Consider the following 121,896-nt stretch of genomic DNA (forward strand, 5'->3'; position numbering starts at 1 on the left):
GCAGCTCCTTCTCTTGGCCAGTTGACGCAAACCTGTCCCAAGGCGTAGCTACCTTTGTGCCTGTAGTGGTGGCAGGGGAGCTCAGGAGCAGTAACACAGGGAGCCAAAAACACACATTCACCTCCATAGCGCCCGTGCCACTGTGGCAGCAGGAAGAACGGTGCAGTGGTGGATTGGAGACCTGGGTCCTGGCCCTACTCTGGGCCTAAGTGTCTCCATCAGTAAAATTGTTCAGAGGGACCACTCGGGAAGAGTTCCACCCATTCTGCAAACTAGATCTAGAGGCCTCCACCAATTCCTAACACAGGGGTCCCCAGCCCCCAGGTGGGGGGCCGATACCTGTCCGTGGCCTTTTAGGAATGAGTTGCACAGGAGATGAGCCACAGGTGAGCATTACAGCCTGAGCTCTGCCTCCTGCCAGATCAGCGGTGGCACGAGATTCTCATAGGAGCACAAACCCTATTGTCAAGGGATCCAGGTTGCACGTTCCTTATGAGAATCTAATGCCTGATGATCTGAAGTGGAACAGTTTCATCCAAAACCATTCCCCACCTTCCATCCATGGAAAAATTGTCTTCCACGAAACCAGTCCCTGGAGCTGAAAAGGTTGGGGACTGTCGCCCCAGCAAAATGCCCAGTCAGACCCATTTCTACCTGGATGGTGAGGTTGGGCAGTCCAGAGGAGTGGGGATGATGATGTGTGGGCGTCCCAGTGCAGTGCTGGGAGTTTCCAGTCTGGCTCCGTGATCATAGAGGGTGGGGCTGGGGGTTTTGTTAGGAATTTGCAGAGGATATCTAAAGCCTCATTTCAGTAGCTAGAACAGGGGCTCATAACTGAGGTCCACAAACTATAGAATTCAGGGGTCTATGCACTTGGATTGGAATAGAATACAACTTTATTTTCAGTCACTTCTATTTCCTTGGTTATGAACAAAGGTGGCAAAGTGCGTTGTATCAGCAGCCCCAATAGAAACCACAGAGCTGTTCATATCGCTTTACAGTTTGCCGCAGGTATCTTTAAATATCATTTATACTCATCTCCACTTCAATTTGCCGTTGCTTAATAGGCCCACCCCTAGATCTTGTTATTCAATATGTTAATAAAGAAATCTGTGTGCATAGCGTCACCTTACACTTTTTTTTTTTTTGAGACAGAGTCTTGCTCTTGTCACCCAGGTTGGAGTGCAGTGGCATGAACTCGGCTCACTGCAACCTCCGCCTCTCGGGTTCAAGCAGTTCTCCTGCCTCAGCCTCCTGAGTAGCTAGGATTACAGGTGCCCACCATCACATCCAGCTAATTTTTTTGTATTTTTAGTAGAGACAGGGTTTCTCCATGTTGGTCAGTCTGGTCTCGAACTCCTGACCTCAGGTGATCCACTTGCCTTGGTCTCCCAAAGTGCTGGGATTACAGGTGTGAGCCATCATGCCCGGCCCATGCGACACATTTTTAAAATATTATAACAACCATATATCAGTATAACTAGCTTACTTCGTACTCCTACATATTTTATGTGTATGAAAATATTATTCTGAAATTATCTAGTGGTGCATGCCTGTAGTCCCAGCTACTTGGGAAGCTGAGGTAGGAAGCTCACGTGAGCTTCAGGATGTCAAGGCTGCAGTAAGCCATGATTTCACCACTGCACTCCAGCGTGGGCAATGGAGTGAGGCCCTGTCTCAAAAGAAAAGAAAATATTTTGAGAAGTGATCCATGGCACAAAAAATGGCCAAGAGCCCCTGGCCGAGAGGGTCCCTGTTGACACTCATGTGCCACCCACCCAGAGTGAGGGCAGCTGCCCAGCTGAGCAGGGGCCTCGCAGGAGGAACCAGAGCAGCAGAATCCCCACCACCACCTTTGCTCCAGGACACACCCCTGGGCGCTCAATGAAGAAGTGGGGACATCTTCGGTTTGATGGAATGACCTTAGGCCTCTGCTGCCCATTGTGAAAGAGGAAAAGTCATCAGCCCCTTACCAAAAAGCTCAGGGAGATTTAGGGAGAATGTGGATATAGCACAGAGTTCACTGTGGAAAGAAGGAAGGGGAGCCTCCCAGCATTGGATCTTAGGGAATTGTTGCAACCAAATCTAAGGATGCCAAAGCCAAGAGCTGGGAAGAGATTCCTCCCTCCTCAGCTGTGGTTGCAGCACTGCTCAGGGCCATGGAAAAATAGCTTTCCACATCCTAGCAGACAGCAAAAGCTATTTCAATGTGCCAAGTGAAAGTTGAGCCATGTCCTCATCCAAACTAGCCTCCAGTCTTGCACAGGCAGCTCGGGGCACCGGTGTACACTGGGCTCGCCCTTATGGGGGCTGTTCCTCCATTTCCATCTCCCCTTGAGCTGCCCCTCACTGGGAGCAGCGCCACCTCAATCCATTGCTGTCTGTTCTCATGGATGACTCAGGCCCCAGCAAAAACACCCTCTGTTCCTCAAAAGAGGGAATGGAGGGTACACTTACTGTTAGGAAACGTCCCCCACCTTGCAGTCTGGCTTCCTGATCTCTCTGTTAAGATGTTTTAAGCCAGCCCAGCAGCCACAGAACAAAGCCCGTCCACCACGAGTACCTGAGCCCAAATCCTCCAGCTCCTCCGCCCCCAGGCAGCAGGAGAAGACTTGTTTCCTATCACACAGGCCATGTACCTAATGGGCAAGACCCAAACACGTGGAACCCCCACCCCACCCCGTCTCCTCCACCCCCAACCTTGCACTGCTGAGCATCTCCACTAGGTTTTGAAGAAACTTCCCAGGTTTGAGAAAACTCTGTGGGAGGGGCTGAGGTTTAATTCTGAAGTGGGGACGCTTAGGGAGACACCAAGGGAAGATAGGGACGGTCTGGGAGTCTGAGAGAACAGAGATGATTCAGGAGAGCCGCTCAAAGGTAAGGCTGGGGATGCCCACTTCTGCTTCCTGCTGTGTTCTCCACCACCTTCCAGACAATATTGGCCTGGTCGGGGCAAAGAAGTGACCCACAGGCCTCTGGGACATCATTCACTCACTCATTATTCATTCACGCACAGATACTTGCTCACTGTGGGCGAAGGGAAGGGGAGGCCAAAGCACACACCACTGTAGATGCTGCCCACAGAGGGCCTGCAGCCTGGGGGATGATGGAGAACAGCTGCCTGGAGGGAGGCCTAAGGTAGAGCCTTGAAGGCCAAGGACAATGAAGAGGAGCGTGGAGGGCCTTCCGCACACAGGCACTAAAAGAAGGCTAAGCCTGCTTGGAGAGAGGCAGTATCTGGACCTGTGCACTGGGCTGCACTGGGCAAAAAAGGCTATGTGTCATGTATTGGGGGAGAAAATGGGTCCTGTGGTTAAGTATATTTGGGAAGTGCTGAATTAAATGAGTTGAACGAATCTCTTTACTGCAGGACTTGACAGCACCTTTAACCTGTGAATACAGAATGAACCTTATGGTGGACTCCAGGACTGGTGTCCCATGGGCAGGCCACACTGACATAAGGACTACTGGAGGCAGTAGGAGCTGATGAGATTAAAGAGAACACAAGGGGTTTTGAATGCCAGGCCAAGAAGGCTGGACTTTTTCCTTGGGGCAGTGATGATTCTCAGCAGGAGACTTAGAGGGATCTGGACTCAAGGAACCTGTGGCAGTTTAGTAACCAGCGAGATCAGGGCTGGGGCAGGACAGAGCCAGTCCCTGTCAAGGATTCCCCAACTCCTTGACAGCAGGGTCATTCTGTGGGAGAGAAAACAGAGACCATGGATACAGCCAGCAGTAAGAGTCTCAGAGAGACTGGCGAGAAGAGGGAAGGCTGGGCAACCTTTGAATCCAAGCTGGGCGCAGTGGTCAAGTCTACTTGGGTTCCAGTCCTGACTCTACCACTTCCTAGCTGTGAGTATCTGACCCAATGTCTCTGGGGCCTCAGGGTATTTGTTGTTGTTGAGATGGAGTCTCACTCTGTCACCCAGGGTGGAGTGCAGTGACACGATCTCAGCTCACAGCAACCTCCACCTCCCAGATTCAAGCGATTCTCCTGCCTCATTCTCCTGAGTAGCCTGTAAATCCCAGCTACTCAGGAGGCTGAGGCGGGAGAATCACCACACCTGGCTAATTTTTGTACTTTTAGTAGAGACGGGTTGATTTCACCATTTTGGCCAGGCTGGTCTTGAACTCCTGACCTCAAGTGATCCACCCGTCTCGGCCTCCCAAAGTGCTGGGATTACAGGCATGAGCCACCACGACCAGCCTTGTTGTTGTTAATTTTTGTTGTTGTTGAGACAGACTCTTGCTCTGTCGCCAGGCTGGAGTGCAGTGGCACGATCTTGGCTTTCACTGCAACCTTCCTCTCCTGGGTTCAAGCAATTTGCCTGCCTTAGCCTCCCAAGTAGCTGGGACTACAGGCACTCACCACCACACTCAGCTAAGTTTTGTATTTTTAGTAGAGACGGGGTTTCACCATGTTGGCTGGGATGGTCTAGATCTCTTGACCTCGTGATCTGCCCACCTCAGCCTCCCAAAGTGCTGTGATTACAGGTGTGAGCCACTGTGCCTGACCTTGTTTATTTTTTAGAGCAGTTTTAGGTTGACAGAAAGTACAGAGTTTCCCACGTACTCCCTCCCCTTCCCTCTCCCCAGTTTTCCTGATTAGTAACATTTTGCATTGTATGGCATAATTGTTACAATTTATGAACCAATACTGATACATTATTATTAACTGAAGTCCATAGTTTACTTGAAGGTTCACTCTGTGTTATCCAGTCCTACAGATTGTAACAAATACACAATATGTATCCACCATTACAGTGTCATACAGAAGAGTTTCAAGGCCTTAAAAACGCTGTCTGGGCCTGCAGGGTGGCTCATGCCTATAATCCTAGCACTTTGGGAGGCCAAAGTGGGAGGATCACTTGAGTCCAGAATTTCAAGACCAGCCTGGGCAACATAGAGAAACCCCATCTATACAAAAAAGAAAAAAATTGTTTCACTTAGCCACCTGTAGTCCTGGTACACCTGGGTGGCATACACCTATAATCCCAGCTACTTAGGAGATTGAGGTGGGAGGATGGCTTGAGCCCAGGAGGTTGAGGTTATGGTGAGCTGTGATCGTGCCACTGCACTCCAGTCTGGGTAGCAGAGCCAGACCCTGTCTCAAAAAAAAAAAAACCAGCTGTCTGAGCCTCTGTTTTCTCAGTTTTAACACCTGTAAGATAAGTGTGAAGCTCCATCTGAAGCCCCTCAGCCTCTTACTGTAGGTTTCTGATTAAGGCCTCCCAACAAATCAAGTGGGACTGAAATCCACTAAATGTCTTGAACTATGGTCTGATATCCATCAGAATCATAGGCTTGGGTGGGGGCTAGAGGGCCTCATTCAAATGCACATTCTAAGGTCTCAACTCCAGACCTGCTGAGTCACAAGCCCTGGGGTGGGGCCCAGGAATCTGCGTTTTAACAAGTCCCCTGGTGCACCGGGAAATTTGAAACCCACTGTGCCCCTGATAGATTGTGCACATGGAAATTTGTTCTGCCAAAGTTTCTCAGATAAAAACATAGAGGTTCTAGCCACTGGCAGGTCAAAGCTCTGGAGAGCCAGGCCATCTCCCAAAGCGAGCGAAACGGTTGCCATCAAGCCAGGCAAGAGCCCATTTCTGCCTGTGCAGCTCGCAGTCTCCAAGCCTGCTGTTGTTTCATATCTTGATTGCTTATCACTCACCCAAAATAACCTGAATGCAATCGCACCAGCTGCAGCTCTCTCCGCAACTCCCTTAATTTAGCAGCCAAACCCATTTGGTTCCTTAACAGAGCACTAGGCCTCAGCACCAGGCCCAGGAAGGGGCCCTCCCTCCCAGCTATCTGTAGTGAGTTGAATAGTTTCCCCCCGGAATTCGTGTCCACCTGAAACCTGAGAATGTGACTTTATTTGGAACTAGAGCCTTTGCAGGTGTAATTAATAAGGATCAAGATGTGCTCATACAGGATTAGGGTGGGCCCCAAATCCAGTGATTGTTGTTCTTCTTTTTTTTGGGGGGGTACCAAATTTCTTTATTTGAAGGAATGGTACAAAAAACTTAAGTGGATGTTTTGGTACAACTTATAGAAAAGGTAAAGGAAACCCCAATATGCATGCACTGCCTTGGTGACCAGGGAAGTCACCCCGTGGCTATGGGGAAATTAGCCTAAGGCTTAGCTTTCATTATCACTGTCTCCCAGGATGTGCTTGTCAAAGAGATACTCTGCCAAGCCAGATTGGGGTGCTCCCATCTTGGGCAAGTTGGTCACGTGGTCACCCAATTCTTTGATGGATTTCACCTGCTCATTCAGGTGTGTGTCTCGATGAAGTCACACACTGGGGGTCATTTCTGTCAGTGGCCAGTTTGTGCAGTTCCAGTAGTGACTGATTCACACTTTTTTCCAAATGTGACGCACACTCCATCGCATTCAGCCCGCTCTCCCAGTCATCATGGTCTGGTTTCTTGATATCCTGAAGGAAGATTCGGCCACCTCGATGGTTCTGCAGCTTCATCAGTTTCTCCGCATGTTCCCTCTCCTCATGAGATTGGTGAAGAAAGTACTTGGCAAAATTCTTCAAAGCCACATCATCGCGGTCAAAGTAGTAAGACATGGACAGGTAAACAGGAGGCATAGAGCTCCAGGTTGATCTGGCTGTTGATGGCAGCCTCTGAGTCCTGGTGGTAGTTCTGGCTAACCTGCGAAGGTGACGTGGTGGTCATGGCGGCTGCTAAGGAGAGGCGGCGGCGGTGGCTGCGCGGCGCTGGAGAGGCGGCGGGGGTGGCAGGGGCTGCGCGGCGGTCCGAGGGCGCGGTGTGGAGGTGACGGAGGGCTGGCTGTGGGCGGCCGGCCGGGGTCTGGGATGAGCGCCGGGTTCCGTCCAAGCACTGTTGAAACAGGAAACCGCGGCGACTCTCGGCGAAGAACGTCTGCGATTGTTGTTCTTAAAAGAGGAGAGAACAGAAGAGACAGAGACTGGAGGAATGCAGCCCAAGCTGGGAATGCCACGGTCTGCCCACTGCCACCATGAGCTAAAAAGAGCCAAGGAAGCATTCTTCCCTGGAGCCTTCAAAGGGACCATGGCCCTGCCAACACCTCCAGCCCAGATTTCCAGCCTCCAGAACCATGAAGGAATCGAGTTCTGCTGTTTCAAGCCACCCAGTTTGTGGTAATTGGTTAGAGCATCCCTAGGAAACCAAAGCAGCCCCTCGGCCTGGCTCAGCACCTGCTCAGCCCCACTCCAGCAGAAAGGAAACGCCCCCTACTGCATGCGATTCCCCAGATGGGCAGTTTAATGTGGCCCATTAGAATCAGAGCTATTTTCTCCCAACCAGCTTTTGAATTCTGCATCTACTAGGCCCATTTCCCACTCAAGGAGAAGGACCCTTCCTTCTGTCCTCTGCTTGAAAGGCTGCATTCCAAGAAGGGCTGAGTTTGGTAGTGACAAATAAATACTGGTCCTTGGGTAGTGTCTGGCCGGCAGTGCCATGCGAGATGAGTCCCTACAGCTTCATGCCACTCCGGCGCCGCGAGTCCTTCCGGGCAATGGGGCTGAAGTTCACAATCTCCTTGTAGATGTGCTCTGAGAAAGGCAGCATGGTTTAAGGTGGGCAAGGAGGTGCTGAGGGTGAGAAGTCCACCCCCCTTCAGACAGAGCACGGAGAGCGAAGTCAGCTCAAGGAGAAAGAAGCACACAGGAGACAATGCCCATCAAGAAGGAAGGGGCAGGAGCCTCAGGTGGCAGGTAGGGCTGGCAGAGGCCAGGCACAAAGACGGAGAAGGCAAGGAAGAGAGGCTGCGGGTGGAGGCGAAGAAGCCCGAGGCCCCAGCTCTTACGCTTCCATTCATCCACTGTGAGTTTCTCGTGTTCTAAGGAATCATCAAATGGCTGCTGGGCCTCCGTCTCTTCCTCAGGGTCCCGGAAGGGTTCAAAGAAGGGATGGGCAAGGGCCTGCGCGGCCGTCAGGCGCTTGTCCACGTCCAGCTCCAGCATCTTCTCCAGTAGGTCCACGGCTGCAGTGGCAGAGCCGTGAGCCTCACACCGGGCCGGGGAGAGCCCACCCATGGGGGTGTGCTGAGAGGCCCCTGGGGAGGGGACCCCGAGACTCACCCTGGGGGCTAGCCTGTGGGAAGAGCTGAGTGAAATCCTTCTTGGGGCTCTGTGGCAGGGCCTGGATGTAGGATTTGGCCTGGAAGACAGAAAAGCATCAAATCCCTCAGGGCTCTGGCCTTAGCGTGTAGAGCAGGGATTTCAGAAACGCATCAGAGCAGAGCTGAAGGCTCAGGTCACGGTCCACGGTGAGATGAAGACAAGAGTGCCTGCAGGGTAGGAGGATGCTGTGGGAAGGTGCTGGCGAGCCTTCCTCCACAAAGGCCTCCAGTCCACCAGGCCCACGTCAGTCAAGCACACAGCCCAGGCCACCCCAGGTCCCATTTACCACCCACCGCTTTGTCTTTCAGCTTCTGCACGAACTCTGTGCCTGGTACTCCGGTCACTTTCAGGATCTGGCTCAGCTGGTCCAGGTCTTGATGGCAGGTTAAGGCTTAGCCTTGCTCTCCTTGTGGGTCTGAGACTGCCCTTCCCGCGACCCCACCATCACTTCACCCGGGCACCGTGGCAATGGGTCGCCCAGGCTGCAGCCCTGCCTAACCATCTCCAGCTCTCAGGAGGAGGCTCATTCTTCAGGGCTCAGGGCTCCAGAGTGCTTTCCAACATGGCAGGCTGAGCGGAGGTCCCTACTCAACAAATGCATGTGGATTTCTCAGCCTTCATCCCACTCAGTCATTCTTTTTTGTTTCCTTGTCTTCTGTCCAAAGGCCTGCCCTGCACACACAGGCACTCAGTTCATGTGTATGGTGCCAACATGTATTTTCCATAGTGGTAGAATTATAGGTGACTCATTTCTCATCATTTTGCTTACCTACATTTTTTTTTCCTTTTGAGACAGGGTCTCTCACTCTGTCACCCAGGCTGGAGTGCAGTGGCACGATCTTGGCTCACTGCAACTTCCACCTCCTGGGTTCAAGTGATTTTCCTGCCTCAGCCTGCTGGGATTACAAGCATGTGCCACCGCACCCGGCTAATTTTTGTGATTTTTGGTAGAGACAGGGTTTCACCATGGTGGCCAGGCTGGTCTCAAACTCCTAACCTCAGGTGATCTGCCCACCTCGGCCTCCCAAAGTGCTGGGATTACAGGCATGAGCCACTGCGCCCACCAGACATTTTCTTTTTCTTTTTCTTTGAGTTAGGTCTCCCTCTGTCTCCCAGGCTGGAGTGCAGTGGCACAATCATAGCTCACTGCAGCCTCAACCTCCCAGGCTCAAGCAACCCTCCTACCTCAGCCTCTCTAGTAGCTGGGACTACAGGTGCATGCCACCATGTCTGACTAATTTAAAAAAAATTTTTAGAGTTGGGGTCTCACTATGTTGCCACGTCTAGTCTCAAACTCCTGGGCTCAAATGATCCTCCCACCTCAGCCTCCCAAAGTGCTGGGATTACAGGCATGAACCACCTCATCCGGCCTTATCTGCATTACAAATTATTCTACAGGGAGTATGTATCACTCTCACATTAAGAAAAAAAAAAAAAAAGACAGTTATTTAAATAAAGTGTCTGCTGAAGGAAGGAATCCCTAGATGGAGTTTGGCTTTTCCAGCAAAGGATACAATCTTTCCCCTTGAACAGAGTTTTCCCTGTCAGCATCTCCGCCATGATACAGCCGACAGACCAGATGTCCACTGCAGAGGGAGGGAGAGTGTCACCTGGGCTGTCTGACCGGGACCCGGCAGTCAGTCAGCGCTGAGTGACTGGATGGCCCCAGGACCGCCCTCTCAGGTACTGACCACTGACCAGTCTGGTTGTAGTGCATCCAGCTGAGGATCACCTCAGGGGCCCGGTACCAGCGGGTCACCACGTAGCCAGTCATCTCGACGTCGGCAGGCCGCGCCAGCCCAAAATCCAGGATCTATAGCTCAGGGGATAAATGGAAAGGGAACTTGCAGAGGGGAGGAGGCTCTGGGAGTGGCTTCTGGAGGCTCCCCTCGGGGAGGGCCCATTCCACCTCTGGGCCGAGCCTGTGGCCCACTCACCTTCAGTTCACAATCCTCGTTCACAGCCAGGTTGCCTGGCTTCAGGTCCTGCAGGGAGGACAGAGAGTACGTGCTAGGCTGAGGCAGAGATGGAGCTAGTCTTAGCTCCACCACCACCCAGGGATGTGACCTCAGCCAAGCTCCTTCCCTTTCTGGGCCTCAGTTTCCTCATGTGTAAATGAGGGTTGGACTAGGTGTTCTCTCGGGGCCCATCCAGCTCTAAAATGTTCCTGCTTCTTGAAGCCTGAAACACTCAGCTCAGGGCTCACTGTGTCTGTAGCAATTTCCCCAGCAAGTCCCCTGGGACACAGCGACTCTTTCGAGCAAGCCTTCCTGGGCTGTGGTTGGGTCTGAAAAACTCCGCATTCTGTGCTCCTGGGAAGTGTCCTATCCCTCCACCTTTCCCACTCCTTCCCACCCCTCTTCAGACAGAGCATGGAGAGTGAAGTCAGCTCAAGGAGAAAGAAGCACCCAGGAGACAATGACCACCAAGAAGGCGGGGGCAGGAGCCTCAGGTGGCAGGTATGGCTGGCAGAGGCCAGGCACAAGATGGAGGAGGCAAGGAAGAGAGGCTGCGGGTGGAGGTGAGGCAGCCCGAGGCTTCCAGAGAGTCCCCCACCCAGGGATGGGACAGGGGCCTCTGAGGACCATGGCAGAGAAAGCGCTCACCCTGTGCACGACCCCAGCTGAGTGGATGTACTGTATGGGAGAGAGAGAAGGGTGAGTCCATGGCCCGGCTTCCACATTAGGCACTTCAGGCTGGCTCAGAAACCTCCGACCTGTAACAGTGCGTTCCCTCCAGCCTCCCCAAACCTCAGGTCTCGACACCAAGGCATCCCCTCTGCCACCCTCCAAGTCCCCCCCACCTTAAGGCCTTTGAGCATCTGATACACCAGGTACTGGATCTTATCCTCACTGAACTCCATCCCCATGATCTTCTGCAGATCCGACTGCATGAAGGGCATCACCAGGTAGCTGGAAGGCATGAGGGCTTCTTGGAACAGTCCCAGGTCCCACCTCAACCCCAGGTCTGAGCTCAGAGGAGGGGCCTCAGGGCAGAACGGCTGCCAAAGAGACGCCCTCCAGTGTACAAAAGCCAACCCCACCTCAGCCAGCCAGATCACCGCACGGGCCTCTGGGCTCCTGGCTCCCAGCCTCCCATGGCGAGCTGCCCAGCTGGCAGTTGGAGCGTGCTCTGGAAAGCCGCATGGAGCTGTTTCTGCTCTTCAAAGGTACTCTCTCCTTGCCCTCTTCCACACCCCAGGGAAAGCCACAGCTAAGAGTTAGAAAATCTGCCAGTATTTCCTTCGGCTTCTGTCCAAATATCGTATCCCTCGTGCCCAGCTGAGATGCCCCGACAAACAAACAGCGCGTCTGCCTTTCCAAGAAGGAAACCGTTTCTAGGAGGGTGGAAGCGGGAGGTGGGGAGGCTATTGCAGCCTCCTGGGGGATTGTACAACAGAATGAGGCCAGCAAAATGTAACCGTTACTCAAGGTAGTAAAGCAAAGTCCAGGATAAAGACAAAAACACTGCCAGGGGCCATGGCTCGCACCTCCAATCCCGGTTCTTTGGGAGATGGTGTCTGGATGATAGCTTGAGGTGAAGAGGTCAAGACCAGCTTGAGCAACACAGGGACCTCATCTTTCTTTCTTTCTTTTTTTCTCTTTGAGATGGAGTCTTGCTCTGTCGCCCAAACTACAGTGCAGTGGAATGATCTCGGCTCACTGCAATCTCCGCCTCCTGGGTTTTTTTTTTTTTTTTTTTTTTTTGTATTCTTAGTAGAGATAGGTTTTACCATGTTGGCCAGACTGGTCTCAAACTCCTGACCTTAGGTGATCTGCCCACCTTGGCCTCCCCAAAGTGCTGGGATTACAAGCGTGAGCTACTGTGCCTGGCCTGGACCTCATCTTTCAAAAAAAAAAAAAAATTAGCCAGGTGTGGTGGCATGTGCCTTTAGTCTCAGCTACTCAGGAGGCTGAGGTGGGAAGATCAACTGAGGCCAGGAGTTCGAGATCAAGATGAGTAACATAGTGAGACCCCCAAAAAAAAAGGCTGGGCACAGTGGCTCAAGCCTGTAATCCCAGCACTTTGGGAGGCCGAGGCGGGCGGATCATGAGGTCAAGAGATCGAGACCATTCTGGCCAACATGGTGAAACCCCATCTCTACTAAAAATACAAAAATTAGCTGGTCGTGGTGGCTTGCGCCTGTAGTCCCAGCCACTTGGGAGGCTGAGGCAGGAGAATTGCTTGAACCCTGGAGGCGGAGGTTGCAGTGAGCCAAGATTGTGCCACTGAACTCCAGCCTGGCACCTGGCAACAGAATGAGACTCTGTCTCAAAAAAAAAAAAACAAAAAAAAAAAAACAAGCTGGGCCGGGCACGGTGGCTCATGCCTATAATCCCAGCACTTTGGGAGGCCGAGGCGGGTGGATCACGAGGTCAAGAGATCGAGACCATCCTGGTCAACATGGTGAAACCCCATCTCTACTAAAAATACAAAAAAACTAGCTGGACATAGTGGCACGTGCCTGTAATCCCAGCTACTCAGGAGGCTGAGGCAGGAGAATTGCCTGAAACCAGGAGGCGGAGGTTGCGGTGAGCCGAGATCGTGCCATTGCACTCCAGCCTGGGTAACAAGAGCGAAACTCCGTCTCAAAAAAAGAAAAAAAAAAAGCTGGACATGGTGGCATACACCTATAGGTTCACCTACTCAGGGGGCTGAGGCAGGAGGATGGCTTCAGCCCAGGAGTTGGAGGCTGCAGTGTTTGTGCCACTGCACTCCAGTCTGGGGGACACAGCCCTATCTCTAGAATATCATTAATTTAAAATTTAAAAAAAAGTTACCTTAAAAATTATAAAATAGATTTATTTTTTTGGAAAGGACATGCTGAAGTCATCTCCAGGAGACTCTGGATGTTGGCAGCCCTCTCCTGCCTGACCACACCACTCCCTCGGGGCCCTCGCCATGCCTGGTCCCCTGCTGTGTCTTTCACCTCCACTCAGGCACCGGTTCTTCCATCCTGGCGACAAATTTCCTGAAGCCTCTCTGTGCTACAACCACATTCCCTTTACTTTGCTTCTTCAACTGACCACCCCTTCTCCCTCTCTCACCACGAAACTTCTAGAAAGGGTGGTCCACACTCCTGGACTCACTGCCTTAACTCCCAGTCCTGAGTTAACTCGGTTTCTGCTTCCCGCCTACTGCCAGACCACTCAGCTCAAGGTCACCAGTCAATACCTGACAAACAAACCACGACTCTTTTCTTCTTATCTGACCTTTGGTCAAGCCTGAAACTCCCTCTCAATTCTCTGCTGACTCTCCTCTGCCTCCGATCAGGCCCTCTCAGCTTCTTCCACCCGCTGATCCTCTTGGATATTCTCTTTCATGTTGATATCTGAATCAACACTGTCTTACCACGTTCTACAATTACCCGTCCCCGGGCATCAGCTATCACCCATAGGTGATTATTGCAGCGCAAATCCACATCCCTAGCCCAGACCTTCTTTTCCGGAGGTTCATATTTATTTGCAACTGTGATTAAACATTGGAATGAATGTTCACAGGCTCTTTAAAAGTAAAGTGTCTAAATGGAGCTCATTATCTTTCCCCAAAGACTTGTTCTTCCCCCACCTTGTATTCCAAGCAGGAACCTGCACATCCCCCCACCTCTGCCACCTCCCTCAGCCACTGCACCCCAACAGACTGAACATTGTGTCGGCCCTGCCTCCCAAATGGGGCCTCGAGTCTGCTCTCGGTGTCCCATCACCTCTACTCTAGATCCCGGTCTGGGTCACTAACACTGACCTCCAGGCTCTCCGTCTGCCCCAGAGCTGCTTCCTACTCCTTTCTTGCTGCTACCCAAGTGCATCCCCCAAATCCCATCTGAACACATCACCTCCCTGCTCAAAATCCCCAGGTCTTGAGGCCGCCTGTAGGATCAATCCAGACTCAGCGTGGCCAAGCCAGTTGCTGGCCTCCACTCGCCACACTGACTTCTCCATCTTGTCCACATAGTCCAGTCTCATTCAGACACTGCACAGGCAAAGCTATACATTTTGCAACTGAATGTTCTGGTTCTGTGTCATTCTCTCAAACACACCCATCAGCCAGAGGCAGCCAAGGCTTCTTAATCCTTGCTTCATGCTAGAAAGAGCTCCAAGGTCCAGCCTCACATCTGTGTCCCCAGGAAAGGCAAGTTGGTGCTAACCCTGTGAGGACTGGCAGATGTGTCTTCATGGTGTTAGCTGGGTAAAAAGCAAAGTAGCTGTGTGGACTGCTCCCGGCAGTCAAGCACCCCACAAAGTCCTTCCTGCCTTTTCCTGTCTGCCTTTTCCTAAAAGCATCTTTCCAGAGAGAATCACACTTGACAGGCAAAGGCACAGGACTGGCAGGGAAGGAGGCTCTCCCTACCACACCCGAAAGAGAGACCCTGGACCTTCCTCCACCTTGCTCCCCAGCCTGCTAATGCCCCCAAACCCAGTGGAGCTCAACTCACAAGTCATGGAAGTTGCGCAGGGAGGACGCTGGGGTGAAGACATCCAGGAGCCCAATGACCTGGGGAAGAAGTCACCTATGAGGACTAGAGAGATGCTACCTTCTCCTCCCACCTCCTCCTGGGTCCAGGCCATGCACAGGGCCATCCCCCCTTTCCTAATACACCACCTCCAGCAGGAGGCAGGTCTCCAACCTTCTTGGAAGCAGTAAAAAGGGCAAAGGCCTAGAGGAATCCCCTGGATTTGGAAGGAGTTTGCAATAAATGGTGACAGAGAGTCCGGCTGGGGAGAAGGGAAGGTGGGGAGAAGAATGAGGTGTGCTCATTGCTCTCGAGTCTGGTTTTCAGGGCAAGCAACGAGACCCACTCTCAACTCACATAGGCAGCAGGAAAGCACGAAGGGAGGGTGGAAGGGAAAAAGGAGGGAACAGGGAAGAGGCTTTCCAGCCAGCAAACTCCCTGCCCCTGACCTTGGGTCTACAGCCGCATCCATCCTTGCCTGCCACAGGGCGGGTTCAGAGCCAAGGGCAAGATCACCCTGTCTGGAGGCCAGAAGGAAGGGGTTTGCTGGAAAGGGATGGGCTTAAAATGTACATAACATTTTGAAATCAGTCTTTAAAATGTCTTCCCTCCAATCTACGTATCCTGGAGCAAAGCCTGGCTGCCAGGCCCTGAGCTGGGTCCCTGAGCTGGTTTTCCCAGCTGCTTCTATCAGACATGATGGTCATGTGCTCAGAGCCGGAGCCATGCTGCCTAGATTGAAACCCCAGCTCTGGTACTGACTAACCACCTAACCTGTGAGCCTTGCTGTGCTTTAATTTCCCCATCTGTGACACGGAAGCAATAGTATTCCTGTATCACCAGGACTAGACAAGTTCGCATATGCAGAGCTCTTAGAACATAGGAAGCGCTCACTCTGTTATCAGGGTCAGGTGGACACGACACTAACCAGGATTCTAGTCCCAGCTGGCCACAAGCTCTCAGACAGGGAACCAATTACAAAGTTCCCCTGTGCCCCTTTCCTCGGTAGGATGAGACAGTCTGTACCTCACAAAGTGCATTCTGCCAAAAATACCCTTTGACCCCTTCCTAGAAAGTGGGCAGGGCAGGTCCCGGCACCCCCTCCTTTCAATACTGAGGCGAGAGGAACCATCAGGGGAGCAGGGAGGAGGCTGTCCCGAGCTCTCCGCTCTCCGTACCAGGAGGCCCCGCCTGCGCCGCCCCTGACTCCCCGGGGCAGCCCCCGCCCCACTCCCCAGGGCTGCCGCCGCCGCCTACGTTCTCATGCTGCATGTGCTTCAGCAGCTGCAGCTCCCGGTAGGCGCGCTTGGCGAAGATCTCGGACTGGAAGGGCCGGCTCAGCTTCTTGATGGCCACCTTCTCCCCTGACCGCTTGTCGATGGCCGAGCTGTCGGGCACAGGCAGGTCAGCATGCGAGGCTCTCCTCCTGGGCAGTATCTTCCCAGGCCGCCCTCACCCCTCCCGCTGGGCAGCTGGGCTGGGAGGGGACGACGCCCACCACTTAGAATATGGGGGAGCCGCGTGGCGCAGGGCAGGGGGTGGGAAACCAGGCAGGAGCCGGGAGAGGGGCACAGCGCCGGGGGCAGCAACGTCTCCTCGCGACAGGATCTCCCCGGACGGGCGGGAGGCTCAGTCTCCCTGCCACTTGGCGAGCCACCTCTCCGTCTTGGGGCCTCAGTGTACTCGTCTGCAACAGGGAGGATCTGCCCGGTGTACTCCAGGGCCTTGCAGGGGTACAGTCCTGGAGAGCCAGGCCCGGTCCCAACTCAACTCACAGAAACCTCACACAGCCGCCCGGTGAGAAAAGGGAGATGGCGGCTGGTTGGCCCCGGGGAGGGCGCTGGGCCTTGAGGTTCTCGGTACAGGTGGCGCTGGCGAGGGGCCCGCCCAGGGCGGCCGGGACGGAAAGGGGAGCGCACGGCGCCCGCCCCGCCTCCCCCCGCGCCGCTCGCGCCCCCCGCGCCCCTCGCGCCGCATTGGCCCGGGGGTCTCACCACACGGCGCCATAGGCCCCGCTGCCGACGTGCGTCGGGGACACGTAGGTCTTGGGCAGCTCCCAGACGGTCTTGTTGACGTCCTGCTTGTAGAAACCCTTTTTCCGGATGAGGCTCATCCCGGGCACCCGATCTCGGCTGCCGCGGCGTGGCGGCTGCGTTCGCGGCCCAACGGGCTCCCAGCGCCCCGGCCCCCGCCGCGCCCGCCCCGCGCCGCCCGCTCCTCCCACGCGCGAGGGCGGGGGCCCGGGGCTGCGACGCTCCCACCTGCCGGCTCGTCCAGGTGCGCCGGGGCCGCCACGCCCGGGCCTGCCCAGCCCTGCGCTCCCGCGCTTCCGCCCGGCCCGACGGAGCCACCACGGCGGGTCGCCCAGGCACCGAGTCAGGGCTGCCCTGTGGGACCCTGGTGCCTCCCGGCCGAGCGCGGGCCAGCGGCGGGGCTGGTGGGTCCCAACAGGAGCCGGGAGGCCGCGCTTCCCAGCTCCTCCCTGCAGCCCCGGTCTCCGTAGGAAGAGCTCCCCGGGACTGTGAACACACAGGAAAGCAAAACAAAACCCCACAACCTCTTCCTTAGGGAACATGTCAAACATGCGGGAAAGAGGCGAACAGAGTAAGCCAGCGCTTCTCACACTTGAGTGTGCGCAGGAAGCTCCCGGGCATTTTATTCGATTAAAATGCAGATCCTGACTCGGTAGGTCTGGGGTGGAGCCGAAATTCGGCATTTTCTAGCCAGCTCCCAGATCAGAGGCTTCTGGACCACATCTGATAAGAGGTTCTCGTGAACCCCCGTGACCCCACTTCCTCAGCAACCTCAACTCATAATCAGTTTTATTTCATCTACATTCCTCTCCCACCATTGTTTTGAAGCAAAACCCAGACGTCATATCATTTTATTCATAAATATTTTTGTATCTCTAAAAGGTAAGGATTAAAAAAATATATCCACAATACATTCTTAAACCTAAAATTAATAGCACTAATTCTATAATGGCAAATATTCGTGGAGGTTCAAATGTGCAGTTTTTGTTGTTGTTGTTTTTTGTTTTTTGAGATGGAATTTCACTCTATCACCCAGGCTGGAGTGCAGTGGCGCCATCTCAGCTCACTGTAACCTCTGCCTCCCAGGTTCAAGCAAGTCTCCTGCCTCAGCCTCCCAAGTAGCTGAGGCTAACAGGCCATGCCACCACGCCTGGCTAATTTTTGTATTTTTAGTAGAGACAGGGTTTCACCATGTTGGCCAGGATGGTGGTCTCCAACTCCCGACCTCAGGTGATCTGTTCACCTCAGCGCCTCAAAGTGTTTGGATTATAGGCGTGAGCCACCGTGCCCGGCCCAAATGTGCAGTTTTGAACAGTTTCTGTGGGCTTCCTAAGGCCCTGCGAGGACAATGAAAAATCGGGGCCCTTGCCACCTGTCTGGTGGCCTGTGCAGCCTAAGTGAGATTCTATGCTCAAGTCACAGAGGCCTCTGAGGAACAAGGTGGGGATGTGTGGGGAGGAAAGGGTGCAAGGGCTCTGGATGCCCAGCCTGACTTGTCCAACCCCTCTTTGGCCCAGGCATGGGGCCGTACAAGGGGTGGGACCACTTGCTTCACTTAGTCAAAGGGATAGAAAGTGTATTGTACAAGGAAAGAAACTTGCTAGGGGCTTACAGGAAGCTGGGGGTCCACACTAGGGAGTCTGCAGCCCCCAAACTCTGTGCCCCAAACCCTCCCGGGCAGTCCTGCAGCATCGGACACAGCCTGGAAGACCATTCTGGGGTGAGGGTGGGGTGCAGGCTTCACACAACAATGCCCACCATTATTTCAGGCAGGCAATCTGTCTTTTTCATTTCTGGCATATGGCAGGAAATCAATAAATGTGTGGAGAATGAATGGAGGAGTCAGCCTATTAGATGTGAAAGAGTTATTTAATAAACACTTATGTTTGCCATGTGCCAGTCATTAAGTGTTTTATATAACTCACTTAATCCTGCTAAGAGGCCTATGAGTCAGTACTATGATTGTCCTCATTTTAGAGATGAGGAACCCGAGGTACAGAGAGGCTAAGTAATTTTCTCAGGGTAACACAGCTGGTAAGGGCGGCGCTGGGTGAAAGCAAGTACGGCCTGGTTCTAGGGTCCCTGCTCTTGGCTGCGAGGCTATGCAGTGGCTTCAAGTTGAGAGAATTGCTCCTCAAGAGCAATGGCCTTGCCCACATCATAAGGACATGTCTACTGATCAGACTGTGTCTCCCTCAGCCCATCTTGCCCTGGGGTATCTGATATTTTCCCCAGGCTTTTCCCTCCCTCACCCTCTGCTCTGGCCCTGAGACCCATGGGAGCCTAAGCAACAGGGTTTTGTGCCAGGGGGTGCTGCAGGAGTTTTGGACCTTTGGGATCGGTGGCACCAGTGCAAGGTACTTTGATTTGAAGTTGGGGTGGGGTCCTGGAAGGCTGATTTTAGGCTGGATGCAGGCAAAAGAGAGTGAGTGATCTGGGAGACTCAGGTTTTCTTGGTTTGAGAATCCAGTAAGGAAAGGGGCTAGGATGTGGCAGCAGGTGAGGTTGGACCCTGTCAGCTGCATATCTTCAACACCAGAGCAGGGCAGGTGAGCCCAGGACTGTGGGGATATCAAGGGCATGCTCATTGCCCAAGTGGGTGCAATCTCCCAAGGACACGAGCAGCCACTCGGGCTGTGGCTCCAGATGCTGTTGAGCAAGGGTCAGGAAGTGACTCAGGCCTCCGACTCTGCTGACACTGACCCCTACTCTGGGCCTGACTGGCCCTACGTTACTCAGCAGCCAGGCAGCCTGGGGGGAGCCCTTGGAGGATCCAGTCGGGGAGTCATGAATGGGAGGGGAGGAGGAGAGGGTCACTCAGGTCATTCTGGATGCCCTGCCTCCTCAGCCTGAGGCTCGCTCCTTTTGAGTTCCAAGGGCCCTTTGCTCTTCTCCTTTCCAGACACCAACCCAACCAAGGTTGTCATGTTGGTTTCTGCTCTATGAATGTGGAGGCAGGGATTCAAGAAACCAGCTTTGGAATGAGGCCTGCATTTGCATCCCTTCTCTGTCATTACCTGCTGTGTGACCTTGGGCAAAGTTTGGTCCCCTCTCTGAGCTTCAGAGTCCTCCTTGTGAAGTGGGGATAATATTAAAGTATGACAAGCATATTGAAAAAGCCTTAGGATTGTATCATTTCAGGTGTAGCGTAAGTATATTCCTCACAACAACCCACTGAGGTAGGAACTTTCAATGCTTCCAACCAGAGATCACCAGAAACACAAGTGTGGGTGAAGAAGCTGAGTTGATGACTCCTTGCAGTGAGGGAGAGCATGCACCATGGGGATCACGGGCGTCCCAGGAAGGGGCATTAGAAAGGATTTAGTCTAATGTTGGAGTTGTGTTAGGCGATTTGGGAGGGGTGAAGGAAGCGGGGCTTTGTTCTGGGTTGATGCTGTCAGGAAGTGGAGGTGACACTGTGATTGGGAGTCTTGATGCGTCTTGCCTGGAAGGAAAGCAGACTAGAGCAAGGCTGAAACTACAGCTGGTCAAGCAGCAGCCTCCACTCAGCTTAGCTCTATGGGGAGATTTGGGTCATTTCTGTGGTTTGGACAAAATTCATGTTTTGTCTGTGTTCTGATATGATTATAGAGTAGTTTCATTTTTTGTCTTGGTCTGTCCTGGTCAGGGATGGCCTTGTTCGCTGCTGATGTCTGTGAAATTATCTATGTTTAGCACAGCAAGACCGAATTGCGCCAGGCTGGACAGCTCCGAGCAACCAAGTCCTGGCTGATGGGACCAGGCAGCTCCCGGATGTCAGGGCTGCTTTGGTCTATTTCAGTATAATTATTCCCCTAGTACACATGGAGAGAACTGAGGTGCAGACAGGTTAAGTAATTTGCCCAAGGTCACACATAACTAAGAAAGTGGCGAACATGATCTTCATTCCTGGCATCTGGCTCCTAATTCTGCACATTTAAGCACAAACTAGAATGCCTGGTGCCCAGCAAGCGCCTGAGAAGGGGCTGTTGTATCGTCTTCCTAAGCAGTCTGTGATCCTCTGGAGGCAGGGGCATGGTATGGGGATTGATGACTGGTTTCTTAGAGACTGAGGCAAAAGCCCCACATAACTATGAGGCTGTCGCATCCCCCATCCTGTTCTCCCGGACCCCATCTTGCCCCAGGAGCACAGCAGCCACCCTCTCTGTTCCAAATGGCAGGACCAGCATGAACATCCTCACCACGAGTCCTTCAAAGATATGAGAAAGCGTGACACATCCGGGGTCCTCTGTGGGTGGGACGGGACAGGGAGCCCTAGGGCTCTGGCCCCAGCTCTAGAGCTTCCTGTGCTCTTTGGGGCTTTCAAAGATCCATGAAACAAGCAAAATTGCAAGGAGGCAGGGAGATGCAGAAGAAAGACTGCACCTGTGGGCTGCTCTGTGGTGTGGTAAGCTGTGTGATCTTAGACAAGTTAGTTGGCTCCTCTAAGCCTCAGTTTTCTCATTTGTAAAATGGGAGCGGGTGATAAGACCCATGTCACAGCACTGTTGTGAAGACTAAAAGAGATGACTCGAGAAGTGTCCAGTTCAGCCTGGCACACAGTAGGTCTCGCCAGAGGCTCCTTCCCCAGTGAACTGTGTCAGCTCTGCCCGGCTATGCCAGCTGCCCGACCCCAGCCGCTGCTCTTTGGCTGTCCAGTCCCTGCCCCAGAAACGATCCCCTCGGTAAGAGTCAGCTCAAACTCACATCCAAGTCCTCTATTTTTTGCCAGATACTCAGCACAAGGTTCATTGACCCATTTATTCAACATATATTTGTTGGCCGGGTGTGGTAGCTCATGTCTGTAATCCCAGCATTTTGGGAGGCTGAGGCAGGAGGATCACTTGAGCCCAGAAATTTGAGACCAGCCTGGGCAACGTGGTGAAACCCAGTCTCTACTAAAATTAAAAAAAAAAAAAATTTAGCCAAATGTGGTGTGCACTCCTGTGGTCCCAGCTACTCGGGAGGCTGAGGTGGGAAGATTGCTTGAGCCTGGGAGGTTGAGGCTGCAGTGAGCTGCACTCCAGCCTGGGCAACAGAGTAAGACCCTTCCTGTCTCAGTAAACAAATCAATAATTTAAAATGTTGATATTTAATACATTTGGTTGAACCAAATGTAATGGCAGGTGGTATTAAGTGCTATGAAAAAATAAGGCAGAGTAAGGGTCTAAAAGACTAGTGAGTATTATTTGATCAGGGAAGGTCTCTCTGAGGAGGCAACATTTGAGCAGCCCTTGAATAGATCTGAGAGTGGGCCCAGCAGACATCTGGGGAAAGAGCAGGTGTCTGCCTTCCAAACCCCTCAGGGGCACTTGACCCTGCAGACCAGGCCCTGCCCTGCCCCAGGCACCCAGCCTCATTCCTCCTGTGTCCATTATTTCCCTACTCCAGCAGCCTCTGGTAAGTCCCTCAGGGGACCAGCTTAGAGCACCTGGGACACCTTACTGACCTCTGGAAACTTTTTTTTGAGACAGAGTCTCACTCTGTCACCCAGGCTGCAGTGCAATGGCATGATCTCAGTTTACCACAATCTCCATCTCCCAGGTTCGAGCAATTCTCCTGCCTCAGCCTCCTGGGTAGCTGGGATTACAGGCATGCCCCACTAATTTTTGTATTTTTAGTAGAGACGGGGTTTCACCATGTTGACCAGGCTGGTCTCAAACTCTTGACCTCAGGTGATCCTCCTGCCTTGGCCTCCCAAAGTGCTGGGATTACAGGCGTGAGCCACTGTGCCCAGCCAGCCTCTGGAAACTTGACAGAGTGCTGGCCGCCTTCTGCGAGGCCCTTTCCCGGACCTTGTCTCCCCATTACCTCTTTCCCTTCTCAGGGCAAGGGCTGGTCAGCAGACTTGGGGTTCAGGCAGAACATCTATCTTAGCAGCAAAAGACAAGGCACCCTCTGCTGGGTGCAGTGGCTCACGCTTGTGATCCCAGCACTTTGGGAGGCTGAGTTGGGCAGATCATCAGAGGTCAGGAGTTTAAGACCAGCCTGGCCAACATGGTGAAACCCCATCTCTACTAAAAATACAAAAATTAGCCAGGCATGGTGGTGCACTCCTGTAATCCCAGCTACTCAGGAGGCTGAGGCAGGATAATTGCTTGAACCTGGGAGGTGGAGGTTGCAGTGAGCCAAGATCACGCCATTGCACTCCAGCCTGGGTAACAAGAGCGAAACTCCGTCTCAAAAAAAAAAAAAAAAAAAAGCACCCTCCTTCTCAGGCACCCTTATAAACTATAGGAGTTTTTTCTCTGGGCCTCCACCTCCTCCTGTCTCCCTGCCTCAGCTTTAGCACCCCCTGGTGGACGACGGGGGCAGGGACAGCTCTGCGAATCGGGCACCTCTCAGCCTTCTGGGGCCCGGAAGACAGGCTTCCCCTCTTCACACCTCCCTCCACACTGTCCAGTCCACACTCCCCTTTCCACTCCACCCCTAAGGTCCGCCTCCCTGCACCCAGCCCACAGACCAGCCCCCTCCACTCGACTCTACAAAGGTGTGGCTGGGGGAAGGTCTGGTGCACAGGCCTCCGTTCCATTTGATCTCTGCCTTGTCCTTGGTAGCATTCAGCATAATATTAATTAATCCTCATTGTCTCCTGTGAAATGTCCCTCTTCATCACTGGACAGTGACTCTGTGAGGGTGAGGGCAGTATTCTGGCCACTGCTGAGCCCCCTGGCACTGTGCCTTGCCCATAGTAGCTGCTCAGTAAGTATGTAGTGACTGAATGAACCAAGGATTTTTGGGTGCAGGGTCCAGCCCTACAGGGTTCTATGAGCCCCTCCCGGCTGGTGCTGAGACGAGAAATTGTAGAAATAAAAGGCACAAGACAAGGAGATCAAGAAAAGAGAGTTTAGGCTCAGGAGTCCACTGCTACCCAAATCTCGGAGACCAGCAGTGGCCCTGAATGCCAGGATGATCTCACTTTTATTGAGTTGCAAATCTGGGGGCAGGGTAGGTAGGGCGTGGCCTTGGTGGTCAGAGACTGGGGGCAGGGTAGATAGGGGGTGGCAGTGATAGGGTCAAGTACATCACGTGTCACTCAGGTAGGGGCTCAGGAATTTCTGGCACCCGAGGTAAGGTAAGGAGCATAATGCATCAGCACCTTTTCCATACTTACCAAGAAAGAACTAAAACATTAAGATTTACATTACTATTACTGATTATCTCTTCTAAGAAAAAAGGAATCAGGTGCAGAAGCAGAACATGAGCATAGACATGGAGCGTGACCACTGGAGCACTGCATCACATAGAGACAGGTAAGCCCCCGGATGTTTGTGGGCCTACTTGACAGCCGTCAGGCCTTGCCACAAGAGCTTGGATAATCGGAGTTTTCTCCTAATTTCCCCAGGAAGGAGATGTCTCAGCCATTTTGGACACCTCCTTCCCTAGCTGGCTAAACAGCGGGCGCTTTCACAGTGCTGGCGCTGCCACACAGCCGAGGCGACCCCCAGCAGCCCTTATGCGGGTGTGACAGAGGGCTTAGAGCATCTTGCCTTAGTGTCATTCATTTCACAGTGTCACCCCAGGTTCACACTTCCAACCTGAGGCCTTAGTAAAGGAATTAAGATCACCTGTGAATAACTAAGATCTCCTATGAATAACTAATAACTAGAATGGTTATATTTCTAGTTACTTTCTTCTTCATTATTTATATGAAAATAGGCTGAGGCCTTTTGCTCCTGCCTCGGTGTTTATGGGATCTCCCCCCTTCATTTGGGTACTAGCGGTAGGAGGAAGATGTGACTTGAAGACCCAAATGTGAGACCAAGTAAGCAACAGTAGGGGACTATGCCTGGCTAGCCTACCACAGGCTGGGTATCTGGGATGTGTGGTTACTGTTCAATCTGATACGATCTGTCCTAGGATGTTTCTGACTTCGCTCTCTTCTTCTCTTGCTCCCTGAGGCAAGGCCTAGAGGCCCCATCCTTGTGGGCCCTCAAGCATGAGGCTGGACCTTGGTATGGTGGTAAAAGAACCAGAGTGTACAACCTGAATCTGAGGCCTCTTCTCTTGCCATGAATTTGCACCAAACTTATACTCCAAAGCAGGTTCCTCCCTGCGGACAGCCCTTCTCACCACTCCCACTGAAGATCCTCTCAGATGCTCTCCCTTCAGAGTTGTCCTCCCTTCCTTCCTTTCTTCCTTCCTTTCTCCCTCCCTCCCTCCTTCTCTCCCTCCCTTCCTTCTTTCCCAGCTTAACTCTAAACTCACATCTTCAAGGAAGTGTTCCAGAGTGAACTGTAGATCTCCTCACCCCAATAACCCTGTGCGTGTCCCTCTCTCCCCAGGACCCCACCGCACACCCCTCCTTCCCCCGCACAGGCTTCGTGAGGTCCACATTGAGTGTGCTTGTACTCCTGGGAGCCAGTGAAGAGGTAGGCGAGGACTGGGAGGCAGGGCTGAGTCCAAATCTCGTGCCTCCATTTGTGGCTGCAGGTGAACACATGCCTCTGAGCTTCCTCATCAGTAAGATGGGAGAATGTCACTCACATAGCCAGGGACAGCAGGAGGGTTTCCTGAAGCAACACCTGCCAGGTTGCAGGCATCATGCGTGGTGCTCCCTCTGGTCCTTCAGGACTGTCATGTGTCACCTCCTCTGAGGTCCCCCCCACCATCTCCTCATTACGAGCCACGCTCCCCTGCCTTACCTGGCCTCGTCCTCCAAGTTCTGTATACCTCTTCACGTACTAGTTTATCGTCTATGCCTCTCTACTAGAATGTCATGAGGTTGGTGATGGTAGGGGCTTTGTCTATTTTGTTCATCACTGAATTCCAAGTAGCAGGAAGAGTGCCTGGCAGCCGGTAACTGGCTGAATGGCAGGGATGTAGCAGGGCTTTATCCACAGCAGCCTTGTTATCACTGCGTCTCTGTCTGTGTGCAGCTGATATGCAGGCCCAGCTCGCCTTCGTGCCTGGGGCAGTCTCTGCCCTACTGACCTGACAAACCACAGTAATGGGGCCAGGTCCTGCCTGGACGCCTGTGCAGCCTGCCTCAGGCAGGGGAGGCTGTGCACCTCCGAGGCCACCTCCACATCCTGTCTAGGGCAGAGGCCACAGGATCTCCTGCTCCACCCTTCTAAGTAAACTGTCCAATGTCAGGACACATAGATCCTCTCCAGGAGCCCTATGAACCCTCCTCAGGGGCAGATAAATCCAAACTAGACTAGTAGGGCCACCTGCCTTAGCAGACGTTCGGGCTCTGATTCCAGCTCTGTCTCTAATTTGCGGTGTGACCTTAGGTAAGTCAGACTGCCTCTCTGGATACATTCGTTTTCTATTATATGAATTTAATAAACATGGAAAGAGCACGAATGACTTGCCAAAAGTTGTTACAAGAGCTTTACATGTAAGGACTCTATGAGATGGGTTAACAGTGCCCCCCTTTTAAGTATAACAATGAAGCACAGAGAGGTGAAGTGACTTGCCCAAGGACACACAGCTAGTACTGGAGCTGGGAGTGAAGCCCAGGTAGTCTTGCCCAGGGTTAATGCTAGTAACTACTTTGCTCAGCTGTGCTGGCCGATCTTTTCTAAGAAATAAAATTAAATAGAAAGAACATTGGGAGACCCTATCTCTAAAAAAAATAAGAGAGTCATAGCGAGAGAGTGGCAGCACACTGTCACCGTCAGCCCAAGCACAGGTGTGGCGACAGGGATGAGTAAGGGGCTGTGGAGGGGAAGCCACCAGCTTGCCCCGATCCTGGTGACCACGCTTCCCTGACAAACAGCTTCTCCCTGCTTCTCAAGCCCTGACTGGTCTTCACTTCCTCACACTTGCTCAAGGCGGCCCTTCCTAAGCCAGGGGGCATCGGATGCAGCTTTGGTCACCTGGAAAGAGCGTGCACCAGCTGGGCAGCTTGAGGGCAGCACAGCTCCCGTGCAACAGGCAGTCAGCAACCGCCCAGCTGCGATTAATCTTCCTGTTTCAGAACAGCCTTTCCTCCCCATACTGCCCCACCCCGGTAGCGTTCAGTGGCCTCCAGGATAAGTTTTAAAGTTTTTAGTCTGTTGAACAAGGCTTGCCGCCATCCGGACGGGCCCCGCCTTTCTTGCTGATCGGATCCTCCCAGGTGTCTGTGCCCAGGGAGCCTCCATTCCAGCCATCCACAAGCGTGCCTTCCTCAGCCCTGTCACCACGCCCTTGCTTGAGCTGTTTGTGATCTATCTGGAATGCCATTCCTCTGCTTTGCCAAGGTTAGGGGGGATCCTCGTTCCTTACAACCTGCTCAGCAGCTCTTCCTGGGCCAGCTTTGCCAGGCCACTCTCGCCAGTGCCCTTAGACTTGGAATTGCCAGTTAACTTTCAAACAAACCTAAATTGTAAGTTCTTGAGGGCATGGGTGTCTTATTTTTCTCTATCCTCCTTACTTACTTGGTAACTAAGGGAAAGCCTTAATCCATTCAACCACATTTTGCCAGGCACCTCGAAGACACTGAGAATACATGGGCGAATGTGACAGTTCCTGCACTCAAGAAGTTCCTACCCCAGTGAGGGAGGCAACAGGAAACAGTAACAACAGTCTTCGGCAGGTGGGAGGGTAAACTGGGGCAAGCTTTTAGGAGAACCATTTGGCAATGCTACCAAAGTGCTAAAATGTGCACCTTGTTCATCCTGGTAATTCGATAGCCATCAGTTTAGGGAAACAAAGTGAAACAGAGGGACACACACTGATCACTGCATTGCTCATCATCTGTATCAATAAAGAGAAGTTTCCAGCATCATGGGGGGCGGGGGCGCAGGGGAGAGGAGAAGGAAACACTGCCTAGATGCGTTGTCTCAGATTTAGAGAGTATGTTTGGGATGGCCTGCCTTAAAAAATAAAAAATAAGTGCTGAGGGTGAAATTCACTTGGCTGGTGGGGGTGGCAGGAGGAGTGAAGGACCTTCTCAAGGCAGAACATTGAGCTATTTCACACATGCCATATGCACTTCCGATATTTTAAAAACAGCACATCATAGATATTCAGCATCATGACGGAAATGGTGGCAAACACATAAAGTTCTTACTATGAGCCACACGCTAAGTGCTCTACATTGGTTAATGTACTTAACCCTCACCACAATCCTGTGAAGACGGCATGATTATCAATATCATCCCATTTTACAGACGTCATAGCTGAAGCCCTGAATGATAAAGCAACCTGCTGAGGTTACACAGTGTCAGTGGTGGAACCGGGACTAGAACCTAAGCTGTCTGGCTCGTGACCACGGAAGCCCTTTCGTGCCCCTCTCTGAGTCCATGCCCTCCCTCCCTTCCTAGAGGTGACTCCCTACAAGTTGGTGCTTATTGTCCTTCTCTGCTTTTAGTTTTACTGTATATGTATGCGTCTGTAAACAGTATCAAACTAGATCGTTTTGCAGCCCCCTTTTTCACTTACGGTTGTTGGTGACATCTGCCAACATGTGAGTCGTCTCTCAGTTTCTCAACCTCAGCACTGCTAACATGTTTTTGCTGGGTGATTCTTTGTGGTGGGGGCCATCCTGTGCATCGCAAAAATGTTTAGCAGCATGCCTGGCCTCTACCCACTAGATACTCACCACCCTCACCTCCAAGTGTGACAACTAAAAATGTCTCCAGACATTGCCTCGTGTTCCTGGGACAGAGTCGGGGGTCTGGGGTGGTGACGGCGAGTCATTCTAGTTCATTTGCCTTCACTGCTGTTTAACACTTTGTTGTATGAATACATACGCAGTTTGTTTCCTATTCCCCTGGTGGGGTGGGGACAGACTTTCAGGTTTGTTCCCATTTTTTTCTATTATAAATGATGTTGAGTGAAAAGTCTCTGTATTCTGTTCCTTGTGGACATACGAGAAAGCTTCTCTAGAATAATTACCTAGAACTGCAGCCATGTACAGCTTCTGCCCTCACTAAATCCTGCCAGATGGGCGCCAATGTATGAAAGCTCTACAATTTTCGGATGGGAAAATTCATTTGCCTTTTCCTGAATGGCTTCTAGGTTTTGGGACATGCTTTGAAAGCCTTTCTCCATTTAAATCTTTGATCTGTCTGGAAATGACTGTGGCTGAAGGAGGAAAGTGGCTATCCAGCTGTTTCAACACTATTGACACAGATATCTGAATAATAATGAGTTTTAAAAGTGACATATTTTTCCAGATGTAGGAAAATTTCTAGAGTTACACCAATCTGTCAACAGCTATTGTTTCCAGGTAGTGCGATAATGAATGTTACCTATCCACCTTTAAAAATTTTCAACAGTAAATATGTTTTGTGTCATGAAAGAATAATAATAGACTAGTTAGACAAACTAATGTGGTAACTGCTTTGACCCTAGTAATATCAGCACTACAGAAACACTTGGAGGGGCTCCTGACTCAACTGGAGGCTGGGGAGAGGGCTGGTGGGGTGGGAGCTGTTTCCTCACAGTGAAGCAGGATGGGGGTTGTTGAGGGCAGACCAGCCACTCAGCTGTCTGCCTCCAGATAGGGACACTCCCCACCACAAGCACTGTGTCAGCACCATAATCAGATAGGCAGAGCTGTGGGTGGCTGTTACCATACAGGACAGTCAGCTCTGTCACACTTGAGCAATGGCCCAGGGGAAATGGGTCTTCGTGTAATGGCAGTGGATGGTGACTGCACACCTCATGCTGGAAACACACAGTGGAGACAGCTGATCAGGTCAAGGTAACCCAAGAGGACATGCAGCCCTGGATGCCATGACAAATCCTATCGTCTGTCAACTGAGTGCCAGGGAGGTGCATCAAAGGTGCACAGGCCCAGAAATGGCCTCCAGCAACAGGTGCTTAGAGGTTCTCTTCTGGGGTGCCAGGGAGATGGTACAGTCATTGCTTCAGTGACCAACTACATGAGGGCAGGAGTTTGACCATTGTTTCCCATGTTCCCAGTGCCTGACAGATGGAAGGTACCTAAAAGATATTTGTAGAGTGGCTGAATGAGGGTGCAAGATACCATAATGCCTTCCAATTCCCTTTCTTTTTCCTTGATATTTTCATTTTAAAGTGGCAGATGGATGGGGAAACAGTAGGAATTATCTGGATCGTGGCCAACTATCAGCCACTTTCAATCATCTTTTGGTTCTTGTTCTAATTCATTAAATTGCTGTGCATCCAACTTGAATTACACAGCAAGACACAGCAAAGAGAATCAGAAGCCTATTCTTCTAACACGTATCTCTTCTTAAACAAGGAAATTCCGCACAGCATCATTTCTTAGACAAGGGAGATAATCCATACATATTTGGTTTCTTTCTTTAGATGATCTTTGCTTCTAAAGACTATTCATTGTAAAAACAGGAAGCAAAAGACAAAGTGATTTGCAAGGGATTAAAAGCTGATTTAATCCCATTTACTGAATCTTGGTCAATAAGGACTGAATGCCTACTGTGTGCCAGGAACCAAGCACTGCTCTAATGGGACAAGGTCACTGTGTGCACGCCAAGGTCTCCCTGGCACACCAAGGTGACAGGGCCACCACAGTGAACAAAGCATGCTCTGTCCTCAATGACATGCAGCCTTATGCAAGTATTTGGCATTTACTGTATGTCCAGGGCTTTTCATGTCTTAACTCATTTAGTCCTCACAACCCTATGAGATAGACTCCAAGAGATTAAGTAATTTGCCCAAGATTGTACCAATAGGAAACAGTGGGGTTGTGATTTGAACAGCCCCACTGTCTGCTGCTGGTACAATCTTGGGCAAATTACTTCATCACATAAAGGTTCCAGAGCCTGTAGTCCTAACCTTTGTATGTTTTTCCTTTTTGAGCAGGTGGTACAAACAGCAAGCAATGATAAAGCAGTGTGATTGGTTCCACCACTGATCAATCCAGAAGAGTACAGGTGCATGCAGAAGACACACCTAATTCAGGCTTGGGGATGGTCAGGGATTTGCAGAGAAAGTGATATCAAGGCTGAACAGAAGAACGAATATATTAGCTCAGAGGAATGAGGAAGGAGAAGGAAGAGGGTTCTAGAGAGAGGGACTCTCATGCACAAAGACCAGGAGAGAAAGAAAGAGCACACAGTGGCCTTGTCCCATTAGAGCGGTGCTATAGAGAAGAGCCAGAGGGAAGCGTGTTAATCTTCTAGGACATACAAAGAGAGTGCTGACTTACGCCCTTTCGGCTGAAAGAGGGGAAAGGTAGTTTCTCTTCAGAGGACTGGAGGTGCATTTCTATCCCAGATGAGTAGAGAAGTGAGGGCAAGGCAGCTGGGACTAGGGAGAGAGACCCAGTGTGTGCACCAAGTGCCTGGCTGTGGCTGCCAGGGACTCCTCCCCAGTCTGGCCAGCAGCAGCCAAAGAGTCCTTATGGAAATTATGCTTACATTTTTAATTTTCTTTCAAAACCAAAAGAGGCATGTCTAACACCAATGCTCTAAGACTCTTTGGAACCAGGAGTCTTTCAGCATTGATAAGAGGATGGTCTGTTGAATCCAGCCTGGATTGTAACGTGGCTGTATGAGAAAGAGACATTACTTGTATAGAATATGCAAGAATGGCAATTACCTAATATGCAGCAGGAGTTCATTAGAATAACTACTTTTTAGTAGGGAGGTAAGGAAAGTAGGGGGAAGGAGATGAAGGAAGGAAGGAAGACAACAGGGAGCCCGGTCTGTCCTTCACTGTGGAGGTTTCACTTCTTAGGACTCCAGGTCTCCCAGAGTCATTTGGTCTGTCAGCAGTTCTCAGCAGGTACACTGAAATCTCTGGGGCCATTTTTGGTTATCACACTGATCAGGAGAATTAATGATATGAGCATGCAAGGGCCACTGCGCAGAGTGGGATTCTCAACAATAATTGCTACATATTACAAACACCCAAGAGTTGCTTACCAGTTTCAGAAAAATCATGACTGACAGCAGTCAGCCATGGTATTTGAGTTGCCAAGACAACACAACTGTATCAGTATGCATTTGGAGCTGTCACATTCAAGGTGATGATATGAATAGGTACAAGCATCTAACTACTTCATTATATCTTTTATGTAGTTATGCTTGAGCATTTACTTTTTTTTCTTTTTTTTTTTTTTTTGAGACAGGGTCTCACTCTGTTCAGGCTGGAGTGCAGTGGCACAATCTCGGCTGACTGCAACCTCCGCCTCCAGAGTTCAAGCAATTCTCCTGCCTTGGCCCCCTGAGTATCTGGGACTACAGGCATGCATCACCACAGCCAACTAATTTTTGTATTTTTAGTAGAGACGGGGTTTCACCATGTTGGCCAGGCTGGTCTCGAACTCCTCACCTCAAGTGATGCGCTCGCCTCAGCCTCCCAAAGTGCTGGGATTACAGGTGTGAGCCACTGCACACTGCCCCAGATAACTTTTTTAAAAACTTTCTTTAGAGATGGGTTTCACCATGTTGGCCAGACTTGTCTAGAACTCCTGACCTCAAGTGATCTACCCACCTCGGCCTCCCAAAGTGTTGGTATTACAGGTTCGAGCCACCACGCCCAGCCAGCACTTATAAATGGAAATGAATTAGTATTTTTCTTTTGTCATTTATATTAGATCTTTGAAAGTGTGTGAATTATCTATGAATTTCACCTCACGATTATAAAATAGATGTTATGAAATACTAGTTATGCAAAGGATAATGGATCTGATAAGAGTTTAGAACCACTGGTTTTTGTCGAGAATCTAGGCTGGGTCTGTGGTTTTACATCTTTTTATTTTTTGTTGCAACTGACACTCAGATGTTGGTGGCATGATTTTTATTTTTAGTTGCAAAACTGAAGTTAAGGTTATTTCCTTATTTAACTTATAATAACTTCTAAACAAAGCACTTTCCTTAAACTACTCAAATAGGTCTGCAATATAGTATTATCCCACTGGCTGAGTACTTAGACCACAGCCTATGGCTTCAATAATGGGTTTTCCAGAAACTGCCTTAGGACCATTTGTCCTTAGGAGCTCTATTCCCAATTGGCTTTAGAGGCACACACTGTTCCCAGATGCAGAATGCTGCAAATTCACCCTGACAAGACAGCCTCGATGCCCAGTCACCTCAAGTGAGATGCAGACTAACCAGTATCTTGAGGGTCCACAACATACCAGGCACATTGAAGCTTGTTATTTCATTACTGACCTAAGAAAATCTTGTAGTCACACCCCAGTTTAATTACCAGACTTTGTCTGTGGATAATGGCAAAGAGCTTCTGAACAAAAGGTAACTTAATTTAATCAACATCTACCTCTACTGTTTGTTTTTAAAAAAACGATATGACCTTAATTCAGTACCAAACATACTTCCTTCTAACATCTTTTTCCCCTAAAAATATGTATTTGAGTCTAAAAAGGCCTTTCCTTTCCTTTTTTTTTTTTTGAGACGGAGTTTCGCTCTTGTTACCCAGGCTGGAGTGCAATGGCGCGATCTCGGCTCACCGCAACCTCCGCCTCCTGGGTTCAGGCAATTCTCCTGCCTCAGCCTCCTGAGTAGCTGGGATTACAGGCATGCGTCACCATGCCCAGCTAATTTTTTGTATTTTTAGTAGAGACGGGGTTTCACCATGTTGACCAGGATGGTCTCGATCTCTTGACCTCGTGCTCCACCCGCCTCGGCCTCCCAAAGTGCTGCGATTACAGGTGTGAGCCACCGTGCCCGGCCTAAAAAGGCCTTTCCAATTTATACTTTCCCTCCAAAAAGTGGCTTGGCATCTTCACTCCAAGATGCCAAGCTTTTTTTAAAAAAAAAAAAACAGAGTCCCACTCTTGTGGCCCAGGCTGGAGTGCAGTGGCGTGATCTCAGCTCACTGCTACCTCCACCTCCCGGGTTCAAGGGATTCTCCTGCCTCACCCTCCCGAGTAGCTGGGATTACACGAAGCCCAGCTAATTTTTTGTATTTTTAGTAGAGATGGGATTTCACCATGTTGGCCAGGCTGGTTTTGAACTCCTGACCTCAGCTGATCCGCCCGCCTCGGCCTCCCAAAGTGCAGAGATTGCAGGCGTGAGCCACTGTGCCCGGCCACCAAGCTACTTTTTTTTTTTTTGAAATTAAGTTTCTCTTTTGTCACCCAGACTGGAGTGCAATGGTGCAATCTCTGCTCACTGCAACCCCTGCCTCCTGAGTTCAAGTGATTCTCTGGCCTTAGCCTCCCGAGTAGCTGGGATCACAGGTATGCGCCACCATGCCCAGCTAATTTTGTATTTTTAGTAGAGATGGGGGTTTCTGCATGTTGGTCAGGCTGGTCTCAAACTCCTGACCTCAGGTGACCCACCTGCCTCAGCCTCCCAAAATGCTGGGATTACAGGTGTGAGACACTGCACCAGGCATTCCTACCTTAAGTTACAGCAGGTCAGTAGGTGTTAAGTTTTATTGTTTTAAGAAAAGAGGCTTTGGTGTTCTGCAAGACTAGGAGGGTCGAAGTGTTAGACTCATGGTTTTTAACCAGGGATGATTTCGTTCCCCAGAGGCCATTTGGCAAAAGCTCAAGACATCTCTGGCTATCCCAACTGGGGGAAGGGAGCATGTGTGCTACTGCCATTAGTGGGTAGAGGCCAGGGATGTTGCTTAACACCCTACACTGCACAGGACAGCTTCCGCAACAAATAATTATCTGGTCTTAGATATCAATAGTGCCAAAATTGAAAAATCCTGCTTCAGAGCCACTGAAGAAACCACCAAGCCCTCCCAGCTGGCTGGAGAATCACACTACAAATTACTGGTGCAGCTTTGCTTGCCAGAGGCCTAACAGCTGGCTGCAATTTCCTTCCAGCAACTGTTCTCCTGCCTTGAAAGGTTGGGCTCTAGCTCTGGAAAACTGAAATACGAGACTGGTTCCCCAGGTCACATAGACTTTAAACATCTTTCTGATTAAAAAGCAAAAGAAAAGAAAGAAAAAGTTTCTTCTGATCACAAAACAACAACAAAAAACCCTCAGTGTAAAAAAAAAAAAAAGATACACATTACAGAAATAGCATAAAAATTAAAGGGCACAATCCCACTACCTAGAGATGGTTAGCACTTCAATACATATTCATTTCCTAGCCATGCATTATCTATCAACAAAAAAGGGGGCCAGTATACTATAGTTTGCCACTTACTTTTTCTCCTTCATGATGTATGTTGCACATCTATCCATGCCTCGCTGTATGGTATTCCACTGTACAGATGGCCATCATATTCAATGAAGTCCTTGTTGACAGTTATGTGGATTACTTCCAATGTTTTGCTATACAAGGAATGTGACACTGAAAAACATTATACTTTGTGCACTTGGGAAGACACTTTTTTTTTTTTTTTTTGAGATGGAGTCTTGCTCTTGTCGCCCAGGCTGGAGTGCAACAGCACAATCTTGGCTCACTGCAACCTCTGCCTCCTGGGTTCAAGCAATTCTCCTGCCTCAGCCTCCCAAGTTGCTGGGATTACAGGCACCTGCCACCACACCTGGCTAATTTTTGTATTTTTTTTTTTTTAGTAGAGACAGGGTTTCACCATGTTGGCCAGGCTGGTCTTGAACTCCTGCTCTCGTAATCTGCCTGCCTCAGCCTCCAAAGTACTGGGATTACAGGTGTGAGCCACTGCGCTCAGCTGATCTTTTTTTTGAGACGGGGTCTCAGTATGTTACCCAGGCCGGAGTGCAGTGGCACCACCATGGCTCACTGCAGCCTTGAACTCCTAGGCTCAAGAGATCTTCCCACCTAAGCCTCCCAAGCAGCTGGGACCACAAGGCATGTGCCACCACACCTGGCTAATTAAAAAAATTTTTTTGAGTCCCCAGCAATGTTGCTCAGGCTGAAGGCTTCTGAGAAGTGTAAATGCTAAGTTTGAAGGGCATGTATATCATTAAAACATATCTGTATTATAAATAAAAGGGGGTCTTTATTTGCGTATTCATTAACCAAGTCCTTGCAGCTACCAAATTGTATAGAGAAGTGAAAGTCATCCCGATGTGAAAACATTCACTAATGAGCTATTTATAAAAAATTAGTCCCTCTTTGCTTCCTAAGTACCTGAACCCAGAATATTTATCCTGCCCACTGTATTCTGATCTTCCGTTAGTCTCTATGGTTATACTGTAAGCATATGACAAATGACACAAATAGAATGCAACTTAATTGCAGTAATCACAAATCTTGCAAATGGTGGTGGATTTGAAGAAGTTGATAAATAATGGTAGAAAACTGCTCAAACCTCAAGCAAAAGCCCTGAAAAGTGTGAGTGACAGATTCAGACCAGTTAATAAAAGACAAGGTGAGGAGGTAATCACCGATAGATACTTATAAAAAAGAACGATGTGAGTATCCAAATATCAAGAGGCCCTCTGAAAACTGATGAAGCTCTCAAACGTTTTTGCAAAACTTCCTATTATGTTGCAAAAATCAAATGAGATTATTGTAAGATACAAAATCAGTTTCACTTCAAAAACAACTTGATTTCATTTATCAGAATACATCTTTAAAAAATTATGAACATGCTTATCATTTTGTTCCATTTTCATGATTAAAGTCCCACACAGACTTCCCCTATTCCTCAATGTCCACCACATACTATGAAATTTTAGTCCCTGTTTTAAGTGGATTCACTTCAGGGGAGCTTTCTCTGGTGTCAACTCTCCTTGAGCTGAGCAGGCCGTCTTCTCAGAAGCCTAGGAGGAAGGCTGTTCTCACGTCTGGTGTGTGAAGGCAAAATACTCCCTACAACTGTCTGATTCTTACAGGAGCTAAAGGACCTCATGTAACAACCAGGGTCCTTTTCTCTCACCTCCTTAAGCAGTCACTGGGATTGGAAAGGAGTCTATGCTTGGTCTGCCTTCTATCACTGCCTTCATTCCCAGCTGCCCACCAGGGCCTGGGCAAAAACCCAGCTGCATGCTCTCAATATCCTCATAGGCTGAGACCCACAATCCACCGTGGGACACCTGCTGGGTGTCATTCCAAGGACACCAAGAAAGGAAGCACATCAGCAGAGTGCCTGAGAACTCAGCTGTGAGATCCGTGGCTTTTCACCCCGTGATGTAACTCGGTCGTTCTGAAGAGTATTTTCAAGGACCATAGCCAGCTAAGACAAAACAGAATCATAAAATACATCCACTTAAAAGCTTACAATATACACATATATATACAAACCCAACATTCTCTCTGGCAGTTTTGTAATAAAAATATATGGCTTATAGATAGTCTCAAATGTCAAAGATGGAAAAAAACTCACTTTATAGATGACAAAACTGTAGCCCTGGGCCAAGGGTCAGCAGATTTCTATAAAGGGCCAGATGATAAATGATTGACATTTTGGAGGGTGTCTGGTCTCTGCTGCAACTCTTCACCTCTGTTACTGTAGCATAAAAGCAGCCACAGACAATACATAAACAAATGAATGTGGTTCTGTTCTCATAAAACTTTATTTATAGACACTGGAATTTAAGTTTTACATTACTTTTCACATGCCACAGAAACTACTTCTTTTTTTTTCCCCAATCATTAAAAAATGTAAAAGCCATTGTTAGCAGGCTATGCCAAACAGGTGGTGGGCCGGATTTGGCCCTAGGCCGCAGTCTGCTGAGCCCTGTCTTCTCCGCCACTCTTACACTGAGTGTAGATAAGACAGGCCCCGGCACTTATATCTCATTCATTTGCTCCGGGCTTTACCTGTCCACAGCAAAGACCTAGATACTCTTCACCAAAAAATGTACAACTAAGGAGCTTTTGATAAAGCTCCTGATAAATGTTGGGAGTAATATTAAGGTCTGTCAGAAAAGTTTGCCAGGTCACAGTTTAAAGGATATTGATATAATGCCATACTGTGCATTAAATAAAAACAATTAAGAGAAAAATAGAATGAACTTGACAAACTCACTGAATTTGAAAAATAGGCTTTATTTTAACCAGTGGTATTGTCTGACATCCTATATGGCATAACTGATTACAGCCAAGTTCATGACTACAAATAAAATAGCAATTTCCCTCATTCTCTCTTTTGTTTTCTGTTCAGAGAAGTCAGGAGATGGGAGCATCATGCTCAGAAACCGAAGAGCTCTTCCGAGATCTCCAGCGTAGAGTCCAGGCTTCCGGAGCATGCAGCCTCCTAACACGTATGTGGTCACATGTGCAAAGACCTTTATTAAAAAATATTCAGAGCAGTATTTCTGTAGGAAATCACACTAGCATTTACAACCAAACATGGCTGATAAAATTGATCTTGCTGTGGATGGTGAGGATTTGAACTGAAATAAAGGAGATGAGGCCTTTACGTCTGCTTTCCTTGAAAGGGGGAGAGTCCCAGCTGAGAGGGAATCACCATCAGTCTGCCTCCTTCCTTCTTGCTCCAGTTGACTCAGGGGGTCCACCCTGTCCCTCTGGAGTACATGTATCACTGCACTGATTGAGAAATGGGAACACCTTGGCCCAAATACAAGATTCTGTCACACAGCCAACACTGGAAGTGACTTTATACTTTCTTATTACACAAAAGGCTTAAGTATATGAGCCCTCATGAAGAACAAAATGCCTGAAAATTCAGAAAGTTATGAAAACAACTCTTCTCCACCCCTGAGGATATGTCATATTTATAAAGTTGCAAATACAAAATATTAAAATAATTTGCCCTTTCTCCCCATCAAAAGGAATCACATTCTCAAAGGATTCCTGCAATATACAAAATTCTGAAACAAAATTTATTTTTCCCCAAACCAAGAAGTCAATGTTAAGCTGCCAAGAAGACCCTTTTCCATAGAAGAGTGGAAAAGACACCTTGTTACTTTTTTTTTTTTTTCATTTTAAAGTAACCATATTTAGAGAAAGATAGCAAAAGGAGTTTCTGGCCTCATGAGCTTTAATCTTTTACTTTGATTTTCAGCATTTCTTAGCATTAGTTATTGGGAGTGAAGAGAATAACTTGTTTCCAAAGTTTGGGATTTTCCTGGGAAAAGCCCTGATCTTTCCCATGATAGCTCCCCAAAAATAGTTTGTTGAAAACAGATGGCATGAGTGAAAATGCTATACATCCATCTGTTCCTCTTTTCATGGTTTTCACATCAAAAGCACCTGAAGTATCAATTGTGTTCAACACAGAACAGCACTAGGGGCTCAAGAGAGGATGATGTCACTTGCCATAACATCAGCTGAGGTGACATGGGATCTAAACTACCCAAGAAGTCTTCACTGGCAAACCTGCCTGACACCAGGGCCTCCTGAAGAGAGCAGGACAAGCAGCTGCGCATGCTCAAATAGCAAGACGTGCAAAACACATCCTCACTCCGCTAGAAATAAAGAGTACACAGGAAGTACATGACATCAAGAACCTGCTTCTGACTACTGGGGCAGATATTCAAGAAACCTCTGCACCGAACGTGAAGGGTAAGCAGAGAAATGGCAACACCTGGGGGTTAGGGAGAAAGAGAGACGCACATATACGCATGCACTCACATGCACATATGGCCGCCTCTGAAGGCTGCCTGGTTACTCCAGGCCCACAAGCAGCCGTCCAATAGCCCTCTCGACTTGCCAGGCTCAGAACTTCAGCAGCTGCAGTCGTTTAACTATCTATACTTTCTTCTCTCTCCTCTTAAGGCACAAACATATTTACAGTTTCAAATACACCGGTCAAGATCTGAGAACCATACTAAGTGAGTTAATCACAGGCTAGTACACAGAAGCCGGTTGGTCCTTTTTGGCTGTACGCATCACTGAGGGATGGCGCCAGGTCTGAAGCAGCCAGATGTGGGCCTTCTATCCATGCCACTGTGGGATGTTGTCAAAATCTACCCCTCACCGTCAAGGTGGGGTTCCAGGAGAAGTCAAAGTGGCAAATGCAGGACTGGGATTGGGGACATTTCATATTTTTTTTTTACTTTGCATTGAACATATCCCTAAAAAGACAGCAGCTCTTGTCTGTCTGAGCTGACTCTCAGAAAGAAGAGCAAGGTGGAGGCTGCCCTGGAGCATCCACAACCTCATGTAAAGTCACTGTGATCATAGTTTGCTCATATTGTCTTAACCCTCCCACAAAGACAGACACACACATGCACACACACTAACGCACGCACACACACCCCCTTCCACCATGGAGGAAATCTCTGCAACAAGAGGCACTTGAATGATATTTGGAGAGTTCCCGTGAAAAGGCCTTCCCCTCACAGTGAAGTGGGATCAACGGAACAGAAACCAGGTGCTCAGGACTCCATCTCTTCTTGGTCAAGGGGTGGTGGCACAAAGCTGATGACTTCATCATAGGTCAGACCTAGAAATTGGGAAGAAAAGTAAGATGTGAGAGTTTAAGCTATTCTCTTTGCTGGCAAGCACTCTGACTTGAGCTCTAAGCTCAAGATCTTTCGTCCTTGTCCAGGTAGTGGTATGATGGGCTACCTCAATGCTTGTATGTAATAAATATCCTAATGGAACATGTAGTCACACAGAAGTTCAAGGAGACACAAAAAAGAACCATTTTTTTTTTCTCATGTTTTTCATTGCTGAGTGCCTCTTTAAAGCTCTCTATGGAGGTGCTCAAGAATAAAAGAGCACTCTCACAAGCTATAGCAACAGATAGTCTTGACTCTTGGGATGTAACTGTTCTGAACTTATGTTTTATGGAAAGAATATGGGACTAGACACAGGATACATGGGTTCCATTCCTGGCTATGTCTCTAACTAGTTCTAAGTTAACTGATAAGACATAAATTCTCTTTGTCCCAGTTCTACTAACTGCAAAACTGTAAAAAAAAATCCTATTCTTTACTTAGCTCAGAGAAATGTTGTAAATGCAAAGACTCTAAAAACCTCATATCTCCATGCAAGCTCCTATGTGAGGGGCTGTGCATAAAATCGAACCAGATATAAGTATCTCAAAGGTCCAGAGAGTATCATTGTCTTCGACAGTTTCCACCAAAGAACATACTCATTCTGCATTAGAGACCTCAACTACAAGTGTTAGCAAGTTGGTTATGACCATTCAGGGTTTTCTTCCCATTGCTTTTGGTTAGTGATTCAAGATGTTAATCCTCCCCTTAAGACTTACTTTTCCACTCATCTATAAGGAGGTCCCTGCTTTCAAAGGACTGATCGTAAGGATCGGCCACTGGTTCATCATCAGGATCATGGTACTGAGCAAAGTAGGCATGTGCAAGGGCTTGGGCTGCTGTAATTCTCTTATCTGAGTCCAATACAAGCATCTTCTCCAGCAAGTCAACAGCTATCAGTGCCATAGATGGGAAGAAAAATAGAGTTTTTAACATGCTACAAAAAATGATGCCTCATTAAGCAAACAGTTTTGACCTTTCATATCCAAACAAAGAATTCTCCTCCAAAATGCCTACTCTAGGATACATTAGCCCTTTTCTCGTGTGTATAGCTATATTTTGTATGTTTTCAAAATTTTTATTTCTTGATTCTGGGGCACATGTGCATGTTTGTTACATGGGTCTTATCACAGACTGATGGGGACTGGGCTTCTAGTGGACCCAATATTTTTCTACCCTTGGGCTTTTTTTTTTGTTTTTATTGTATTTTTTTGTCCTCTTTCACTGTTTATTTACTAACATAAGGCAAATAAATGTTCATCAAACAGATCTTCAAACAGTGAACAAATTGGGGCTTTACATGGTGATGAGGGTGAGACATGGTATTTAAATCAAAGGGAATTTTATTTTTAAAAATTTCACTATGAAAAATTTCAAATATGCAAAAACAGGAAAGTAAAAACAATGGTAAAGTGAATACTCATATGCCCAGCATACAGATTCAACAATTAACATTTTTATATTTCTTTATTTCTATGTATTTTTTCTGACATGACACTTTACCCTCCCCAAATATTCAACACTAAGACATCTTCCTATATAATCATAATACAGTTATCATCTCTGACAAATAATTTCTAAATATCATCTAAAATCCAATTCATGTTAAACTTTCTCCAGTGTTGTCTTTTAGAACCAGTTTGTTCAAACCAGGATTTAATTAGGAGCCATGCACTGCAACTGACTAGATTTCTTTAGTCTCTCGTAGTCTATAGAATAGTCTCCCTACTTCTAAGCCCCGTTCTTTCCTGATTTTGATCTAAAGAGACCCTCTGGTTGTCCTGAGAATGAGCGTTTCTAGGGATGTGTCCGATTTTGCTGCTTCTGCTGTCATGTGTCTATACCCTGCTTTCTGCTATCCCCTGTACTTCCCCAAAACCAGAAGTTAGGTCAAAATTTTTGTTAATAATCAGGTTAAACATTTTTGGCAAAAATACAGATGATGCTGTGTATGTGACAGTGTATTAAGGCCATCTGTCCCACTACTAATGAGCTATAATTGATCACTGGGTTAAGATGTTTCCCCTTTGAACAACCAAGTAACCTGTGGGATATTTTGGTATCAGGTAAATATCTGATCCTTTCACTTATGGTTTTTTGCATTCAATGGGTTTCCATCCCAAAAGCAATTATTTCATAAGGGGTTACAAAATGGTGATTTTTCTAACTCTATCTTTCAAATGAGTATGTTTTGTGTTTCAGCATGGCAACACTTGGGAGGATAAATACTGCCACATAACCAGTTATCACTATGGTGAAAGAGGCTTTTGAGACTTTGCAAATTATAAATGTGGAGGGGATGGGGGTGAGTAGTGAAGAAGACAGCTTCCTAAAGAGGTCTACTGCTGTGTACACTGGAGGCTGTAAAACACCCCTGTTCTGCAGCTTGAATTCCAGAGTAATCCATTGGAGAAATATGGGCTTCAGGAGGATACAGAAACAAAGTAAATATTCATGTGTCAATTCAAGCTCATAAGTTTACACTTTAGAGTACTAGGTGAATGCTTGGAGACGTGTGTGTGTGTGTGTGTGTGTGTGTGTGTGTGTGTGTGTGAAGACCATTCTTCTGATGGTCTTCTCTTCTTAGAAAAAGAAACCTTATCAGCTGTTGACTTTACAATTAAACACAGATTATATGACAAGTCTCTGCCACCCCTAGGGAAAAAAGTACCATATTCTTATAACCAATAAGGTCAGGGGTAAGAAAAAGATTCCTCAAAGATCTTATTAGATGGGCATGGTGGTTTGTGCCTGTAGTCTCAGCTACTTGGGATAGGGAAGAGGAAGGATCACTTGAATGCAAGAGGTTGAGGTTACAGTGAACCATAACTGTGCTACTGTACTCCAACCTGGGTGACAGAGTGAGATGCCATTTCTTAAAAAAAAAAAAGATATTGACAGAAAAATATATACACTAACATCAAGGGGTAATTTAAGTTTTAATTCATGTTTTGGGAATAGCAGTGAAACAAAGTCAGTGGCTGACAAAATAGAGCTGTTAATATTTATATTGCTGACATGCTCCTGCTCAGTTAACATGCTGGGCACGAGCTTGTGATAGTAGCACTGTGTTCCATCTGCCCAGCAAGGGGAGCCTCATTATATGACATCACTGTTTGGCAATGGGCTGTAAGGCACATTTAAATGCTGAGAAGTGCAGTGCTGAGCACCAGATGGACTAAAGCCTCCATTCAACTCATTAGCAAAGTGGTATCCAGTTCTTCTGGAAGTTTAAACGTCATGATTTCAAAGAATGGGAAGACCTATCAGGAGGTACGTGACCAAAATAAGCTGCTGGAACACAAATATCTCCCCTCTCCCCCCAAAAAATGAATTAACAAATCTTTTTGAGTCTGTTAACAGGGTGTCAGTGAGTACTGCCATGTTTAAAACTTAGGGGTTATAAATTGAAACAAATTCAGAACAGAATGACAGACAAGAGCTAACAAAACATCTTTTCCCAAAATCCTGTAGTAATTATGGCTCAAAGAGAGCTTCTCATAGATCCTTGAATTAGATAACAGAGCTCAAATAAATCACGCAAAGCCAAGGAGAGCATGCCAGGGCAGATGCAAACCTAAACCAATCTCAGTAGAATTCTGCCTACCCCTGATGAGACTGTGGATTCATCCTCGGGCAGGAGAGCGACCCAGCTGAGATATGACATACTCTCCGTCTCTGAGGCTGACATGAATTCATCCACAACTGCCCAATATTTCAAAGAGCATAAGCATCTCTGCTATTAGAAGAATTATCACAGCGACACTAAAATTCCTCTCCATAATCACTATGGATGAAGTACTTAAAAAGGTAAAATCACCTAGCCTTCACCCCAACTTCTAAAGAGGTTAGCATGGCTGTCAGCCCTCAAAAAGATAAAACTAAACCTGAAGCATAGCTGCCAAGACCCTTAAGCAGAGAGATGATCCACATAGATGTAAAGAAATGCAGTGAGATTTTAAAACATGCTACACAATACAATCTTCAGAAAAGTGAGAAGGCGGATTATACCCATTATCATAGCATAGCTCCCTTCCCTATTGTAGGGAGGTCCCAGTCTGATCCTTCTGTCTGCCATTAAACAGCACTGTCCACTGTACTCTATTCTAGAGTCAGGGAATGAGAGCCTCAGGCAAAGCAGCTTTCAGGGGCCATCTGAAGCACACATCAGTCCTCCCCTTCAAAGAATATATAGTCAGCCACACACAGTGGCTCATGTGTGAATCCCAGGACTTTTGGAAGTTGAGGTGGGCAGACTGCATCAGCCCAGGAGTCTGAGATTAACTTGGGTAAGATGGTGAGACCCTGTCTTTACAGAGAACTCTTGAAAAAATTAGCCAGGCATGGGGATGCATGCCTGTAGTTCTAGCTACTTGGGAGGCTGAGGCAGGAGGATCACTGGAGCCCAGGAGTTCAAGCTTGAGCTATGATTGTGCCACTGCACTCTAGCCTAGGTGACAGAGCGAGACCCTGACACTACCAAAAAAAAAAAAAGAATAAGACAACTCATATTTTAGCCAAGGCAATAAATATCTTCAGCTGCCACCATCACTACCCTCTGCCAAGGATCTTGAAGGCAGTATGCAGCCACTCTAAGTTTAGGTAGCAAATAAGCTCCACAAAATGGAGAGGATGGTTATGCCTCTGAAAGGCAGAGAAAGAAGAGGGGAGAGGAAATGTACATGAGTGTGGAAGGTGACAGGATCTGCAGCAACGGCAGCTACCAGTAGAGCAGAGCACCCTGCAGGGAGCTCCTGGGTGGCTCCTCTAAACACCCGCCTGTGCTTCAGTGGTTTCTATCCTCCACTCAGGGACACCATAAATCCACAGCAGTTGTGAATAAGTTACAGGCTTTCTTCTGTACCTGCTTTTTCTTGCCTCTCCAATCTTCTCTCAACATTCCCATTACTTTGTCTCCTTTCTCCAGTGTACCCTTCCATTCCCCCAACCCAAAGTTCTGTGATCATATAAACATATAAGCATCTCATGTGATTTAAAAAAAAAAATCTGACAACACAAACAGATAATAAAAGCCACATTTATCACCTTCCAAGATTCAACTAATGATATTTTATTTGGTCAAAAGGAGAAAATCTTCTTCAAATCCCTAATTTATATCATCACTAATTCAATATCCATGAGGTGAGGCTACAGTCAACTTACCCAGGGGATTGGCACCAATAAATACATTTGCAAAGTTCATCTTCGGCATCTGAGTCAAAGACTGAATATAGTTTCTTGCCTGTAAAAACAAGGGTTTTCAGAATGACTTGGTTCAATAATGTTACTGCCCTCAAAGAAAGAATCTTGGTCCTGCTAAGGAAGAAGTGTTAACTGACAAAGTCCACTAACTCTAACGTTTATAACTGTCTTTGATAAAACTTCTCCCTTGCTGCCATCCTATCTTCCCTAGTTATGATCATCACATTCTTTATTACTGCTATCTCTCACAGTTGCATTTCAAGTGAATGAGAATATTAATCAATCAAATTCTCTTTCATTAGCTTTCTGATCACAGGATGAGTTTAAAAACTGAGGCCAAGATATATAAGAAGTGGCCCTTTCTGAGACAGCCTTCTCAAACAGCTAAAATTGGTAGAGGGGTTGGTATTCCCAAAGAAAGTCTTGGACCAGCAGTCTTTTGATAGTGCTGACTTCAGTAGGTGCTCTTAATACATCAAAGGATATCAACATTAAGCCTTGCTAACGAAGTAACACTGGTAACAAAAAAAGTTAATATAAACTTAATGTAACAGTCCTACCTCATAAGTTAGAGTGAAAATTAGAACTCACTACTTTCTTAATGCAGTACTTGGTTCCAAGTGAGAGTTCAATAAACATTATCCGCTATCCCACTATCACCTTCAGAAGCAAAGTCTGCTGTCTATCTTAACTACCTCTTTAAAATTCCTGTTTTAATACAGGCCAACAGTAAAAGTATGCATGTATATTTATGTTTATACATACACACACAGGTTATAAAAAGTTCTGGTTGCCCGGGCATGGTGGCTCACGCCTGTAATCCCAGCACTTTGGGAGGCTGAGGTGGGAGGATCGCTTGAGCCCAGGAGCTTGAGACCAGCCTGGGTAACATGGTGAAACTTTGTCTTCAAAAATACAAAAAAATGAGCCAGGCATGGTGGCACATGACTGTGGTCCCAGCTACTTGGGAGGCTGAGGTGAGAGGATCACTTGAGCAGGGAGATGGAGCCCAGGAGGTGGAGGTTGAAAGTGAGCTAAGATTGTGCCACTGCACTTCAGCTGGGTTGAAAGAGTGAGATCCTCTCTTAAAAAAAAAAAAAAAAAAAAAAAAAATCTGGTTGCTTGGGCAAGTTTGTCTTCTGTATTTTATAATTTTTTTTTAGAGACACAGTCTCTGCTCTGTTGCCTAGGCTGGAGGTCAGTGGCACAATCACAGCTCACTGCCTCAGCTTCCCATGCAGCTGGGAGTAGAGACATGTGCCATCATGCCTTAATTTTTAAACTTTGTGGACCTGGGGTATTGCTGTGTTGTCAGGATGGTCTTGAACTCCTGGGCTCAACTGCTTCTCCCATCTTAGCTTTCCAAAGTGCTGAGACTGCAGGTGCATGCCACCACGCCCAGCCTTCACCTTCTGAGTTATTGCATATTGAGTCAGGAGGAAAGGTCTGCTTTGAAAAGCAATTAAGAATCTTTCTGATTTGAAAAGAAAGTTTTAGGAATTAAATATATATATGGCTGTAATCCCTTTCTACTTGAACATGTAAATAAAAAGATGAAGGGAAAACAGGTAAGAGAGAACTATCTCATTCAGAGAACAGTCATCCCTTTAATAAAAATAAAAGACTATCTGAATATAGCTGAAGTAGAAACAAAGCTGCTGGAAGGACCCTCTGTGACGCCAACCTGGTTCCCCAAAATATTAAGGCTATCTTAGAAAGAAATAAGTGCCCCAATCTCCCCTGATAATAAAGCAAGAGTTAGACTAAATAGTTAAAAATAAAGAAGGCACCTAACCATTCCAAAGTGTTCATATTTATTCTATATTATTTGTATCTTTTCTTTTAAATAGAGTACCTATTAGTATTGGATATTTCAGTTTTTTATTTTTTTAAATAACCTTCTTTTGGTCATTTAAAAAAAGTGGATGAATCAGAAAGCATGCTAAACAGTTAACTACACTTCTGATGAAGGTCATGATAGTAGCACACCCTAGCTACAGGCATAGCACCTACAAAGAAACAGCCTCACGAGCACTAAATTCACAAAATCAAATATAAAAATAACAACTTTCCATTTACAAGCTTACTAGTTATATTCCCAATCTCATAGGACTGGATGACATTTTATCCCAAAAGTCAACATCTTGCAATAGCACACAGGCAGCCCTCGAGGCACATGCAGGCATTCAGTGATATTAAAAACCGCGTTGGTTGTACAGTGGCAATAAAATGAGAATGTGGCTTCTGAATGCGACATCCCTGTACAGTCTCTTTGTTCTCACCTCATGGCTTGGCATCCTATTAATGAGATAAGCAGGGGGTGTTCCCGTCAGACGCATAATCTGCTGAAGCTGGTTAATATCTTAGATGCCTAGTCAAGGGCATTGTTAAACATACAGTTCAAAAAATAATTTTCAACTCAAGTTTTTAAAAAGGTCAAAAAGCCACCCCAAAACAAACAAAAAAAACCTACCCACCCTTCACCCTACCCGTGAGCCCAAGGCTGCATGTTAAAAGCACACTTCTGTGAATGACATCAGTTAACTAGGCATGTAGCCAGTGACTGGCCATGCAGATAAGAAAAATTACGTTTCTTTGGTTTTAGCATCATCTTTACTGTTAAATATTTTAGGTTCCCTGGAAACAGCCTGCCCCTTGATCCAGGATGCCAGCCAGAGAACTGTTTTCAAGTACTGATGGCCAAAACCTGTTTGTGGGAGAAATATAGATGATTCCAAAAATTTTGACTCGACTTTGAACAAAATAAAATATCCAACATATCCATTCCAGGAAGAGACTAAACTTTTTCAGCACAGGTTCTCCAAGGCACCACCCCTCCAAATTAAAACACAGGTGGGCATTTGGGTTAATAAGCAATGCCACATTTCAAAGATATTAGTTAGTGGTACATTTAAAATACTTGCCACAGACACAAAATGGTAAATGAAGAAAGAGGAGATGGGGAGAAGGTTAGAGGCTAATGGCAAAGGCAAAATAGATGTCACAGGCTGCTGACAGTGTTATAGCACGCCCCATGATTTCCTCTATTAAGTCTCTGCAACAAGTGAACAGACTAACCTCACTTAACAAACAGCTGGAGGGAAGTCTGCAAAATACTCTGCAAGTATCTGACAAGGGCAGAGCTGAGATTTTCTATATATACAGGCACATACGTAAGCTGTACTACTCTCTTTTAACTGTTCCATCACACAACTCGCCCTCTTCTAAAATACTGTAAGAACTGTTTATTATGTTCCTACTAAAAGCAGAAGTGATGAGATTTTAAAAATCTTCAGTGTAATTCAATAAACCCCCTTTCTCTTCCCTTTTAATTAACTACTAATTCCCTCGTTCAGGTGAAGTGTCATCTCCAATAAGCACCATGGCCAAGCAATTTTACTTCTTTGTGGCTTTCCTGAATAATTTTTCTACTTGAGCTCGTCCTCTGAACTGAACTCCCTAGTGGCCAGATGACGGCAGTAATCTGTTTAAGGCTGGCCATGAGACAGTGAGAGCCATGTGCTCCACGATGCCTTTCATGCTCCCTAAGCCAAAGGCAGAGGCCAGTACATTCCAAACGGGATAGGAAATACACTCTGATTTGTGGTCTTTTTAAGAAATGTAACAGACCAGATGATGGAATTCTTTATTTTGTCAGAAGTTTAGATAACAGAATTTAGAGTTACCTTTAACAAATCACATAATGAACAATACTTTTCATGCCAAGAGAAATAACAAAAAGGGACCACAAAGTAAACCAGCAATAGCAGACTACCAGTTGGGTCTTAAAATGTAAAAATCCTGCCACCTTCCCCTTCCTTTCTGTGAATGATACCAGGCCTGCACATTTTCTGTCTTTGTCTCCTTTAGTCAAATAGGTTAGTATATCCCCTTTCCTGTCAGGAGGTTAGGAAGATTATTTTTCTGGAGGAAAATGTGAATGAGCCAGGTCTTTGCTTTTTTATCTAATTTAATTAATTAATTAATTAATTTTTAGAGACAAGGTCTTGCTCTGTCTCCCAGGTTGGAGTGCAGTGCACAATCACAACTCACTGCAGCCTCAAACTCCCTGCCTCAAGTGATCCTCCTGCCTCAGCTCCCAAAGTGCTGAGATGACAAACATGAGCTACTGTGCCCAGTCTGCTTTTGCTTTAGTATGATTTTCTTGTTCTTTCACACTTTATTACAGATACTGGGACATCAACCAAATGACTTCTCTATCTTTGGCCTCCATCATGAGTTATTTATATGTTTTCCTATGGCTCATCCTAATAGGTTCTCAATCAATACTGCATTCTCTTACTCAGTGTTCAATTTCTTCATAATTATTGGCATCCCTACTTCATTCTTTCCAGGAGAATGAAAACAGCAATTGGCTTTCTATTTACAGCACTCCTTCACTAATGTCTTTTTTCCTTTTTTTAATTTTTAAAATCTCTGAACAGTTTTACTCACCTGGCCTTATTTTTCCATTCTGTTCCCATATATCATGTGCTTCTAAGATAAACAGGTACTTGGGCAGTAAGATGAACATCAAATTAATCTTGTCTACCCCTTAGGATGTTTAAACCACTTTTATCCACTTGCCACAATTATGAAGGGGGGAAAAAAACCCACCTTCTTATTCCTACACTCAATATAATATTATTTTGATTAAGTTCTGTATTCTGGTACTCAATTTCAGTAGAGCTGTTGAAATGTATACTGTGCCTCATTTTACAGAGGGACCTCCCATTATTAGGCTGTGCACCCAGTGTTTCTTAAAAATAAGTGATGGATTAATGACAGATAAATACTCTTGCATTTACCCATACTTTGGTTTGAATACCTTGTGACTAATAGCACATATCTACAGGGCAGATGGTTGGGATGGAAGAAGAGACTAAGAAAGGGCTGCTAGGAGTCACTCTCAGGAAGGAATGAATGTGCTTAGTCTCATTAGCACTACTTATTAATTGAGCTCCTTCCCAGCCTTCCCTCTGCCCTCAGGTCCTCTTACTAGCCAGTCTTTCTAAGCAAAACATTTTTTTTTTTAAAGTAAGCATCAGCTGATATCTTTGATTCACTCTAATCCAGCTTCTATATATCATAAAGGAAAAAAAAAAAACTCTTTAGGTTGACATTGTTGTAACACTGACAATGACTTTCAAAATAGTGTGTAATCACATGAGATTATAGTTTGGATCATGTTATCAGAACATCTGGGATCTATACTCAGCTCTGCCATGTGACTCAGTGTGTGACGTGGAAAAGTCACTGCCTTTCTGGGCTTTTGCTTATCTTAAGTAAGTAAATGAAACAAAATTCAGAGTGGAGGTTGAGAAATACACTGGGCTTAGTGATCCTTTCAAGAAATGTACCAGATACATACCAGATGATGGCATTCTTTATTTTGTCAGGAAAATGATGAACAGTTCCAACTCATCTGCTTATGCCTGCCTCAAGCTACCCAGCAGTCTTCCCAACTGGGCAAAGGTCTCCTTCAGTCATAAATATTGGGAGGAGAATCCAGGAAGGCATAACTAGAGCTTGGCTCCATACCTGTTTTTTCTTTGTTTAACTGCCTGGCAGCAGATAGAGGGAAAAAGGAAAAAAAGCTGGGCTTACATGGCTTCTCTCATGCCTCTGGCCTAAGAAAATGACCAAGAGCAGGAAATCATAGCAAAAGTAAGCCAGAATCACATTCCTATGGCTTCTAAGTCCCTGCTTAGAGGCAAGAAAGCACTAGCCCTAAAACCTTTCTCAGTTATTTAACTTATAATTACAAGGCTATAGGAGGAAAATTTATAACCACATTCCTGTGGATCTCAGTTATCAGGAGTGGAGTTGTTTCTCCTAAGGGGTCTTGGGACTGGGTAGAAAGGTACCTCTGTTGCGAACAAACACTTTATATAGGATGTGTAAGTATCTATTCTAAAACAATAAAAAGTAACTTCTGGAAAAGGGCAACAGCGTGCAGACAACGTACTCTTTATTCTTTTAGTGATTAAGTTAGTCTAAATACATGGTGAAGCTGATGCTCTGAGAACAAAGACTAGAAAAAGTGAAAAAAGCTCTACAGTGTATGTGAAACTTCTGAGAAAGATGAAAGTCAAGGCTTGAGGACAGAGACACAGATTTTGCATTAATCTCTTGGAATTAATTAGAAACTCAAATCTCATTGCTTTACTGGGATACTATTGTCTAATAGAGGCTCCCATGATCTTAGTATGCACCCAGATAGAGAATAAAACACACTTGTGCATGCAAGCAGATACACATGCGTGCATGCACACACTCACACTCTTATACCTCACTCATCCGGGAAGTCAGCACACAAAGGGCATGTGTGCTTACAAACACACTCAGGTCAAAGTACAGACTGGTAGAAGGCAAGTGGCAGAGGCTCCCAACAGGGCAGATAATTACAATCAAAGCATCAACTCACAGACTCTGAGGAGATTTTCTTCAAAAGCTCAGCCCCTGGGGTTCCAACGAGTCTTAAAATGAGCTTCAACTGATCAATATCTAATGGTGGACCATAAAGGAAAATGTTGGGACAAAATAAAAATGAAAAACAAACAATGACAAACAAAACAAAAACAAACAAAACACTCAGAGAACAGAAATGAAAAACCCCAAACCTAGCCAACACAGTGAATTCCTCTAGGTCAAGGCTCCTGCAGGATGATCACTTCACGGACATGCTCCTCCTGTACAAAGATTCAAAATGCTACCACACACATATCCACTTTATATTTATTTTGTGCATCTGTCAACAGCATGTATCAGTGAAGTTAGAGGCAGCATTAGCTGGGTTCTTAGTTGCCAAAGACAGCAGGTGAAAACACAAGAGCTTCACTCAGTCAACACCACCCTCCTCATCTGCCATCAAAGCATCAGTAACCAGTCCAGCAAAGAGCACTGGTAATTAGAGCTCTGGCCACAGATAAGAGAAAAGCAGCAAAGGCTAGGCGTGATGGCTCATGCCTGTAATCTCAGCACTCTGGGAGGCTGGGGCAGGCAGATCACCTGAGGTTAGGAGTTTGAGACCAGCCTAGCCAACATGGTGAAACCCCGTCTCTACTAAAAATACAAAAATTAGGCCAGGCACGGTGGCTCATGCCTATAATCCCAGCACTTTAGGAGGCCGAAACAGGTGGATCACGAGGTCAGGAGTTCAAGACCAGCCTGGCAAGAGGCTGAAACGCCATCTCTACTAAAAGTACAAAAATTAGCCAGGCGTCGTGGCAGGCACCTGTAATCCCAGATACTCAGGAGGCTGAGACAGGAGAACATTTGAACCTGGGAGGCGGAGGTTGCCATGAGCCGAGATTAGGCCATTGCACTCCAGTCTGGGCAACAAGGGTGAAACTCCGTCTCATAAAAAAAAAAAAATTGCAGCAGAGCACAGGAGCTAGGGATGTACAAGTTTATTTATGAATATTCTTCCAAGTATGACCTAAAGAGCTTGTGATATGACAGTGGGAGGCCTGTGAGACCCCAAAGCCTGACCACTAGAGGCACACCCTCTGGAAAGCCTCGCCTCTCACACTGGCTATGGTAGGCAGAGCACTGAGTGACAGTCGCCAGCAGAGGGCGCTCTCCCACTGCATGTTCTTTCAGGAGCGCCGTAAGAACGCAAACACACAGACGGTTTCAACTTTATACAATGCTTAACAAACTTCACACATCCCAAAGGCTCTAAATATAGGCCACAATGCCAAAACTTTTATTCTGGTAGCCAACACTTCAATGTATGCTCAGAAGGTATGTGCATGTGTTAACCAGAAGACAAAAATTTGTTTGTTCTCTTTTAGTCTTACCTAAAAAGGAAATTTTGAGGGGAAAACATGTTATAAAATAGCTTTTAATATTTCCTCTGAAAATGTGAGCCGTTTATCCACGTCTATACTGACTGACATTCTGGGGAGGGAGAAGGGGAGGATGACTGTGTTCTGACCCATCAGGTTTTTCACATGACTAAATCCTCTTGGCTTCAGGTCTCAGCTTCAACTTCACCCCCTCAGGGAGGCCTCTTCTCAACACTCTATACACGTAACCCCCTACCCTCCAATTCTGTCTCTCAGCACCACGCTTGATAACATCATTGTGCTCATCACAGCCTAGAATTACTTTATTTGCTTACTCTCTGACCCGTGTACTGGTCTACAGCTCTATGAGGGCTGGGGCCACTCTGCCTGTTCACCACTTATCCCCAGCCTAACATCTCGTACATGACGGGCAGTCAAAATATTTGAGGAAAAGGTAGAGCAGGATGAAAGAATTTTTTTATTATGATTATACATATAAAGGCAACATAGCAGCACTTAAAAACAACAGTCTCTATAAGCCATAGGTACCTACGTTATAGGAATTACTTATGCAGTAATTTGACATCTTGTCTTTTCTTCTAGATATGAAATCAGCTTAAATGTAAGAAAATTCTGGACTGGAGTCAGCAAACGCCAACCTCTGCCTGTTTTATATATAAAGTTTTATTAGAACACAGCGATGCCCATTCACTTATGTACAGTCTATAGATGTTTCCACATTACAACAAGCACAGTTATCATATGGTTCCCAAGCCTAAAATATTTACTACCTGGCCCTTTCAGAAAAGGTATGCTAAACCCCATCCTAGACCCAAACAACTTGTGTTCTTTAGCAAGCAAAGATAAACTAGAAACAAATCCACTCACAAAAGTTATTTCTAAATTAAGAATAGTAGGGAATTTTGTCATCTGCAAATGGCAAAAATCAGTGTGTTGTAAAGGTTAAGATTTTAATACTGACTTCTCAGTTCAAGGTGTTGACAAGAAAAAAATTTTAAAGCATAAGTTCATGGGGACAGAACAGGTGTGTGGGTGGGATGGATACTGTCTTGCTCTAAAATAATCAGATTAATTACAATAGAAATTAGTCAAAAATATTCTTGCTGATTTAAAATGACTCAATTTACAAAAATTTGGTTCCCTCACACTAACACTCTTCAGGAATATATTTAACTGGGTAGCCACCACAAGATAAAGTGAAACACATATGAGAAAAATCTTGACTACTTCAAATCTCAAAAAGGTGGCTTTAAAATATATTTGCATCAAAAGTAATCTCTAAAATGAAGCTTTTGATATTGGTATTCTTGTTTAAGAGACTTCTGACTACTTACAATGACAGTCAATTTTTATACTCTCTCTAAGGAAGACAGAAGGTTCTCTGAGCTGTGAATTTCTCAGCTACCTGAACTTCACTCCAACCTACCTGTAAGAGTATACAACTTCCATTAGTCACAGTGGCTCATGACGTCAATGAGCTGGGAAACCCTCTTTCTCCCACATCTGCTAGCATGAAACAATATCAGGCCTGAAGAATCAAGCCCCAATTCTGCAGCCTCACACTCACAGCTGTCTGTGATTTGTCATCAAGCTTCTTTTCTGACTCTGGCTCAAACTATTATTCCTTAATGCATTCAATGCTTCAACTCACACTAGATATTCCAGGCACTTCTAAGCTTCCAAGTTCTTATTTATGTAACTCAGAAACCAGAATACTCCCCTCTCCTGTCCTTCCAAGCCTTTTCTATTCCTATTTACTCTTTAAAATCCTATTCAAACAAGAACTCTGCAATGAAGTCTTCTTGGATATCTTGAGGTGGAATTAAATTTCTACTTTTTTTCAATAGCTTATCTATATTCTAGTGTATTTATCACTCTATCTTATTTTATAATCAGAGACAAACAGTTGTTCAAGTAACTACTGTAACTCTCTTTCCACTGAGTCTGATTATTCTGGTTTAAAGGACAGGTACCATCCTATCCCCCAGCACCTTTCCACAGAGCGGCTTGATAAATACTGGTTGACTTGAAAAGATGAGCCATGGCACATCCTTTTAGCACCTCAGGAGGTGGGGTGTCTCAAGCCGTGGCACCGGCATCTGCTGACACTGCTGCCTCCAGCAGTTTTGTCCTCTTCCCTTCTTCACCCCTACACCTTGGGGGTGAACTCTCCTGAGGGCTGTAAAGACTCGTTTGAAAAGGGAGAGCCACAAATCAGCAGAATCTTCTCAGAATGCCAAACAGTATATTATTTCAGAGGAGTTAATTTCAGAAGGAAAATGGGTCAAGCCTGAACAAACAACATACACGGATCCTATTGGTAAAACTAGAACTTGGGACTCAGTGAAATGTACAACCAGAAAAGAACAGACTGCTGATGGTGTAGTAGTCATCTCCATGCTGCAGAGAACACTTCACTACGAGTGTATGTTCTGGTCAAACAGTCCTGACCACCAATGGGTGGTTACTGCATAGAGTTCCCTGCAGGTCTCAGAGATGATGATGAAACCCCAGAAGCAGCTGCTCTTCGGGAGCTTGAGGAAGAAACTGGCTACAAAGGGGACGATGCTGAATGTTCTCCAGTGGTCTGTATGGACACAGGTGTGTCAAACTGTACCACACCCATCATGACAGTAACCATTAACCGAGATGATGCAGAAAACGCAAGGCCCAAGCCAAAGACAGGGGATGGAGAATTTGCAGAAGTCAGTTTTTTTAACCCAAGAATGACCTATGGCACAGACTTGATGCTCTGGTAGCGGAAGAACATCTTACAGTGGACACCAGAGTCTACTCCTAGACTCTAGCACTGAAACATGCAAACGCAAAGCCATTTGAAATGCCCTTCCTGAAATTTTAAGGCCAAAGACGACACTGGCCATTTTTATAAATGAGACCACCAGGACTTCTTCACAGACTTTGTATTCAACTTAGTTTAATGTTGATTTGAAATTAGCTTTTTCATAAAAGCACAGAACACACACACACAAAAGAAAAGATGAGCCATATTATGCTTTTCAACTTAGCTCTACCCTGCTGCCTTGCCCTCAAAACCCAGAATGACCATACTCCATGGAAAAATATACAGTGTAAAATAAAAATCTTAGTAGCTAAAAGCATTTGCACGAAGGAAGTTAAAACATGCAAACCTCTGAAGAAATCACCATGGGTTCTTCAAAAGGTGGCAAATCCACTGAAATACAGGCCAGTCTTCCAACAGTACCAGCTACTGTAAGGCCACTGATTTGTCCAGGCAGTTAAGACCAGAAGCTTCACATAGCCATATAAGCAGAGCAAAGCAAAACTTACCACATCATGACAATCAGTTATTTCCACAGTGAGCTATCCTTTATAATAGGTTTAGCCCTTGTTCCCTTAGGTAGAAAATATTTTTACAATTAGTTTAAAATGTAATGATCACGATGTCAAAATTTAAATCATAAATCTCCTGAATCTTTCTAAAATAAATGAAGAAAAGGACAACTTAGGCCTAAGATTACTCTTTTTGAGATGGACTCTCGCTCTGTCACCCAGGCTGAAGTGCAATGGTGCAGTCTTGGTTCACTGCAACCTCTGCCTCCTGGGTTCAAGTGATTCTCCTGCCTCAGTCTCCTGAGCACCTGGGATTACAGGTGCCCACCACCATGCCCAGCTAATTTTTGTATTTGTGGTAGAGACGGGGTTTCACCATGTTGACCAGGCTGGTCTTGAACTCCTGACCTCGTGATCCCCCCGCCTCAGCCTCCCAAAGTGCTGGGATTACAGGCGTGAGCCACCGCACCTGGCCCAGATTACTCTTTAGGCCAAGTCATTTTTAACAGAGCAAAAGTCAGTCAGAATGAACAAATAAGGGGGAAAACAAACAAACAAACAAAAAACCTAAGTGTAACAGGATAATTCTAGGGAAAGTAAAAGAGGGATATTCTAGTCAGTTCTAAGCGGTCCAGGAAACTCCTAGAAAACCTCCACAGGACAGAAAGTTAAAGATGAATAAAAGGACCAGTTGCAGACATATCTGCCATGAGCAGCAATTTTCAATGAAATAAATCCACACAGGGCAAAGTGGAGCACTAATCTTTGGGAAGGTAGGAAATCTTCCTGGTGACAGACAGGATAGACAAAAATAAGACTTAGCCTAGCTTCTTATCCTCCAGGTTGTCAAAATAGCCATTTTCACTGTAACACAAAGAAAATGTCTCAAGGTACCCTTGGTTTATGGACAAATCTGAGGATTCTACTCTTTTTTGAGAAAATGTATTCTCAAGATAGAGAGGAAAGGGCAAATAATCGAATAAAATATTTTTCTTCTTCAGTATTTATTAGGACACTTGCTTTTAGTGTCTCAAGTGAAACTGCTTTTTAAAAATGAGAGAATATTTGGCAGAGCACAGTGGCTCACGCCTGTAATCCGAGCACTTTGGGAGGCCAAGGCGGGCAAATCACTTGAGATCTAGAGTTTGAGACCAGCCTGGCCAACACAGTAAAATCCAGTCTCTACTAAAAATACATAAAAATTAGTCAGGTATGGTGGCATGTGCCTGTAATCCCAGCTACTTGGGAGGCTGAGGCAGGAGAATTGCTTGAACCCAGGAGGTGGAGGTTGCAGTGAGCCAAGACTGCACCACTGCACTCCAGCCTGGGTGACAGGGCAAGACTCCGTCTCAAAAAACAAAAAAATAAAAAAGAATATTTGAAACCAATGACTGAATGTGATGGGCAGATGTGAGAGAAGGATCTCTAGAAGCTTTAGCTCTATTGCTGGTGTTTTAACTCACAAGCAGGACAGTATGAACAGAGGTGTTCATTATATTATTCTTTGTCTTGTAGTATGTCTGAAATGTTTCAAAACATGTTTGCAAAAGATCAAAAGAAGAAATGAAACAAAGCAGAATTAAGAAGCAAATTTAATACACTAAGAAAATTCCTGTAGACTAGGGGAGCAGCTGATAGCAAGTAGATTTTAATTCAGCTCCGTTAACCCATAATATCTTAAGAGTACCATTTCTGTTAAAATGAAAGAAGGTTTAACACACAAAGGAAATTCACTTGATTATGTAGCAATGGAAAACAGCAGCAAGCCAAGGCTGTGATGTCTGGTAGGAAAACAATAAAACTTTCCCTCTTCCTTAAGCTGCAGAGTGTTGAGTGTCGGTAGTAGAATTTTCTAAGTGGCTCATTCATTTCAAGATAGATCTATGGTATCTGAAATAGGTACTATACCTGAAAGAGACACTCTGTATCCTCCCTCCTTTCTAGTACAAAGTTCTGTTAGCTGTGTCCTCATGATATCCCCAGTCAACTAAGCTTTTAAGAAAGGGCTTCATTCTTTAGAAAATAGTAATAATATTATTAGGCCAGATGGAAGGGTTCTGCAAAATCACAAACAAGAAAAATTTTTTTTTTTTGAGATGGAGTCTTACTCTGTTGCCCAGGTTGGAGTGTAGTATTATGATCTCAGCTCACCTTTGCCTCCCAGGTTCCAGTGATTCTCCTGCCTCAGCCTCCTGAGTAGCTGGGATTACAGGCTAATTTTTGTATTTTTAGTAGAGTTGGGGTTTCACCATGTTGGCCAGGCTGGTCTCAAACTCCTGACCTCAGGTGAGTCACCCGCCTCAGCCTCCAAAAGTGTTGAGATTACAGGCATGAGCCACTGTGCCCGGCAAGAATAATTTCTAATCTGATAATATATCATTGGCTTTAAGACAAAAATCTGAATTTCTTATTTTTTTTTTAACTAAAGTTCTGGGATACATGTACAGGATGTGCAGGTTTGTTACATAGGTAAACATGTGCCATGGTGGTTTGCTGCACCTATCAACCCATCACCTAGGTGTTAAGCCCTCCACGCATTAGTTATTTATCCTGATGGTCTCCCTCTGCCTGCCCCTGCCCCCCACCAACAGGCCCCAGTGCGTGTTGTTCTCCTCCATGTGTCCATGTGTTCTTATTGTTCAGCTCTCACTTATAAGTGAGAACATGCAATGTTTGGCTTTCTGAGGAAAATGGCTTCGAGCTCCATCCTTGTCCCTGCAAAGGACATAATCTCATTCCTTTTTATGGCTGTATAGTATTCCATATCGTATATGTACCATATTTTCTTTATCCAGTCTATCATTGATGGGCATTTGGGTTGATTCCATGTCTTTGCTATTGTAAATACTGCTGCAATCAACATACACATGCATATAATCTTTGTAACAGAATGATTTATATCCTTTGGGTATATACTCAGTAATGGGATTGCTAGCTCAAATGGTATTTCTGGTTCTAAGTCTTTGAGGATTTCACCAAACTGTCTTCTACAATGGTTGAACTAATTTACATTCCCACCAACAGTGTAAAAATGTTCCTATTTCTCTATAGCCTCACCAGCATCTGTTGTTTCTTGACTTTTTAATAAGCACCATTCTGACTGGCATGAGAGAGTATCTCATTGTGGTTTTGATTTGTATTTCTCTAATGGTCATATTGTAATGGTCATTACAACCATCGGTAATGGTCAGTGATGTTGAGCTTTTTTTCACGTTTTTTGGCCACAAAAATGTCTACCTTTTGAGAAGTGTCTGTTCACGTCCTTTGTCAACTTTTTAATGGAATTTTTCTTGTAAATTTGCTTAAGTTCCTTGTAGATTCTGAATAGACCTTTGTCAGATGGATAGATTGCAAAAATTTTCTCCCATTTTGCAGGTTGTCTGTTCACTCTGATGATAGTTTCTTTTGCTGAGCAGAAGCCCATTTGTCAATTTTTGCTTTTGTTGCCATTGCTTTTGACATTTTCATCATGAAATCTTTTCCCATGCCTATGTCTTGAATGATATTGCCCAGATTTTCTTCTAGGGTTTTTATAGTTTTGAGTTTTACATTTAAGACTTTAATCCATCTTGAGTTAATTTTTGTATAAAGTGTAAGGAAGGGGTCCAGTTTCAATTTTCTGCATATGGCTATCCAGTTCTCCCAACACCATTTAATAAACAGGGAATCCTTTCCCCATTGCTTGTTTCTGTCATGTTTGTTGAAGATCAGATGGTTGTGGATATGCAGTTTTATTTCTGAGATCTCTATTCTGTTCCTGTGCTAGCTTTGGGGTTTGTTTGCCTTGATTCTCTAGTTCTTTTAGTTTTGATGTTAGAGCGTCAGTCTGAGATCTTTCTAATTTTTTGATGTGGACATTTAGTACTATAAATTTCCCTGTTAACAGTGCTTTAGCTGTCTCTAAAAGATTCTAGTATGTTGTCTCTTTGTTCCCATTGGTTTCAAAGAACTTCTTGATTTCTGCCTTAATTTCATTCTTTATCCAGGAATCATTCAGGAGCAGGTTGTCCAATTTCCATGTAGTTGTGTGGTTTTGAGTGAGTTTCTTAGAGTTCTAATTTGATTGTGCTGTGGTGTGAGAGACTGTTATAATTTCAGTTCTTCTGCAGTTACTGAGGAGTATTTTACTTCCAATTATGTGATCAATTTTGGCCTAAGTGTGATGCACTGCCAAGAAGAATGTATACTCTGTTGTTTTCGGGTGGAGAGTTCTGTAGATCTCTATCAGGTCCAGAGCTGAGTTCAAGTCCTGAATATCCTTGTTAATTTTGTCTCAATGATCTGTCTAATACTGACAGGGGGGTGTTAAAGTCTCCCACTATTATTGTGTGGGAGTCTAAGTCTCTTTGTAGGTCCCTAAGAAGTTGATTTATGAATCTGGGTGCTCCTGTATTGGGCATATATATTTAGGATAGTCAGCTTTTCTTGATGAATTGAACCCTTTACCACTATGTAGTGCCCTTGTCTTTTTTGATCTTTGCTAGTTCAAAGTCTGTTTTGTCATAAAACAGACGTGCAACTCCTGCTTTATTTCTGCTTTCCATTTGCTTGGTAAATTTTCCTCCATCCCTTTATTTTGAGCCTTGGTATGTCTCTGAACGTTAGATGGGTCTCTTGAATACAGCATACTGATGGGTCCTGACTCTGTATCCAGTTTGCCATTCTGTGTTTTTTAATTGGGACATTTAGCCCATTTACATTTAAGGTTAATATTGTTATGTGTGAATTTGATCCTATCATGATGCTAGCTGGTTATTTTGCAGACTTGTTGATGTAGTTGCTTCATAGAGTCATTGGCCTTTGTACTTCAGTGTGTTTTTTGCAGTGGCTAGTTTTTCCTTTCCATATTTAGTGTTTCCTTCAGGAGCTCTTGCAAGGCGAGCCTGGTCACGGTGATGAATTCCCTCAGCATTTGCTTGTCTGAAAAGGACTTTATTTCTCCTTCACCTATGAAGCTTAGTTTGTTCAGATATGAAATTCTGGGTTGGAAATTATTTTAAGAATATTGAATATTGGCCCCCAATCTTTTCTGGCTGAGAAGGTTTCTGCTGAGGTCCACTGTTATAGTCTGATGGGCTTCCCTTTGTAGGTGACCTGGGCTTTCTCTCTGGCTGCCCTTAGTATTTTTTCCTTCATTTCAACCTTGGAGAATCATGACTATGTGTCTTAGGATTGATCTTCTCATGGAATTTCTTACTGGGGTTCTCTAGAGATTTCCTGAATTTGAATGTTGCCCTGCCTTGCTAGGTTGGGGAAGTTCTCCTAGATGATATCCTGAAGCATGTTTTCCAACTTGGTTGCATTCTCCCCAACTCTTTCAGGTACTCCTACCAATTGCAGGTTCAGTCCTTTTATATAATCCCATAGTTCTCAGAGATTTTGTTCATTCCTTTTCATTCTTTTTCCTCTATAATCTTGTCTTTTTTCCTCTAATCTTGTCAGCAAGATGGTCTTCAAGCTCTGAAATTCTTTCCTCCACTTGGTCTATTTGGCTATTGATACTTGTGGTTGCATTGTGAAGTTCTCGTGTTGTGTTTTTCATCTCTATCATTTATGTTCCTCTCTAAACTGGTTATTCTGGTTAACAGCTCCTGTAATGTTTATCGTGGTTCTTAGCTTCTTTGCATTGGGTTAGAACATGCTCCTTTAGCTCAATGAAGTTCATTATTATCTACCTTCAGAAGCCTAGTTCTGTCAATTCATCCATCTCAGCCTCAGCCCACTTCTGTGCCCTTGCTGGAGAGGTGCTGTGATCATTTGAAGAAGAGGCACTCTGGCTTTCTAAGTATTCAGCATTTTTTCACTGATTCTTTCTCATCTTCATGAGTTTATCTAGCTTCGATCTTTGAGGCTGCTGACCTTTGGAGGGGCTTTGGTGGGGACCTTTTTGTTAATGCTGTTGTTGTTGCTTTCCATTTGTTTTGCTTTTAATAGTCAGTCCCCTCTTCTGTAGGGCTGCTGCAGTTTGCTGGGGGTCCACTCCAGACCCTATTCGCCTGGGTCCCTTCTGTACCTGGAGGTGTCAACAGTGGAGACTGCAGAACAGCAAAGACGGCTGCCTGTTCCTTCCTCTGGGAGATCCGTCCCAGAGGGGCACCAACCCAATGCCAGCAGGAATGCTCTTATATTAGGTGTCTGGCAACCCCTGTTCAGGGGTCTCACCCAGTCAAGAGGCATGGGCCCACTTAAAGAAGCATTCTGGCTGCCCCTGGGTGGAGGAGGTGTGCTGCACTGGAGGGAATACCACTCATCCAGACGGCCTGGATTCCTGCGAGCCAGCAAAGGGAAAGACTAAGTCTGATGATATGTGAAGATCGTGGCCATGCCTCCCACCAGGGGCTTCATCCCAGGGAGATCAGAATTATGTTTGTAAAACCACTGGCTGGAGTTGCTGAAATTCCCACAGAGAGACCCCACCCCATGAAGAGGGATAGGTCAGGGTCCAGGATCCAGCCTAAAGAGTCAGTCTGGCCATGATCTGCCACCACTGCTCTAGAGTTTGCACTGTGGGCAGAATGGAGCTTCGGCAATGACAGCCAACACTCCCCCAAGGAACTCAGTAGTCTTAGGTAGTCTCCAGTCAAGAGGCTCCTGAGAATCTGCATAGCTCTGTGGTTGGAACCCAAGACCCTGGTGGCATGTGCTCATGAGGGCCATCTCTTGATTCACAGGTTGCACAGATCCTTGGAAAAAGAGTGATTTCCCGGACAGGGTAGCACAATTACTCACTACCTACCTTGGCTGGGGGTGAGAGCTCCCCTTGCCCTGTGCAGCTCCCAGGTGGGATGTCGCTCCACCCTGCTTTTCCTCACTCTCCATAGGTCACACCAACTGCCTAGTCAGTCCCACTGAGAGAACCTGAATACCTCAGTTGCCAGTACAGGATACCTTCCCTGTTTTCATTCTTCTTGGTGGTAGTCTCTGACCGCGGTTATTTTTAGTCGGCCATCTTGTCCCCTCCCTGGTATTTCTTATGTCTTTAAAAGAAATCCAGGAATTGCTAACAATCAAGTACCAAAATAATCTCTCAAGAAGGAGACTAATTACAAAACCCAAGAAAAAGTAAAACAGGAAGACAACTTGAAGAGATCTAAAAATGCATAAACCAATGCCACTAGCCACGTGTAATTAAGTTTAAATGTAATCTAAATAAAATTTTAATGACATTTAAAATTCAGATTAAAATACTCAGAAAACTTTGAATAGAAGGGGATATGGTTTGGATGTTTTGTCCCCTCCAAATATGTTGAAATGTGATCCTCAATGTTGTAGGTGGGGCCTGACTGAAGGTGTTAGGGTCTTGGATCCCTCAAGAATGGTTTGGTGCCCTCCCCATGTTAACGAGTGAGTTCTTGCTCTACTAGTTCATGCAAAAGCTGGTTGTTTAAAAGAGTCTGGCATCTCTCCTGCTCCCTCCCTCACCATGTGACATGCCTATTCCCCCTATTGCCATAAGTGAAAGCTTCCTGGGGTCCTGACCAGAAGTAGATGCTGGCACCATGTTTCTTTTACAGCTGTGTAACTGTGAACCAAATAAACCTCTTTTCTTGATAAATTACCTAGTCTCAGGTATTCCTTTATAGAAATGTGAAATGGACTAATACGGAAGAAAACTTCCGTAACATGATAAAGGGCATTTATAAAAAACCAACAGCTAACATCATACTCAATGGGAAGAGACTGAAAGCTTTCCCCCTAAGACAGGAACAAGACAAAGATGCCTACTTTCACTGCTGCTATTCAGCATTGTAGTGGAGTTCTAAACAGAGCCATTAGACAAGGGAAAGAATTAAGAGTATCTAAATTGGAAAGGAAGAAACAAAACTTTCTCTATTTGCAGACAACATGACCCTATATATAAATATAGAAAATCCCAAAGAATCTAGACGAAAACTGCTAGAGCTAATAAACGAATTGAGCAAATTTGCAGGGTATAAGATCAACAATCAAGAATTAGTTTTGTTTCTATATACCAACAATGAACACACCAAAGAAACTCCATTTATAATCACAGCTAAAAGAATAAAACACCTAGGAAAAAATTTAACCAAGGTGAAAGACTTTACAACTGAAAACTACAAAACACTGCTGAAAAAAATTGAAGACTTCAATGGAAAGAAAGCCTGTGTTCATGAACAAGATGATGTAATAGTGTTAAGATGTCAATATTACTTAAAAATGATCTAAAAATTTGACACAATCCCTATCAAAATTCTAAAGCCTTTTTTTTTTTTTGCAGAAATAAAAATGCCAATTGTCAAATTCATATGGAATTACAAAGGATCCAGAATAGTCAAAGCCATCTTGAAAAAGAAGAACAAATCCAGAATAGTCAAAGCCATCTTGAAAAAGAAGAACAAAGCTGGAAGACTCACACTTCCTGATTTAAAAGCTTACTATATAGCTACAGTAATCAAAACAGTGTGGTACTGCCATAAGGATAGATATATAAACCAGTAGAATAGAATTGAGAGTCCAGAATTAAACCCACACATGTATTGCTAATTATATATACCAAATTTCTAAGAAACAAGTAAAAGGTAACTGAAACAAAAAACGAAGGAGAAATCCTAGGGTACCATGTTGATTTGATGGGGGAAGTAATAGTCTCTTTATGCTGCTAGAGTAACTGGGAGGGTTAAGAACCACTATGCCGGAACACAAGTGACTGTATAGTTCAGGCAGGAAAAGATAATGGGAAACACTTTCCTCTTTTCTTCTTGTCAGGCAACCAAAGCTGTCTCTACACAGATGGCAACTTACAAGAGAAGGTTAAGTAAATTACAAATACAAATCCTTTGAATTCAACTTTTACAATTCAGGAGAGAACATCTGTCTGAAAAAGAACCAAGTAGAATACAAAAAAATTACTAAAACCAAAATTTTGAAATGAATTCTCATGTATTAAAAAATGAACCCCCAGGCACAGTGGCTCACGCCTGTAATCCCAGCACTTTGGGATGCTGAGGCAGGCAGATCACGAGGTCAAGAGATGGAGAACTGATGAGAGTTCCAATAAATCACATTTTCATGACATTATTACTAAACCATGAAACAAGCATACAGCAGATAGAAAAGGAGCTAAAATAAAGGGGCTATAATAAACCATAAACTAGACAGTAAGTCTGGGAGTAAATTAATTGGTTTGGCTGCAATCTGAGATAAAGCTGTGCTGGGGAAAAAAAAAGCACATGACAGGGTAACCTTGTCAGTCCTTGCTTTTACTATTTGTTGTCAAACAACAAACATAACGAATAAACAGTATATCATTGCAGGTACCAAACATAGCCTTTTTAATACATAAAACAAACATAATAGCAAGACGCCCTTAAATTATAAATGGGTATCTTGTACTCATTAAGTGTTTAAACAAGTAAACTAAACCTGTCATTGGGATCCAGAGCTTTTCATGAGTAGGCTCAGGTCTCAGAACCACTGTGGGATGATTAATAAGGGTTTGTTGCAAAAAGATGACAGATTTGAAGGGTTTTTCAGCTTATGAGGAATTTTTTCCAACTCATGAAAGTAAACTGAAGCCTCTTTCTTGGCAAGGCAAGGTACTCAGTAAGAAGGAAGGCCTCATAACGTATTATCTGGACTATAAAAGCAAAAAACTGAGAGCCCTGCCTAGAGATAAGTAAAAGGAGTATACATCCATGGACACCAGAATACAAATAAGAAACAAGAATCCAAAACTTTTTAAAGGATACGGTCTGTGCCAGGAAACAATGTTCTTCCAGTCAATAGCTCGGCCATTATGCATCCCACTGACCAAATATCAACTGGCAATATTAAAGAGAAATAAAAGTACATGCAATGTCACTGTTATTATACTTGGCAACAAATAAAACCATAACTAGGAGTGAAATATTCAAATTACTATTTAAAACCTCTGAGCCTCAACAATCATACTCATTTTTACAGAAATAAATGAGCTTATTAAGATCTTTACCCCACTAAAGGGCTGTTCAAAGGTGGGGTAACATACTTAAGATAAATAAGCTGTTCAAAAAGGGGCAAAAGAATGGTAGATTCTTCCAAGTAATATTGAGGGATTAAAATTATGGACTCATTGTCTTCAGGTATAAGTACTCAGAGAATAAATTCAAAATCTAAATAAATAAAAACCCAATTGCTAAATCACAAGGTTTAAAAGCTGTATATAAAACCCCACTTCCCCACCTGAGCAAGTAAAATATTTTCACTTGTAGACTTTAAAAGGATCACTGAGGGAAGAAAAGATATTTCTTTCCCCTCCCATAATCTCTACTTCTGAGAATCCCAAATGCATCCAACATAGGATTTTAAAATAAGGCCCTAAATAACCAGTGCAAGTAATACCTGTCTGGTTGTAATGCATCCAGTTCAGCATGATCTCAGGAGCCCTGTACCACCTAGTGGCCACGTAGCCTGTCATTTCATCATCTGTGTGCCGAGCCAGTCCAAAATCCAGGATCTAAAGGGCAGAAGAGGAACAGACAAACTGTTAAGACTTATAAACAGGCAGGGGAAAACAACAACTCTGTTGCCTTTTTAAAAAGGAAAACAAGATAGCACTTTTATAAAGAGATTTCCTGGTCCATGCTTAGAGTGCATCATAAACAAACAGTGAGAACTCAAAAAACTGAAATTACAAAAAGCAAAACAAAAATGTCACTCCTTGGTATTTAATCAAGCGCAATGAGAACTTATGTCCACACAAAGGTTTGCACATGAATATTCACGGTTGCTTTACATAGCCTCAAACTCAAACTAAAGCAAACGTCCATCAGCAGGTGGATAGATTTAAAAATTCTGATATGTTCATAAAACAAAATACTATTAGCAATAAAAAGGAAAAAAACATTGATACACACAACAATACAGAATCATTACACTAAGCAAAGGCTAGACACACAAAAATACACACTGTATGATTCCATGTACATGAAACTCCAGAAAAGATAAACCTAATCATAGTGTTAGAAGCAGATCCATAGTTGCCTTGAGCCAGAGTTAGGGGCAGAGAGGTGGGGATTGACAAGGAAGGAGCACAACAGACTTTTTAAAGTAACAGAAATGTTCTTGGCCAGGAGTGGTGGCTCATGCCTGTAATCCCAGCACTTTGGGAGGCCAAGGAGGGCGGATCACAAGGTCAGGAGATCAAGACCATCCTGCCCAACATGGTGAAACCCCATCTCTACTAAAAATACAAAATTAGCTGGGCATGGTGGCATGCCCCTGTAGTCCCAGCTACTCGGGAAGCTGAGGGAGGAGAATCACTTGAACCCGGGAGGTGGAGGTTGCCGTGAGCTGAGATCAAACCACTGCACTCCAGACCGGGCGACAGAGCGAGACTCCACCTCAAAAGAAAAAAAAAATTCTTTATCATAAATGTGACAGTTAAGTGGATATATAATTTTGCCAAACTGTACACAAAATGTTGCATTTTAATGGAAATTTTTTTTAAGTTAAAAAAATGAAATGGAACAAAGCAAGTTCTAGAGCTACTTGCTCTTTAGAAACAATTCACTTATCTTTTATTTGACTTATTTTGAGTGGATAAGTTTCTGCCATTTTTCCTCTTAGGAATCTATTTAATCTAGTTATCACCTCTTCAGCATTGCTTACTTTGTATTTGACTATTATCTTCCTTTATTATGATTAATATATTAAATTTCTAATTTAACTTTATGTTAAAATAAAAACAAGTGATGCTACTTCTAATGTCACTTAGCTTACTGAGAAATGTTTTAAATTTCAAACTCTGATAATAAAAACAATATGAATTTCAGATAGTCATGGCTCATAAATCTACTCCCTATGAAAGTTTGCCTGCTTAGTCAAACATATAATCTCAAAGTAAAGCAAACAATGACTACTGTCTCTTCATTTTACCTTCAGCTCACAGTCTTCATTCACAGCTAGATTACTAGGTTTTAGGTCCTAGGAAACAAGTACAGAGAAGACAGGATCAACTTTATAAGGCATGATCAATTCTCTTCCTACAGGAAATAATGAGGAACTAGACATAAAAGACTTCATCCAGCTATCAAAAGACAATCTCCATCCTACAGTCAAAATCTAGTCCACGTTAGCCTTACATAGAAAAAAACCTATACATTTTCTTTCTTTAAGCAGTCTAAACCTAGAGAAAAGTTGCAATCAATCCACATTTCAATGGCTAAAGTAAGTTTAGATTAGGATCTTGGCTAAATGCCATTCTTCCACCCTCACCCCACTTCCCCAAAATAATGTAATCAAAGACACAATACATACCCTGTGAATTATGTCAGCTGAATGTATATACTGCAAAAGAGAAAAAACTCAAAGTTATTCCAAGCTTCTATTGTCATATTATATATTTGCTGCATATTTTCATGAATCAATAAGAACTACTAGTGTTAACAGTAAGATTAGAAATTAGCATAAGTAACTATCAGTATTGAGTACATTTACCATAACTATAATTTCCACAGCTATTGACTCCACTCAGTTGAGCTTTTAATCTATTTTCTGGTTGGTACTCTGGAGCTCAACAGGACTCAAGGCAGCTAAATATCAAAGATGGTTTAATTTTAAAATACTGTTTATCTGCCCCTCCAATGAATAAATAAATTAGTCTTCCTTGAGGATTTTTTAAAAATCTCAACATTACACTGACCAGATATTAGATTACATCAATAAATTACTATTTAGATGTAAGAATGAAGAGTCCTTATCTTTTAGATATGCATACTGAAGTATCTATTGGTGGTATTATATAATGTCTAGACTTGCTTTAAAATAATCCAGGGCTTGGGAAATACAAAAGAAACATAATTGGCCATATGTCAATAATAACTGTTGTCAATGAGTGAATATGGCAGTTTATCGTACTACGACTTTTACTTGTGATTTTGTGTGTTTGAATTTTCCATAAGAAAAGTTGTTTACTTGTTTATTTGTTTAAGCCCTAAAAGGAGGGAAGAAAGGGAGAATTCATTTTTAAAAATTATTATTTATATTATCTGTACCTTTAGACCTCGGAGAATTTGGTAGATAAGGAACTGAACGTGGTCATCTGTAAGCTTCTGACATTTCACAATGTTGTTCAGATCTGCCCCCATGAGATGGGTCACCAGATACCTAGAAATTAGTGAAAAGTTACATAACAATCTAGAACCCCTAAGAAAGCTCTTATCTTCACAAGACTTTTGTAATTTTTGTTGTTGTTGAGATGGACTCTCACTCTATCACCAGGCTGGAGTGCAGTGGTGTGACCTTGTCTCACTGCAACTTCCACCTCCTGGGTTCAAGCGATTCTCCTGCCTCAGCCTCCCGAGTAGCGGGAACTACAGGTGCGTGCCACCATGCTCAGCTAATTTTTATATTTTTAGTAGAGACAAAGTTTCACCATCTTGGCCAGGATGGTCTTGAACTCCTCACCTCATGATTCACCCCACCTAGGCCTCCCAAAATGCTGGGATTACAGGCATACGACACTGCCTGGCCTGACTTTTGTAAGTTTTTAAGGGAAGGCCACCCTTCCTTTAAAATGGTAGCTGAACCACGATGACAGTTAAAAGTTAATAACCACTCATTTTTTTGGCGGGGGGCACTGAGGAGGGGCACCTCATTACCTCAGTTTCAACATCACTATTCTTTTTTTTTTTTTAGAGACAGGGTCATGCTCTGTCATGCAGTGGCACAATCATAGTAGCTCATTGCAAGCTCAAATTCCTGGGCTCAAGTGATCCTCCCACCTTAGCCTCCTGAGCAGCTAGGACTAAAAGTGTGCACCACTACGCCCAGCTAATTTGAAAAACAATTTTTTTTAGAGATGGGGGTCTAACTATGTTGCCCAGGCTGGGCTCTAATTCTTGGTCTCAAGCAATCCTCCCAATTCAGCCTCCCACCATTACTATTCTAACTTAACTACCTGCCATCTATTCTAAACATTTCATACTCATTCCTATTTGACATCTTTTTCCAAGTTATCTCAAGAAAAAAGAAAACAGGACGAGCTTTGTGGCTCACACCTATAATCTTAGCACTTTGGGAGGCAGAAGTAGGAGTTTGAGATCAGCCTGGGCAATATAGGGAAATCCCACCTCTACAAAAAATAAAAGAGAAAACAACAAAAGCAAAGATAGGAATTAGAAAGATACATGGGTCAATATCAGTTTTCTTAAAAATGTTATTCTTGCATGACAAATACACAGTATAACTTAGTGCACGGCTAGAATAAAGTATCTTGTAGTTTTAAATCCACCACTACATTTTTACCTCATTCTAAGCCTTCCACATTATAGGTTATAAAATAGGAGTATTTTTTGATTTTCAAACTCTAATTCTTTTTCAGGAATGACTGGTAAAAGGATTTTGTTCATTGACAATATTCCTGCATTTACCATAAAGGAAGGAGGAACATGTTTTATCTGGAGGAAAGATGAGGCATTCCAGAACTTCTCCTCACAGGTGTGGTACTGTTTATTAATCCCATCTTTATGTAGTAAGATTAGGGAATGATTACATTCAAGTCCAACAGGTTCACCACACATATTCTATACACAATGCCTTAACTCACTCATTACTGTATTACACAGCTATGGAAACATAAAAAGTAGATCGGTACTAAAAAGGCTGATTTTTTTTTTTTTTGCTCTTTTTTTTTTTTTGGCAGACAGAGTCTTGCTCTGTCACCCAGGCTGGAGTGCAGTCGTGCAATCTCAGCTAACTGCAACCTAGGCCACCCAGGATTAAGTAGTTCTCTTGCCTCAGCCTCCCGAGTAGCTAGAATTACAGGTACGCATCACCACACCTGGCTCTGGCTAATGTTTGTATTTTTAGTACAGGGTTCACCATGTTGGCCAGGCTGGTCATGAGCTCCTGACCTCAGGCCTCCCTCAAACTCCTGCCACGGCCTCCCAAAGTGCTGGGATTACAGGCTGCACCTGACTAAGAGGTTGAATTTTTAAAAATAAGGGTGAGTTTTATTTACCGTCTAAGAATCATTTTTATTCCTGAGGTTGGGTAATAATATATATCAGCTGAACTATAAAGAATGCTGATTTCATTTCATTTCTATTTTCATTTTTTATGAATTTTGGAGGAAAGCAGGTCAGCAATTTAGATCTATTATTAATGTATTGTAAGAATAAACGTGTGACCTACACATAAAACTAATATACTATATTTATTCCTTTCTGTCCTCCAAGAGGAATGGAATTTTTTTCTGTCATAATTTCCCTGTAGGGCAGCCATGGTCAGTTCTTAATTTCATGAAGATCAACAGGACTTAACCTAGTGGTAACCTTAAGGTAAGATTTTAGCATTTCATATTTTTAAAACTTGTATGTTTCTACTGCCTTGAGGAAAGAGTAGACTCTAAATATAATTTAATAAGTAAATGAGACTGAAATGTTTAGATTCAAGAGATGTTCCAGTCTCAACGTAACATAACCAAAGGTACTAACTAGCACTTATTCTGTGCCCAGCACTGCAGTAAGCAGTTTATTATGTCCATATCTCATGTACTCTTCCCAATAACTCTGTGAGATAATGTCCATTAGCATTCCCATTTCATTGACAAGGAAACAGAGACAGAACAAGGAGAAGCCATCTACTCATGGTCAAAAAGAGTAGGAATGTCAGGAGTTGAATCTAAAACTGTCTGACCCCACAGACCATGATCCTAATCACACCACATATTCTTCCAAGAATTCTTTCAGCTAATACAAAATTTACATCAAGGGAATGAACTTTTTAAAAATTTGCATAAATGTCACAATAACTAGGGAAGCAATATATCTGAGTAATTTCCTTCATAATTCTCAATTCTGTATTTACTGTCAAAGTTAATCTTAACTAATAAAGAAGGCTGGCAAGAACATAGCAATATTCTGTCCTAATCATAGTCACTGTATTTTTTTAACCCCAAATAGATGCATAAACTGAGGAAGAAAGAATCCAATTTCAGTCTTATAAGACTGCTTTGCACATAATTACATTTTTTGACATTGCATAATAACAAGGTTATTCTCTCAACTTTCCTAAATAATTTTACAGAGAAGAGACAAACATAACTTATCTTTAAATAAAACCTAAAAGTCCTAACTAATATGCCTGAGCTAGTTCACAAAGGTGTTAGGCAAAATTACTAATGAAACCATAGCAACTTCAAGTACAACTATTGTGTTTAAATGGTTACCAGTGACTTAAGAAATCTTATGCAGCCAGAGGACCACTGACTGCATGGCCCAAGGGAGAGAGCATGCTTTTAGTTAGAACATTTTACCACTATGTAATTTCTCTCGAATCCTTCCCCCCTCAGAGACCATATCCATTGTATCACTAAAAAACGTACAGAGTGAGGGTGAGACTGCCAAACATTATGCAAGTTTATAAGATTAATCAGTCTATACAGTAATAGCTATCAAGCATTACTACTAAGCTACAATGAAATAAACTTAAAGGCATTATTTATGGCAGAAGCATCTTGCAGGAACTAACCTAATCACTATACATTGTTTCTGGGAGACCCAAAGACCAATCCATGACCACCAATTGTTAAATTCTAACTCCCACATAGAAAGATTTTCAAAATAAGTCTTGCAACAAGGAACAAAAGCAAGCATCATGTAAAAATGCTGATGGTTTATGGAAGATGCACCAACTTCTAAAAATAATGAGCAGGATGGGGGACAAGGAATATAGAGGAACACATTTTAAGTAAGTACATTCCAAAAGAGGCATTGATGGAGAGTCACATGGTTTCTACAGTATTTGTTTCTGGAAATCATATTCAATTACGTTTTAGTAAAGACATGCCTAATATTGTCAATGTATATAATACCTAAAGTAAATTAAGGAAGGTTAGATTTGAGTATGGTTGAAAGCTATCTAGTTCTCACATCTTTACAAAGGAATTAAGTAAGCTGGACTTTATTAGGCTAAAAGTTGAAAAGAATTTCATGGACTGATACAAATCTTGTTTTTCACTTTTCTGGTGAAGTTGGTCTCCTTTAAATTTAATCAAAGTATAGAGAGCACAAATCACTTTCTCAAAGTGACTCCTGTTAGTAAAATGTACTGTGACAGCAAGAAGGAAGAACTCTCATAAATGCTTTTCAGTACTCTAGACAGCACCCCATTCTACAGCTTCATTTCTACTTCTTGGATAATACCCAACTGTTAAGACCAGCGCCGCCATCCTCACCCCTTTCCCCCAGACCCTCGGCTTTTTAAAGCATAGAAAAAAATCAGAAAGAACCTATGTAGAAAAAAAAGTCTTCTGTATCTATAGACTGGCATCTCTTACTACTATTAATCCTATTCAAAGCAGTTACCAAAAGGCCAAAAAAAAAAAAGCATTTCTTACATATTTAAACAGGGTACTTAAAAGAATCACAGGGATTGACAATTTGTAACCACAAGCTTCTGCAACTCACCCAGTGATCCTGGAGACTTATTACAGTCTATTCTCAACACAGGAGACAGAGTGATTCTTTTTTTTTTCTTTTTAAGACGGAGTTTCACCATGTTGGTCAGGCTGGCCTTGAACTCCCGAACTCAGGTGATCCGCCCACCTTGGCCTCCAAAGTGCTTGGATTACAGGCGTGAGCCACTACACCCAGCCAAGAGTGATTCTTTAGAAATAAAAATCAGATCAGGACACTCCTTTCCTCAAAAGGCTCCTTATTTTACTGAGAGTAAAACACAAAATTCCTTTCAATGGCAGATAAAGTCCTACATAATCCAGTACACTGCCCCCAATTATGTCTCTGATTTCACAGTTTTCTCTTACTCACCTCCACACTGGCCTCCTTGCTCCAGTTCCAATATATTATGCAGTCTGCCTCAGGACCTTTGCACTGACTGCCTCTTCTGCCTGGAATGCTCTTCCTCTAGATATCCCGAGGTCTAATTCTTCTACTTCAAATTTTTGCTCAAAATTCATCTCAATAAGGCCTACCCTTACTACTCCATTTTAAATTCTATCTTTCTGCCGCCCTTGTACTCCTAATTTCCCCTTCCTGTTCTACCTTTTCTTTTTAGTCATAGTATTATTGTCTGCTAACACACTATGTAATTTCTATTTTTATATGCTTACTGTTATTTATTGTTATCTGCCTGTATAACGTTCATGGAGGACAGGGTTATTTTTTGTTCCCTGTAGTATCTGAAGTACCAAGAACAGTGTCTGATAGATAGTAGGCACTCAATTATCACTGAATGACTCAGGACAACTCATAGAGTACAACTAGGAAGACAAGACAAGGGCTCATTTTATTGAAATATGTGTGCCAAAGATATTACCTAGTAAGCAGACCAGACTGTTCTAATATAGGGGTAAAAGAACCATTCAGCAGCCAAGTAGGCAGCTTAGCAAGCTTATTTCATAACAAATTATTCTCACTTGAAGCAAAGGTTACTAAAAGATGCCCTCTACATTACCTGCATCAATCAAACTAGACTCAATATTTTACCATACAGTCTACATACATTACAGGATGAAAACAGAAAAGCCAGTCAAAGGAGAGAGCACTGAGCATGCTTTCAGACAACCAAATCATCAACCAGTTATAAAAAGTGACAGCGCAAAGTCATTCATTCATTCTATCACTCCATCAACAAATATGTATTTTTGGGCACTGGGGATGTAGCAGTGGGAAAGACAGATACAGCATTTGGATGAAAGGAAGGCATATATAAATATATAATCATAATAAAGCATGATTATAGCTATAAGGATATATGGTGCTAGAGAACACACAGGAGAGGGCCCCAGCACAGATTTAGGAAAGAGTGAATTAGAGATAGATTGCTGAAGGACTTAAACTCTAAGCTAGGCCTTGAAGCTTCTTCACCTTTTAAAACTAATCTGAGAAAAAGGTGGCATCTTTTTGATCATGTCAAGCAAAAACTGAATGATATTTTCTTAAGAGACATGTAACTTACTTAGATTTCAAATGTGAATTTGTAAAAATATCTACAAGGAGTTTCAACACCCACCATCCCCATTTCAGCAGACCTCTGATAAAAAAATAAGTTGTAAATATAAATGTCAATAGTTAACTTGGCCGGGCGTGGTGGCTCAAGCCTGTAATCCCAGCACTTTGGGAGGCCGAGGCAGGTGGATCACAAGGTCAAGAGATCGAGACCATCCTGGTCAACATGGTGAAACTCCGTCTCTACTAATACAAAAAATTAGCTGGGCATGGTGGCACGTGCCTGTAATCCCAGCTACTCAGGAGGCTGAGGCAAGAGAATTGCCTGAACCCAGGAGGCGGAGGTTGTGGTGAGCCGAGATCGCGCCATTGCACTCCAGCCTGGGTAACAAGAGTGAAACTCCGTCTCAAAAAAAAAAAAAAAAAAAAAAAATAGTTAACTCATTAATCTTTTTCCTAGACCACTTCTCCTCCTATATTCACTATCTTGAGCACTTAGCCAAGTTTCAAGCAACTAGGCTAGGTATTTCTTTCAGCATTATTTCCAAAAAGATCATGTTTATTAGCTAAATTAGGAATAGTCCTAAACACACACACACACACACACACACAAGAATTCATTAATGCACAATTTTTATCTAAGTACAAAAGAAGAATCAATGGTTATTTTCATTTAACACTCTCCATTCCATACACATCTCGTCCATTCCATACACATCTCATTTCTGTACACTTTACATATTTCCTTCATTCTCTGTCTGAAATAAATTTCAGCTTCCACATCCCATCCCATTTGTTTCTTCGTACACAGTTATTACCTTCTTCAGAGGCTTTTCTCCACTAAGCTTCTCTAATATTCTGAGTTCATGCAGCACCCTGTAAGTTGTCTAGACATTACACACTTGACTCAGCCCTTAGTTATTTTAGGTAAGCGTTTCTTAATAAGAAATGCCTCATTTCTTTAATAAGACCACAGCAATTGGAAAACAGAGACAGGCCCTTAGTGTTGGCATCTTACATAGAACTTAACACAGTATTTACTCAATAAGAAGGGGTAGCAGACTTTCAAATATAATCATAGCCTTAGATCAGGAAAATTTGATGAGAAATAGGTTTAGAGCCAAAAGACCAGGGAGAGATGCAACTTTGTATGTGATATTATACAATTAGGTTCATCTCTCTCAATCTCAGTTCCCTTATCTGAAAATTAGAGATAATACCATCTACTTCACAGGGTTGTTGTGTCAAACGAGAAAATTTATGTGAAAGCCCTTTGTATCCTCTAAGATGTTGCTGAAAAAAAGAAAGTTAATATTATAGAACTGCCCAGCCACATGCTTTGTCAGTTTCACTCACATGCATAAGACCATGTTTTTAAAGAAAGGACATAGTTGGAATGCTGGCAAGAAGGCAAACCAAAAGAAATTAAAGTCAGATATTAACAATGAGAAGCATCATTACATAAATTTCAGTTCCCAGAAAAGTCTTAAATCCATTTCAGATTTTCAGTTAGTATGCTCATCCAAAATATTTCCTAATGTGTTAAGGATCCAGGAGAAAACTGTCTCTGCTAAAATGGTATCTTTTTATCACACACTATGGGATGTGTTGGTGTGGGGAGGAAGGGGGAAAGAGTTATAACTATGTCATCCCGCATAAAAGTAAAATCTTCCATCCTTTTTCCAATCTCACCTCCAGTTTCCAGTACCCTTTGATTTCTTCTCTCAAGCAACCTCCTTAATGAGGCTTAGCTTATAAAGGCCCAAAGACCTAGTCCCTCCCCATTCCAGCTTCATCTTTTGTCTTATACACCCTATTCCCACCAAACACACACACCTCTTCTGCCAGCTCTCTCTTGGCCCCTGGATGAACTTGCACTTTCCCCACCTTTCCAACTCTCCTTCATCCATTAAGCCCTCTGTGTACACATCTTTTTTGCAGAGGCTTTCCTGATAGATACCCCACATCTGGTTTAGGTGGCCATACTATGCAGTCCTTTAGCACTCTATACCTGCCCTATCATTGCAATTCTTGTGTTCACCTGTTTAGCCAACAATGGAGTGCACGTTACTGTTCTAAGTGCTAATGATTCAGCAAAGAAGAAAACAAACTCCATGATCCAACAGAGCTTGCAAACAGAGGGAGAAGACAGACAATAACAAAATTTGCTAAGAACAAAGCAAGGTAAGGAGTAAATATTGACAGTGGGGGTACTACTTCAGTTAGAGTGGTAATGAAAGAAGAGCTTCTGATGAGAAGACCCTCGAGTAGAGTCCTGAAGGAAAGGAGACAGTCATGTAGGGTATGTGGGGAGAGTTCCAGGGCAATAGTGCAAAGGTCTTACAGCAAACATGGTTGCAATACTCAAAGAACGAAAGGCCAGAGTGACTGGGGTGGAGACAGAGTGGACAGAGGGCTAGGTAAGGTTAGATTAGAGTACACAGGACAACAAATCATGTAGGACCTTTCAGATCTGACACGGCATTTTGTTTGATCATTTACATTGTTCTCTCCCATTAAGGGCCTCAAATCTTGGTTATTTCTGTATTCCTCAGAGACTATTACTGTACCTAGCATAAGGTATTCAAATATTTATTGAACAATACCAGGTTAAAATGTAAATCCAGAAACTTCCTTTACCAATTCAGTGCTTTTGGCAATTTTTAAATAAAAAGTTAAATAAAAAGCTAAACTTATTAGTTGAACACTCATTGTTAGTAAGTGGAAGGAGAAGTGATCTCTCCTTATTGGCTTTCCCTGAAACAAAGGCTGCTGATTAGCCTTGCTGTAGGTCTTCTGTTCTATCACGGTAGAATCCAAAACCCCACTTTCATTTCCCTCTTCAAGAATGAAGCAGAGATAAGGAATTCAGTGTAAGAAGCCTGGGATGGGAACTTGTAAAATAAAGGAAAAAGTATCAGAATACTAATTTCCACTTAACTGATGACAATTCAGTTTCCATGAAATTTGAGGAAAAAGTTCCCAGGAGGAATCAAAAAATTCTTCATTGCCAACTATGCTCGTGCAAAGAACCACTACAGTTAAGAAAAAAGGCTAGGCATGGTGGTTCATATCCTAGCATTTGGGGAGGTCAAGGTGGGAGGATTACTTGAGTCCAGGAGTTCAAGACCAATCAAGGTAACACAGCAAGGCCTCAACTTTACAAAAACGTAAAAACAGCTGAGTCTAGTGGTGTGAGCCTGTAGTCTCAACTACAAAAAGGAAGAAAAATAAAAACCACACACACACACACACACACACACACACACACAGAAAAGGCAATATTGTAGTAATATTAAATTACAGCTCGTTCTGGGGTTAGGTTCAAATATTGGCTATTTTTTTGCATTTCTACTGGTAATTAAATATTTGCTGTATACACAGGCACATATATGCATGCAGTCTCTTGCCAAATATTACTATCAAGAAGCCAACAGAAATGTCCAAATGATTTCCAATCATTTAAGAGATCAAGATATATTATAGCTTTACAAAATTTTGCCTTCTGTAACCACATCACGTGGTGGTCAAAAGCAACTCAGTATATCCATCTTCAACACTATGTTTTCCAAAAATCATCTCCATCTGTTAGATTCGGTAACTGTATATTGTTTCTAATGTTCAAAATGCACTAGCTGTTGGTCCTTTCTCAAAGGTATAGTCTTCATTTGTAAGAATTAAAATTTAAAACATAGGAAAAATCTGAAGTAGTCATGTACCACATAACAATGTTTCAGTCAACAGAGGACTACATATATCACTCTGTCGCCCAGGCTGGAATGCAATGGCGCAATCATGGATCAATGAAACTACTGCCTCTGGGCTCAAGTGATCCTTCCACCTCAAACTCCCCAGTAGCTAGGACTACAGGCATGTGCCACCATGCTCAGCTAATTTTTAAAAAAATTTTTAGAGAGAGGTTTTCCCTGTGTTGCTCAGGCTGGTCTCCAACTCTTGGGCTCAAGTGATCCACTCATCTCAGCCTCCCAAAGTGTTGGGATTACAGGAGTGAGCCACTGAGCCTGACCTATGATACCATATTTTTATTGTATGTTTTCTATGTTTAGTTATGTTTAGATACACAAACACATAGCATCATGTCACAGTTGCCTACAGTATCCAATACAGTAACATGCCGTGCAGGTTTGTAGCGTAGGAACAAGAAGATATACCATCCATATAGACTACGTGTGTAGATCATACCATCTAGCTTTGTGGAAGTATACTCTGTTATGTCTGCACAACAACAAAATCACCTAATGACATATTTCTCAGAACATATCCCAGTCATTAACTGACGCATGACTGTATATGACAAATTAAAAGTGCTAACTAAAACATAAACAAATAAACGCACCACATGATTAAAAGCCAACTGTAGGCCAGGCACAGTGGCTCATGCCTATAATCCCAGCACTTTGGGAGGCTGAGGCGGGTGGATCACTTTTGAGGTCAAGAGTTCATGACCAGTCTGGCCAAAATATAAAATCCCGTCTCTACTAAAAATAGAAAACTTAGCCAGGCGTGGTGGTGTGCCCCTGTAATCCCAGCTCCTCGAGAGGCTCAGGTAGAAGAATTGCTTGAACCTAAGAGGCAGAGGTTGCAATGAGCCAAGATCATCCACTGCACGCCAGCCTGGGTGACAGGACGAGACTCCACCTCTAAAAAAACCAAACTGTAAATCTGAAAGTAATTACAGATTTTGCTAATTGGCATTTAAACATTTGTGTTCAAATTACAGCCTGCTCTAAACAGGCAGCTTACAGAACCACTCTAGCCCAAGTTATGTCTGGTTTGGCCAGAGTGTAGGTTTTTGTTAGTTCACTTGTTTTGTTTCAATGTGAATTGGAATACTTTTAGGAGGTGCAGATGTATTTTGCCACAGACGCCACCACTCCCAGTTGTACAACACCAAGCCTCATTTATGTTCTTTGTGTGACCTTGAAGGTATTTAAATTTGCAAACCCTGCAACTGTGGGTGAAGATGTTTAGTTTCCATGAATATCCCAAAATAACTTTAGCAAACACTGAAATGGCTGGGCATGGTGGCTCATGTCTGTAATCCCAGCACTTTGGGTGGCCTAGGAGGGCAAACGCCTGAGCTCAGGAGTTTGAGACCAGCCTAGGCAACATGGCAAAACCCTGTCACTACCAAAAATATAAAAATTAGCTGGACATGATGGCCCACACCTGTAGTCCCAGCTACTTGGGGGATTGAGGTGGGAGGATTGCATGAGTCTGGGTGCTGGGGGTGGCAGTGAGCTGAGATCTCGCCACTGCACTCCAACCTGGGTGACAACAGAGCAAGACCCTGTCTCAAAAAAACACGGAAGTAACTATATTCCTGAACTACAGTGATTTTTTTCAGTGATACAAACGCCACAAAAAAAGTAAACAATGAAATACTTTTCTAAGGGCAAACAGGTCCATTCTATTTTCAGAGACTTTCTATAATTTAAAATACTTCAGAAGTCAACGACCTCAATTTTCATCATTTTACAGGGAAATGCTGGGCCTATAATGGTAAAGTGACTTGTCTAAGGTCATACAGCCAATTGGTAACTTGTATACAAGTGTTTTGAATTTGTTTCCCCCAACCAGACACTTTCATCAAAAGGAAGGGAGACTATTTCTGTTTATTCTGAACCTGTTCCAATACTCTGCTCAGTGTTCTGCACTTGGTAAGTACTCAACAAGTAGTAATGAGATTTGCTTCCAAGAAGTAAACTCAGTTCTTGTTTAAAAAAAAAATAGAATCCAGCTAGAGTTAAGTAGAAAGAACAGATTCCTGCTCAACAGCCATTGTATTTGTTGAATGAATGAATGAATGGTTGAATGAATGCATGAAACTTTAGTTCAAAGGTAGACTTGTAGTTGCTGGGTCCTTAATAACACTTAACCTCTTCAATAGACACTGGCCTTAATTAAGGCCTTTTCATATAGGAAAAACAGGTTCTTAATCCAGTTCCAGAATGCCCTATTAGGCCAAAGTACAGCATTTTGCACTTTGCACAAGTCAGCAAATCATCATTTCCTTTGCTATATAAGTCCATCCTCAGTATACCTAAAACTTCGGGATATAGCTCAGATCTAACTCAAATGCTTTCCAAAGTAATTCACGAACGCATTACTTTGGCATTTCTTCCACATTTAGGGAAACTATTTTTAAAAACCATCATTCTGCAATATTCCCTTTTCCAACTATAGCATACAGTAGGGCTCAACATATAATATACATGCCCCTAGGTAACATCCAGTAATCTCTGGAAGCCTCCATATTCTTGTACCAAGCAGGGCTGTGAGAGGAACAGTTTTTCTTAGTTATTGCCTATTTTTTTTCCTTTGTTTGTTTCTAAAACTCTTATTAGTAGGGTCAAGGTTAATGTGGCCAAGGAGATCTTGTAGGTGGACCAAATTCTCCTCTCTCAACTTCTACTCTCAGCCATACTATGTGCCAACTAAATTCAAATGGTGGAGAAATGTTTTTGCTTCCTTTCCTTCTTCCCTTTCCATTTCATCTTCTTTATTTCTTTCTCCCTTTCCTTAGACAAAACATACAAGTTCAAACACATCCCCTTTGTGTTCCATGGGAAAGGAGTAAGTGATGTTTGCGATCAGCCCAAGATAAGAATGGGAGAAACTGAAACCAGGATAAGGGTGAGGAAAAACTGGTTAGGTTCAGCCATGGGGACAATGCGGGAATGGAGGTTAAGGAAGAGAAGTCATGATCTTCAATTCTGTTTTGGCTTTCATAATAGTAACCCTTTCCACTTATGAATGCCAAAATTTCAAGGAAACCGAAAGTGTAACTGCATTTAAGATTTTTTTTCTTTTATGGTATAGTGTTATCTGTGAACTGGGGCAGAGAGCTATGTCAATTCAGATACTAGAAAAGCTACTGGAGTAGACAGCTCACACATGCACGGAAACACTTGCTGGAATCTGTCTTGTGCTCACCAAAGTGCAACCTGGGCATGTGAAGGCATTAATGACACATGTGGCAACTCTTGCCAATGAGGTCTGGAGCCAGTGGATTAATGATCCCCATCTGAGGTGAATTATGTACAGCTTTTCAGATCTTGGCAGTTTTCAGCCCAATTGTCCATAGTAGTGACCAATTCAACAACATATCCTTATAGAAGCTTTCTCTCCTTCTCTGTTTCATTTTCCCTAGCCCCCACTATTGGTTCCTGAGAATCCCAGGCTCTGCTTTCTAGGGATATCCCAGGCTAAAACAACGGACGTGGTTACAAAGCTGGGAGAAGAAGCCTTTCTCAGCATGTAGAGTCTGCCCCTTATCCCAGTGGAGAAATCGAATACTTCAAGATCAGCATGAAGTTCATCTCCAACATGCATGGGCAATAAAAGAGGAGGGATCCTATATGGCTGGGGTTCCATTACATTTCTTGAAAAGCACCTTTAAAAGTTGGGACCAGTCAGACTTTAGGCACATAGCCAGACTATAGGCACATAGCATGTGCTTATAGTCCCAGCTCCTCAGGAGGCTGAAGTGGGAGGATCACTACGGCCCAGGAGCTTGATTCCAACCAGGGCAGTATGACAAGACCTCATGTCTTTTAAAACAAAAACAACAACAAAAAACCTGGGACAGACAATTTGAAAAGAAAATCCATAGTCAAAACTCCCTCTACTGCTTTCTCCATGGAACTTCTGTAAGAATTCAAGACTGACTCTTCAATGGGGTACAATTGTACCTGAAATGATGCAAATACTAACATGCACCACCCATAACATTCATCTTCTGGTATCCAACCCTACACCCAAAAAGAGTTGCATGATAGGAATAAAGAATTTTTTTCCAGTCTGTATGTTGCTAAATGGTTCAGGAATAGACATGGGCTATTAGTCTTCATTCTGTAGATCAGGAAGGCAAATGCAAAAGATTTACTCACACGTCATTGAATTCCTCCAGAGACCTTGCAGGTGTAAAAACATCCAACAGACCAATCACCTATAAGAAAACATAAAAATTAAACAGTAAATAAATATTAAACTCACAATAGTACCCATCAGGTCTTAATATTTCCTTTTTCTTTTTTTTTTTTTTTTTTAAGAATCAGGGTCTAGCCTGGGCACGGTGGCTCACAGCTCTAACCCCAGTACTTTGGGAGGCCAAGGCTGGTAGATTGTCTCAGGTCAGGAGTTCAAGACCAGTCTGGCCAACATAGTGAAACCCCATCTCTACTAAAAATACAAAAATTAGCTGGGTGTGGTCGCAGGCACCTGTAATCCCAGCTACTCGGGAGGCTAAGCAAAAGAACTGCTTGAACCCAGAAGCAGAGGTTGCAGTGAGCCGAGATCTTGCCACTGCACTCCAGCCTGGGTGACAGAGTAAGACTCTGTCTCAAAAAAAAAAAAAAGTCAGGTCTCGCTCTGACACGCAAGCTAGACTACAGTGACATCATCATAGTTCGCTGCAGCTCAAGCAATCCTCCTGTCTCAGCCTCCCAAGGAGCTGGGACTATAAGCACGTGCCACCACCATGCCTAGCTAATTTTTCTTTTTTTGTACAGATGTGTCTCACTAGATTGCCCAGGCTGGACTTGAACTCCTGGCCTCAAGCGATCCTCCTCCTGCCTCAGCATCCCAAAGTGCTAGGATTACAGGAGTCAGCCACCATGGCCTGCCAAGTCTCAATCATTTTAATAGGAACTAATTCGAAATCAGCTACCTCAGTTCAATAACATCACATCATATACTTAATAACTCCAACTAATTTTCTATCCAAATTATGCTTTTGTTTTCTACTTGTTAACATCAATTCTCATATTAACCCACTTTACCATTAAAAATATTCATCTCTTTAGAATTTAATCATATGTAGTCAGTAGTTTATCAGAAGGCAATAAGATTTAGGGTTCCTGCCTTACATATGTACTAATGGTTTAATGAATTAATCAACAGGAAAAAAAAGGTCATACTTCTATGGTTACTATCATAGTATTGTTTTTAAAAAATGTATTCTACAAAAAATTTCCATCTTAACTGTATAGCCTTCAAAACTGACATTTTTAAAGACTCAAAATATTCTCAGTATATTCTTGGTATTATTCACATAAAGTCTTAATGTCAAGATAATTTTCCTAATCATCAGGTATTTAACTCAGACAATTTTAAAAAAAATTTTTTAAGTCTATCTTTACACAGGGATAAAGCAAAGAGCTACTTAATACTCAATAACCCATGGTCTTCGAGCAGTTTTTCTAATCATATATTTATACTGATTTATCCACATACAGCACCCTCCTTCCCCCACCTCCCATCCATTTTCCTTAAAACCCAAGTCATTCATTTCTTCAAAGTTATGCATTGACAAGGCAAATACGAAATATTATAACTCATCTGTAATACGCCCAGCCATATTTGAGAGTATCTGGATATGAAACAATACTGTGGCCTCACTAGCACAATGTTCTAAACTGCAACCTAAACACAAAGCTCTAAAAGTAAGATATGTTAACACTCAAAATATTATCATGAAAAAGATCTTCTAATTAGGATGTTATTCCACTCATCCAAATATCAGACTTTTTAAAAGCACCTTCAATTTTATAATCTGAACCTGAAAAGGGAGTGGTGGGGCACATACTTAGAATTCAAGAATAGCTTTTCAAGTCCATGCAGATTGTTCCAAAGGAAAGAGACAGAGTCACTTTCAGATCCTTACCCAGACAACAGTACACAAGAAAACCAAAATTACCCATAATTGTACCACCCATTATAACTATCATTAACACTTTCAGATATACTTCCTTTGATTCTTCAGATGTACATAAATTAAATTGGGGTTATACAATGCACAGTTTATATCCTGCCTTTTTACTTAATATTTAAATATTTAAATAATATTTAAATACAGCATAGCTATCATTTGTGTATACATAACCAATTTCCTATCTTTAGACATTTAAGAAATACCTCAAAAAATATGTATTTTGCACATCTCATATTTTCTTTCAGGAAATAAATGTCAAGAAACAGAATTACAGAATCAAAGGACACCAATATATTTAAGGATCTTAATATTGTCAAATTGTCCTCCATAGAGATAAGGTCAACTTACAATCCCACCAATAGTGTACCTGTGACCTCATTCATAATAGCGCTTTAAATTTAAGTCAAATCCATTTTCTTTTACCTTCTCCATCTAAACCATAATTGTTTCCCTTGAATTTGGTAACTCCTGGCTTAAGACTTCTGGTCTTTTCATCACTCTTCCTTATACCCACTTCTACGTAAGGTAACTGAGGTCTAGAAGCGAACTTTATTCACCTGTTTCAATATTTTTTAATCAATGATTCTCGTTATCTGAGATGCCCATCTCCTCAATATAATAAAAAAGTTCAAAACTATTTACACTGTTTTACACTGTTTCCATTGTGATTGTGAAAATCATCCTCATATGGAAATAAAACTAAATCATTAGAGATCTGATTTACACATGTAAGAGTTACCTCAAAGACTAAACAGTCAAAACTATTTTCAAATAAAAATTCCAATTTTAAACTGAAAACACAACAGACATTTTGGAACCAAACAGCTCTAAATTTTAACCCCAGTATGAGTTTGTGATTTCTTGGATCCAAGAGCTTGTATTTTCTTCATTCCAATAAACTTGACATTTAGAATGGAGACTGGCATTCAGCAGGAGTTCAATGAATGGTTGTTATGTAAATAGTAATTGCCAAATATATTTGGTATCTTCTCTGAGTTCCGTTTTCCTCATGAAAAACATGAGGATGCCATTGCTTATTTTAACAGTACTGCGAGCAAGACTGAGCAGACAATGTGTCTGAAGGTGCCTAGCACAAAGGATTGACCCTTTATGGATCTTCAAAATAAGTGGTGACCATAGCCCACACAGCTAAATAGAGAATTACAAAATAGCCGGGCACGGTGGCTTATGCCTGTAATCCCAGCACTTTGGGAGGCTGAGGAGGGCAGATCACCTGAGATCAGAAGTTCGAGACCAACCTGACCAATATGGTGAAACCGTTTTTTAAAACAAAAAAGAAAAAAAAAAGAGAGAGAGAATTACAAAATACAGTATACCTAAGCAAAGTATCTGGAGCAACTACTTCCATTAACAGAGTTTGAGGCATAAAGCTAAACTAAATTATTCAAATGATTAAAAAGCATGACTGCAAGAAGAAAAATGAAGTAACCTGAAAAAAAATAGAGGAAAGCCAACTAGTAAATACCCTACCAAATTTTAAAAAGGGAAATATTTATATTTAATGTATTTAACATAAGCACACCAAAAATAACAATTTTGAAATCAAAACTACCCATGCTAAATCAAAGTACTTAAATTTTTGGTAGGTTTTTACAAAATACCCCTCCCTCCATTAATCATATTTATCAAATATTAATCATAAAAAATACTGTAAATTTCTCAGCATTAAAATAGATCTGGAAACTATTTATCTATTCATTTCTCTCTCTTTTTTTTTTATTAAATATAATAATAGAGATTGGGTTTTGCCATGTTGCCCAGGCTAGTTCTCAAACTCCTGGGTTCAAGCAATCCACCTACCTTGGCCTCCCAAAGTGCTAGGATTACGGGCATGAGCCACTCACTGTGCCCAGCCATTTCTCACTTATTAAATGGAAATTTCCTTCTAATTCAAGTCATATTTTAGTCTATTTCTTTAACTCTTTCTGCGTTAAATGATTTCAGTCACCTCAAGGTAACCCAGGAATCAACTTTTTAAAAAAGACTACAGGGCTGGGCGCGGTGGCTCACGCCTGTAATCCCAACACTTTGGGAGGCAGGCAGATCACAAGGTCAGGAGATCGAGACCATCCTGGCCAACATGGTGAAACCACGTCTCTACTAAAAATACAAAAAATTAGCTGGGTGTGGTGGGGCATCCATGTAATCCCAGCTACTTGGGAGGCTGAGCCAGGGGAGTCACTTGAACTTGGGAGGCGTAGGGTTGCAGTGAGCTGAGATTGTGCCACTGTACTCCAGCCTTGTGGCAGAGCGAAACTCTGTCTCAAAAAAAAAAAAAAAAAGAGAGAAAAAGAAAAACCATTTACAATACAAATAAGCAGCAAATATCTCTAATGATTATCCCATGATGATCCAAAACCCGACAAATAAGTCACATTTTTATTAAATTAGCACACATCTAAAAAAAACATACTTTAACTCAGTATCCAATCAATGACAATATTTAGCATATTTAACAAAAGCACACCAAAACAATCACTTGGTCTACAACGATAAGGTTAAAAATCTAAGGCTTCCTAATAAAATTTACAAAAGAATTTCCTTGATCATTTTTAAATTCTAAAACGTACAGATCTCTAGGCCCACACGTGGGCCATCTCTGTAGTGTCTGCCTAGACAGCAAAAGGATGCAGCTGGCAGCTGGCAGGCTGCCTCCCTTTAATCTTTCCTTAGAGCAGGTGTTAATGAGATCAAGGTCAGAAGTTCAATCAGGAATGAGCCAACTAACTTTGTTCAGGGAGAAAATCTCACAATCACAGAGGGGATCCCCTAGCTTCAGTCACTCACCTAATAAATGTATATCTGTCATTCATGATCACTAACAGAAGAGACAACTCAAGATGAACTACCGATTGTAGGTCAGAGGCATTTTTGTGTAAAAGATCACATGTGCCCTCTGGCACCTGAAAATTATACTTGTTACCAGCACTCAAAATGTTCACAAGTTTTAAGCTCCTATTGCTGCTGCCTGTGGGAGGTTTGGCCACTATAAAAACTGGATGATGATCCAAAACAGTAATTTTGTAAAAAAGAAGAAGAGGAGGGTAAAGGAGAGGAATTTCTCTGAAAACCCTCAATTAAACTTACTGGAAGTCTTGCTTCTTTATTGGGTAAAACTACTTTTACACTGTAAACACCTAACAAATGTTTTTAAAATAGGCTAAAATGCAGGAATTTTTCTGTATTGAGTCAAGTCTTTTGGCTTCCAACATTTGCCAATGGAATAGACAACTGTGAGACATTCAGCCATGTGCCTTATTTTGTTTAAATAACAAAACACTGATATCTAGCTGACCATCTACTGTTAGAATTTAAACATCTTTATATTTTAAAAAAAGACTGCTAGTAAGCAAGCCACTTATAAAACAATGTATGGAAATAAAATCTTATTTTTCTAATACCATGATCCCTAAACATTGTCTTAAAATGTTTAGAAGAAAAGCAAAACAATCAAGCATACCACGGATAATCTCCTAAACCAGATGTTCTTAAATTAGCAGAGCTACATCGGTGAGATCCTAGGGCCTCCCAAAGGTGCTCTGGGGTTCTGTAAATGTTTGGCTTGCATTTCATTTTCAAAATATCCTTTATACTTGCAGAGTTGTGGTACTGTCTCTGTCACATATAATAATTTGTAATGAAAAACAGCATACACATGCCAATGTGTTAAAAATCAAATGCAAACACATCCCTTAAAGCTGCCAGGCCACCTTGATATTATGCAGACCTAGGAATAAAGTTTCTGCTGCCAGCTTTTTCCACATATCTCAACTTCTTGTAAACATGTCACTGATTAGGAAAGCTGCAGCTCCGCACTGAACATTCTTAAAACTCAGGTTTGCACATAGCTACTTATGTAAAATTATACTTAGGAATAGAAGTTGTCTGTAGAAATAGGATTTTCTCAATAGTATACAATCAAAATAAAATGTGGAAATAAAAAGCAGCAGCTGTGATTATAATGACATCCATAATCTAATTACAAATTTAAATCTTAATGTTCTCAATTTAGAAGAAACTTGCACTAATGAAACAAGTGTATGCTAATGAAGAATCTCTTATCTGTGACTTTTTTTCTCACTATGAAGAAGTTAAATTACTGAAACAGTGTAAAAGTCAAATAATAAATTCACAGACTTTGAATTTTCTTCCACACAGTGACAAGCAGTACGGCCAAAGGACTTTGAAATCTCTATGGCCATTGTTTCCACAATGCTACAAACTTCACAGTACCTTTCATAAAGCGGTCACAGAAATTCATAACTTGATTTTGAAACTCAGTAAAAATAAGTGTCTTCAGGCAATTGTCTTTACTTTCAGTTAATATTCCAATCATATCCACTTATTTACCATATTAGAATTTGTAAGCATCTTTGCAGAATGCAATGTTCTCCAACTGCCAAATTGGTAAAGAAGAAAAAGTTATATTTAACTTAATGTCTCTGACATATTTATTAAAATACCTGAATCTGGAAAAAAAATTATTAAAAAATATATAAAGTAACAGCCATCTTTGACAGGACTTTCGGTGGGCCTAAGGCACTCTTCCTCAGATTTTTCCACTTAAAAATAGGCAAAGAATACACAACTTCTTTTTAATATTTTCTCTTAAAAATTCTTGTGAATTGGCCGGGCACAGTTGATCATGCCTGTAATCCCAGCACTTTGGGAGGCTGTGGTGGGCAGATCACCTGAGGTCAGGAGTTTGAGACCAGCCTGACCAACATGGAGAAACCCCGTCTACTGAAAATACAAAAAATTAGCCAGACATGGTGGCGCATGCCTGTAATCCCAGCTACACAGGAGGCTGAGGTAGGAGAATCGCTTGAACCTGGGCGGTGGAGGTTGCGGTGAGCCGAGATCACCCACTGCACTCCAGCCTGGGCAACAAGAGCGAAACTCTGTCTCAAAAAAAATAAATAAATAAAAATAAAAATTCTTGTGAATTTTGTGTTGAACTTCATAATATATCCTTTTATTTTAAAATTTTAAAGTTCTTCCCCATCTAAAAATCTTTGAGTAAAACTAGAACTCCAGGACTATGTGTCGTTTTCATTCCAAGTCTTTGATCTGACATAACCAAGTGGCCACTGACACCCCAGGACAAGAAGCAGGGAGCAACGTTTGATGCACTCCAATGAATTTCCATCTGGAGTAATTAAAATATTCTTCCCCAGTCTATTCAGGATCAAAATTTCTTCCTTGCATGAATAACTTACATTTTCATGTTTCATATGTTTAAGTAACCGCAGTTCTCTGTAGGTTCTTTTGGCATGAATGATGGACTGAAATGGTCTGGATAACTTCTTCACTGCCACACGTAATCCCGTTTTTGTGTCAAAAGCAGCACTAAGAAGAAAAAAAGGGGAAAAAACCCCACCATTAAAAAAGTATTCTAAATACCATTTTTGGGTATTTATAAGGCAATTTCCAAATTAAATGGGTCTAAAACAAAATACAAAAAAAGCATAAAGATAAAAAGCATTTGACCTATTATCCCACTATCCAAATAAAGCTTGTTATTATTTTCAGTGTTCTCTCCTTGTCTTTCTCCGCATCTAAATCAGGAGTCAGCAAATTTTTTTCTATGAAGGGCCAAAGAGTAATATTTTCAACTTTGCAAGCCCTAAGATGTGACCTCTGTCACAACTACTCAACTCTGTGGCTATAGCAGGAAAGCAGCCAGAAAATAAGTTTAAAAACGGGTATGGCTGTGTTCTAATAAAATTTACAATAACTGGCAGCTGCCTGATCTAGATTAGCCAACAGATTAATAAACAGAGTTGAATTCTGTCTTCCCTGCCTAGGCCTCACCATCACCTTGCCACATATGCTGCCTGATCAGAGTAGAAGCCCAGGAAACTGAGTCTTCAGGACAATAAATTGGCACAAATATTTCTTGAGCACCTACAAAGTACTTGGCACCTTCTAGAGCTAAAATGCAGTAGGAAACAAGTCAATAAATCCCTGCCTGCAGGGAATGGGGGAAGAGCAGAACAGAAAAATAAAATAATTTCAAATAGTGATGAATACTATGACTAAATAAAAGAGTAATGGCATAAAGAGTGACAGAAAGCCAGTGGAGTTATGCCACTTTAGCTAGGATGGCTGAGGAAGCACATTTGAGCTGGGAAGGAAATAATGTAATGATTATATTCCCTATGTAAATATATAAGGAAAAGAGCTTAAAGCAGAAGAAATAATGATAATATTAATGTTTATTGAGTCTTTACCCACACATACAAGAAATTATTCTAAGCCCATTACATTAATTTGTCTTAATTTAGCTTTTGTAATTCCCTAAATCCGCTATGAAATAAGTACTATTATCATTCTCCCACTTACAAATAAGAAACTGAAGCACAGAGGGGTTAAGTAACTTGACCATTGTCACAAAGCTTAAAAGTGGCAGAGCAGGGAGTCTGGATCCAGAGCTTATGGTATTGACTGCTTGACTCTGCTATCTCTCAGAAGAGCAAGTGCAAACAAATTAAAAAAGAAACAGAGGTAGGAAAAGTATGGCATGCTGGAGTGAGTAACAGAAGGACAGGCCTGTGTGGGTGGAGCACAGTGAGCAAGAGGAGAGTGGAAAGGGATGCCCTAAGAGATGCAGGCAGTGGCTAGATCATGGAGGACATCTACAGAAAAAATGTGATGTGTATTTTTATTCTTTTTAGAAATTGTCTGGGCCAGTTCCATTATGCCTCATCCTCCTGTTTGATTTGGTCTCTAATGTGTATCTAAGACCTTCTAGTCATCTATTTCCCCCAGACTCTGTGCCTGCCAAATTTGCTTTTACAATTCTGTACCTACTCCAGTCCCCTTCCTTTCACTCCCAAACCTTTACACTATGCCCTCAATCTTCAAATCCCAATTTGTGATAAACTGATGTAAATTTTCAACCTCTTTTCTGAACCTTCCCTCGATCTCTGTGAAACCAGGCCATTCCTAGAAGACACTGCTTTTCTTATACCCCTGCCATTAGAGATACATTCTCTAATAGACCAGATACCTCCTGGCTAGCTGGTGGGTAAGAGTCTTCCTTGGCAGCCATTACCACTTCAGGACCATTACTTTCCGTTTGTTCTATAAAATATCTCCTGCTCACAACGCTGATAAACTATCCCTCTCTGCTGCTGTTATCTACTGACCTGAAATTTTCTATCATTCATTGAAAAGTTAGTTTTTATCAGAAGATCTCTCTACACTCCCCACTTCTGTCATCATTCTTGGCAACTTCAACATCCAGGTGAAGGGCACACCGACCTATTTCCTGATGTCTCTAAGAAACTCCACCACATCCAGCTATCTCATGGTCATACTCTAGACCTTTATTCCTACCAAAAACTGCCCCACCTACAAAATTCTGAATGCCAGCAGCACTCACTTTTCATCACAAACCTAGTTACTTCTAGTTTACTTGTAGCCTGACTACAACAATTTGTTAACCTCATTGTCATTGCTTGTTTCTATCCTTCAGCCCTCTCCGTTTTCATTTCCCTTCCTGTTCCATGATTATAATCACTCCCTTGCCCACCCCACCTCCCCACTTCTCTCTCTCTCTCTCTCTCTTTTCTCTTTCTTTCTCTCTCTCTCTCCCTGATTTACTCATCTGGATAAAGCTTAACCTTGGGTAATCTCAACCATTTAATTCTCGTAACTAAGGTTGAACAAAAAAAGACTGCAGAAGCACATAGACTGGTTTCATTCTTAGTTTCTAACCTTAATCTCAAAGAGGCTCTCAATACTGCCATTTTCTTCTAGTAAGTTCATTTTCCTATTCGAAAATGATCGCCTGACATGTTCTCTCTCAAACTTCCAACTCACCCTCTTCCCTCAAGAGTTGCCCTTGCCTTCACTGAGAAAACAGAAACCATCAAGAGGGGAGCTCCATTTGCCTACCCCCAAATCTATATACCCATCTTCTCCACCTTCACTCTTGCTATAACTAAGAATATGCCCCTTCTTATCAACATTCAAGACCACAACATATGCTTTGGAGTCACTCCCCTCATCTTCTCAAGGATTTCACTTCATTCCCCTTCTCCCTTGCATCATCAGTGTCTCCCTATTTACTGGACCATTCTCATCAGCACAAATGTGCTCTACTTGTTTACCACCTACAACCAACAACCAAAAGACTTCCTTTAATTGTTCTCCATCACAGTTAAAATTCTCTAAAAAAATCACCTACACCAGAGGTTCCCAGATCAGCAGCATCAGTTTCACCTGGGAATTTATAAGAAATGAAAATTCCATTAGCTGGGCATGGTGGTGCGCGCCTGTAGTCCCAGCTACTCGGGAGGCTGAGAGAGGAGAATTGCTTGAACCCAGGAGGCGGAGGTTGCGGTGAGCCAAGATCGCGCCATTGCACTCCAGTCTGGGTAACAACAGCGAAACTCCGTCTCAAAAAAAAAAAAAAAGAAATGAAAATTCCAGGTACCACTCCAAGTTACTGAATAAGAAACTTTGAAGTGGGTCTAATAATCTGTATTTTATCAAGCCCTCCATGTTATTCTAATACATATTACAGTTTGAGAACCACTAATCTATACCTTTGCTACTCAAAGTGCACTCTATGGGCCAGCAGCATTGGCATTACCTGGGAGCTTAATAGAAAATTGCAGGATCTCTGAAGACAACTTAGACCAAAAAAAAGAAGAGTAGGGAGAAAGAGAGGAAGAGGGAGGGGGGAGGGAGAAGGGAAGGGAGAGGGGACAGGAGAGGGGGAGGGAGAGAAGGGTGAGAGGGAAGAAGAGAGGGAGAGGTAGTGGGGAGGGGGGAAGAAGAGGAGAGGAGGAGGATCTTGGGCCCTAAAATAGAATCTACATTTTGACAAGACTTCCAAGTGATTATCTTCTCAAGGTCATTAATGACCTCTGGTACCAAATCCAGGGCCACTTTTCTAAGATTAGTAATTGATACAGTCACCACTTTCTCTAAATACTGTCCATCCCTTCCTGGAGTCTATATCAACATTTCTATTGGTTTTCTATGACCCCTCTGGCAGCTCCATCTCTGTCTCCACTGCATGTGCTTCTTCCACTCAAACTCTATACGTTGGAGTTCTTCAGGACATGGTACTGGGCCCTCTTCTCTCTCTCACATTCTCTTTCTAGATAATCTCATCTATGCCCATGACTTTAAATTAAATGCCATCTATATATTGAAAACTCCCAAATTTATGTCTCTTGCTGAAATCTCTTCTCTGAGCCCTATGTGATGTCTCTGTAAGACACATAAGCACCTGAAACATAGCAAGTTCAAAACACCCAGAACTATTCTTCTCCTTGTCTCTGTTATCTGGACTGTTCATCCTGCTGGAGCTAGACATTTGATTGTCATCCTTGATTTCTCCCTTTCCTCGGTTCCATTCAAATCTATTGGCAAGTCTCATGATTTTCACCTCCAAAATACATCTCAAAGTCAACTGCTCTTCATTTCACCACTATCATTTTAGCCCATGTCACCAGCCTGCTTCCTGTTTTGCCCCCTTCTAATATGCTCTCCAAATGCATCCAATACCGTCTTTTAAAAATACACATATGCCAGGCACAATCGCTCGAGTCTGTAATCCTAGCAGTTTGGGAGGCCAGAGCAGGAAGACTGCTTGAGCCCAGGAGTTTGAGACCAGCCTGAGCAACATAGCAAGACCCTGTCTCTACAAAAAATAAAAAATTGGTTGGGCACGGTGGCTCACACCTGTAATCCCAGCACTTTGGGAGGCCGAGGTGGACGGGTCACCTGAGGTCAGGAGTTTGAAACCAGCCTGGCCAAGATGGTGAAATCCTCTCTCTGTTAAAAATTTAAAAAAATTTTTTTTAAATTAGCTGGATGTGGTGGCAGGCACCTGTAATCCCAGCTACTCAGGAGTCTGAGGCAGAGGTTGCAGTAAGCTGAGAGCGAGCCATTGCACTCCAGCCTGGACAACAAGAGTGAAACTCCATCTCAAAAAAAAAAAAAAATTAGTCAGGCATGGGCCACCATGCCCAGCTACTGGGAGGCTAAGGCAGGAGGATTACTTGAGCCCAGGAGGTTGAGGCTGCAGGGCACCATGATGACACCACTGCACTCTAGCCTGGAAGACAGAGTGAGACTCTGTCTCAAAAATGAAAAATAAAAAATAAAAATAAAAGTACAAATTAGATCACACCACTCCCCTGCTTCAAACCCCTCAAGAAATTTCCTTGGCATATAGAGTAAAATGCAAATTTCTCATACTGGCCTACAAGGCCCAGGTGATCTGGCCACTAGTGATTATTCCACTTGCTCCTATGCTCTCTTTCCCTCTCTCTCAGCCACTATGTTCTGAATAGGCTAGCTCCTTTCAGTTCTTTTAACTATTCAGACAGGTTGCTCCTGGTTCCTAGGATTTTTTCTTCTTCTCCATCCCCATCCCACCCTATAGCCAAATCCTCATTCTTCAAATATTGGTTTAAATAGTCACCCACTCAGGAACCTGTTAGGGACCTCTAAGAAGCAATTACTCTGTCATGACACTCTCATTGACTCCTTCCTTATCCCACATAAAGGAGGGTGGTAGTTCTCTTCTTTTCTACTCCCACTGTTCCTACAAACCCATAAGTTAGTAACTTCTTCCTTCTCAAAAGTAGCAAGTATATGTATATCGATGGCCATGCGTGGTGGCTCACACCTGTAATCCCAGCACTTTGGGAGGCTGAGGCGGATGGATCATGAGGTCAAGAGATCGAGACCATCTTGGCCGACATGGTAAAACCCCGTCTCCACTAAAAAATACAAAAATTAGTTGGGTGTGATGGCGCACACCTGGAGTCCCAGCTACTTGGGAGGCTGAGGCAGGAGAATCGGTTGAACACGGAAGGCAGAGGTTGCAACGAGCCAAGACTGCGCCACTGCACTCCAGCCTGGTGACAGAGAGAATCAGTCTAAAAAAAAGAAAGAAAATGTATAATTATCTCTAAACCCAGTTCTCTAAACTAGCTCTGGTGAGACTGGAAAAATGGCCATTGCTCCTGTGGGACCCAGCCTCTTCAACTTTTCACCTCAGCGTTTGCCTGCTACCTACAAGCTGAGCACTTTTTTCTCTCCTCCACTGGAAGCCTGCTGGGGAGCAAGGAAGAGCAGCAGTTTTCTAGCTGATCTGACTGACTGAGTGTGCAAGTTCAATTAACTGGGGAAGAAATAAGAAGCCCATTTTAGTTGCCCGTCTAAGCCACTTTGCATGCCAGCTTTACCCGTAATAAAGTCAATATTTTTATCTCTGTTTGATTCCTGAATCTATTAAGCAAAAGGCAGGCTAGAATTAATCAGTACCCAACAGACCCCAACAATCACAACTTATTATTACATGTTTATGATATTCCAACAGAGTGATTAAATAAGAGCTGGGACTTTGGAATTAGACTATCTGGATTTTAATTCCAGTTCTGCCACTTAATAGCTATATAATCTTGAGGAAGTTAATTAAATTCTTTCATGAAATGAGTATTATGTTTATATTTAATCTGTAGGGTATTTGTTAGGATTAAATGTGGTAACTTTTATAGTGGGTTTGCCAAGGAGCTTGGTCTGTGGCAAAGCTTGAATACTCCTCTCAGTCACATTTGTAAAACTAGAGATACAAGTAAAACCTTGTTCTCATGAACAGCATCATAAAATGAAATTGTTTTTATGATAAACAGGTTCTCCAAACTAAAATTCAGGACATATTGTTTAACAAGGTTTTCCCCAATTGTGAATTCACATTAAGTCTTCCAAAGTTATCAAATTAATTCATATTTTATAAAATCATTGGTATAGTAAAAAAAAACCTGAAATATAAAATTCATTAGAGGCAGTTATTACAATATTTGGATGTCACTGTCACTCATCTACTGCTGACTGTGAACCCAGTATGTAACACACAAGGATAATCATTAAATAAACTTTCAATGTTCTGTTATACATTCATACTTGTCTCCCCTTGTGTCACACACACACACACAAACACACACACACACACACACAAATCTAGGTTACTAGATTCTTCATATATCCTAATATAATTCTGTTTAACTTCTAAATTTATTAATGCGTATCCTTCTTTATTCACAGTAGATTTAAAGCAGACTGGAATTGTATACATAAAACCTGACAAAATGGTAAGTGATTAAGGGAAAATAAGAAAGTCTGTACAGGTGAGGTTAGCATATATCATGAAGTCCTTTCTAAATACCCATTAGAAGTAGGGCTCAAATTTGACTTGAAGCTCTTTAAAGCCATCAACAAAGAGAACACCATCAGTTAGGACATGAGTCACAGGAACCATACAATAAAAACCAACCAGGTAATCCAGAGAGCTGAAGAGAGGCATAATTATTCCTGTAATAAACCAGAGAAAAGTTCATTCTCTAAATGTTCATGAAGGAGATGTGTAACATGGTAAAAATGTCCTAATCAACATCTTTAAAAGAATAGTGGGTTTCAGATGGTTTTCTTCTTAGAGCATCCATCAGTATAGATGGCTGTCATAAGGCTAAAATACAGTTCATTATTAGCAAAGATAGTAGTACAAAATAGTATAGTGTTGCTCTCTTTTTTTTTTTCTTCAAGGTCTCACTCTGTCACACAGGCTGAAGTGCAGTGATTTAATCATGGCTCACTGCAGCCTCAACCTCCTGGGATCAAGCAATCCTCCAGCCTTAGTCTCCTGAGCAGCCAGGACTACAAGTAGGTGCCATCAAACCTGGCTAATAATTTTATTTTTTGTAGACACAGGGTCCCATTATGTTCCCCAGGTTGGTCTGGAACTCCTGAGCTAAGTGATCCTCTTGCCTCGGACTCCTAATAAGTACCGGGGTTATAGTCCTGAGCCACCACGCCTGGACTCTCTGACACAGACTTAATCCAAAAGGAAATAAATCTTAAGTACATTTAGAAAAATAGATAAGCTCCATATACTTCAGACAATCCTCCAAAGATGACTGGAACTATCAATGAGCTTTTTGTTTGTTATATTTTAATTTTTTTTTTTTTTTGTAGAGATGGGGCCTTGCTATGTTGCCCAGGCTGGTCTCAAACACCTGTCCTCAGGTGATCCTCCCACCTCAGCCTCTCAAAGTGCTTGGGTTACAGGCATGAGTCACCATGTTCAGCTGCTAACCGGGCTTTTGGTAGGTATAGAGATTTGGGAGCTTGTGTTTATATTCCATGACGGGCAGGTACCTGACTTGTAGATTTTTCTGTTATAAGGTAATAGAAGATCAATAAGCTTAACATTAGCTGAGTAGAGAAAGGGAGACAAACTCTTAAGAAAGGTAAGGAGCTGGACAAGTGCCCATGTCCACAGAGTATGAAGGTACAAATGACTGCACCATGATTTTTCTCAAAAAGCAATCTGAGTTTTCATCAACAGAATATGAAGAATGAGTAATCACTCAGCAAGTCTTTGAGTAATTTGTGGGGATCATAAGTGATATTACAATTTATTTCAATGGTCATAGATGACTTCTAAGATGATAAATACAATTTGGTTTACTTTTGGAAGTTAATGGAAATATTTAAATATACTGAAATCTGCAGTAGACTGAATTAGAAAAGTCTCATTGATACATTAAATTCATATAAAGTGAGAAGAAATAATTTGCAAAAACATGACACCTCTTCTCCAGATCACACAGTTTTAGGCTTTTTTTCCCAACTGAATCAGGTTAATAATAGTCTTCAAAACTTGCTTTCTAAATATTTCAGACCACTAACTTGGAACTTTCTCTTTACCTGTAGCACCTGGAACAAATTTCAACAAATGGCATACTGGAAATATTTTTCTGCATATATTACTGTCTATTACAGAAGCCTAGTTTTTCTTCCTTCCATATTCAAGTAAATGTGTAAATATCATTGTTCTGATCTAGATGCTCTGTCCCGCCATTTTGGAAATAATGTCATGAAAATAAAGGCAACTTTTATGCAAAAATTGGAACTTAAGTTTTGATTTAGGAACCTCAAAAAAATATTCTTCAAATCTAGTGAAATAAAAAAATTAAAAATTAAATATATATATATATATATATTCTTCAGAGTAGCAGGGGATTTAAGATTGACTTTAAAAACTCAAAATTTAAAACAGCTTTCTTTCAATTATCTTTGCTAACTCTCAAATATGTTGTTTCAATGTCAACATAACACCATGTATTTAATAAAAATGATTTCACCATCTGCAATTACATATACAATATTTTTAAATGAAACTTACTTTAATTTTTAATTTTTTTTTTTGAGATGGGGTCTTGCTCTGTTGCCCAGGCTGGAGTGTGGTGGCATGATCACGGCTCAGTGCAGCTTTGACTTCCCAGCCTCCAGCAAACCTCCTGCCCCAGCCTCCCAAGTAGCTGCTACTACAAAGGTACACCACCATGCCTGGCTAATTTTTTTGTATTTTTGGTAGAGATGAGATTTCACCATGTTGCCCAGGCTGACCTAAAAACCCTGAGCTCCTTAGATCAAGCAATTCACCTGCCTCAGCCTGCCAAAGTGCTGGGATTACAGGCATGAGCCTGAAGATCCATATGAAAATAGAATGATTTTATAAGATATTTCTTGCTAGGCGCAGTGGCTCACACCTATAATGCTAGCACTTTGGAAGTCCAAGGAGGGACGATAGCTTGAGCTCAGGAGTTTTGAGACCAGCCTGGGCAACCTCATGAGGTAGTAAGACCTCATGTCTACCAAAAAAATAAATTAGCCGGGCATGGTGGCACACACCTGTAGTCTCAGCTACTTTGTGTGGCTGAGGTAGGAGGATCGCTTGAACTCAAGAGTTCGAGGCTGCAGTGAGCCATGATTGCATAACTGCACTTCGGCCTGGGTGATAAAGCAAAACTCTGTCCCCCAACCCAGCCGAAAAAAAAAAAAAAAAAAGACATTTCTTCATTGAAGCTTTAAAACCTGATTGTCCCTGACCTCAGGGAACTAAGAAATCTAGCTGAGGAGTCAAAACGAACAGAGACACACATAAATAAATTTACCAGACTTTTACAAAGCAATACATTTGTTTCCTCTAATCTATTCTTTACACTCCAACAAGACCAATTTTAAAACAATTTTCCTTAACAGTTCAAAACTTAAGAAACTCCAACAGCTCTCTACGACCTAAAGAACCATTTGTAGATTTTTTAGAAATGCAACTGCCTGAGTCCCACTCCAGATCTCATTCTTAATTTCTGGGGATATGTTTAAAAGTTCCACAGTGAGTCTGAAGCACAAGAATGAGAACCACAACTGAGTTCACCCTACCTGAGATGTTCCTCTTGTCAGGACAGTCCTTTTCATGTCTATTCTCTTGGTTTATGTTTTCTCTTGTCTGAAAATGTTCCTTTTCTTCTCTCCAAATACCCATCTTTCTAAATAATCTTCAAAATCTTTCCTCCTCCATGAAACCACACTAACCACTATGACTCAACAATGTCTCCACTTCTCTGTAAACATCAATACCTTCATATATATATACATAATTTATTAATATTTTAGGTCTATTTCTTTTACACATTGATGGGCATTTAAAACTGAAGGACAACTGGAAAATTTCCTTCACTACAGTAAATCTAAAACATATGCATCAATATTTATACCCATGTATTTCAAACTTTCAAAATTATGTTGCCTTAATACCTAGAGTTATAGAAAACTTCAGGTAAATTGGTTCATTCCGCGATTGTAATTTTTATACTACTGTCAATCATCAGTGCTAATGATGGTATCAGCTTCACATACCTAACCTGAATCATTCAAGTTTCTAACACAAATCCCATTCCAAGGGAAGTCAGTGCTAAAACTCTGGGAATATCTTCAAGAAGTATGCAGGAAAGTAATCAAGGGAAAGCACGAAACATTACATCTCAATAGATTTAGAATCCAAAGGGTCAGACATTCATGAGATTAGGTTTCAAAGTACAAATTTGGAAGTACAGTATATGAACAAGACCTTTGTTGAGACTGTATCAGATAATGAATTCAAAAAGAATACGCACAGAAAGAGAAAAGAAAATTTTAAGAATGGATCATGGAGCCAGGCGCAGTGGCTCACGCCTGTAATTCCAGCACTTTGGGAGGCCGAGGCAGGAGGATCACCTGAGGTTGGGAGTTTGAGACCAGCCTGACCAACACGGAGAAACCCCATCTCTTAAAAAAAAAAAAAAAAAAAAAAAAGAATGGATCATGGAGCAGAAAGAAAAGAGGAAGAAAAAACTGACCAATGAATGAAATAGGAGAATTAGAGAAACACAAGGAAAAATCTGAACAGCAGAGTACTTTAAAGGGGTGTTTTTTTAAAAAAAGAACACATTAAATATTAAGATTTATATATTGTGACACTAAAGTTAGTTACTGCCTCATAGCCTTAAAGTAATTAAAGCAGTAGCACTGATAATTCAGGAAACTGCATTGTATCTTCTAAGGTACCAGAATATATAATGTGCCTAAAGGACATTCTAAATCAAAGAAGGCTGATCTTCCTGAGTTACTGCTACCTGAGATCTACAAGATCTTCAAAAATTCAGTCTGTACTACCTAACATTTTAAAAACTAAGCAGGCCTTCCCAGATGCAAGAAGCTTCAAAAACATTCAGAAAATTAATTCACAATATACCACTTCTTGCTCCTTAGTTTATCCGCAGCTCTCTTTGTGGTCTTCTAAACAGCATTTTATTTCTAGAAGCTTGAAAATGCTAAATACTGAAAATGACCCCAGAGAAAGGACACAGAATACCAGAGAGACACTGGGGAAAATACTACTTATCTACCAACTTGGACCGCATGCTAATTTCTACCTACCTATCTACCTACCAACATGGACTTCATGCTCATTTCTTCTCCAGAAAATTTCAAAACACCTTAAGTTGGGGCCATGATAATGACAAAAACAATTATTCATGAAAATCAAGTCTCCCTCACTAACTAGTTGTTTCTCAAACGTGCCAGTGATACACTTGGCCTCTCGCAAACATGCTTGTGCAAGTTCTCCCATACATTAAGCTTATCGAGTTATAGCTAGGACCTTGACCATTAGAAATGCTGTCACTCTCTTAGAAATAATGCAAATCACATTTAGGGAGGCCCAACTTATAATGCAGAAAGTATAGTATCTCTACCTTTATGCAGGTAGGTAGAAGGTTCATGTTATCCTATCTAGGTTTTACTCAGGGCCAACCAATCCAAATACATATGGTCATATAAGTGGTTCTCAACTAAAGGTGATTTTGCCCTCCCTACTTCCTCAAGAGCTATGTGGCAACGTTTAGAGACGTTTTTGGTTGTCACAACTGGGAATTGCTATTAGTATATAGTGTGTAGGAGACAGGGATGCTGCTAAACACACTACAATGCACAAGTCACTCCAGAAATTATCCCACCTAAAATGTCAATAGGTGGAATTACTCTAGGTTATACAGGTTGAGTATCCCTAATCTGAAAATCCAAAACCTAAAATGTTTCAAAATCAACTTTTTGAGCATCATCATGACGCTCAAGAGAAATATGCATTGGAGCATTTTGGATTTTGCATATTTTGAAAAAGATGCTCAACTGGGAAGTATAAGACAAATATTCTAAAATCCAAAATATTGTGGTCCCAAGCATTTTGGATAAGGAACACTCAACCTGTACTATATTTGGGAGTTTGCTAACGTTTTTCCGTTTGCTCTAGCATCAACATCATTTAATAGTGAGATTGTCCCCCCAGCGGCTAACTATGGCGACCGCCACGGAGCAGTGGGTGCTGGTGGAGATGGTACAGGCGCTCTACGAGGCTCCTGCTTACCATCTTATTTTGGAAGAGTTTCTAATACTCTAGATAATCAGACTTCTTTTCTCTAAGACTTACAAATTACAAGAACGACCTGATCTTATAGTCAAGGAAAAGGAAGAACTGATTGAAGGGTGGCAACCAGAACCTCTTGTTCCTCCTGTCCCAAAAGACCATCCTGCCCCTCAACTACAACATCGTTTCAGGTTAAGTGAGCACCCGGTCTTTGAGAATCTTCTCTTGAGACAGCTCTCTTTGGTTCCACGACTCTTCCATCCACTTTGTGTGGCCTTGCACCCGTGGCTGCGTCCGCCTCCTCCACAGTGGTATATGTGAAGAACCCAAAGCCCCTGGAGCGCTTGGTGTTTGGATCTCTCATTACCACACAATCCGTGAGCGTTCCCCATTGCTCAGAATGGCTCCTCAGGCTGTTGCTGGTTGTTTCAAAGCTCAACCCTCCAATGAAGAACTTCCTCAGCCGTTGGGGTCTTTAGGAGACTCTGACTTACACATGATCACAAGGAGTAGAGAGACTTTAATGATGCTTCTTCAGTGGCGTCCAAGGGCAGAAACGACTATTAATTATTTCTGACACGGAGTTTCGTTCTTGTTGCCCAAACTGGTGTGCAATGGTACGATCTCAGCTCACCGCAAGCTCTGCCTCCTGGGTTCTAGCGATTCTCCTGCCTCAGCCTCCCGAGTAGCTGGGATTACAGGCATGCACCACCATGCCTGGCTAATTTTGTATTTTTAGTACAGATGCGGTTTCTTCACGTTGGTCGGCTGGTCTTGAACTCCCAACCTCAGGTGATCTACTCGCCGTGGCCTACCAAAGTGCTGGGATTACAGACATGAGCCACTGTGCCCAGCTATAGATATCGATTTTTACTCAATTCTTGGTGTGGTCAAAAGTGAAGGGACGGGCAGGATGAGGGGCCCAGCAGCCACGTGGGTCAACTCAGAGGTAGGAGGAGGAGCTGGGACCTGTGACATGTAGGTGGCCTGGGGCAGGGAGTCTCAGCAGGTAGGGAGACATGGGGTCAGGTTGGCTGGCACTGCAGTTTACCATATCTTCTTTATCCTCCCATGTCACTTTTTCAGTCTCCTAGATTGTGATGTTTTACCTAATGCCCCCATGTTGTCCGTGAATCCTTCCAGGGATAGGCGGGGACGTTTAGCAGGTGAGGGCCCCTCATCTCTCCTCGACCTCCATTGCTGGGGAGGGACCAGTGGCAGCTGCTGAGGTTGCCCTGACCGTTTTGGTTGTCAGGAACTGTGGCTGGCAGCTCTGGGTGGAGAAGAGCTGCAGGATCCTTGCGCTGGGTCTCCTTCCCCGCATCTGCAAGCCTGAGGAGCTGGGCAGGTGGTCTTTCCCCAGCACCTGAGAGGCCGCCTTCTCTGGCCAATGGGAGCAGCCGGGAACTGGGCCAGGGAGCACTGCTGGAGCTGGGTCAGGCTTCCCAAAGGGAAGGACGCCTCCTGCAGGGCTGTGTGCGCTAGGCACTCCATGGCCCTTGGAGTGGAAACTCACTGCAGGCACCTGGACCTTGTCAGTCCTGTTGGTTTCTGTCAGGCTCCCGCTATGGACATTTCCCTTTAAGGCCCTGGGACTGCAGCCGAGGGAAGTGAGGTTTCCCTGAGTCTCCAGGGGCCTCGAGGTGGATGCTGCTCCCCCATTGCTACAGGGGCCCCCTTTCTCCTCCTCCTGCCCCTGGGTCTCTACCTGATCGTCCACCTCCATTGGTTCTTCCGGCTCTTCTTCTGTCCTCACCTACGTCTTCAGGATCGGGACAGAATTCCAAGACCTGTTCCCGGCACTTGTAAGCGAAGGCAGTTGGAGGGGAAACTTGAGTCTTAAGACGAGTGATCCACACGGGGCTGACGCATGCGAACATCATGGAGTTGTGTGCAGACAGCACGGGTTTCTCCCTTGGGGGGGGCCTCCAGACCAGAGGAGGCAGGTCCCACAGTAGGGTGCTCGAGTTCGGGGTGATATTCCAGCTGGCTGGAAAACAAGGCCCAAGACCTCGCTGAGGGTTCAAGAAGAATCGAGAAGAGTGTAGGGCTCCCGGGGCAGGCACACGCGCAGGAGCTGCGGGGTGAACCCGGCCAGCCAAAAAGTCCGCATGGACAAGAGGAGACCATTGCGGTTGCCACCACTGCCAGGGCCTGCGGTGGAACCAGGAATGAAATCTGCTTAGGAAATTTCCCATATTGCACAAGTTGTGCGTGGACAAAAATCAAGGTCAGAAATGGAGAGGGTACTCCTGAGTCACCCACTAGTCTGTGGCCGGGTGGGCACTGGGCAGCTGGGCTCTCATGACATCCCAATGGGGCTGGTGACAGAGCAGGGTATGGGGCAGTGCACAGGAGCCCAGCAAGAGTACCTACAAGTGAAGTCAAAGGACACAGGGTGAGGCTCCCCACCCATCTAGCTGGACTCTCTAGCCCAGGGACGTCCTGCTCCTGGGGGCAGGTGTGTGGCCCCGGATGGGCCCCACTGTGGGGCTGTGGGGCATGCGGGGCTGATCTGCCAGAGCCCTTCCCACCTGGTGCCTGGCCCAGGTGCTGGCTGGCACCTAGTGGCCATGTCTTGGCTGGCCTTATCCCCTGGGTTACAGGGCCAGACCCTGCTGGAAGCAGAGCTCAGGACTAGCCAGATCCTGCCAGGCTCCCCTAGGGCCTCAGCACCTTTCTGACGCCTGGAGCCAGGCCCGCCTTCTCCACTGTGGCCCTGGCCTCTCCAGACAGATTTCAGGAGAGGATGTGTGCCCCGGCTTGACTGGCTGCCACCCCTTACCACTTCCCTTCCTGGCAGGCAGGGTCTCCACTTCTTTTTACAAATTTGCCTGAGAACTTTCGTCAGGTCATTCGGGTGATCATGACCCAGCCAGGGTTTGAACCCAGACTGTGTGATTCCACAGCTAGCACTCTGGCCTGTGTGCCATCTGATCACGGATACAGCATGTATTCTTAATTTTCCCGTAGTCCGAGGGTACTTAGCACTGTGGCATATCTGTAATAAGCACATGCACATGTAGAAGGAGGTCTTCAACACATAAGTTGACCATGGCCCACTCTGGGCTCCAGTCCTCTTCAAAGATGTAGGGCAGGGATCACCAGCTGTCAGCACAGCACCATCCCACATTGCTCTTCTAATGGAGCCTTTCAGCCCAGATGTTCTTTCTCGTCTGGTGGGAAGAATCTAAGTACGTAAAGACGATGTTCTAGATCAGCTTTGGTCTATCCTGAAAGAAATTCACCAGTGCATTATTCCATACAGATAAAAGCCAGTTTCTCTAGTCTTCCTGGATGTGTCTAGACAGCAAGCACATTATTTGTTTGCAAGTTACAGTGGATCAATGTAATGGATTAAAATATGATCAACATAATTTGGTCATTGTGAACGTGCTAGCTGGGTCCGCTCTTCACCACACATTATGATACTCTAGATTTTCTTACGGTCAAGAGAAAGACATGCTCTTGGATGTCTGGACTAGGGAAACATGTATGAAAAACCATTTGGCCACTCCACATCCTTTCATTAGAGAATTGAAACCATCTATATTTGAAGACATTGCTAAAAGGTAAGAAGTTACTTCTGTCATTGTGTTAATTGTTTTCTGGTTGTTTTGTAGATCTTTTGTTTCCTTCTTCTTTTACTGTTTTCTTTATGGTTTGGTGAGTTTCTGTACTGATAAGCTTTGATTCCTGTCTTCATTTCATTGACATAGCTTATGTAATTTTTTCCCTTTGGTTACTCTGTAGCTTACAATTTAAAATGTATAGTTATGATAGACCATTTAAAGCTGATAAAAAGTTGTGATCACACATGAACATGCTATACTGCACATCCCATGCCAATGCACAAAATTTATACTTTTTGCCATGATTTACATTGTTCTGTATTGTGTATTTGTTAAGAATTCAGTGTAAATATAAAAGTAAAGGATGTTCGGCCGGGTGCAGTGGCTCATGCCTGTAATCCCAGCACTTTGGGAGGCCGAGGTGGGTGGATCACAAGGTCAAGAGATTGAGACCATCCTGGTCAACATGGTGAAACCCCGTCTCTACTAAAAATATAAAAAATTAGCTGGGCATGGTGGCGTGCGCCTGTAATCCCAGCTACTCAGGAGGCTGAGGCAGGAGAATTGCCTGAACCCAGGAGGCGGAGGTTGCGGTGAGCCGAGATTGCGCCATTGCACTCCAGCCTGGGTAACAAGAGCGAAACTCCATCTCAAAAAAAAATAAAAAATAAAAAATAAAGGATGTTCAACTTTCCAAAAAAAAAAATAGATTGCTCATTTCACAACAGATTATTTAAAGTGTAAAGCACTTAGAACACTAAACTAGGAATCAGATAATGATGCAAGCCAAACTTATCATGTCAAATAAGGGAACGACATAAGAAGTATATTGGTATAAGATGCCAATATCAACATTTCACTTCAACTTAATACTACGATCACCACTGAAAGAGGAAGACAGCTAATATTTTCACCAGCATCTGGTAGCCTGGAGAAGAAAACACAAATAGAAACTATTAAAAGGCCTAAGTTCAAGAAGGTTCGAGCCAGCTAAAGTCTTAAATAAAAGATTTAACAGGTGAGAAAAAAAGAAATAGCTATTGGAGATATTAAGAATAAAGCAATTATTTCTAGGAATCAAGTTATACTACTACAGGGATGAGAAAATACAAGAAAGATGAGTTCAATATACACTTACATAAGCCAGATACCTCTACTGTCACAGACAAAAGTAAGGGTATGATTAGGGTCACATAACTGTAGGTGAGAAGACTGTCACAGCCAGAGACATTACCCCAAGTGGAAGTATAGGGATGGGTTAAGGATCTAAAGGACTCTTTTTTTTTTTTTAATTGTACTTTAGGTTTTGGGGTACATGTGAAAAACATGCAAGATTGTTGCATAGGTGCATACGTGGCAGTGTGATTTGCTGCCTTCCTCCCCTTCACCTATATGTGGCATTTCTCCTCATGCTATCTCTCCCCAACTCCCCACCCCCCGCGAATCTAAAGGACTCTTACCCACACAGTCCCTTTTCCTTCCTAAAACATCCTCCCTGAGTCTTGGCAGATCAAAAGTTATTGTTTTGACTTCTTGTGAACACATGCTAATGTCATCATTTCTAGAGCTGAATAATCAGATGGAAAGGCTTGTCTGACACAGATTTCCAACATACACCTTTGCATAAAATTACCTTAGACATAAAAAGTGACCAGTATGTCAGTCTTAGTGCATTTTGTGTTGCTATAACAGAATATCACAGATTGGGTAATTTACAAAGAAAAGAAACTATTTCTCACAGTCCATGAGGCTGGGAAGTCCAATATCAAGGTGCAACATCTAGTGAGGGCCTTCTTGCTGTGTCATCCAATGGTGGAAGGCAAGAGGGTGAGAGAAGATGAGAGAGGGTGACAGAGAAAGAGCAAGAGGGGACTGAACTTGCTTTAATAACAAAGCCACTCTCATGATAACTAACCCATTTCCTTGATCATGACATCAATCCAGTCAGGAGGGCAGAGCCCTCATGACCTAATCACTTTTTATTAGGCCTCACTCCCCAACACTGTTGCATTGGGGATTAAATTTCTAACATATGAACTTTGGAGAATACATTCAAAACATAGCAGTCACTCAATTTGAGACACAGAAAAACCTAAAAAGATCTTAAGAGGAGAATCAGCAATGTAAGGTAGATTTCAAATGCCAACTTAAGCTGGAAGAATGCAGAAAATCTAGAGGACTTCCAAAGCCATCTTTGGAACATAAATATGTCCCCTCTGGACTAATACTTTTTTTTTTTTTCTTGAGACTGAGTCTTGCTCTATTGCCCAGGCAGGAGTGCAGTGGTGTGATCGCGGCTCACTGCAACACTGCAACCTCTGCTTCCCAGGTTCAAGTGATTCTTGTGCCTCAGTCTCCTGAGTAGCTGGGATTACAGGCGCATGCCAGCACGCCCAGCTAATTTTTGTAGACAGTGTTTCACCATGTTGGTCAAGCTGGTCTCAAACTCCTGACCTCAAGTGATCCACCCACCTCAGCCAGCCAAAGTGCTGGGATTACAGGTGTGAGCCACTGCACCCAGCCTGGACTGATATTTTCGAAAGCAGGGAACTTCTTTCTTTTTTAAATCTCTGTAAACAAAACACCTACTATAGTGTTCTAGAAATACTAAATTAATGAATTTATAAAAACAAAGAACACAACTGCTATGCTTTTTCTTCACATGCTCACATGTTGTGTAGTGTCTACATTTTAAGCCATAAGCTTGGAAATGCAATCAATACATACTTTTGAGTAGAATGACAATAAGGCACACATACTCACACACCTTCCTTCATAACACAGGTACAGTGATTTTACCACCAAGGCCTAAGAGAAGTAAGTTTTGAGGAAAATAAGGAATCTGTAACCACTCATACAAGTAACAGGAGCCAACATGTTCAGGGTCTAATGTTACTCAGACAGCAGGTCTAGACAAAATAAACATTTGTTCTATTACCTTTTTGTTATGTTGCCATGGGAATCTATGTTTGCAGGAAAACTTATTTTCTGCAACCTGATGATAGAGCAGTAATAAAGGGAGAGATCTGATGAAAAAAGGAGTGGGGCTTACATCTGTAAAGGCAGGAAGGACAATAAATAATACAGGTTTTTACAGGGTCACATGTCTGTAGCATCTTTCAATCTATACAATGTATTCAAGTTTAACAGAGAAATCCTTGGGACCTCAAAGCCAAGACATTAATGACAGATAACAATGGTCCAACCTCTACTAAAAGTATTGTAATAGGGAAAAGGTGGAGAAATGTAAAGCAGAAAAGGGGTCAAATAAAAAAAGGGCCAAATAAGATCATAAATGTTTAACTGTTGAAAGAAGGTAAAAATGACTTTTAAAACATGATCCAAAAGTAAGAAAAACCCTAGAAGCCAAAGAAGTTAAAAAACACTCAATCTGCCAGCAAACTAATCTTCCATTTTCAGTTAAACTCAAGAGCTAATCTCCGTTCCCTTCCTTTTGGCAACAAAATCCTAAAAAAGTAAAGTAAGCCCATGTTATTTAAAGAGCTGGACTGGAATATCCTATATTTCTAGGGCCCAACAAAAATACCAGCTCTGGCACTCTGGGACTGCTGGAATGAGAGTTGTGAGGATGGGTCAGGGCTCTGCACCAATTCTTACACAGTAGTGGTTTAGGATAGAATGGGTAAGCAACAGAAATGAGAGAATTGGGACCCCAGAGCGCCGTGATCTGTTAAAACATGATTTAAGTCACTTCCTTCCTCTGGTCATAACCCTCCAAGGCTTCCCCTTTCACTCAAAGGAAAAGTCACAGTCTTTATAAAGGCAAATACATGATACCTGCACAACTGCAGCACCCCCTGCACACACACTTTTCTACCTACATTTGGCCCCTGGTTCATTTAGTATTAGCTATACTGGTCTCTTAGCTATTTCCTGGAGCACCAGGCCCTTGCCTCTGGGCTTTTGCACTTGTAAAGCCTCAACCTAGAATGTTCTTACAACCTCACCCAGGTCCAAATAGTGTCACCTTCTTCAGGTTTTTGCTCAATTGTTATTTATCAATGATGCTTACCCTGTTCATCTTGCTTAAAAGTCCAACAGCCATCCTAGCACTCACTCTCTTTCCCTTGCTGCATTTTCTCCACAGCACTTATCTGACATACTATAATTCCCCCACACCCCCGGAAATGGAGTTTCACTCTTGTTGCCCAGGCTGGAGTGCAATGGCATGATCTCGGCTCACTGCAACCTCCACCTCCTGGGCTCAAGCGATTCTCCTGCCTCAGCCTCCCAAGTACCTGGGATTACAGGCACCCACCACCACACCAGCTAATTTTTTGTATTTTTAGTAGAGACAGGGTTTCATCATGTTGGCCAGGCTGGTCTCGAACTCCTGACCTCAGGTGATCCACCTGCCTCGGCCTCTCAAAGTGCTGGGATTACAGGCATGAGCCACCATGCCCGGCCATACTATAAATTTTACTTATTTTTTATCTACTTCTACTGCCATCCCCATTAGAATATAGCTTCCTTTTTTTCTTTTTGGAGACAGGGTCTCACTCTGTCACCCAGGCTGGAGTACAGTGGCAGGATCACAGTTCACTGCAACCTCAACCTCCCAGGCTCAAGCAATCCTCCCACTTCAGCCACCCAACTAGCTGGGACCACAACAGTGTGCCACCAAGCTTGCATATTTTTTTGAATTTTTTTAGTAGAGGAGTCCCCCCATCTTGCCCAGGCTGCTGGTTTCTAACTACTGGACTCAAGCAATCCTCCTGCCTTGGTCTCCCAAAGTGATTAACAGCATGAGCCACTGCACCTGACCAGAATATAGCTTTTTTAAGGCAGAAATTTTTATCTCTTTTGTTCATCTTTCATCTCCAGCACTTAGAGTAAACTATACATGGTAGGCACTCAAGGTATAATGAGTCCTGTCCTCAAGGAGACTACCATGAACCTATATTCTTCCCCTTTCTCTCTACAATCTTGTACCCTATAACACTCCTTTTAACTGTGAAACACAAAGTTCAGAAAATGGCACTAAAATATATCCATTTACCCAAGGCCAAAACTTAGAAATCCTAGACTCCTCACTCTCCTATACCTCTTTCCCTCCCACATTCAGCCTTGGAGCCAAGCATGCCCAAAACCCAGGATCCATCTGTCAAGTGCAGAATTTACAAACCACCACTTCTTCTTCCCTAGAATAAATTATTAAAAGTATTGAACATTGCACTGGAAAACTGGTTAATTTTATAAATCGTTAACACATACATACAGGTGTACCTCGGAGATACTGTGAGTTCAATTCCAGACCACCACAACAAAGTGAATATCACAAAAAAAGAGAGTGACTGAACTTTTTGGTTTCTCAGTGCATATAAAAGTTATATTTTCACGATACTGTAGTCTGTTAAGTATGCAATAGCAATATGTCATACACACACACACACACATATATGCACGCCTTAATTTAAAAATACTTTATTGGCTGGGCATGGTGGCTCATGCCTATAATCCTAGCACTTTGGGAGGGCGAGGCAGGAGGATCGCTTGAGGTCAGGAGTTGGAGACTAGCCTGGTCAACCTGGTGAAACCCCATCTCTATTAAAAATACAAAAATTAGCCAGGCATGGTGGTGCACGCCTGTACTCCCACCTACTCGGGAGGTTGAGGAGGGAGAATCGCTTGAACCTGGGAGGCAGAGGGTGCCAAGATCACGCCATTGCACTCCAGCCTGGGCAATAGAGCGAGAGTCTGCCTCAAAAAAATAAATACTTTATTGCTAAAAAATGCTGAAGGTCACCTGAGCCTTCAGCAAGTCATTATCTTCTTGCTGGTGGAGGGTCTTGTGTCAATGCTGATGGCTGCTGACTGATCAGGGTGGTAGTTGTTGAAGGTTGAGTGACTGTGGCAATTTCTAAAAATACGATAACAGTGAAGTTTGCTGCACTGATTTACTCTTTCTTTCGTGACAGATTTCTCTGTAGCCTGCAATGGTGTTTGACAGCATTTTGCCCACAGTAGAACTACTTTCAAAATGAGAGTCAATCCTCTCAAACCCTGCTGCTGCTTTATCAACTAAGTTTATGTAATATTCTAAATCCTTTGTTGTCATTTCAACAATGTTCATAAGCATTTTCACAAAGGGAAGATGCCATCTCAAGAAACTACTTTGTTCATCCCTGAGAAGCAATTTCTCATCTATTAAAGTTTTTTGTTTGTTTGTTTGTTTGTTTTTTTGAGATGTAGTCTCACTTTATCGCCCAGGCTAGAGTGCAGTGGCACAATCTCGGTTGTCACTTGTTTGCCAGTGGCTCACTGTAACCTCCACCTCCCCAGTTCAAGCAATTATCTTGCCTCAGCCTCTCGAATAGCTGGGACTACAGGTGCAAGCCACAACATTCGGCTAATTTTTGTATTTTTTGTAAAGGCGGGGTTTCACCATGTTGGCCAGGCTGGTCTCAAACTCCTGACCTCGGATGATCAGCCTCCCAAAGTGCTGGAATTACAGATGTTAGCCACTGCATCCTCCACTTTGCATTATCGAGTTATGCTAGGGAGACAGATTCTTTCCCTAAACCTATGAACCACCCTCCGTTGGCTTCAAAATTATCTTTTGCAGCTTTCTCACCTGTCTTAAACTTCATAAAATTAAAGAAAGTTAAGGTGTTGCTCTAGATTAGGCTTTGGCTTAAGGGCATGTTATGGTTGGTCTGATCTTTTATCCAGACCACTAAAACTTTCTCCATCTCAGCAACAAGGCTGTTTTGCTTTCTAATCATTCATTTGTTTACTGAACTAGAACTTTTAATTTCCTTCAAAAACTTTTCCTTTGCATTCACAAATTGGCTGTTTGGTACAAGAAGCCTAGCTTTCAGCTTATCATGCCTTCCTCACTAAGCTTAATCATTTCTAGCTTTTGATTTAAAGTAAGAGACATGCACCATTCCTTTCACTTGAACACTTAGAAACCACTGTAGTGTTGTTAATTGGCCTAATTTCAATATTGTTGTGTCTCAGGGAATAGGGAGGCCTTAGGAGATGGAGAGAGGGAACAGGTGGTTGGTAGAGCAGTCAGAACAAACACGTTTACCAATTAAGTCTGCCTATGGGCATGGTTCCAGACACCTCAAAACAATTACAACAGTAACATCAAAGATCAGTGATCTCAGATCCCCATAACATATAATAATAAGAAAGTTTGAAATATTGTGAGAATTACCAAAATGTGACACAGAGACACAAAAGTGAGCACCTGCCGTTGGAAAAATGGTGCCAATAGACTTGCTCACCACAGGTTGTCACAAACCTTCAATTTGAAAAAAAAAAAAGGCAATTATCTGTGAAGCACAATAAAATGAGTTGTGCCTGTACTTAATTTATGGGAGCACTGTGAAAGACAAACTACTCCTAATACTGAAAGTTTCTTTTACAAAAAACATTTCCAAGTTTAAAGAGGTTTTTGGTTATTTTCCTGATGAAACAGGTGCATGACTTCCATAGCAAGATGAAGAAATTCCTAGGTTCCATGAGAAGAAATCACTAGGTTCCAAGTCAGGGGAGCCCACTTTATAATGAGGCTTTTCTGAGCACTGCAGTAATTATACCTCTTAGATAAGAACAAATCAGTTTTACACCAAATTTTACTGCAAAAAGCAAAATCTAATATATTTTCAAAGGGCTGGAGAGGTAGTTATTTCTGTTTATGTCCTATACTTATATAACACAAACATGTACAGACAGTCCCAACTGTACATAAATGTACACTAAAGAATTATAATCCAATAGGATTCATAAATTCAGGAATTAACTATGTGTACTGCCTAATAATTCCTTCAGCAAAAAATTTTAATCTGGGCAATGAGTACATTTTTGGTTTATCAATTCTGAGGAAGAGACATGACTTTAATGGGTTAAGTCATTACCCCTCACATAAGCTGGGCAATGATACTGGTGAGATTGCTTTCCTATACTCACAGCTCTATTCCGAGTGACTCAGCAACCCCTTTTTCACAAGAGGAGGCAAACTGCATAGAAGGTGCCACCACACGACCTCAGCAGCCCATATCTATAGAAAAGGAAAATACTAAAGTTTTGAAACCCAAGAACCAAAACCAAAGTAGCACTGACAAGTATGCCATTCCTTTAAGGAATGAGTCCAGCTCCCCATCTGTAAAATGGGGTTAATAAATACCAGCCTCCATGGAGCTAGTGAGAACTGATTAATAATGCTTTGAATGAAAATACTTTATAAACTGCAAAATCCTATAAAAATGTCAGTGAATTCGAAAGTGAGGGTGATCTACCCCAGTGAGTTCTTCCATCTTTGCATTCTAGGCCCGAGGGGCTCAGCAGTATCTGCACTCTTACCTATTAAAGGCAAAGTCAACATAGATCATCTCCAAAACTGGGCTAGAGGGAAATCAAAAGCAGAGTACTCCTCAGTATCAAGAAATTAAACTGGCAGAACTGAAAACCTGGAGATCCAAGATAAGAAGCTTATTTTAAATAAGAACCAGTGGAGGCTGGGTGTGGTGGCTCACGCCTGTAATCCCAACACTTTGGGAGGCCAAGGTGGGCGGATCACGAGGTCAGAAGTTCGAGATCAGCCTGACCAAAGTGGTGAAACCCCATTTCTACTAAAAATACAAAAATGAGCCAGGTGTGGTGATGCATGCCTGTAATCCCAGCTACTCAGGAGGCTGAGGCAGGAGAATCGCTTGAACCCCGGAGACGGAGGTTGCAGTGAGCCACCAAGATCACACCACTGTACTCCACCCAGACTGGACGACAGAGCAAGACTCTGTCTCAAAAAAAAAAAAAAAGAACTAGTGGAAAACTGTTAGTGGAAAAATGAGATTTGATAAATAAAAGAAAATGTCTTTATAGCCAACTTTGAATGAACTCTTTCTTAAAACAATCTTTATACATCAATAATACAAATGTTTGCCATCAATTATGTTTAAATACTTCTTATTGACTGACACTGGTAACATACAGGCAACTACCTTACTTTTTGGTTACAAAGAAAAGAATGGAAAGCTCAGCATGGATCCACTATCACTACTAGAAAAGTAAAGGGCACATCCTTCTCACTGATCAGGAGTCAAGAAAGTCACCATCATACACTTAATAATAATGCAATTTCATGTATTTGTGCCCTCGGTCATTCTAAAAAAAAAAAAAAAGATTTAAAATGGTGAATGGCCATTAATAGTTAAAAAAAATGCTCGCTTCACTTATTTTTATTACACTAGAATAATATTGTTCCACAAAGCACTTAGGAAGTTGGATTTGATTTCTTAGTAAATTTTGCTATCCTTTTACTAAAGGTTTTATTATATACTTTCTACACAGATAAATATAAAGTGCACAGCACAATGCTAGAACATAGTAAGCAAACCATAAAATGTAGTTATTAAATCCACTAGGCTATAAGCTCTGGGAGAGAATGGATTGTCTTGTTTCTGTCTTGTTTAGCACTCTGTTTCCAGAACCTAGCCTGCTACCTGACCCATAGTTGGTATTCAATAAACACTGTTGAATAAACAGTTGAATATGATCCAAGAGTAATTCTCAACTCTCATCTCCTATTTTATGGTTACCAGTGCCCCACCTCCTCTCTGATCAACAGCAAGGTCCTGGAAAAACCATACCCCAGAGGAAAGGCACTTAAGTTCCTGTTTGTATTTCCTGAAACTCACCACAAAGATTCTCCCCTTCTGTCCCAAAACCCCAAAATCAATGCTTTGTAACAACGTATTCTTAAACAATTTTGCTTCATTTCCCCTCACAGACAATGCACAAAGTTCCTTAAAACTGCAAGACCTAGTCTAGTTCCCTTTACCCTTTAAAGAAAAGGCGTATTTGCAAAACCCTATTTTGATTCACAGCTGGTTATCACACAGGCTGCTACTTGTTTTTTTTACAATACTTAGTATAAATTAAAATAATATAGGCTTAAAATAATTTGTAAATGTTACACATCAAAGTATACCACACTTTAGAGCAATAAAATTAGGAAGCTGACAAATATTTCAATGACTATTTTATTCATTGAAATATTCTATTCATTTATTTTCATTCTTGAAAATAAAATTCAGGGGCTGGGTGTGGTGGCTCACTCCTATAATCCCAGCACTTTTGGAAGCCAAGGTGGAAGGACTGCTTGAGGCCAGAAATTTGAGAGCAGCCTGGGCAACACAGTGAGACTCTGTCTCTACAAAATGAATAAATAAATATTAATAAAATAAAATTCAGAGATTTTTTTTTTTGGAAGTAGAGTTCAGGTCCAGTTCAAGAAGTCACACAAAAAATTCTGTGCCATTACTTTATAGTTATAACTCCTATCTGACCTAAAACAGTAGTATCACCAACATGATTGCCTAATCTTTCTTATCAGACTTGAGTCCAAATTCCCTAAATTATTTGGATTCTAATGGACTGTTATTCCCTAAAATCAAATCTGCTCTCAAAAAATGAAGATGGAGGTCCAGACACCGTGGCTCACCCCTTATCTCAGCACTTTGGGAGGCCAAGGCAGGCAGATCACCTGAGGTCAGGAGTTCAAGACCAGCCTGGCCAACATGGTGAAACCCTGTCTCTACTAAAAATACAAAAATCAGCCCGGCATGGTGTTGCACACCTGTAATTTCAGCTACTTGGGAGCCTGAGGCAGGAGAATCACTTGAACCCAGGAGGCAGAGATTACAGTAAGCAGAGATGGTACCATTGCACTTCAACCTAGGCAACAGAGTGAGACTCCATCTCAAAAAAAAAAAAAAGAGTAACATAGGCTCTAAAGTAGATTCTAAAAGAAGTTCCAAAAAATGTTTTCTGCCACACCTAAAAAGGTACTCACAGAAAGAACAACTTCAGGCCATGCACGGTGGCTCAGGCCTGTAATCCCAGCACTTTGGGAGGCCAAGGAGGGCACATTACTTGAGGTCAGGAGTTTGAGGTCGGCCTGGCCAACATGGAGAACCCTAGCTCTACTAAAAATACAAAAATTAGCTGGGTATGGTGGCAGGCACCTGTAATCCCAGCTACTCAGGAGGCTGAGGCAGGAGAATCACTTGAACCCAGGAGGCAGAAGTTTTAGTGAGCCGAGATAGTGCCACTGTACTCAAGCCTGGGCAACAGCGTGAGATTTCTTCTCAAAAAAAAAAAAAAAAAAGAAAGGACACTTCAAATAACTACTCTGAATCTCTGAATAAAATAACATTTACTTGTAAATCTAAATTCTGGTATTTCATTCCAACATTAGTTATATTGGTTTATTATCAATTGTCATATAATTTCAGTTGTATTTTCCTTCACCAATATGCTGTAGGTTACATCTTAAATCCCATTAGTAGAAATACTACTAAAGAAACAAGCAAATGAAAAAACTCTGCCTCCCTGGAAAGACACACAAGACATTTAACAGTGCTTGTCTTTAAGAAAGAAAGTAGCCAGGCGCGGTGGCTCACGCCTGTAATCCCAGCACTTTGGGAGGCCAAGGCGGGTGGATCACGAGGTCAAGAGATCAAGCCCATCCTGACCAACATGGTGAAACCCCCGTCTCTACTAAAAATACAAAACTTAGCTGGGGGTGGTGGCATGCGCCTGCAGTCCTAGCTACTCGGGAGGCTGAGGCAGGAGAATTGCTTGAACCCGGGAGGTGGAGGTTGCAGTGAACCGAGATCGCGCCACCGCACTCCAGCCTGGCGGCAGAGGGAGATTCAGTCTCAAAATAAAAAAAAAAGAGAGAGTAGAGTGGCTGGAGAACAAAAAGGAAAGGAGACTTTTCACTGAATATCTTTTTAAAGCTTTCAAATTTTATACAATGTCAATGTACTACCTATTTTTTAAAATCTGTTCAATAAAAGTACTTTTAAGTGTCAGATACTGCTGGCTTCTATACCACAGAAAAGTATACCACTAAAGAAATGTGAAGTTAATTTTAATGATACTTCACTGTAAATCTGGATCTCCTGTTCCAGTTCGGAGCTAGTCACCAACAGTAGTGAACTCTTGCAAGCAATTCAATTGAAGTTTACCCAAACCCTCTATAGCTGACTTATTCTGCTATATCACTCCATTAAAATTTAAATAGCATTGAAAACAAAAACGCGATACTACAGAAATGAATGTGTCAATTCAAGAAAGAAAAAATGGAAGAATATTAATGAGCCATAAAATATTAAAGAAGCAATGATCCAAATACATCTTTGAAAATTAGCAAATCAAGTAGATATATACATATATAATATGTATACACTGCATGTAAAATGCTGTAAATCAACTACACACACACACACACACACACACACACACTCTCTCTCTCTCTCTCTCTCTCTCTCTCTCTGAATGTAAAATGTTGCAAATTCCTTTAAAATGTAAACTGCCATACTGTAAAAATGGGAGAAAGATGTCAAGCACGGTGCATTCTACAACATAACTCAAGCAGCTTGAACTAGAAAATGCAACATGATCTGTTGCTGGACACAATTGCACAATCTCAATTACCCAGAAGATTCTACCAAACAGGAAATTCATGATGTGACTTCAGGAAACACAGCAATCATATTTAAAGATTAACACATCCAAAAGCCTGGAATTTGTTCCAAAACAAAAAACGATTTTACAGGCCCCTTTTCAAATCTTGCATACAACACGAATTACTAAAACACAGAAAAAGCTAACAGTTAAATCTGATATTTAGTTTCAGATCCGTAGCTTTCAAATTATACAAAATCTAAAATACAGGTTATAAAACCTTGGAAGTTAGAGGGCAGTTAGTGAAATATTTCAGGTCTGGAAATTATATGATATCGACTTAATTTAAAACACACTCATAGTGTAAATTAAAGCTAAAAAGTATTTCTTTCCTTCCTTTTCTATGTGGTTCCGTATCTTTACGAAAACCATCGTGTACCTCAAGCCATAAATGCAGATAATTCCCTGCAAACTCTCTGAGGGACTTTTAAACCACAGTATTCGCAGGAATTATCTCAAAAAGAAATTTACAATACCTCCCAGCACTGTTAATAACTTTTTGATCTTGAGGGCACCTTACAGATCTGAATCTTTCTTGCTCCAAATGAGAAAATTGTTTTGTCGAACAATACTTAAATGAGCAGTGGTATGTGACTAATCAGTGTGGCTGCCAGTTTCTCAAGCTACAGTATTCTTGCAAGCATTACCACCGCCGCCCCTCCACGGAAAGGAAATACGCTTTCAACTGAATCGGAAACACACCACTCAAGCTGGCACAGTGCTCACTGAGATAAAGTCGGTATTTTAAGCTCTATGGATCGGTACTAACTCAAGTGCGAATTCAAAAAGAACGCTTCTCAAGATGGGATTTCGACAGAGGTTTGCAAAAAAAGAGGAAAAAAAAAAAAGCCCGGAGAGAGCTCCCTTTCTGGCCAGTTTTGTTCCGATGACCGCAGTCTTAGGGTTGGGCTCTGCCCTTCTGCTTCTCCCGGGAGCTCCCCGAGCTTGTCTGCTCAGAGGACAGGCTCCGACGCCCCAGCGTGGGCGCATCGCGGGAGAGGGTCCTTCTGCTCCAGGTCGGTAGGGAGTTCCCCAAGGAAGCAGCCCTTCCCCCTGCGCCTGCCGCCGAACAGCAACCCTCCGAGAGGGGAAGGCGCAGGGTGCTAGCCACCGAGCTCCAGCACCACCACCTACCTCTCGCAGCGGACCTGAGTGCTGCACACGGTGGACCGCAGACCCGCGAGTGCAGGGCGAGGGGTGCAGGAGGTGCAGAACAGGCAGGGCTCGAAGGGGCAGCAATGCCCTCCCCCGAGGAAAATTCCTGCCACTTGACGCAACGCTGAGCCGTGGGGCAGGCCTGGCCCTCGGGCGCGAGGGGCCACCCTGACCACAGCAGCCCCAGCCAGGCCCGGCGACACTCACCACACAGAGCCATAGGCGCCGGAGCCCACTGGAGACAGGTTCTGGTAACGCTCGGGCACCTCCCAGATTGTCTTGTTCAGCTCCTGCCGGTAGAACGTGGGCCTCTCCTGAGACATTTTCCAGCGGCAGCCGCCAGGCAAGAAGGTGGCCCTGTGGGGCCCCCGCCTGCACCCGCACCCTCTCCCTGGCCCTTGCTGCCCGCCCAACCGGGCGGGGACCTAGCGCTGGTCGCCCGCGCAGGTGCGGCTGCCGCGACCCCGCAGACTCCCGCGCGCGCGGCTGCTGTCAGCCGCAGCGGCTGGATGCGCCTCTGCGACTGGGGCAAGCCCTGCTAAGGGCAGGGACGCGCTCTGGCGCTCAAGGCTGCGCCCGCTGCGATCTCCCTGCACCTTCGCCCCGACAAGGCCGACTCCGGGCTGCGTCGCAGGACTTCTGCTCCAGCTGCGCCCGCTGAGGATCCAGTGGTCCCGGTTCCAGAGCCAGCAAACGGGAGCCTCCCGGTACTCTCGCGAGAACAGCTCCTGGGACTCTCCGCGAACCGAGATTTTACCCAATATGGAACCCCTCCGCGGGCGGGGCTTCGTGAGAGGAGACGCTGGGAGGAGCAGTTCTCGCGAGAAGAGAGCAACAACTATAGACCAGAGGCAGAAATTCCCAGGGACTGTCTCCTTAAGGGCGCGAAGGCGGACTAGGGAAGAAAGAGATAAGCGGGCAGCACACGCCGCGCGCGCCTCACCGTGGCCGGCGGGGCAAATACCTGGCTCTGTGGTGGGAAACGAGAGGGACAAATAGCATGTCGGGGAAAGAGCCAAAAGATCTTTAACTGAGAGTAGTTACCAGCAGCTGAGCACCTGCTCAATGGAACCCCCAAATTCCAAAAAACACTTGCATAAAAAAGAGACAAGTTCCGGCCAGAAGGCTGTTGCATTCCCATCTGTTCAAGGACATGGGGTTACTCTTCAAGATGCTTGATGAAATCTGCCCCAAAGACAAATGTCAACCCTGCATCAAAGCGGAGGCTCTCCATTCAAACTCTCCTAGTAGTTCTTAAACTTACACGCAGAAAAATCACTCTTGGAGTTTAAGATGCAAGTTCCCAGGACTCACAGGGAATCTAATTGGGTAGGTCAGAGGACGGCATCAAGAGCATGTATTTTTATAATACATCTTAGGTGGTTCTGATTCAGGAAAGTCTCTGATATCTCCCTTTGAGAAGCATTAAAAAAAACCGCTACACTGAAGACTTGAAACTGACTCCTATCCTGAAGAGCCATCAGTGAAGAGGATTTTAAGCATTTAACTTAGGCCTCTTGGAGTAAGAAGAATAGTGCAGAAGTCTCATCGAATTTAGGCAAGTCAATTAACCTTTCCTGAACCCTTAGCTCCAGCTTCTGCAAAAGAATTTCTGCCCTGCATTCCCGACGAACAGAGTCATGTGTAAAAACTAAACAAGATAAATGTGAATGGGCAAGGCATTATAACCTCATGCCTACATCCATTATCAACCTACGCCTATGCTAAAGCTTGTTACAATGAGCAGAAGAATCAGATCCTGTCTCATTCTGTTAGTTTCTTGTATTAGAAATAACTGGGTCCAAGCCAGGACATTTCTCATCATTTCCCGTGATTATTCTATTTTGTGTCATACACACCTTGGAGGGCTCAGACTTTGCCTATCTTGTCCCAACATCTAGCACAGTGTCTAGAACATAAAACATGTCCCATATGTATTTGTTGAAAAATTATGAACAATGACCATGATTTCAATTTAAGAGGTGGTACAGGATCCTCAGTCCTCCTCAAGGAAAGCAACATAAAACCAAAAATCAGAGTCATGGGTGATTCATGGAAAGCTGTTTTGGATCCAATGTAGCTTAGCTGGAATTCTCTTATCTATAAAA

General features: G+C 43.4%; 2 protein-coding genes and 2 pseudogenes across 5 annotated transcripts; 1 reads left to right on the forward strand and 3 right to left on the reverse strand.

Moving 5' to 3' along the window:
• Window positions 1-4,502: 4,502 nt before the first annotated feature.
• LOC105723514 (ferritin heavy chain-like) lies at window positions 4,503-7,058 on the reverse strand (annotated as a pseudogene).
• A 400-nt stretch (window positions 7,059-7,458) lies between these two features.
• On the reverse strand, window positions 7,459-16,733 carry MAPK13 (mitogen-activated protein kinase 13). Of its 2 annotated transcripts, XM_021665607.2 has the most exons (12): window positions 16,565-16,733; window positions 15,828-15,957; window positions 14,553-14,611; window positions 10,923-11,031; window positions 10,726-10,755; window positions 10,057-10,104; window positions 9,818-9,932; window positions 9,634-9,705; window positions 8,413-8,492; window positions 8,078-8,156; window positions 7,804-7,980; window positions 7,459-7,549 (listed from the first exon to the last, which is right to left on the reverse strand). In XM_021665607.2, the coding sequence occupies exons 1-12, from the start codon at window positions 16,681-16,683 to the stop codon at window positions 7,470-7,472; spliced, it is 1,098 nt and encodes a 365-aa protein (XP_021521282.1). In that variant the 5' UTR covers window positions 16,684-16,733; the 3' UTR covers window positions 7,459-7,469. The 2 variants fall into 2 exon arrangements, with proteins under 2 accessions (XP_021521282.1, XP_021521281.1); XM_021665606.2 differs by lacking the exon at window positions 7,459-7,549 and having other exon boundaries at window positions 7,558-7,980.
• A 20,615-nt stretch (window positions 16,734-37,348) lies between these two features.
• Window positions 37,349-120,506, reverse strand: MAPK14 (mitogen-activated protein kinase 14). Of its 3 annotated transcripts, none has more exons than XM_012461590.2 (12): window positions 119,996-120,506; window positions 90,001-90,130; window positions 82,938-82,996; window positions 69,109-69,220; window positions 68,372-68,401; window positions 67,991-68,038; window positions 66,455-66,569; window positions 65,824-65,895; window positions 47,270-47,349; window positions 44,949-45,027; window positions 40,505-40,678; window positions 37,349-39,730 (listed from the first exon to the last, which is right to left on the reverse strand). In XM_012461590.2, exons 1-12 carry the CDS (start codon window positions 120,109-120,111, stop codon window positions 39,663-39,665), a joined length of 1,083 nt encoding a protein of 360 aa, XP_012317013.1. In that variant the 5' UTR covers window positions 120,112-120,506; the 3' UTR covers window positions 37,349-39,662. The 3 variants fall into 3 exon arrangements, with proteins under 3 accessions (XP_012317013.1, XP_012317012.1, XP_064217190.1); XM_012461589.2 differs by lacking the exon at window positions 47,270-47,349 and adding an exon at window positions 51,415-51,494 and having other exon boundaries at window positions 119,996-120,502; XM_064361120.1 differs by lacking the exons at window positions 47,270-47,349; window positions 119,996-120,506 and adding exons at window positions 51,415-51,494; window positions 95,570-95,588.
• Window positions 55,258-55,661, forward strand: LOC135268317 (ADP-sugar pyrophosphatase-like; annotated as a pseudogene).
• Window positions 120,507-121,896: the final 1,390 nt, after the last annotated feature.

Source organism: Aotus nancymaae, unplaced genomic scaffold (assembly GCF_030222135.1).
Source record: "Aotus nancymaae isolate 86718 unplaced genomic scaffold, 86718_ANA_hifiasm-v0.15.2.pri h1tg000040l, whole genome shotgun sequence".
NCBI lineage: Eukaryota > Metazoa > Chordata > Mammalia > Primates > Aotidae > Aotus > Aotus nancymaae.

What these genes read in the sequence shown, in the direction of transcription:
- MAPK13 (XM_021665606.2), bottom strand. Translation starts at nt 16,683, where the DNA reads ATGAGCCTCATCCGGAAAAAGGGTTTCTACAAGCAGGACGTCAACAAG. An exon ending in AGATGCTCAAAGGCCTTAAG is followed by an intron (nt 10,756 to 10,922) that starts GTGGGGGGGACT and finishes TCTCCCATACAG; the next exon opens with TACATCCACTCAGCTGGGGT. An exon ending in TCTGTTCAAGGGGAAAGATT is followed by an intron (nt 8,493 to 9,633) that starts GTATCCTTTGCT and finishes CCTGCCATCAAG; the next exon opens with ACCTGGACCAGCTGAGCCAG.
- MAPK14 (XM_012461590.2), bottom strand. Translation starts at nt 120,111, where the DNA reads ATGTCTCAGGAGAGGCCCACGTTCTACCGGCAGGAGCTGAACAAGACA. An exon ending in ATGAAGACTGTGAGCTGAAG is followed by an intron (nt 66,570 to 67,990) that starts GTAAAATGAAGA and finishes TCTGCCCTTTAG; the next exon opens with ATCCTGGATTTTGGACTGGC. An exon ending in GATGCATTACAACCAGACAG is followed by an intron (nt 65,896 to 66,454) that starts GTATTACTTGCA and finishes TAATATTGCCAG; the next exon opens with TTGATATTTGGTCAGTGGGA.